Genomic DNA, 144179 nt, shown 5'->3' with positions numbered 1-144179 from the left:
GAGAATCAGTGCCAAGTGAACCATACCCCAGTGAGAATCAGTGCCAAGTGAACCATACTCCAGTGAGAGTCAGTGCCAAGTGAATTATATCCCTGTGAGAATCAGTGCCAAGTGAACCATACCCCAGTGAGAGTCAGTGCCAAGTGAACCATACCCCAGTGAGAATCAGTGCCAAGTGAACCATATCCCAGTGAGAATCAGTGCCAAGTGAACCATACCCCAGTGAGAATCAGTGCCAAGTGAACCATACTCCAGTGAGAGTCAGTGCCAAGTGAATTATATCCCTGTGAGAATCAGTGCCAAGTGAACCATACCCCAGTGAGAGTCAGTGCCAAGTGAACCATACCCCAGTGAGAATCAGTGCCAAGTGAACCATATCCCAGTGAGAATCAGTGCCAAGTGAACCATACCCCAGTGAGAGGCAGTGCCAAGTGAACCATATCCCAGAGAGAATCAGTGCCAAGTGAACCATATCCCAGTGAGAATCAGTGCCAAGTGAACCATACCCCAGTGAGAATCAGTGCCAAGTGAATTATATCCCAGTGAGAGGCAGTGCCAAGTGAACCATACCCCAGTGAGAATCAGTGCCAAGTGAACCATATCCCAGTGAGAATCAGTGCCAAGTGAACCATACCCCAGTGAGAATCAGTGTCAAGTGAACCATATCCCAGTGAGAATCAGTGTCAAGTGAACCATATCCCAGTGAGAATCAGTGCCAAGTGAACCATATCCCAGTGAGAATCAGTGTCAAGTGAACCATATCCCAGTGAGAGTCAGTGCCAAGTGAACCATATCCCAGTGAGAATCAGTGCCAAGTGAACCATACCCCAGTGAGAATCAGTGTCAAGTGAACCATATCCCAGTGAGAATCAGTGCCAAGTGAACCATATCCCAGTGAGAATCAGTGTCAAGTGAACCATATCCCAGTGAGAGTCAGTGCCAAGTGAACCATATCCCAGTGAGAATCAGTGCCAAGTGAACCATATCCCAGTGAGAATCAGTGCCAAGTGAACCATACCCCAGTGAGAATCAGTGCCAAGTGAACCATAACCCAGTGAGAATCAGTGCCAAGTGAACCATATCCCAGTGAGAATCAGTGCCAAGTGAACCATATCCCAGTGAGAGGCAGTGCCAAGTGAACCATATCCCAGTGAGAATCAGTGCCAAGTGAATTATATCCCAGTGAGAATCAGTGTCAAGTGAACCATACCCCAGTGAGAATCAGTGCCAAGTGAACCATACTCCAGTGAGAGGCAGTGCCAAGTGAACCACATCCCAGTGAGAATCAGTGCCAAGTGAATTATATCCCAGTGAGAATCAGTGTCAAGTGAACCATATCCCAGTGAGAATCAGTGTCAAGTGAACCATACCCCAGTGAGAATCAGTGCCAAGTGAACCATACTCCAGTGAGAATCAGTGCCAAGTGAACCACATCCCAGTGAGAATCAGTGCCAAGTGAACCATACCTCAGTGAGAATCAGTGCCAAGTGAACCATATCCCAGTGAGAATCAGTGCCAAGTGAACCATATCCCAGTGAGAATCAGTGTCAAGTGAACCATACTCCAGTGAGAATCAGTGCCAAGTGAATTAAATCCCTGTGAGAGTCAGTGCCAAGTGAATTATATCCCAGTGAGAATCAGTGTCAAGTGAACCATACCCCAGTGAGAATCAGTGCCAAGTGAACCATATCCCAGTGAGAGGCAGTGCCAAGTGTACCATATCCCAGTGAGAATCAGTGCCAAGTGTACCATACCCCAGTGAGAATCAGTGCCAAGTGAACCACATCCCAGTGAGAATCAGTGCCAAGTGAACCATACCCCAGTGAGAATCAGTGCCAAGTGAATTATACTCCAGTGAGAATCAGTGCCAAGTGAATTATATCCCTGTGAGAGTCAGTGCCAAGTGAATTATATCCCTGTGAGAATCAGTGCCAAGTGAACCATATCCCAGTGAGAATCAGTGTCAAGTGAACCATACTCCAGTGAGAATCAGTGCCAAGTGAATTATATCCCTGTGAGAGTCAGTGCCAAGTGAATTATATCCCAGTGAGAATCAGTGCCAAGTGAACCATACCCCAGTGAGAATCAGTGCCAAGTGAACCATATCCCAGTGAGAATCAGTGCCAAGTGAACCATACCCCAGTGAGAATCAGTGCCAAGTGAACCATACCCCAGTGAGAATCAGTGCCAAGTGAACCATACCCCAGTGAGAATCAGTGCCAAGTGAACCATACCCCAGTGAGAATCAGTGCCAAGTGAACCATATCCCAGTGAGAATCAGTGCCAAGTGAACCATACCCCAGTGAGAATCAGTGCCAAGTGAACCATATCCCAGTGAGAATCAGTGCCAAGTGAACCATACCCCAGTGAGAATCAGTGCCAAGTGAACCATATCCCAGTGAGAATCAGTGCCAAGTGAACCATATCCCAGTGAGAATCAGTGCCAAGTGAACCATACCCCAGTGAGAATCAGTGCCAAGTGAACCATATCCCAGTGAGAATCAGTGCCAAGTGAACCATACCCCAGTGAGAGGCAGTGCCAAGTGAACCATACCCCAGTGAGAGGCAGTGCCAAGTGAACCATATCCCAGTGAGAATCAGTGCCAAGTGAACCATATCCCAGTGAGAATCAGTGCCAAGTGAACCATATCCCAGTGAGAATCAGTGCCAAGTGAACCATACCCCAGTGAGAATCAGTGCCAAGTGAACCATATCCCAGTGAGAATCAGTGCCAAGTGAACCATACCCTAGTGAGAGGCAGTGCCAAGTGAACCATATCCCAGTGAGAATCAGTGCCAAGTGAACCATATCCCAGTGAGAATCAGTGCCAAGTGAACCATATCCCAGTGAGAATCAGTGCCAAGTGAACCATATCCCAGTGAGAATCAGTGCCAAGTGAACCATACCCCAGTGAGAATCAGTGTCAAGTGAACCATATCCCAGTGAGAATCAGTGCCAAGTGAATCATATCCCAGTGAGAATCAGTGCCAAGTGAACCATATCCCAGTGAGAATCAGTGCCAAGTGAACCATATCCCAGTGAGAATCAGTGCCAAGTGAACCATATCCCAGTGAGAATCAGTGCCAAGTGAACCATACCCCAGTGAGAATCAGTGCCAAGTGAACCATATCCCAGTGAGAATCAGTGCCAAGTGAACCATATCCCTGTGAGAATCAGTGCCAAGTGAACCATATCCCAGTGAGAATCAGTGCCAAGTGAACCATACCCCATTGAGAATCAGTGGCAAGTGAACCATATCCCAGTGAGAATCAGTGCCAAGTGAACCACACCCCATTGAGAATCAGTGCCAAGTGAACCATATCCCAGTGAGAATCAGTGCCAAGTGAACCATATCCCAGTGAGAATCAGTGCCAAGTGAACCATACCCCAGTGAGAGGCAGTGCCAAGTGAACGATATCCCAGTGAGAATCAGTGCCAAGTGAACCATATCCCAGTGAGAATCAGTGCCAAGTGAACCATATCCCAGTGAGAATCAGTGCCAAGTGAACCATACCCCAGTGAGAATCAGTGCCAAGTGAACCATATCCCAGTGAGAATCAGTGCCAAGTGAACCATACCCCAGTGAGAATCAGTGCCAAGTGAACCATACCCCAGTGAGAATCAGTGCCAAGTGAACCATACCCCAGTGAGAATCAGTGCCAAGTGAACCATACTCCAGTGAGAATCAGTGCCAAGTGAACCATACCCCAGTGAGAATCAGTGCCAAGTGAACCATATCCCAGTGAGAATCAGTGCCAAGTGAACCATATCCCAGTGAGAATCAGTGCCAAGTGAACCATACCCCAGTGAGAATCAGTGCCAAGTGAACCATACCCCAGTGAGAGGCAGTGCCAAGTGAACCATATCCCAGTGAGAATCAGTGCCAAGTGAACCATATCCCAGTGAGAATCAGTGCCAAGTGAACCATATCCCAGTGAGAATCAGTGCCAAGTGAACCATATCCCAGTGAGAATCAGTGCCAAGTGAACCATACCCCAGTGAGAATCAGTGTCAAGTGAACCATATCCCAGTGAGAATCAGTGCCAAGTGAATCATATCCCAGTGAGAATCAGTGCCAAGTGAACCATATCCCAGTGAGAATCAGTGCCAAGTGAACCATATCCCAGTGAGAATCAGTGCCAAGTGAACCATATCCCAGTGAGAATCAGTGCCAAGTGAACCATACCCCAGTGAGAATCAGTGCCAAGTGAACCATATCCCAGTGAGAATCAGTGCCAAGTGAACCATATCCCTGTGAGAATCAGTGCCAAGTGAACCATATCCCAGTGAGAATCAGTGCCAAGTGAACCATACCCCATTGAGAATCAGTGGCAAGTGAACCATATCCCAGTGAGAATCAGTGCCAAGTGAACCACACCCCATTGAGAATCAGTGCCAAGTGAACCATATCCCAGTGAGAATCAGTGCCAAGTGAACCATATCCCAGTGAGAATCAGTGCCAAGTGAACCATACCCCAGTGAGAGGCAGTGCCAAGTGAACGATATCCCAGTGAGAATCAGTGCCAAGTGAACCATATCCCAGTGAGAATCAGTGCCAAGTGAACAATATCCCAGTGAGAATCAGTGCCAAGTGAACCATACCCCAGTGAGAATCAGTGCCAAGTGAACCATATCCCAGTGAGAATCAGTGCCAAGTGAACCATACCCCAGTGAGAATCAGTGCCAAGTGAACCATACCCCAGTGAGAATCAGTGCCAAGTGAACCATACCCCAGTGAGAATCAGTGCCAAGTGAACCATATCCCAGTGAGAATCAGTGCCAAGTGAATCATATCCCAGTGAGAATCAGTGCCAAGTGAACCATATCCCAGTGAGAATCAGTGCCAAGTGAACCATACCCCAGTGAGAATCAGTGCCAAGTGAACCATATCCCAGTGAGAATCAGTGCCAAGTGAACCATATCCCAGTGAGAGGCAGTGCCAAGTGAACCATATCCCAGTGAGAATCAGTGCCAAGTGAACCATACTCCAGTGAGAATCAGTGCCAAGTGAACCATATCCCAGTGAGAATCAGTGCCAAGTGAACCATACCCCATTGAGAATCAGTGCCAAGTGAACCATATCCCAGTGAGAATCAGTGCCAAGTGAACCATATCCCAGTGAGAATCAGTGCCAAGTGAACCATATCCCAGTGAGAATCAGTGCCAAGTGAACCATACCCCATTGAGAATCAGTGCCAAGTGAACCATATCCCAGTGAGAATCAGTGCCAAGTGAACCATATCCCAGTGAGAATCAGTGCCAAGTGAACCATATCCCAGTGAGAATCAGTGCCAAGTGAACCATACCCCATTGAGAATCAGTGCCAAGTGAATTATATCCCAGTGAGAGGCAGTGCCAAGTGAACCATACCCCAGTGAGAATCAGTGCCAAGTGAACCATACCCCAGTTAAAGTCAGTGCCAAGTGAACCATACCCCAGTGAGAATCAGTGCCAAGTGAATTATATCCCAGTGAGAATCAGTGCCAAGTGAACCATATCCCAGTGAGAGGCAGTGCCAAGTGAACCATATCCCAGTGAGAATCAGTGCCAAGTGAACCATATCCTAGTGAGAATCAGTGCCAAGTGAACCATATCCCAGTGAGAATCAGTGCCAAGTGAACCATATCCCAGTGAGAATCAGTGCCAAGTGAACCATATCCCAGTGAGAATCAGTGCCAAGTGAACCATACCCCAGTTAAAGTCAGTGCCAAGTGAACCATACCCCAGTGAGAGTCAGTGCCAAGTGAATTATATCCCAGTGAGAGTCAGTGCCAAGTGAACCATATCCCAGTGAGAGGCAGTGCCAAGTGAACCATATCCCAGTGAGAGGCAGTGCCAAGTGAACCATATCCCAGTGAGAGGCAGTGCCAAGTGAACCATACCCCAGTGAGAGGCAGTGCCAAGTGAACCATATCCCAGTGAGAATCAGTGCCAAGTGAACCATACCCCAGTGAGAGGCAGTGCCAAGTGAACCATATCCCAGTGAGAATCAGTGCCAAGTGAACCATACCACAGTGAGAATCAGTGCCAAGTGAACCATACCCCAGTGAGAGGCAGTGCCAAGTGAACCATATCCCAGTGAGAATCAGTGCCAAGTGAACCATACCACAGTGAGAATCAGTGCCAAGTGAACCATATCCCAGTGAGAATCAGTGCCAAGTGAACCATATCCCAGTGAGAATCAGTGCCAAGTGAACCATACCCCATTGAGAATCAGTGCCAAGTGAACCATATCCCAGTGAGAATCAGTGCCAAGTGAACCATATCCCAGTGAGAATCAGTGCCAAGTGAACCATATCCCAGTGAGAATCAGTGCCAAGTGAACCATACCCAATTGAGAATCAGTGCCAAGTGAACCATATCCCAGTGAGAATCAGTGCCAAGTGAACCATATCCCAGTGAGAATCAGTGCCAAGTGAATTATATCCCAGTGAGAGGCAGTGCCAAGTGAACCATATCCCAGTGAGAATCAGTGCCAAGTGAACCATACCCCATTGAGACTCTGTGCCAAGTGAATTATATCCCAGTGAGAGGCAGTGCCAAGTGAACCATACCCCACTGAGAATCAGTGCCAAGTGAACCATACCCCAGTTAAAGTCAGTGCCAAGTGAACCATACCCCAGTGAGAATCAGTGCCAAGTGAATTATATCCCAGTGAGAATCAGTGCCAAGTGAACCATATCCCAGTGAGAGGCAGTGCCAAGTGAACCATATCCCAGTGAGAATCAGTGCCAAGTGAACCATATCCCAGTGAGAATCAGTGCCAAGTGAACCATATCCCAGTGAGAATCAGTGCCAAGTGAACCATATCCCAGTGAGAATCAGTGCCAAGTGAACCATATCCAAGTGAGAATCAGTGCCAAGTGAACCATACCCCAGTTAAAGTCAGTGCCAAGTGAACCATACCCCAGTGAGAGTCAGTGCCAAGTGAATTATATCCCAGTGAGAGTCAGTGCCAAGTGAACCATATCCCAGTGAGAGGCAGTGCCAAGTGAACCATATCCCAGTGAGAGGCAGTGCCAAGTGAACCATATCCCAGTGAGAGGCAGTGCCAAGTGAACCATACCCCAGTGAGAGGCAGTGCCAAGTGAACCATATCCCAGTGAGAATCAGTGCCAAGTGAACCATACCCCAGTGAGAGGCAGTGCCAAGTGAACCATATCCCAGTGAGAATCAGTGCCAAGTGAACCATACCACAGTGAGAATCAGTGCCAAGTGAACCATACCCCAGTGAGAGGCAGTGCCAAATGAACCATATCCCAGTGAGAATCAGTGCCAAGTGAACCATACCACAGTGAGAATCAGTGCCAAGTGAACCATATCCCAGTGAGAATCAGTGCCAAGTGAACCATATCCCAGTGAGAGGCAGTGCCAAGTGAACCATATCCCAGTGAGAGTCAGTGCCAAGTGAATTATATCCCAGTGAGAATCAGTGCCAAGTGAACCATACCCCAGTGAGAGGCAGTGCCAAGTGAACCATATCCCAGTGAGAATCAGTGCCAAGTGAACCATACCCCAGTGAGAGGCAGTGCCAAGTGAACCATACCCCAGTGAGAATCAGTGCCAAGTGAACCATACCCCAGTGAGAGGCAGTGCCAAGTGAACCATACCACAGTGAGAATCAGTGCCAAGTGAACCATACCTCAGTGAGTGGCAGTGCCAAGTGAACCATATCCCAGTGAGAATCAGTGCCAAGTGAACCATACCCCAGTTAAAGTCAGTGCCAAGTGAACCATACCCCAGTTAAAGTCAGTGCCAAGTGAACCATACCACAGTGAGAATCAGTGCCAAGTGAACCATACCCCAGTGAGAGGCAGTGCCAAGTGAACCATATCCCAGTGAGAATCAGTGCCAAGTGAACCATACCCCAGTGAGAGGCAGTGCCAAGTGAACCATATCCCAGTGAGAGGCAGTGCCAAGTGAACCATATCCCAGTGAGAATCAGTGCCAAGTGAATTATATCCCAGTGAGAATCAGTGCCAAGTGAATTATATCCCTGTGAGAATCAGTGCCAAGTGAACCACATCCCAGTGAGAATCAGTGCCAAGTGAACCATACCTCAGTGAGAATCAGTGCCAAGTGAATTATATCCCAGTGAGAATCAGTGCCAAGTGAATTATATCCCAGTGAGAGGCAGTGCCAAGTGAATCATACCCCAGTGAGAATCAGTGCCAAGTGAACCATACCACAGCGAGAGTCAGTGCCAGGGTAACTGTACCCCAGCAAGAGTTGTTTGGGGAAACGTACCTCAGAGAGACTCCGTGATTTCAGGAGAGGAGAGGAAAAGACAAACAAAAATGCTCTTGAGAAGGAGTATTATTATATTTGGGAAGGGGAATTCCCCTTTAAATACTGGACTACTTACATATATGCTGTCCCTTTAAGAGGTGTGTTGCTGACTTTTCTGACGTTTGGTCCAAAGCGTTCATATTGTTTGTCAGGAGCTGAATTTTGCTTATTCGGATTCTTTCTTCCTTCATATAGATTGAGTAGGTCCGTTTAAATTTCAGGTGGAAGGCCAGTCTCAGGAATTCCCTCTTGTCTCCAAGCTACAGGGAGGTCAGCACCGCCTGAGGTCGAGGAACGGTCTGTCGATGCGCAAACCATTGGGTAGGTGGACCCACACCAGCCTCACCTGCTCACCGATAAAGTAGCCACATGTTCGCGTTCCAACTTACTGCAGGCAGCTGGAAGCAGTCCAAGAAATGAAAGTGCGCAGGCGCGAAGTGCGAATGTGAAGTCGTTTTCTCCCGAGTTGCCAGCAGCAGTGCTCGGAAGATGAATCATCGATTTCGGGAGACTCCCGCTCAAAGCAAGAGAGTTGGCATTTTCATCCATGCTTCTTGTTATTCTGCTATTTTCTCATTTGGGATTGCTAGTTGAGGCATCTCACCCAAGGATGGGAAAAGTAAATAGAAGCTACCTTGCCTTGCAGTAAACATGACCCCTATTGGTTACAATTGGAGGGACAATACTATCAAAATCAAAAAAGAAATCATTGGTTCATGAGCACAGCATTCTGGTTGAATATTGGAAAATTCAGCACAGACTATGCCAGTGCTAGTTCCATATTGGAGAAGGAGAAGCAAGAGCAGCATGGGGTCAGAGAGAAGGAGAAACACCAGCCTGAGGTCAAAGAGGATAACAGCGCAAGCATAAGGCCAGGGAGAAGGAGTTATCCCAGCTTGAGGCTGACGAGAATGAGGAGGAGCTTTGCTCTGCTCTCGAATTGGCAGAAAAAAGTACATCAGCAGTACAGTCTGCTAAGTGCCTTCGCGAACTCTGGGCCCCAACTTTATTTTAATGACATCTTATTTTTAATTTTAAAGTGCAGGATGATATTAATAATTTTATCCAGGTATTGAATTGTTTGCCAGTCACCACAAGTGGGACAAAAATGGATGGGCAAGCTGATTCGCAACGTCACTAAGCAGAAAATGGCTCTCAGCGTTTTCTCACATAAATCCTGCCGATAATATGATCAATGGCATTGTAAAGTGTACCAATCTCACCGCTTATGATTTAACACGTGCAGCATACTTTCCCTCCACTCTTGCCCTCCCCCTCTCCCAACTTCTCACCCCTTTTTCTCTCTCCTCTCTACCCATTTTCCCTCTCTCCTTCCTCTCTCCCTTCCCCCTCTCTCAATCCCCCCTTTCCCTTCCTCTCTCTTCCCTTTCTCTTCTCTCTCACTCTCTCCTCCATCTCCTCTCTCCTACTCCAATACAATCTCCCTAATCACTCTCTCCCTCCTCCCTCACTCTCTCCTTCCCCTCACACTCTGTGCCTCTCACTCTCCCCCCATTACTGCCCTCCTTGCACTTCTCATTATTTTAAAATTGTCAGTAAGAGAGTGAGTAGAAGAAAGGTCTTTATGCAGAAAGTTGATAGATTCTCAAATGCTTTGCCAGAAGAAGGAGCTGAGGCAAAAAGCATTGTGGGGGTAATTTTCATCATCACTGCCTGGGTGGTGAAATCAATGGGATGAAAATCAGGCAGGTTCTACAACAGGCAGATGATCCAGACTACCAGATTACCACACAGGCAGTGATGGGGAAAATATACGTCTGCGTCTTTTAAGAGAAGAGTAGATAAATATTTTTGACCAGAGGAAGACACAGGGCCAAGGGCATTATTTTTGGGTTGCTCTGGCAGAGCTGACAAAGATACAATGCAGGTAATTTTAACTTTTTTTAAGTGTGTAAAACAGACAATATCAGATTGCCTGCCCCTTCTACACCTCTCCCAATTTTCATTTCTATTGACTAGGCAGTTGATCTGATAGCATCAGTTTTACACTATCGACAAAAGTTAAAATTATCCCCACTGAGTGGAATGGCCTTCTTCTGTGCTGTAAATGTCTATAATTTTATAGGGTCTTCTCCCATAGTCATCCACTCTGGTGACTCAGTATTAAAAAAAGCGCTGATAAAGGAAAGTGCACAGATGTAGTTGTGTTATCTGAACAGATGAGTCAAGCATAGCACTTTTGCAACTGAGGATTACATGCCAGTCATTCCTTGCCATGCAAAATTATGCATGGGGCAAACCAATTCAATCACATAATTTCAAAACAGGATGTGAATGACAGTGGATTTGCATATTCCTTCTACATCTAATGTCTCCCTTTCCAATTTCCAGACAGTTACCTGCCTTTATTGGATATTGTCCTTTCCTTACAAATATGAGTTAACAGTCCCAGGTTATACAGTCAGGCATGTGGGGAGGGATTCTCCCCTGCGATCTTACCCAATTTCGGTACTGTTGGGCACTGCTCCATCTCTGTAGAAATTACTCCCTACATAAAAAAGTTTATTTTAGTTATTTAGCTACAACACACAATCAAGACTGCCAGTATTTCAAGAACATTCATGGAACATATAAAGTAACATTTAACACAAATATATCCCATATGTAATTTAACTTGCAGCATGACTAAGGTGAGTCACTCTGGGATTATTTTCCGTGCCTCACAAAGGAGCAATGTTCTCCCCATCTGTTCTTTTTTTATTGAGAAGCCCAGATGGAGGGTCAAGACCCATAGAGCTGGACATAAACAAGAAACAATTTATTTTACTTAAGTTACATAGAACCAATAATCAAATATTTCATATGAAATTTGATGGTATCCTAAAGTTTAATGTCAGTGTACAGAAATAAAATCCGACACAGTTTACCACACTGCCCTCTGGCTGCGCTCTGAGCCCTGTACCATTAGTTGTCCAAAGAGAATCACTGTTAATTTAAAGAGAAAAACCAAGGCTACAAAGAGATGATGCAAGGTAAATATTGGTTACGCTTGTGGATGGGCTATCTGTTCCATCTTCAAGACCATAAATTGGTATCACTGCTCGCTATGAAGGTTGTTTAAATGTTGTAACTGTATAATTAATTAATTGGTTACTGTCTGACCAATGCTGCTCAATTGGTTTCTTGCATGTTCAGATGTTAATCAATCAATTTTAGGTAAGTAATTACAGTCAGTATTTAAGGGGCCTTTATATTGGTTAGTGGTACCAATGTATGATCCCGAAGATGGAAGCGATATGTCTTGTGAAAGGCACATCAGTGTTCAATTCAGAACATAATAGAAAAAGAAAAGTTATATTTAAGTCAGAAGTGCTGGGTCATGGGGGAGTAGGGCCTTCAGAGTCCACCTCCTGCTATTTATCACCCTCAGCAGTTCCCTCAATCACCCTTTCGACTGCAGAATTGTACATAGTTTGTAAATAGTTACAGTTTAAAATTAAAATTTGTTGTTGTTACGTTTAGAGAAGTTATGTTAAACTTGTATAAAACCTTAGTTAGACCACACTTGGAGTACTGTGCACAGTTCTGGGGCTCGACTTTAAATGGGCGGCGGGATGGCAGTGTGGGGGGTGGGGGGGTCAATGGGCGCACGGCAAACCCAAATAATAAAAACTTACCTTTCCCCATGGGATCGCGACTTAATTGGTGACCATTAACCTTGTTTCCGGGTTTGCCGTCCAAAAGCTGCAAGGTGGGCGGACTGCGCACCCACATGACAGGCTGACAGTTGGAGCGTCTAGATTTAAAGGGCCATTGCTCCAAAGGATTTTGCTGAAGCAAAGAGCAAGAAGACCCAATGGAACAGCACAGGGGCAAGGCTGCTCCAAGATTCAGTGGTGCCTCACTTCAGGTGCTACTGGCCGGGGTGAGGAGGAGGAGGGAACTGTTTTATCCAGCCGATAGGAGGAAGCGCCTGCCTTTGCCACCAAGAAGGCCTGGCTTGAGGTGGCAGAGGAGGTCAACGGCAGAAGCAACATATCCTGCACTTGGGTCCAGTGCAGGAAGTGTTTCAATGACCTAACCAGGTCAGCAAAAGTGAGTACACTTACTGATTCTCCTGTATTCCGTGTTCCACATCACCCCCCACCCCCCTGCCAACTCATTCTACACTGTCAAGACTACTCCATCACATCACTCCTCACACTCACTTAAGGCTCATCCTCAACTTACCTTCACTTCCTGAGCACTTCCTCACCTCCCCATTTGTGACCCCACCACTACCACTCACCCCAATCCTGATCCAATGTGATGTCTCTGTCTCATACTCACCCTCTGATGCACCTCTTTCACGGTCAGCCTCACCCAAAGCAATACATTCATCGGTTGGCCACTTCACCATCACTCACTCACACATCTGTACTTTCTCCCCTTCTAGAAGAGAGCACAAAATGCACGCAAGAGGGCGAGGACTGGAGGGGGGCCACAACAAATAGTGGTCCTCACTAGAGGCGGAGGAGGAGGCCCTGGGGATCAGCCGCACCCTCGAGTGCCTGTCCATTGGGGATGGCGAGACTGGCACCCCACAAACGTCTGGTGACACAACTTTAACATTCATCACACACAATATGAACTGATGTTAACAATGCTTGGCATGTTGAACACCTCTGTATGCTCATCACAACGTGACACATCTGTGATGATGCTTAATATTGCCTTCTGTTCTCTTACAGGCCACTCAATGACCGCAGTGACGGCAGAGGGAGATTCCTCAGAGGACATGCCGGCATCTGCGGGTGCACCGTCACATCTTAGTGAGCCATCCACCAGCACAGATTCTCACACCTCGAAGGGTCCTAGTAGTCAGTTAATCGGGTTGGCACCTGGTGAGTCACCACACACAAGTGAGCACGAGCAGACTCTGGTGGCAGGGGCAGCTGTGGAGAGTCCACGTTGGTGGGCGCACTCCCCTCTAGGCACTGTTCAGCTGGACGCAGATGCTGAACCCCAGGGGCCATCCTTTAAAAGGAGAATGATCGAGGGACAGCAGTATATTTGCGAAGTACTGGAACAGGTGCCACGGACTCTCTCCACAATAGCGCAGAGGATGGAGGAGTCCAACTCCTGCATCAGTGGAATGGTAGCACAGGTACGGGAGGGAATGTCTGAGATAGTGTCACAGGGACGTGAGGAACTGTCTGATAGTGTCGGACGTAACTGCTGAAATGTCTGAGATAGTGTTGCAGGTAAGTGTGGGAATGTCTGCGATGGAGAGAAGACCAGCCTCCATTGAGCTGCACAAATGAGTCCATTCAGGCCCTGACAACAGCCGTTCGGACTCACGGTGAACAACATTCTGCTGCCTTAAACAGGCATCAGAAATTTACAACTGGGCTTCCAAGGCATCATACATGTCCTCCAAACTGTTCTCCAGCAGGGTGGTAGGAGTGATGTGGGCCTGGTCCAGGAGAGGGATGATGACGGAAGGGGGCATGGAAGTGGAGATGCCACTCAAAGTGCTCCCACATCTCACCTGTTGCCCCCTTCTCAAAAATACCCACAATGCTGCCTCCTCTCCAGGTGGCCGAGTCTGCCCCTGCACAGGTGCAGGTGAAGCAGTCTTTGGAGGGACCCTCACGGGCTCCAAAACCCAGAGGGCGTAGGCCAAAAGCATCTAAGCAGTCCGGGCATGAACAAGAACAACCTGCCATTACCTCTGCTACAGCCACAGGGAATACACCACGTAGAAGTAATAGGAAGAGGAAGGCTAAGGATTTGTGATCACGAAGGGTATGCACAAGGGTGTTTGACAGACTGTCATGTTTTTCATTTATATTTGGTTTTTGTTAAAGTCACATTAAACGTTATCATTGTCACCACTACTATCGCGTCTTGCCCATTTTTGACTGCCTTTTGTGATTGCGCCTTTTCATGTGCTTCATTATGAATGGTGACACTTGATGCCATCCAGTGGGTCACTTTACAGTGGGTATATGTGTAGTTGCAGGACTGTTCTGTGCAGGGGGTGTGGGGGTTGCTATTGGTGTTGGCACTGTTGCTTCCAGATGCCGTGAGGACTGGACTCTTCTGACTTTCTGATCTTATGAGAACCGTTCACATATGAGTGACTCCCTGGCCTCACTAGCAGCCAGGTGAGCCGCTGCTTTGCTCATGTGTTCGTCCTCCTCCTCCTCCTGCTGCTCTTGCTGCTCCTGCTCCTCCTTAATGTGGATGGCAGATGTGAATGCTGGATGAGGGGATGGGGCCTCCTCAAACGGTATCCCTCTCTGTTGCGCCTTGTTGTGCAGAACACAACACACTACTATAATGCGACCCACTCTCGCCGGTGCTTATTGAAGTGCTCCCCCAGAATGATCGAGGCACCAAAATCACATCTTCAGCAGTCCTATCGCATGTTCAATTACAGTCCTGGTGGCGATGTGGCTGTCATTGTATCGACACTGTTGTTCAGTGATGTGGTTCCTCAGAGGTATCATCAGCCATGTGTGCAGGGGGTATCCCTTGTCCCCGAGGAGCCAGCCTTTAATGGTGTTCGGTGTGTGGAAGAGTCCCGTGATGTTGGATTCCCTCAGAATGAATGAATCGTGATAGCTGCCAGGGAATCTGGTGCACACGTGAAGAAATCCTTTGCGGTGGTCACAAATGAGCTGAGTGTTGATGGAGTGATAACCCTTTCTGTTGATGAACAGTCCTGGCTCGTGTGGAGGTGCTCGGATTGCACCCTGTACACGTGGGAAGCCAGTCACAGAGTGGAATCCCACTGCCCTCTCCGTCTGGCTGAGGTCGTCCATGTGGAAACTGACGTAGTGCGAGGCCCTGCGAAACAAACCGTCGGTGACCTGCCTTATGCACTTGTGTGCAGACGACTGAGACACCCCGGCGATGTCACCGGTAGCACCCTGGAATGATCCAGAGGCAAAGAAGTTGAGGGCAGTGGTCACTTTAATTGCGACAGGTAATGAGATGCCACCAGGCCCAGCTGGGAGCAGCTCGGCATGAAGGAGACTGCAGATGTCTGCGACCACCAGGCGACTCAATCTCAGCCTCTGTATGCACTGCTCCTCGGAGAGGTCCAGGAAGCTGAGCCTCGGCCTGTAGACTCTCTGATGAGGGTAGTGCCTCCTGCAACGTCGCTCCCTCTGTTGTTCCCCTCTGTGCTCTTGTGCAGGTGACTGTGGCGCAGCACTGTGTTGTGGAGTTGCAAGTGACGGAAGTGCACGCCGTGCCTGGCAAGGATGGTGATGTTTTTCATCCTCAAATGTAGTGGTGAATGCAGCCATCGCATCCCCCATCCTGATGGTGTCAATTTGATGGGGTCCAAAAAGTTGGTAAATATGTGCAAACAGAACAATTCTGAGTGGAAACCAAGAATTCTAAGTCTAAACACAAAGTTCTCCCAGCCAAAAGTTTGTCTGAGAGAACTGAGTGCCCTGCTGCAATAACTCACCTTTTACCCATCTGTCAAACAGGGATTTAAATGTCCAAATGGCTGCCGGCTGAAACATGACTCGTTCACCATGGCGTGTTTCACACAGTACGAGAAACAAGCTGAGGCAGTGTTGAAATCGCTTGCCTTTACTCTTAATTAGATTTATGTACATTTCAAGTACTTGAATTCCTTGTTTAAATATCGTCCAGTTGGCAATTAAAGCCGGTGCGACTTCCGGGTTCGGGAATGGCGTGCGCACCCAGATGACTCTGAGTCATGAGCGTTCTTAGGGGTGTTAGAGCCAGGATTTCTGCCCGCTCCAGGAAAACCACATTTTCTTTGCCCTCCCCCTGCCCCCAATGCACCTACAGTTCCGTTTTAAAATCGAGCTCCTGTTCTCTGTATTATAAAAAAGATATAGGGGCATTGTAGAAGGTGCAAAAAAGATTCACAAGGATGATACCAGAACTGAGACAATGTACTTATCAGGAAAGGCAGAACAGGCTGGGGCTCTTTTCTTCAGAAAAGAGAAGGCTGAGGAGCAACCTGAGGTCTTTAAGATAATGAAAGGGTGGACGCAGAGGAAATGTTTCCACTTGTGGGCGTGTCCAAAACTAGAGATCATAAATATAAGATAATTGCTCATAAGTCCAATAGGGAATTCAGGAGAAACTTCTTTACCGAAAGAGTTGGAAGAATATGGAGCTCGCCACCACAAGGAGTAGTTGAGGTGAAAAGCATTGATACAGTTAAGGGAAAGATAGATAAGCACAGGAGGGAGAAAGGAATAGAAGGTTATGCTGCTGGGGTCAGATGAAGAGGGGTGGGAGGGGGCTCATGTGGAGCATAAATACCGACACAGACCAGTTAGACCGAATTACCTGTTTCTGTGCTGTAGACTTGATGTAATTCTATGTAAGGAGCAGTTATGTTGACATGTTGGTTGCTGAAAAATTGTTTAATACCGTTGAACAAATTTCCATTTGAAGTGTTGTTACAGGAGATGTTTTGCACAATTGCCACTGCTATGCACCACTTTATAATTGACTACCTCAACTCAGCGTTACCACTGCTGCAGCTTAGTTTACAGGCAGTGATGTAGACACATTTGTTGTAGAAGAGTTATTTACTACTGTTAAACAAATTTCTATTTAAAGTGTTGTAACAGCAACATTTTTGCACAGTTGCTATTACTGTGCACTGCTTGAAAACTGACTACTTCACAACAGTGTTACTGCTGCTGGCTTATTAATCCTCAGACACTTTCCTTGTTGCATCTGCTGTGTTGCTGCCCAGCAATGCTGCCATTTGTGTCATCGGGTTTTTAAACAGTTCAATTTTTAGTAGTTATCTCTTGTTGAGTAAATGTTTTCCTAATGTTGTTAGTCGTGGATAAAACTTTACTGCTTCTGTGTTGTCATCTGCTTTTATACTGATGCTGTTTACATACAAAATAGCCTATCAGAATTGCAGACTTCACTTGCAATTCATACACAGTGAATTTAAATTAAGCTCCCCTGATGGTTAGTGGATAAAGGCATTACCTGGTTTATGTACTAAGCCATGCAAACCAGAAGATACCAGGTTCAATTTCCAATCAGTGCTGAGTTAACTCATCTCAGCTAGGGTAGTAGTTGGGCTGCTAGAATTGGCTTCAGCATCCCTGCACGCACGGTAACCTAGAAATTTAGCAAAGGCTGACATCTCAAAACCAACTCTAAATATAGGCTGAACACCTTTGCTGAACACCTCTGCTCAGCCTGCAAGCGTGACCCTGAGCTTTCGGTCACTTGCCATTTTCATTCCCCGTCCCACTCCCACTCTGACCTCTCTGTCCTCGGCCTCTTACACTGTTCCAATGAAGCTCAACGGAAGCTCGAGGAACAGCACCTCATCTTTCGTTTAGGCACTTTACAACCTACTGGACTCAACATTGATTTCAATAACTTCAGACCATAACCACTGCTCCCATTTTATTTTATTTTATTTTTTATTTTTGGGGCACTGCAGCTGCTGGTAATGGTTCTGCTGTTGCCATTTACACTCCTCTAGACCCATCTTTTGTTTCTTGACCTGTCCCATAACCACCCTCCTTGCCTTGCACCATCATCCCTTTTGTCATTTAATCACTCCTGCCCTCCACCCTATCAGAGACCTTCCCTTTTGTTCTTTCCTCCCTCCCCTCTCCCCCCCCCCCCCACAATTCCATAAGACCATAAGAGATAGAAGCAGGAGTAGGCCATTCAGCCCCTCGAGCCTGCTCCGCCATTTAATGAGATCATGGCTGATCTGATTTTTACCTCAACCCGACTTTCACGCCATTTCCCCATATCCTTTCACTCCCTTGCTGATCAAAAATTTGTCTAACTCAGCCTTGAATGTATTCCCTGGCTCTGTACTTGCTTAAAAACTGTTAACTCTTCCAGTTCTGAAGAAAGGTCTTTGACTTTGCAATGGTGGCGGGTTGGCAACGGGGGGGGGGGGGAGGGGGGAGGTGAAGGTGCATGTGGCAAACCTGCATGAACAAAACTTACTGTTTCCGACACGATCGCATGGTAATTGCTGATGATTAACGTCCTCTCCGGGTTTCGTGCCCGGCAGCCAGCCTGATTAACAGGCTGGTTGCCGTCAGCAGCTGCAATGCGAGGGGGTGGGGGAGAAAGAGAGAGAGCGAGACATCATCCGCGCTGGACTGGAAGACTGGGGTGGGTGGGGGAGAGGGGAAGATCAGGGAGGGGGAGAGGGGAAGATCGGGAGGAGAGGAGGAAGATCGGGAGGACATCGGGGGAAGACCGAGGGAAGATCGGGGGGGGGGAGAGGGGAAGATCGGGGAGGGGGAGAGGGGAAGATCGGGAGGAAGGGGGGACATCGGAGGGACAGCAGGGCGGTGAATAGGGGGACAATGGGGGGGGTGAAGAGGGGGACATCGGGGAGTCATTGGAGGGGTGAAGAGGGAGATATCGGAGTGGGAGACATCGGACATCAGAGCGTGTTTCAAAGGAAGGTTCATTTAATGTTTTCACTTCCTCATGGTTTTTTTATTTAATTTATTTAGTTTCTTGTTCCCTGATCCGGCCCTTGCCCGGTTTCACCAGGCGTGAATCAGAAGCAGAGGGCAAGCCGCCCAGGTAAGTTAAAAATTTTCTAAGTATTTAATCTGTCACAGGTAAAGTGCCTTAAGTCCCTCAATGAGGTACATTTGGCTCTTTAACTGTCATACGCCAGCTTTAATTCTGTTTCTTTCTCCACAGATGCTGCCTGACTTGCTGAGCTTCTCCAGCATTTTCTGTTTTTATTTTTAAATACAGGCCTATGACCAGGGCTACTGATATATTCAATTCCTTTTTAATTATTTGGGATTCCAGCATTTTAGAGATTGCATTCCGTAATTCAATCCATTTTTATCTGAAAACTGAAACCCATTGGCCTATGACATAGTAAAACAATTGGTTACACTGAATGAAGTGGGACAGCAGCTTGTTGTAACTTGAGCTTTAAATTCACTCAACATTCTGTGGTCAAATAGAGAATGTAGTGTGGGTTTTCCTCTATGGGTGGCCAGTGAATGTCGACAGGTACAGTGCACCTGAATGGCGCTGCACCCATGAGAAAACAACTGTCCACATTTTTCCTCCTCTAACCCATTTGCATGGCCCGGGGAGAGTCCAGGCACCACTGAGGTCATGGCCTTCTGGCAGGTTCTGCAGAGTAGTAGAAGGCTCCAAGTGCTTCCATTCTTCCTGGGGGGAGGGAGGGTAAAATTTAAAATTTCCCTTCCTATCTTCAGCCTGACTCCAGCACCTCCATCGATCAGATAATCAACTGGGGGGGGGGGGGCGGGGTAGGGGGGGCGGCGATTGGGGCAGGCCATGGAGCCAGGTTTTGATAGGTACCCCTGTGCTGGGGTGCCCATAGAATCATAGAATCTTACAGCACAAAAGGAGGCCATTTGGCTCATCGTGTTTGTGCCGGCTCTTCGAGATAGTGCCATGGGATCTTTTACGTCCAGCTGAGAAGGCAGACGGGGCCTCAGTTTAACGTCTCATCTGAACGACGGCACCTCTGACAGTGCAGCACATCCTCAGTACTGCACTGGAGGGTCAGCCTGGATTATGTGCTCTTCTGGCTCAGAGGCAAGTGGGCTACCACTGAGCCAAGGGTGACACCCAGTGAGTGGATCCAATGGAGAATGAGGCTTAAAGATGGGAAATCCCCTTTTGCCTTCTTAGAATAGGTACTCTGGACCTGCTCCTACGACAGGCGCAGGATCAGTTCCATCACGAGAGGGAGCTCCAGGAAGTTCTGGAGCAGCACGATAGAGTGAGAGACCTGACGCAATGAGTCTCCGCCTCTTTCTCCTCTGCCCTGTGCTTGAAGAACGCTGATTTTCCAGTGGCAGGGCAGAGGAAAATCCATCCTTATCTTGTCTGGCTACCACAGTTGCTAAACTCAACCATTAGATAGTATGTCACCTGATCTGGGCAGGTTTCTTCATTTCCTAAAACAAAAGCAAAATACCGCGGATGCTGGAAATCTGAAATAAAAACAGAAAATGCTGAAAACACTCAGCAGGAAAAAGAAACAGAGTTAATGGTGTAAACTTTAACCTGGAGCCGGGAAGAGGGCGGGGGAAGAATTCCTGATGGGAAACCCGGGTTTCCAGACGTCCTTATAATTTTGACATAAGGATGTCTAATTTATTTTGTCAGTTTCCCGACCGCCAGCCCAGCCAGATTGACAGGCTGGCCGTCAGTCGGACGGGAGAAGAGCCAGGAGGTGGATGCGAGCAGATAAGTCTTAGATGGGGGTAGGGGGTCGGCCATCGGTGGGGGGGGTCGGGGGTCATTGGGGTCAGGGGTCATCGGAGTCAGGGGTCAATGGGGGGACAAGGATCAGGGGTTGGAGATCGTGGGGGGGGGGGGGTTAGTGATCGTGAGTGGGGGGGTCGATGATCGTGGAGAGGGGGCGGAGATCGTGGAGGGTAGGGACCGGAGATCGTAGGCGGTTTGAAGATTGTGGGGAGGTCAGAGAACATGGGTGGGTCAGAGGTCGTGGGGGGATTGGTCGGAGATCATGGTGGGGTCGGAGATCGTGGCGGGGGGTGGGGGTCGGCCGATTGCACGTGTGGGATCGCTGCAGGTAGGCTTGTTGGGCCGGGGGAAGCACTCCTGCTCCTCTGGGCCCACAAGCAGTGCAATCAGGGCACTTACCTGCTGAGCCGGGCCTACTTGCCTCCTCTCACGTGACGTGAAGCAGAAGGCCTGGGAATCCCGGCCCCCTAGAGTTAAAATTTAAAAACCTGTCAAAATGGAGGCCCGCAGGCTCCTTAAAAGCTTTCACTGACCGACCCGCCTCCTAAGAGAGGGTTGGTCGCCCGGCCCTCAACCCGCCTCCGTTAAAACGGCGGGTTGGGTCGGGTTTTAATTTTTTACAATTTTTATTGGTCATCATCCCTTTTGTCATTTAATCACTCGTGCCCTCTACCCTATCAGAGACCTTTCCTTTTGTTCTTTCCTCCTTCCCCTCCCTCCGCCTCCCCCCGCCCCCCCTCCCCCCACTCCTCTGGCTCTTTACTGGCTTAAAAACTGTTAACTCTTTAAAGTCTTCTAGTTCTGACGAAAGGTCTTTGACCTGAGACGTTAATTCTGTTTCTTTCTCCACAGATGCTGCCTGAATTGCTGAGTATTTCCAGCATTTTCTGTTTTTATTTCAGATTTCCAGCATTCGCAGTATTTTGCCAAAGCCTGAATCTATTTGGTTAGAGTCAATGAACAGAAAGGGAGCTGTTACATTGCTGGTTGTTTACTATAGACCCCCAAATAGTCAGAAGGTGATAGATTGTAGGCAAATTTTTTAAAAATGTAAAAATAATAGAGCAGTAATAATAGGGGACTTCAATTACCTTAATATAGACTGGGGGGGGGAACAGCGTAAAGTGCAAAGAAGGTAAAGAATTCCTAAAATGTGTACAGGAGAATTTTCTTAATCGGTATGGTTCTAGCCCACGAGGATCAGTGGTCCAGCCCAGTGCTGGATCAATTCTAGGGAATGAAGTAGGGCAAGCGGAGTGTGATTCAGTGGGAGAACATCCGGGTAATAGTGATCATAATATAATTAGGTTTAAAGTAGTTATGGAAAGGGACAAAGAAAAATCAAAGGTGAAAATAGCAAACAGGAAGAGAACTAATGTTAGTGATTTGAGGGACCTGAAACAAAGATTGGCCAAGAAAACAGTAAATAAGCAATGGCAGGCTTTCAAGAAGAAGATAGTTTGGGTACAAACCAAGCACATTCCCATAAGGCGGAAAGATAGGGCATCTAAAGCTGGAGCTCCCTGGATGACAAAGGAAAGAGAGGTTATATTAAAACAAAAAAAGGAGGCTTATACAAATGTCAGGTACAGAATACAATAGAAAAGCAGGCGGAATACAGAGAGAGCAGGGGGAAATTGAGAAAGGATATAAGAAGGGCAAAGAGAGAATATGAGAAAATATTAGCGGGTAACATAAAAGGGAACCCAAAAATCTTTAATAAACATATAAAAAGTAAAAGGATAGTTAAAGGAATGGTGGGGCCGATCAGGGACAAAAAGGGAAATCTTCTTGTGGAGGCAAAGGGCATGACTGAGGTACTGAATGAATACTTTGCATCTGTCTTTACAAAAGAAGAGGATGACGTTATTGTTGCAGTAGAGGAGGACGGAGGAACGATATTGGATAGGATAAAAATAGAAAGAAAGGAAGTGCTAAATTGATTGGCATCACTCAAAGTTAACAAGTCACCCAGTCCAGATGGGATGCATCCTAGGTTGCTGAGGGAAGCTAGAGTGGAGATGGCAGAAGCCCTGACCACAATCTTTCAATCCTCCTTGGATATGGGAATGATGCCAGAGGACTTTTTTTTTATTCGTTCATGGGATGTGGGTGTCGCTAGCGAGGCCAGCATTTATTGCCCATCCCTAATTGCCCTTGAGAAGGTGGTGGTGAGCCGCCTTCTTGAAACGTTGCAGTCCGTGTGGTGAAGGTTCTCCCACAGTGCCGTTAGGGAGAGAGTTCCAGGATTTTGACCCAGCGACGATGAAGGAACGGCGATATATTTCCAAGTCGGGATGGTGTTTGACTTGGAGGGGAACGTGCGGGTGGTATTGTTCCCATGTGCCTGCTGCCCTTGTCCTTGTAGGTGGTAGAGGTCGCGGGTTTGGGAGGTGCTGTCGAAGAAGCCTTGGCAACTTGCTGCAGTGCATCCTGTGGATGGTACACACTGCAGCCACAGTGCGCCGGTGGTGAAGGGAGTGAATGTTTAGGGTGGTGGATGGGGTGCCAATCAAGCCAATGGGGTGCCAATGCTTTGTCCTGGATGGTGACGAGCTTCTTGAGTGTTGTTGGAGCTACACTCATCCAGGCAAGTGGAGAATATTCCATCACACTCCTGACTTGTGCCTTGTAGATGGTAGAAAGGCTTTGGAGAGTCAGGAGGTGGGTCACTCACCGCAGAATACCCAGCCTCTGACCTGCTCTTGTAGCCACAGTATTTATATGGCTGGTCCAGTTAAGTTTCTGGTCAATGGGGACCCCCAGGATGTTGATGGTGGCGGATTCGGCGATGGCAATGCCGTTGAATGTCAAGGGGAAGTGGTTAGACTCTCTCTTGTTGGAGATGGTCATTGCCTGGCACTTGTCTGGCTCGAATGTTACTTGCAAGTTATGAGCCCAAACATCCCCATTTCTGACCTTATGATGGAGGGAAGGTCATTGATGAAGCAGCTGAAGATGGTTGGGCCTAGGATACTGCCCTGAGGAACTCCTGCAGCAATGTCCTAGGGCTGAGATGATTGGCCTCCAACAACCACTACCAGGACTGGAGGATTGCAAATGTTACACCCCGTTCAAAAAAGGGGAGGGGGATAAACCTGGCCAGTCGGTCTAACGTCAGTGATGGGAAAACTACTAAAGACCATTGTGAAGGACAAAATTAATTCTCACATGGAGAAGCATGGGTTAATAAGGTACAGCCAGCACAGATTTGTTAAAGGCAAATCGCGTCTGACTAACCTGATTGAGTTCTTTGATGAAGTACCAGAGAGGATTGATGAAAGCAGTGCAGTAGATGTTCTGTATATATAGACTTTCAAAAGGCATTTGATGAAGTACCACACAACAGACTTATTTGGAAAATACATGCACATGGGATTAAAAGGATGGTGGTAACTTGGGAACATAATTGGCTCTGGGGTAGGAGGCAAAGTGTAGTGGTGAATGGATGTTTTTTCTGACTGGTGAGAAGTATGCAGTGGGGTCCCCCACGGGTCGGTATTAGGACCATTACTTTTCTTATTATATATAAATGATCTGGACTTGGGTATAAGGAGTACAATTTTGAAGTTTGCGGATGATACAAAACTTGGCAACGTAGTAAATAGTGAGGAGAGTAGCAGACTTCAGGAGGGCATAGATAGATTGGTGAAATGGGAAGACACATGGCAGATGAAATTTAATGTGGATAAGTGTGAAGTGATGCACTTTTGGAGGAACAACATAGAGAGGCAGTACAATCTAATTTATGCTATTTGAGGGGGGAGCAGAGGGACCTGGGGTTGCATATCCACAAATCTTTGAAGGTGGCAGAGCAAGTTGATAAGGCGGTTAAGAAAGCGTATGTGATACTTGGCTTTGTAAATAGAGGCATTGAACACAAAAACAAAGAAGTCATGCTGAACCTTTACAAATCACTGGTTAGACCTCAGCTGGAGTATTGTGTACAATTCTGGGCACCACACTTTAGGAAGGATGTCAAGGCCTTGGAGAGGGTACAGAGGATGTTTACCAGAATGATACCAGAGATGAGGGACTTCAGTTATGTAGAGAGATTGGAGAAGCTGGGATTGTTCTCCTTAGAGCAGAGAAGATTGAAGAGAGACCTAATAGAGGTATTCAAAATAATGAGGGGTTTTGATAGAGCAAGTAGGGAGAAACTGTTTCCTCAAGTGGGTCAGTAACCAGAAGTCATACGTTTAAAATAATTGGCAAAAGAACTAGAGGGGAAATGAGGAGAATTTTTTTCACACTGAGGGTTGTTAAGATTTGGAATGCACTGCCTGAAAGGGTGGTGGAAGCAGGTTCCATAGGAACTTTCATAAGGCAATTGGACATGTACTTGAAGAGGTCTAATTTGCAGGGTCATGGGGAAAAAGCTGTGGTGTGGAACTAAATTGGATGCGCTTTCCTTGCTGCATTAAATGTAGTTTGTAGTGTATCCAGTGAGTTACAGTTGAACCTTTGGCAGGTAAATAATTATACAAATGTGTTATACAAATTATTCTATTTATTGTTCAATACAATATTTACAAGTAATAATGTTCAAAAATGTAATATGTCAGATGGTGGATGATGGGTTTTGTACTATGTTGCAGGAGGCCACCATCACTCTGTTCCTAGTTCTTTTTAATTTCTATTGTATATTTTATTAAACCAGCATGCTTTTGAATCAAAACATCCAATTGAAATCTTATTTCAGTAATAGTTAGCACACAGAGACACAATTCCGTTGCTTGTATTGCAGTGAAAGACTAAATTACATAACAATGCAGTTTTTACAAGGGTGGATAAATGAAAAATGCCAACAGGAGAACAATCAAATACAAGAGGCCGAGGTAAGCAGTTCTACAATATGTGAAAGTAGCGTCTCTGTGACTTCTGAAAACAAAGTAATTTTTTTTAAAAAGCCAGATTTAAAGCCTTGTTTTCCATTAGCGAAATCATGTAACAGTAATAATATAATTACTACAAATCAAAGTAAAGGTTAAACCCATCACTCCTGTGCTACAATGGCTCCCGGTCCGGCAATGCCTTGATTTTAAAATTCTCATCCTTGCTTTCAAATCTCTCCATGGCCTCGCCCCTCCCTATCTCTTTAATCTCCTCCAGCCCTTACAACCCTCCGAGATCTCTGCGCACTTCCAATTCTGGCCTCTTACGCATTTCCAATTTTAATCGCTCCACTATTGGTGGCCGTATCTTCAGCTGCCTAGGCCGTAAGCTCTGGAATACTCTCCCTAAACCTCTCCGCCTCTCTAGCTCTCTTTCCTCCTGTAAGACGCTCCTTAAAACCTACACCTTTGACCAAGCTTTCGTCACCTGTCCGAATATTTTCTTATGTGGCCCGGTGTCAAATTTTGTTTGAAAGCACTCCTGTGAAGCGCCTTGGGACGTTTGCTATGTTAAAGATGCTATATAAGTGCAAGTTGTTGCTTTTAGAAGAACTCTGAATACATCATACAATGCCATTTTTGTCATCTTAACAACTGTCAACATCATAGAATTGTAGAATCTTAGAATCATAGAGTCTTACAGCAGAGAAGGAGGCCCTTCAGCCCATCATGCCTGTGCCGGCCCTTTGAAAGAGCTGTCCAATTCATCCCACGCCTCTGCTCTTTCCCCATGGACCTGCAAATTTTTCCTTTTCAAGTATGTATCCAATCAGAGTAATGTTAAGATTGAGATTCATGATCAAAACTAGACGTTCTGCAAACCCATTTACTCTGTGGAGATGTGTTTAATTTTTTAAGTGAGGTACATTTTAAAAGTTAAACTAAACCCCCCAAAAAAATGAGTGAATGTCACTGGAATTCAGGCTTGCTTTTATTCACCCTGGTGGTCAAACAGTGAACACTCCAAAGTTTTTCCTTGTTCCTCGGGGTATCCAGCTCTCAGCTGACTGAATCATGTGATTTCTTGTTCCTGTTTCCCTTTAAAAGCCGCAAAAAAAAGTGTTGAGAAGTGGAACGGGTCTATTTCGGGTTGCTTATGGCGTGGACCAAGTACCAACTGTGCCTGGCAGCGATGATGCTCATTACAGGGTCCATTAACACACTGTCGGCCAAGTAAGTAGGAATTGGATCACTTTAGAAGCGGCCGGTGCCGCTTTCGGGAGTTTGAGCGCTGCAGGTTGTTTCATTGATCGGAGCGCTCTCTCTCTCTCTCTCTCTCTGTTTAAACAGATCATCCCTCCACATCCTCCAGGATTTACCATTCGCACCCGGAGATTGCTTGTAAATCTTCTAATCCTGTTTCCGTTTGTAATCCGCCAGTGCAATAGTTCCTAATCTCATTTATTCAAGATCGCATTTAGAAGTGGAATTTCACTTTAGCCCTCGGTGGGGAAGCGAAACGGAACAGACTAAATTGAGTTGTTGGCATTTAAACAAAACTGAAAGTGTCGTGATGGATCCCATTGTGGGATTGCACTCATCATTTTCATCCCAAATGAAATCGCCACATGCAGCTAACGGGAAGAACTGCGAATCCCAGGCAGTCCTTGCAGCGCACTGCATCAACAGGAAGCACAGGGTCAGGAGTTAAAGGGGGTGAACTCATTGAATATACTCTTGTTGTTGTTCTGCTCTATATTAAATGGAGTCTGCAGCAGAGAAACAGACCTTTTGGTCAAACTCGTCTGTGCTCCACAGGAGCCTCCTGCCTCCCTACTTCAGCAAACCCTTCTATTCCTTTCCCCCTTGTGTGCTTAAATGCATCTATGCTATTTGCCTCAACTACTCCTTGTGGTAGTGTGTTTTACTCTTGAGTAAAGAACGTTCTTGTGAATTCTCTGATTTATTGGTGACCTTTGTTAATTGTAACTTTCAAAAGGGAATTGGATAAATAATTGGGGTGGATTTACAGGGCTATGGGGGATGAGCAGGGGAATTGGACTAATTGAATAGCTCTTTCAAAGAGCTGGCACAAGCATGATGGACTGAATGGCCTCCTCCTGTGCTGTACCTACTATGACTCCTCTTGTTTTGGACTCCAAGTGGAAACATTTTCTCTGTCTACCCTACTGTTATCTTAAAGACTTTTCTTTGGTTACCCCCAGCTTTCTCTTCTGAAGAGGAGCCCCAGCCTGTTTAGTCTTTCCTGATGGGTATATCATCCTTTGAATTGTTTTTGTACCTTTTGCCAATGCCTCTATCCTTTTTTAATAATATGGAGACCAGAACTGTGGTCTGAACTAGATTCTATATATGTTTAGCATAACCTTCTGAGCTTTTCAATTCTATCCCTCTAGAAATGAACCCCTCTGCTTGGTTTGCCTTTTTAATGGCCATATTAACCTGTTACTTTCAATAATTTGTGTATCTGTATCCTGAGATCCATTTGCTCCTCCACCCAATTTAGACTTATTGGCCAAGCAATGTGTGGCCTCCTTATCCTTCCTACCAAAATGCACCACCTCACATTTACTGATTCACTTGCTAATTATATGCCCATTCTGCAAGTTTATTAATGTTGTCTTGCCTTTTGATGCATTCTTCCTTTCTATTAACTACATTTTTTTTCTTCTCCTCCCCCTCACCAATTTGGTGTCTGCAAATTTTAAAATTATACATCTGATTTTGAAATTGCACTTAGTGACATTTACTCCATTTAAGTTGAGAAACTGGATCATCTTTATGATTTATGCCATGGTCAAAAGAAATGCAGGCTCATGCTTAAATAGATTGCCATCTGTATGGTACTTGCTGATCATAACTATCCCTTTCCCAATGTTTGTAGCATGCTGTGGTGAACCTTTTGGAAACATTGTACTGTTTCCTTCTGGACAGAAGGATTGGGACAAGAGATCACCTGCCCACTTCAAAAGCATAGCAGCAGATTCCATCAGCACTGATGGAAACCATATTGGTACAGGCCCTGCAAGTCTATACTTTTCTAGAGGTTTTTTTCTGCCTGGTAATTGGGGTGGCAATCATTTCAACTGGCTTTCTGCATTTAAAACAATGCACCTGAATTCAATATTGTGATTGGGCCTTTCCTATAATGTACTTGTTGAGACCCCATGTAGCTAATTTAAATTAAGGTAGTTGTGCAGGTGCCCTGAATTGAGTGTTATTATGCTACTAGGGAGTGCTGGACTTGCTTCTGACTGCCTGTTGGATTTAGATCCCCTGGGATTTTTTTCCTGCACCCACTGGGAGTTTCTTGAGTGCAAGTACAGGATTCTTGATGGGCAATCCTTTGCTTATTGTAATGGAGAGGGTGAAGGAAAGGAGAATGGACCCTTGAGAATCCCTTGTACAGTCAACATGGGTTCCCTGTGAAACTCCTCCCCACCCTCAAAGTGCACACTTTCAAGCTGGTACCTATTGTGCAACATCAGAACTTGTTCCTTTGTGGCTATGCAAATCTTTATCATCTGAAATAAGTGCACCCTTTCCTAATGACTAATCTTTATGAATAACTGCAATTATATGCATCCTTTCACTTTTTTTATGTAACAAACTACAAAGTGAACACAAGCCATCTTGTTCTTTCCCCTGGGTGTCTACATGTACCCTGCTTTATTCTAGTGCTTTGTCCATGTGGAGGGCAGTATCAAGGGGTTGGCCATTTGCTCATGAAATTTTGTTCCTGGGAATGAACTGCTGGCTGCACCTTTTGGAGCTTGTGCCTGGGGAGTCTGGTGTTGCCTTGTACACCATTGGTCAGTTGCTTGGCATATGCTGTTGTACTGAGAAACAGCAGCCTCAAGCAAGCCATTTCCATTCCACTGGCCCTTGCTTCAGTGTCCCCACTGACCAGTGGGGTAGCTGCTTTTTTATTCATACATGAGATGTGGGTGTTGCTGGTAAGGCCAGCATTTATTGCCCATCCCTAATTGCCCTTGAAGGTGGTGGTGAGCTGCCTTGAACTGCTACAGTGTGTGGTGAAGGTTCTCACAATGCTGTTAGGGAGTTCCAGGATTTTGACCCAGTGACTATGAAGGAATGGTGCTATAATTTCCAAGTTGGGATGGTGAGACTTGGAGGGGAATGTGCAAGTGGGTGTGGTGTTCCCATGTGCCTGCTGCCTTTGTCCTTCTAGGTGGTGGAGGTTGTGGGTTTGGAAGGTGGTGTCAAAGAAGCCTTGGTGAGTTGCTGCAATGCATCCTGTAGATGGTACACACTGCAGCCATGGAGCACTGGTGGTGAAGGGAGTGAATGTTTTGGGGAGGTGGATGGGGTGCCAATCAAGTGGGCTGCTTTGTCCTGGATGGTGTCGAGCTTCTTGAGTGTTGGGGCTGCACTCATCTGGGCAAGTGGAGAGTATTCCATCACACTCCTGACTTGTGCCTTGTAGATGGTGGAAAGGCTTTGGGGAGTCAGGAGGTGAGTCACTCGCCGCAGAATACCCAGCCTCTGACTTGGTCTTGTAGCCACAGTATTTATGTGGCTGGTCCAATTAAGTTTCTGGTCAATGGTGACCCCCAAGATGTTGGTTTGGGGTGGGGGGGGAATTTGGTGATGTCATTGAATGTCAAGGGGAGGTGGTTAGACTCTCTTGTTGGAGATGGTCATTGCCTGGTACTTGTCTGTGAATGTTACTTGCCACTCATCAGCCCAAGCCTGGATGTTGTCCAGGTCTTACTGCATGCGGGCATGGACTAGTTCATTATCTGAGGGGTTGCGAATGGAACTGAACACTGTACAATTATCAGTAAACATCCCCATTTCTGACCTTATGATGGAGGGAAGGTCATTGATGAAGCAGCTGAAGATGGTTGGGCCTAGGACACTGCCCTGAGGAACTCCTGCAGCAATGTGCTGGGGCTGAGATGATTGGTCTCCAACAACCACTACCATCTTCCTTTGTGCTAGGTATGATGCCAACCACTGGAGAGTTTTCCCCCTAATTCCCATTGACTTCAATTTTACTCGGGCTCCTTGGTGCCACACTGTCAAATGCTCCCCTTGATGTCACACTCTCTCCTCACCTTTGGAATTCAGCACTTTTTTTTGTCCATGTTTGATCCAAGGCTGTAATGAGGCCTAGAGCTGAGCGGTCCTGGTGGAACCCAAACTGAGCATCGGTGAGTAAGTGCTGCTTGATGGAAGGTGTCATCAACACCTTCATCACTTTGCTGATTGAGAGTAGATTGATGGGGTGGTAATTGGCCAGATTGGATTTGTCTTGCTTTTTGTGGACAGGACATACCTGGGCAATTTTCAGTCCTGTGATAGCCTGCACTTGGGGGGGGGGGGGGGGCAAGGTTCTGGAAGCTGGAATACAGGGTACAATCTAATCTGTCCCTACTGCCACTGGGCTGTAGTTTGTGCTTTGGGAGAAGGTACCAACTGTATCTTGGATGAGGCTCCCCCTCCCCATTCAAGATTCCAATGTAGCTATTGCATGCACAATTGAAGCTGCAAATGATTACCTTGCATCCTCTGAGCTAATGTAGGTGTGATGTTAATTTGAGCATCCTTTTTAGGTAGGTACCCATCTGATCAAGGTCCCATGACTCTGAAGCCATGGGCACCTTTTTTAAAACCTATCCTCTACTGAAAAGGTAGCACATCCTCCCCCATTCCCGATTCCCTTATGATCTGTGATCACCTGGTGCCACATAAGTATGAACACCATGCACCTATAACAAAGTTGATCATTCCACTATCCTGGCAAACTGATGAGGACCCCTTAAACTATGAGCCCTCCATAGTGGACAAGTTCCCTGTGACAATGTTGTTCACATCTGCTTGACCACAATGATTTTGGCCAACCTTGGAAATGTATGCAGGATCAGCAAGTCACATGTTGCTAATAATATAGCACCTGTCCTGCACCATTACATGAGATGAAAATTGGGCACTCATCGATTTACAAGTATGTTAATTAAAATCCAAGTGCTTTTTAAAATCTGACTTAGATTTTTGTTTTGGCAAGAAGGGTGTCACACTATAACAAGTAAGCATTGTGGGGCTTGTGTATAATTAGAATCATAGAAGTTTACAACATGGAAACAGGCCCTTCGGCCCAACATGTCCATGTCGCCCCGTTTATACCACTAAGCTAGTCCCAATTGCCTGCACTTGGCCTATACCCATCTTACCCATGTAACTGTCCAAATGCTTTATAGAATCATACAATTGTAGAGAAACCTGTGGACTGATCTCACTCTTGTTTCTTAAACATAACATGAATAAAGTTAACATTACTTATCAAAGTAAAACACCAACAGAATTCTGAATTATATCAATTTGTAAGAGCAGTGCATATGTTAAATTATTTTTCAGCATTCCAGCTGAAACACTACTAAGCTCATTACAAGCAGATTTAAGGACTGTGGTTAGTCTTGTGCTGGAAATCTGCCTTAAGTGCTTAGCCTCACTACTTTCCAAAAAGCAAATTTAAGGAAGGCAGCTTGATTAATGACTGTGTAGTTGAGATGACCTGGGAAAACTAATTACTGTAGACTGGTTAGAAATTTGCAATTTTGCCACTTTTGAAAGCAATTGTATAAATTTTTAATTATTGATTGCAGATGGTTTAACCACCTGCCAGTCCAAAGGTCCCAATTTGCTCAAGTCTTAGAGAAGCCAATCAGGTTGTCTGAGGCAGTTTTTTGAGTTCTACACAGTAGAAATTGCTTGCAACAGAAAATCATGAGACTTTATAATCATGTACAAGCTTTTTTTTCTTCACTAAAACCAGGTTAATGAAGATGCAGTGTTACCTATTAGAGACCCACTGATGTGGTCCAAGAGCATTCCTAATTGTTTGGCTGTGTTTTGGTTATTTGGATGCCAGGACTGTCCAAAGTGCATTAAAGTTCCTGGAAATAGTTCATATATTTGTGTGCATCAGGACAGTTTGGCACAGCAATCACAGGTGTTTGATCACAGTTCCAGGATGAGGAAAGGAACTTTTGGGGCTGACTTCATGCCCAAGCACCAACCATCCCTCCCCCACTACCACCTCTCGAGGCAAAAAAAAGCAAATAATTCAGGCATTCTCTCTCCACATGGGTGTCAGGTGTATTTTTAAATAATTAGGGACACCCCAAGAGGTCCCAGGTTCATGTATTATTTTCCAGAATCACTTACTTTTTTTATGCACCATGATGAACTTGTTTTTCAGAAATCCATCAAGCACCTTCTTGGACTGTAAGGATTCAGTCCCCACTACCTCTACCAACAACTTGCATTTTTATAGTTAGACATCTGTTTACAGATGGGTTATCAAACAAAATTTGTCACCAAGCCATATAGAGATATTAGGACAAGTGACAACTTGGTCAGAATAGGTTTCAAGGAGCATCTTGGAGAGGGGTGGGAGGGAATTCCAGAACTTGGAGCCTGGCAGCTGATGATACAGCTGCCAATGGTCACTTGATAGAAATCAGGTATGTGCAAGAGGCCAGAATTGGGAGCAGATCTGGAGGAGATTAGAGGTGGGGGGGGGGGGAGAAATCCATGGAGGGATTTGAAATCTAGGATGAGCATTTTAAATTGGGTGCTGCCAGACTGGGTGCCAATATAGGTTGTGTGCACAGGGGTGATGGGTGAATGAAACTTGGTGCAGGTTAGGATACAGGCAGCAGTGTTGGATGACCTGAAGTTTACATAAGGTGGGAAGCTGGCCAAGAGAGCATTTATATATTCTGCCCTAATATGCACTTGCCTGCCTGCATTGAAAGACATTTGCTTGTCTTAGGCCCACTTCCCCAGTCTATTCAAATTCATTTGCATTCTATTTCCCTCTTCTAGGTTACTGACTTTTGGTGTCGACTGCAAATTTAGTTACTGTGCTGCCTATGTCTTACTCTTGTGGATCCTTATATCACCTGAACCCTGGGCACCTCACTGCTTTTAGACTGCACTGGGAAGCAACTCTATTTAATGTGCTTAATCCATCTTCCCATTTCACCTGCAATACCACAAGACCTAACTTTCTTGTAGCACTTTTTTTATCAAAAACCTTTTGAAATTGAGCTAGATGTCGAGCAAATATCCTGGGTTCACCATCTGTGAATTCTAAATCTTCACTTATAGCATCTCATGATTTCCATTAACTTCTCCACCAGAGGTTACATTCAGTCATCTATAATTCCTAGGATTTGACTTTAATTCCTCCTTTTTGAAAAGGGACCACATGCTTCCTTCACCTAACTAATGGTTAAAGGCAACAACAAAGTACTGTTGAATAAGATAAACCCAGTTTAATAATTTGCATATAAGTAGTAATGACTCTGGCTACAGCAACTTCATTAAGTAGCTTTGTTTTTTCTGCATTTGTTAATGTACTAGCACACTTTTGTTCGAATCATAGGTTACTGCACAGAAGGCCGCCATTCGGCTCATCGAGTCCGTGCTGGCTCTATGCCAGAGCAATCCAGCTAGTCCCACTCCCCTATCTCCGTAACCCTGCAATTTTTTTCCTTTCAAGTACTTATCCAATTCCCTTTTTTTGGAAGGCCATGATTGAATCTGCCTCCACCACCCCCTTGGGCAGTGCATTCCAGATCCTAACCACTCACTGTAAATAAAAAAGTAGTTTTCCTCGTGATCTTTGGTTCTTTTGCCAATCAGCTTTAAATCTATGCCCTCTAGTTTTTGACCCTTCTGCCAATGGGAATAGTTTCACTCTATCTACTGTCTAAACCCTTCATGATTTTGAATACCTCTAGCAAATCTCTTTGCAACCTTCTGTTCCAAGGAGCACAATCCCAGCTTCTCCAGTCTATCCATGTAACTAAAGTCCCTCATCCCTGGAATCATTCTAGTAAATCTCTTCTGCACCATCTCTAAGGCTTTCACATCTTCCTAAAGTGCGATGCCCAGAACTGGACACATACTCTAGTTGTGGCTGAACCAATCTTTAATAAAGATTCATCGTAACTTCCATACTTTTGTGCTCTATTTATTTATAAAGCCCAGGATCCTGTGTGCTTTTTAACCACACTCAACCTGCCCTGCCAACAACAATTTGTGTACATATACCCCAGATCTGTTCCTTTTACCCCTTTTAGAATTGTGCCCTTTAGCTTATATTACCTCTCCTCATTCTTACTACTGAAATGCATCACCTCACATTTTTGTTAAATTTCATCTGCCATGTGTCTGCCCATGCCACCAGCCTGTCTATATCCTCTAAGTCTATTACTATCCTCACTGTACACTACCTTCCAAATTGTCATCTGCAAATTTTGAAATTGTACCCTGTACATCCAAGACATTAATTTATATCAAAAAGCAGTGGTCCCAGCACCAACCCCTGGGGAACACCACTGTACACTTCCCTCCAGCCCAAGTAACAACCATTCACCACTACTGTTTCCTGTCACTTAGCCAAATTTGTATCCATGTTGCTACTGCCCCCTTTATTCCATGGCTGCAATCTTGACAAGCCTACCGTACTGCACTTTATCAAATGCCTTTTGAAAGTCCATATACACCACATCAACTGCATTGCCCTCATCTACCCTGTTACCTCATCAAAAAACTCATTCAAGTTAGTTAAACATGATTTGCCTTTAACATTTGCACTGGCTTTCCCTAATCAAGTGACTATTAATTCTGTCCCAGATTATTGTTTCTAAGTTTCCCCATCACCAAGGTTAAACTGACTAGCCTGTAGTTGCTCAGTTTATCCTTATACCCTTTTTGAATAAGGGTAACATTTGCAATTCTCCAGGCCTCTGATACTGCCCCATATCTACAGATGTTTGGGAGATTATGGCCAGTACCTCCTAATTTTCACCCTTCCCTCAGCAACCTAGGATGCATCCCACCTGGACCAGGTGACTTATCTACTTTAAGTATAGCTAGCCTTTCTAGTAACTCCATCAATTTTTACTGTTGCTGGATAATATCTTCTAAAATGATATTGCATTTGTTCCTTTTTGTGACCTATTTTCAGTAATGCACTAGGGAGTCCACTGGAGCAGGTTGACCAGACAAAAATTTGACACATACTGCTATACAGGAAAGAGAAGCTCATAAACAATGATTGTCTTGAATACTATGTTTTGATATAAATTTTCAAGGAAGGGAAAAAGAGGTGCTAAGTGATGTTGGCCTGAATGACTTAATTACAATCCTGTTTCTTTGGATTTCTTGACTAATTACCAGTTTACTGACTATGAATATCTAGTCAGTATATATTGTGACCTGTTTAATGTGTTGCATTGAAATTGTGGAACTATTGAAGTATTTGGTCAGAGCACTTGCTGCAAACTGGATGAGCTGTAAGGTACATGGTGTAAGCCTTTCATATTGAAGATTGTATCCAATCTTCCTTCACCAGATAACTAATGCAGATCTGATCCATATCATTAAGTTGGGAAATTCAGAAAGCTTTTTGTGCAACAAACAAGTGCAGTGCACTCAAGATGACCCACTGGAGAACTTTAAGAATCATCTGCACATAGAATGGCAGGGCTTCAATGGGTTGTGAAGTCTAGGGAGACCAGATGCCAATTTAGGCAACTGCTTTGATGAAGATTTTTCTCATGTCAGCAAACATTGTCTTGCCCTCCCTGTGGCTCAGCATATCCATTGCCCCTCCCATTCCCTCTGACATTTGGCTTCCTACACTTTGAACCAACAACTGATGGGATGAATGGCAATTGTGGCCGATTTATAAAGTGGCTAAATTATCTTGGGAGCCAGGTAATCTTCAATGTGCCTTTTTTAAAAAAAAAGTAAACTCTAGTGAAATCATAAGTTTGTGTAGTCAAACTATTCTCAGGACACTGGGAGTAAGAGGAAGGAGGAAACTCTCATTTCTACTCATGGAGCAGCTAAATTGAATAAAATTCCTAGTCCAGTCCCTTCCATGGAATATCAACTTAGTGTCACACTTCACACTCCACTGCCAAATCTCAAACCCTGCTTTTCTGTGTGCACATAATCCTTGTGGATTATCACTACACTCAGTTTTGAAGAGCCACATGCACTATCCACCACCCTAATTAAGATTCACTTAATCCTCATCCACAAGTGAGGGAATGGAACACCTACTAATGTGGGCAATCTTGAAGCCCAGTAAAATCACCCACTGAAATTCTGCCCACATACTGTCTCATCTCAAGCCTTGCTTTTCTATGTCCTTGAATGTGTTGTCTCCCATGTTTGTTTGAATGTTTCCACCCTGCCACAGCACTGAAACCAAAATCATAAATTACCATTGTGCATTATCCCTCCTTGACTGAGCCTGTGACACAGTTGACCACACCATTGTCCTTCAATGCCTCTCCTCCATTTTCAAGCTGAGTGGGATTGCCCTTTCATGAGTTCACTCTTACCAATTTGAACATAGCCAGAACATCTCCAGCAATAGCTGCTTTGCCCACCCTTAAGGTTACCTCAGGAATCCCCTAGGGACCTATCTGGCCACTTCCTCATCTATATGCTGCCCTTTTGAGATGCATGCAGACAAGGGGTCAGCTTGCAAATGTATGCTGACTATATCCAGTTCTACCTTTCCACCACCTCTTTCAACCCCCTCCACTGCCACTTTGTTGTCAAGTGGTTGACATCCAGTCTTGGATGAGCCACTGTCTTCCAGTTAAATGGGAATCACTGGACCCCCTTCCTCAGCTATTGTTTCAGGCTGAACAAGCCTCTTTGCATCTATTTGACCCTGAACTGAGCAACCCATTGCCTTTCCATTGCAGATCTAATTCTAATTCCATAATGTCACCATTCACTGCCATTACCTTAGCCCATCTGCTGCTGAAAGCCTGTCACCTCCAGGCATGACCCTTCCAACATTCTTCTGGCAACTCATCCCAAACTCTGCTGCTGATATCTTCCATGTGTATTTTTAAAAAAAACTTTTGCAACAGCTTTATCAACTTGCTTGCCTACCTTTTTTAAAAATTGTGTATCTGAAACCCTAACTTAACAATTTTGTGTATTTCCTTTCCCTATTCTTGCAAAATGTTCACTTTGTATTTCTCTAACTTTCATCAAACCTTTGTCCTCCCAAAGTTGCTTAGTCATAAGTTAATACTCCTATATTTTGGGTAAAATGGAAAAAGATTAAATTTTCTGGGGATGGGGAATTGCCCCTGAAATCTCATGCCTTCAGCACTCCATCCTTAAATGGCAGTGTTCTCCCAACCCCATGGCTATAAAGTTGATGGTGTATTAGATTATGACAAGCCCCTGTCTTGTACTTTCATTTGAGCTCCTAGTTTTGTCATGTCTATATTCAAGGTTGTTAACTTGTCTGCTGCTGTTCAGCTTTTGCTAGTTTTATAGGTTGGCATATATGCTCTTTCAGCCTTTTTGTAGTCATTAAGTACTGAGATCTGTTCAATCACACAACAAATAGAATTAAATTCACAGAATTTAGTTTTAAGAAGCTTTGATATGTATGCAAACCATGGATAGTGAGATTCAACAGCTACTTCGTTAATGATTCATACATTTTCAGCACAATTTGTATTCAGATTAGCACTAAAAAAGGTTACTTATCTTTTAATGCACATCAGAGTTGGAATAATCAAGGGACATGATACACTACAAGGTCATGGAAGTGGCAGGAGAGGTGCAAAAGATACTGTAAAAAGTAACTGATACAGAAATCTTGTTGAAGCAGGTACTAAGAGCATAAGACTGCTGGACAAGCTGACTGTACCCTTTGCATTTCTCTTCTGGATACAAGGGGATCTGACCCCCTTCAGCTGGATGCTTGTTGGCTTCTGGTGACTGGTTAGCTGGCTATGCTCCAGCTACTGTTTTCTGACTTCCTTCAATCTCTCCTCCTCTTTTCCTTCTCCTCTTCTTCCCCCACCCCCCCCCCCCCCCCCCCCCAAACCCACAGTATTACTTATTCAAGTGCTTCCCTTTTTAAAACCTAAAAATTGCTGCTGTTTAACTTTTTTCCTAAGTGCTCAATGCATATTTGAATCTTATTAGCCACAAACTGAATAGACTTGCTGCAGAATTTGCTTGAGCTTGCCACAGCAATTGGCATTTGAGATGCCTTAGGATTCTAGGGATCTTGGTTGTAGTACATTTTTATTGCCAGCTACTTAATGAAGTTGTTTGTGTAATACTAGTCTCTGGACTGTAGAAATCACCTGTTCGTGAGCAGTTTCTACAGCCAGTTAACTTCAAAACTATTTGTGTATGAGGAAGCCTCGTGGTATTAAAGTGGCTGATGATTCTACTTTAGTGACTGCAGAAGTTCTTTGCAGTCAGTTAACTTCAAAACCACTTTGTATGTGGAAGCTGTCACTTTTTTTAAAGCTGCTGATGGCAGCTCTACCTTAGTGGACAGAAGTTCTGTGCAAGTCAAGAATTGCAGAACTGGTTTGTATTTTTGATGGGGATGGAATGAGGTGACATTTTAAACAAGGCCAAAAAAACTGACTATTATAACTATCATAAGGGATTGATTTTTTTGGTAAGTGATCAACACGTGACATTTTAATAGGCTTCCACAAAGGCTGGAATTGAAGATTGATAATGCAAGAGTATAGTTAATGAATTAGCATTGACTTCACATGCCTTTTTTTACAGTAATAACGAAACTGCACCTCAGCAGAAGACAGCTAAGGCAGAAGTGAAACTGTTAACATGTTAGAAGCACTAATCAAGCAGTTAGCTGCATCTTGTGGTGGGTTTTTGTTTCATGATTTCTACTTTTACTGTTCTCTAGGTCCATGTGTTTGCCACACTGACTACCAGTGACCTGCAGTATCTTTCAAATCACACAATGGGCAGTACTAAACAAGTGTTCATGACTTCAGTAGCTAATTCAGTAAAAGATTTCCCCCTGCTGATTTTTTTTTTTGCCCCTAAGTACAACCATAGCCCCAGGAACCAGCAGTTTCTCCAGTAAAAAGATCACCAAACTGAAGGAAGAGCTTGAATGCAGATGAGTTTGACTCATTTATTATGACTGCTGAGCAACAGTTTCTCTTCAGGGTTGATAGTTCCTTTGTGCTTGACAAAGGAACTAACAACTGCAGCATACAGACTACTCAAATCTGCTGTATCTAACTTTTGTGGCTGTAGAATTTTCCAGTAGTAAATTGCAAGCTGTTCCTTGGTAATTGTACCACAATGATTAAGTAGAACTCAAACAACCTGGCACTTGGAGATAATGCCAAATTGATCAAATCACCAAACAAAATTGCACCTACAATGTTAAACCTGGGAGTGATTCAAGGTCTAATGACCTGAAGAGAATTCTCTTTGCATAAGATGATTCCTCCTGAAATGAACAAAAGATGTTTGTTGATGGGCCTCTGACCTGTGAGCACACTTTTTAAAAAAAAACTTTTATAGTGTGCTGTTGAGACTGATGTAGAACCACACTTCAGGTACCTCAATGAGTTGAGCATTGGACCCACTAGAATCATAGAATGGTTACAGCACAAAAGGAGGCCATTCAGCCCATCAAGCCTGTGCCAGCTTTTTTATAAGATCAGTCCAGTTAGTTTTTTTCCCTGTAGCCCTGCAGGTTTTTTCCCCTTCAAGTATTTATCCAATTCCTTTTTTGAAAGCCACAATTGAATCCATTCCACCCTTTCATGCAGCACATTCCACTTATGAGCCCAAGCTTGGATGTTGTCCAGGTCTTGCAGCATGCAGGCTCAGACTGCTTCATTATTTGAGGGGTTGCAAATGGAACTGAACACTGCCATCAGCGAACATCCCCCATTTCTGATCTTTGATGGAGGGAAGGTCATTGATGAAGCAGCTGAAGATGTTTGGGCTGAGGAACTCCTGCAGCAATGTCCTGGGGTTAAGATGATTGGCCTCAAACAACCACTACCATCTTCCTTTGTGCTAGGTATGACTCCAGCCACTGGAGAGTTTTCCCCCTGATTCCCATTGACTTCAATTTTACTAGGGCTCCTTGGTGCCACACTCTGTCAAATGCTGCCTTGATGTCAAGGGCAGTCACTCATCGCACCTCTGGAATTCAGCTCTTTTGTCCATGTTTGGACCAAGGCTATAATGAGGTCTGGAGCCGAGTGGTCCTGGCAGAACCCAAACTGAGCATTGAGTATGTGCTGCTTGATAGCACGGTTGATGACACCGTCCATCACTTTGCTGATTGATAGTAGACTGATGGGGTGGTAATTGGCCAGATTGGATTTGTCCTTTTTATGTACAGGACAGCTCTGTGCAATTTTCCACATTGTCGGGTAGATGCCAGTGTTGTAGCTGTACTGGAGCCGCTTGGCTAGAGGCACAGCTAGTTCTAGAGCACAAGTCTCCAGCACTACAGCCAGGATGTTGTCGGGGCCCATAGCCTTTGCTGTATCCAATGCACTCGGCCGTTTCTCGATCACGTGGAGTGGATTGAATTGGCTGAAGACTGGCTGCTGTGATGGTGGGGCTATCAGGAGGAGGCCAAGATGGATCATCCACTCGGCACTTCTAGCTGAAGATAGTTGCAAACGCTTCAGCCTTGTCTTTTGCACTCATGTGCTGGACTCTATCATTGAGGATGGGGATGTTTACAGAACCTCCTCCTCCCGTTAGTTGTTTAATTGTCCACCATTCACGACTGGATGTGGCAGGCCTGCAGAGCTTTGATCTGATCTGTTTGTGGAATTGCTTAGCTCTGTCTATAGCATGTTGCTTCTGCTGTTTAGCATGTATGTAGTCCTGAGTTGCAGCTTCACCAGGTTGGCACCTCCATTTTTAGGTATGCCTGGTACTGTTCCTGGCATGCTCTTCTACACTCCTCTGAACCATGGCTTGATGGTAATGGTAGAGTGAAGAATATGCCAGACCATGAGGTTATGGATTGTGCTGGAATACAATGCTGCTGGCCCACAGCACCTCATGGATGCCCAGTTTTGAGCTGCTAGATCTGTTCTAAATCTATCCCATTTAACACACTGGATGGTATCCTTAGTGTGAAGATGGGATGTACTCTCCATGAGGACTGTGCAGTGATCACTCTTTAAGTGCCTTGGGACATTTGCCTATGTTAAAGCACTGTAATGCAGCTTGTTGATCCAGATTGAGACTACACTAAATAATAAACCTGTTTGAAGTGAGTTTTTTGTTTTATACTTTCATTTGTGTAAACAAAACCACTTGTTTGTTTGGAGCTTGAGTCTTGATCTCATACTTTGCTTCCTGGAGTCATGTGGTGACACATGATGCATTCCAGTAGCTCATACAATCTAGTTATCCATGGCTTCATTTTGCTAGAAAAAGTACACATCATGGGGAGATTAAGTTTACTTATGATGGTAGCTGGTGAAACTGAGAAAATACATAGTGTAACAACATATGTGATGCTATATAATCACCAGTCAGGTGAGTGAGTGACTAAGGGGATAATCTCTGAAAGCTTGTGATTTTAAAATAAAATTGTTGGACTATAACCTGGTGTTGTAAGATTCCTTACATTTGTCCACCCCAGTCCATCACTGGCATCTCTACATCACATCTAAATCAAACCAGAGCAAGCATGTCATTGTTTAACACTCCGTCTTGAAAGATGTAGCAGTGTGATTTCCTGATTTAACTGCTAATCAGCAATACATGACTGAGACAGAACTATGATGTAATTAAGTCAGCTGCCTGGCTTTGGTTTGACTGTGGGAGTGTAGGATGACTACACTTTGCTTGCTAGCCAGCATATGCTGACATTGTGCTACCCAACTAGAAGAACCAGTTTAAACTGCAATGATTTCACCTGACTCCTACATATAGAAGAATCTCTGGCTCCTATAAAAATACTCTGGGGAATCTTTTATCTTGCATGGATGTCTTTTTTTCTACAATATTAATGTAGAAAATTAAATTTAAGCTTGAGAAACCAATAATATATTGGAACTTACAATCTTTATAATTAAAATTCTTGTGCATAGCATGTCCAGTGGCAGCATGTCCATATGGCAAGCAACTGTGGTTGGTTCAAAGCCACTTTTCTAAAGTTGCCAATTCAATTTCTGACTAAATGTGAAAAATGCCAATCAAAATTGCTGAAACTTCCTCAGACTGTTTTCTACCACTTTTTTCCCCTTCACTTGGGTCCATGTACACTGATGAAAAATAACACTTATTGCATAGCAAAGCTATACCATACAGGGGGGGGTGGGGTGGAAATTTAGTTTCAAGTTAGAAATGCCTGCAATATAGGCTTGCCCTTTTTTGTCTGGAGTTTGTTTTTTGAAATTTCACCTTGTTCTTGGGTGCTGGGGATTGCCAGCTACCAGAGAAATTGAGTGTATAAAATTAATCATGGGAGTTGTAAGTTTTGCCCTGCTCCTATGCAATATCCTGAATTCAAGACCCATTTATGATGTAAAAAGCCAGCAAATGGCTGGGAGGTGGTTTGCACAATAACCCAAGATCAATTTCACCCACTTGTACCCTCTTTAGAGTATAAGAGCCTACTGGTTGTGCTACTGAACTAACAACTCAAGTCTCATGGAAAGTTGTGAAATTGAATTCAATAAAATCTGGTAATTGTAGCCTTGCACCAGAAAGTGACCATGAAAGCTGCCATAAGAATCCAACTGCTTTGCTGATCCCCTTCAAGAAAGGAACCTGCCACCCCTACCCAGTTTGGCTTTTATGTAAATCCAGTTTCTCACTGGCTTTTAATGCCCTTGCATAGAGATGGGTAAAAAAAATGCTGCCATGCTAGCATTTCCCACATCCCAAGAATTATTTTTTTAAAAATCATTAGAATGTTACCTTTTTGGTTTTCAGATGGGAATAGAAGGAAATCCTGCAGAGCCCATAACCTCTACCAAGTGGGCAAAGCTCTATGCAAGGAATGCACATTTGTCTTTCAATTCTATTCCCAGCCTCTTTTTTTGTTATATGGAATAGAATATGTAGCAAATGTTTGTAGAAACACAGAACTGGTGGAGAAAGTAACTTTGACCAAGAATGTTTTATTAACATTTCCCAGGTGGGCTGATGGGTTCAGTGCTAAAGGTTGCCATGGATCACCGATACACCAGTTCAATCATCCCTTCCTTCAGGTGAGTGTGCACTAGCTGGAGTGATGCAAAATATTTTCTGTGGGGGTATTCCAGATTGTCTGCTGCAACTTCAACAGAAGGTCTGCAAAAACAATGGCAAACAGGAGATTAGATAGTAAGAACAAGTTATTCTCTGCTGGAATAAATTGTGCTAATTTCAAGCCAAGTGTTTTTCTGTCATCTTTGACATTTTGTTTTTGCAGGTGGTGCCTTTTTATCCCAAGTGAGCTGAGCTGCCTAAGCCACTGAAACCCTTATCCCACCCGTGCCCTGTAGACTCTTTTCTCCATGCCATTCTTGCTGGTCCTCCCCCACCCCCCTGCCATTAACTCCAAATTATTCAAAACTCAATTACCTGCATTCTGTCCACTTGCCCAGCACACCTGTCTCCACTGACTTAGTGGATTCCTGTCTCCTAATGAACTGAATTTAAAATGCTTGCCTTCAAATCCCTCCATGGCCTTGCCCCACCCTATCTCTAAAATTTCCTCCCAGCTTCATCCCTTCCATCACCATTTGATCATCCAATTCTACCCTCCACCAGCCCCCCTTTTCACTCCACCAATTAGCAGCAGTGCATTCAGCCACTGGAACCTCACCACCTCCCTTTTTTGTTTTAAATTTAAAAACACCCATCTTTCAAAATCCATCCTTTTCAACCAAGTTTTGTCACCACCCTTTTTTATGCCTGGTCTTCTTAATTAACTGTTTTCTCTGCCATGTAAAGCATTTTGTTTGATGGGCCCTCAGTTAACATCTCATCTGCAAGACAATGCCTCTGGCAGTGCAGCACTCACTCCAGTGTAGTACTGAGGATCAGCCTAGAGTGCTCAAGTACCTGAAGTGAGGCTCGAATCAATGACCTTCTGATTCTATAAGGCAAAAGTGCTATCATTGAGCTAAGATTGATGCCTAGTGAGAAAGTATGGAGCAGCATTGTGCTTGATTGGAGCTTTTGACATTTCATGCCTCCATCCTCAACTGGAGGAGGATCTATGAAATAAGAGCATGAAGGTCAATTTTGCTGAGCTATGAAAAATACCATGTCACATCTAATGTTTCTCTAAGTTTTTTGTTTTGTCTCTTGCAGGCAGTGGGAATGTTCCTTGGGGAAGTCTCCTGTTTGGCTGTATTCTACATAATTTTATGTCATGATCGACAAAAACCAGAACCCCAAATGACTTCAAGGAAGTTCAACTCTTTCATTTTTCTACCACCTGCTCTGTGTGACATGACTGCCACCAGCATCATGTACATTGGTAAGAATAACTGACTGCTAGTATTTGAAGGAGACCAATGTAAACCCAAATTATATTCTTAAAAAGGAAATCCATAGATTTTAAAACTAGTCACTTTTTTAAAACAGTAAAGAAATTTCAAGGGTGCCATTTTATTTGGGGCTCTTAATGGAGGCATTTTGTGCAAGCCACCCAATTTCTAAACAATTAGAAATGTATCAATTTCTGGCCAGCAGTAGAATATTATCTGACTTTCTGTAACTTAAGCCACCCAATTTGCACCTCTGCTGTGTTGATATGGGGTTAATCCACTACAATAAGAATTTCATCTCTGCTACACATTCTTGTCCAGTAATTCAGGTGTATTGTTTTAGTTCAAAGTTCACCTTCCGAGCCATCACAGCTGAATCTAACCCTGGCCACTCCCAGCATCTATACATGAGTTGTTGGATAGCAATTCCAGTTATCTTTATCTACTAAACACTCTCCCACCCCAAACCTGTGGCTACTGAAACCACCATTAGCTATTTACTGCCCCAACTGAGATTGACTAAATGCTCAGATCAAGAATTGAACTGAGCCTTTTCTGGTTTTGTATGACTGGGCAAATGCACCATGTGCTATGGTATTTGTCAATGAGCTGCCATTGGCACAAAGCAATAACTTGAGAAAAATATGATTACTTAAAACCACAAAGCAAACCAATAGTTCAACTGTCTACAGATCACAAGACTAAGAACAAATAACTGGTGAATTGAAGGCATAAACTGATGTGCATTGGGTGCATCAGAGCTGGTATAGCAATGAAATGACTGCTGGAGTTTAAGATGGACAGCAGTATAATCTTTTTGTTCTTGCAAGATGCAGGAAGACTCCTTCTTTGTTTCATAATTGTTGCAACATCCTTATTAATCTGTCTCTTAAATTTCAAAATCCTGCAGATAACTAGCAAGGGTGGAAAAACTAAGATCCCAATTTGGTCATATAGGGTAACTTGAAGCCTAATATTAGTGTCTAGGGAGCAAGGTTTTGAATTTTTAGAATGCAACAATTTCTAGAATATATTGCACTTTAAATAAATCTAGTCTGTTTTAACCTTGTCACCATGCATGCCACTTTTATCTAGTGCTCACTCATCAGGTTTTTGTAATCAAAAACCAGCAGTGGAAATTGCTGCCCTCCCTGAACCCCACAAATGCAATGACACTAGATGGTTTCTGTGCTGCTAAGGTCAACAGCAAATGAAGGCTAACCAATGTATAAGTACAGTAAACATAAAATATCTTTCTCATTCTGACCAGTGGGCTTGGTTACTGTTGAAGACTGTAGTTATCTCAGTCATTGCAGTTCTTGAGTGGGATGGAGCTCATGAAGCAGCTGGATCATGGTCCTGGTATTTCAGTGGGAATCATGGAGTGGTCAGTCAGTTAATGGTTTGGGCTACCTGAGCACATTGCTTCTGAACATTTTTCCTTTTTTTAAATAAAAGTTCTCATGTTCTGAGCAGTGTACAAAATAGATAAGTGTAAATTATTTACAATTCAGCAGGTATCTAATGTGTGAATTCTGTTATGGTCAGTATAGAGGGGGAAAATATCAAGTAATATGTGGGTAGATGGCTTTTTGACCTAGTGTCCACATTGGCTGGGGAAAATCAGTGGGGATTCAAGCTGCTTGTGTTCCATGGAGGTTCCCCTTGAGTTGTCATGGCTATACCAGCAACTTAGCTATGACCAGTCCATGCCTTGTCATAGGTCTGTATTTTTCATCCAAGTTTCCATCACTGGATTGTGTAAGCTTATTTTGAAGTTGTTAGTCTGCTTTAGCTCACATTTCAGCTTGGTGCGTATGTTGCCAGTCTGGCCCATATATTGAGACTCTTGTATCTGTAAATTATGTATCCCTTTTTTATTTTCAGCTTTAAACTTGACCAGTGCATCTAGTTTTCAGATGCTACGTGGAGCTGTGGTCGTCTTCACTGGCCTGCTCTCTGTTGCCTTCTTAGGCCGCCGTTTAATACCTAGCCAGTGGTTTGGGATTTTCCTTACCATCTGTGGGCTTGTGGTAGTGGGACTTGCAGACTTTGTCAATGGAAATCATGACCAAGGGCACCACATATCTCAGATTGTAACAGGTAATGAAGCATCTTTACTATTCAGTCTAACCCTGTGGGTAGATCAGTGTTTAACACATCCCCTATTCATTTCTGTGTGATGGATACAGTTTAGGGCTACTTGAATTCCTGTAGGCTCAGTTATGAGTAGAAGGGGTAAACCTTTAGCTAAGCTATTTGTCTATCAAATCTGCCACTGGTTTAAGAAGCTTATTTATTGGTCACTCCACATTTGAGTTAATTGAATGTTTACATAAAGTAATTATTTTTCCCATATTGTGTACTGCTAATCAGCCTCTAACATTTTGGGTTGGACTATTGTAAGGAACATCTAAAATCTAAACCTTTGTTTTTTGGAAGCAGTGTTAGTAGTCCATCCACTCACCAGGATAATAATCAAAACAGTGATCAATAGAGTTCAGGAGAAATATATTCAGAGCAAGAACAAACTAGCCAATGAAACACCATGGACAAATAGAGATAAAGGTAAAATTAAAACAAAGAAAAAGGCATACTCTAGGAGTTGCATTTAAGGGGAAGCTAGATAAGCACATAAAGGAGACAGGAATAGAAGGGTAGCCTGATAAGCCTCCTCCCTCCCTACTTCATCTAACCTTATGTGGAGCATAGACCAGTTGGGCCAAATGGCCTGTTTCTGTGCTGTAGTTTTGATGTAACTCTGATCAATCCTGATCACCTTGTGTCACGGTTGATAAAAGTCCTATTATGAGCAGAAATCCAATTCCCATAAATTTTATTTTTCCAGTGTTCAGTATGTTGAATGTTTATCTCATCTAACTCTCTAATAGCCCTTCGGTAAAACTAAATGCTTTAATTTAGGGTACATTTACAGTAGACCAGAATCCTGCCTGAATTTTTTTAAAGCTGGAAATTGAAATGTTTGTTTACAAGGGGGACAGATTAATCTCAACCTACTGACCTTAAATTTAAAGGTTGAGAGCAGTGTCTGGGAGGTCCAACAGACCACCTGAACACTTTGCAAACCAATTGGGCACTGCACTGGATTTGCACTGCATGACATGTCTAACAGAAGTGGTGAGATTACTGCCTCCAGGGTTCTTGCTTCACTTTGACCTTGGAGTCAGGATGGCCCTTGATGCTGGATTTGCACTAGTTCTACTGTGCATTGATCTCTAACCTGCACCCTAGTTACAGGAAGAGATCTAGTTGCAAAATACAAACTATTTCAAATTGATCAATTGTTTCATAATTAGTATTACACATCTCTGCTGTTGGTGTTTTCTCCTTGACTTTTCTTGCACTGTTTGTGGTTTGGGACAGCCTGGAAGCAGGCCACCTTGTGTAAAACTCCTATTGTATATCATGCTGTTCAATTGCACTGATATTTCTGAATGGCTGAGATCAGTGTTCCCCTTTCATGATGTCACAACTTCAGAATGTTGATTATTGCAGATGTTTTATGCAAAGTGCTTTGCTCCCAGACTGCCTGTAGCCAGAATTTAGCAAAGTAATGAATGAAAGCCATTGGAATTTCCTTATTAAAGGATATTAATGAGCCTATTTACCTTTTTCAATAGGCATTCACCTATGAAACATTGTGCATGGTTTGATTTTGGTGGTGTAAGAGGCAAAAGTTTGTGCTGAGTCAGCCTCCAGGGATGAGCCCCAGACTTTTTTGGTATTTCTGCAGTCTCATGTTGCACTGAAATGTGCTGCTCCACAAAAGACACTCTCTGGAATCAGACCATAATTACTCTTGGATAGGGTAAACTCAATTGAGATTTATTTTTACTCTGCCTCCACTAACACTTTGACCAGCAGTATTTGAAACTCTGTCTGATCACTTTGACCTGGACAGTCACAGCTCTAATCCTGCCTGGACAAGAGGCTGAAAGATATACCTCTAACACCTTCAGCATGCGAAACAAGGACCAATCCTCACCCAGATTGGAATTTTGTGGCCATAGTTTTTAAATTGGGTTCTTGTCTCCATGGACCAGTGCTGGACTTATAACTAATAAGCTGGGGGAGAAGTAATATGCAGGAAAAGCCTAATCATGACATGTTATCATGGGTCTCAGACACTTTTGTAGTAACTGCATTTTCTTTTAGGGATACTGTCAAAGACAAACAAGTGACAGTCACTTGGGTTTTCCATTTTAATCTCTAACTTTTTCTACCTAGGAGACCTCCTCATTATCATAGCACAGATCATTGTTGCTATTCAGATGGTGCTGGAAGAAAAATTTGTTTCTAAACATGATGTACACCCACTTCGAGCTGTGGGAACAGAGGGTATGTTCCATTTGAGGCCAAGGTTTTTTACTTCAGTGGCAAAAATGAACTTTTTATAACTAGTGGTGGGGGAAAAACCCTAAACTAAACTTAAACTGACATCCTTGCATGATAATACATCACAAAGCATTATCTAACTTTCATTTGTCACATTGTGGTGAAATTTTTGAGGAGGAATGTCTGGCTAAATGACAAGTCAGTTTGGGACTTCTATAAATAACATGACTGGGAATATGTTGGAGTGCAATAACCATTGTGGATCAGATGACTAAGCTACACTATCATGGACTCTAGCCCAAATCATTTTAATCCCTTAATGGAAAGCTATAGATAAATACTCCATTTCCCCCAAGGAATCCAGGAAAAGTCACACATCCCTCTTGCCTTCGCACATCTCTACTCTATCTGTAGACTAGTTAAAACAAGAAAACTGCACAAGAAGCAGGAAGGTTTTGCACTTCAGTAAATGCTGTGTTCTAGAATTATTTGCATACTAAATTTCACATATCATGTTTCTGGCAATAGTCCTGCTTTCTTGTATCTGGCATTGGCCTCATGTGCACACAATCTCCAAACAGTATCTGTTGCTGTACCAGTGTACACTTCCCACTCCTTTATCTGACCTCAGACTGGAAATTTGGTTCCACTGTGTAAACTTGAGGGTTTTTCTTTACCACAGTAGTGTTATGCAACAATCCAATGTTTTTCCAAGTGCAGCTTTGACACCCATGTTGCATTCAAATAACTAACTTTAATTTACATGTCAAAGAACTTTGTCTTCCTTTTTGTCCCAAACCCCATTCCATACATCTTGCATGAACAACCAGTTCTTCTATCAGAACTGAAGTATGGCACATGACTTAAACACTGGTTCTGTAGTTTAGATAACAGTACTAGCACCCAACAGTGACAATACCAATCTTAAGTTCTTCTAGAAATGGAGTCTAGTTCATATACTAGGACAAAGGATAATCAACTTGTTTCCAGGCCTATAAGTTTGCAAGATACTTGGATGAGAGCCTATTCAGCACATCTTATTCATCCAGGAACATCTTGCACTTTCTCATTGCTGTGTTTAGTTGTTTCTAAAATGATTTTCATCTCCACCACTTTGCCTCGACATCTGTTCCAAATGTTGATCACTGATATCAAGCAATACTTTGGCACAACTGTACTTGACTAATTTGGAACTTGTTTCCCCTGGTCTGATCATAACTCATTTGGGGGTTTCTCTAGAGAAAAAAGGAAATGGTGAGAAGGCAGATGGTCCAGGGCCAAGATCTATACTTTAATGTGAACACCAATAATTCAGCACCCCTTCAGAACTGCACTGCAGGCATCCTTTGGATAAGATATTAAACAGGGGTATAGTCTGACTGTTTAAGTGGATGTTGGTCACTATTCAAGGAGGAGTGGAGACTTCTTTTGACTTAGTCAGCATTCTTCCCTCAACCAACACCAAAAAATACACATAACTAGTCATTATCTCCATTGCTGTTTTGTGGGGCACTTAATTGACCAATGCCATTTTTTTGCCTACTAAAAAAAAGGTTGGTTTGTTAAGTGTAATGGTCACTTTCCTGTTGCTAAAAGTTTACATGGAAGGGATGATTTTCTACTTTGGTACTTCAGTGTGCACACACTGAAGGCATATCAAAAACAGTAGATTTCATCTATGGAAACTGTCAAATACTTTTGACTTGATCAATGGGAGTGTTGGGTGCCAAAATAGACTAGATGAGCAAAAATTTTTAGTATACACCAGTCTTGAACTATTAGTGTAGCATTTTTTTAGTAAACATGATTGATATACTTGGAAATTAGAATCAGTGGGAATTCAAAAAAAATCCATATACAAACTTGTCACCTGCTCTTGCATTTGTTGATCTGTATTAACACTCATGTCTGCTAAGGTTACTTATTGCAAGATGCTAAACCTTCCTATCCATTTTGTAGTAATTATTTTTTCTCTTTAGGATTTTTTGGATTCACCATCCTAACTCTGCTGTTGATTCCAATGTACTATATCCCTGTGGGCCAATTCAGTGGCAACCCCAAAGGTGTCCTTGAAGATGCACTTGATGCTTTCTGTCAAATAGGGATAGAACCATTAATCTTTCTGGCCCTCTTGGGAAACATCTTGAGTATTGCATTCTTCAACTTTGCTGGTATTAGTGTCACAAAGGAAATCAGTGCAACCACACGGATGGTTCTGGACAGTCTGCGGACCTTAGTCATCTGGATAGTGAGCCTTGCAGTAGGTTGGGAGCAATTCCATGGTCTCCAGATCCTAGGCTTTGTCATCCTGCTGATGGGTGCAGTGCTCTACAACGGGTTCCATAAGCCACTCCTATTGAAGATTCCCTGGTGCCGGGAGCGTATTGAAGATTCCGAAAGGGAACAATTATTGTCTGACAACAAAGACTCCATAAATGTTAGCACATGAAACTGTACTGGATTAAAGTTCTCAATTTATAAGAGTTTGTGTGGATAATGTCTTGCTTCTAAACAATGATTAGGAAGATATTGCCTTATTGAAATCAGATAGCTTTCACTAACATTTTTTCCAACTGAGAAGGAAAAAGCAGGTGCTTATAGAAACATGAGTGCAATTTAGTGCTTGTAGATTACAATATATTGCATTATAATCATGCCTATGTAACAGTGAATTGGATTAGAGGGCTTTTTTCTTACTGGAACCATGAGCCAGACAGGCGCAGTGCACTGAAGATGTGCTGTGAAAGAGCTGTCAAACGTTTCTGGCTTGGGCCAATTGCATAGCCCAAGTGTGCTGGGATTGGGAGGTGGGGGTGGAAATGGGAATGTACCTTGAGGCTGCATGCCTAGCTACCATAATTAGGGCCTTCTGGCTTCAGTTACTATAGAGCAGCAGCCAGAAGGCTCAAAGATTGCAATGGGGATGGAAGGAGAATGAACAGTTCTTGTGTTCCATTGTTCCAGGTGCTCTTGGGAAACCCCTCCAGTCTGTTCAGGGCCCTAATGCACACCACAGTACCAGCTTTTTGTGCCATAACAGAGGAGAGCTCCAATCATACCATGAAGTGAGGCAGGCAAACAGGGAACTTTATCTGCACAGTTACTCTGGGCCTACTGCAGGTGCAGGCCTAGAAGCACCCATTTCTGGAATCTAGAAATTCCAGTACAGTGTAGTGGGGACTTGATGCAATGATTCTCCATTTCCTCTGGGCACAAGAGGTAAATCTATCCTGTGAAACTGCCCAAACTTAGATTGTTGCCTTTGTGAATGAATCACTCTAAAACTACTGTTGATGTAATTTTTTTAAATTAGTGACCAGTGTTAGGGGCTTACATGATGAAGCTCACTGAAGTTGATTCCCAATGTACATTCCTGCAGATCTAAAGCAATTATAGAATATAATTTTACATGCATTTCTGTAATAGCAAAGCTATTGATTCCAAATATATTGCTATTCTATAAATCATGCAGCAGGATCTCATCTGTTATGACATTTAAAACCTATGGAGCAAGTGACCTGCAGTATGTTGATGTCATTCAATGCTATACTAGAATATCAGCACTGAGCAGAGTTTGTACTGGGACACCCTCTCCCTCCTGATCTTAGTGATTTTGTTACTTCGAGGTTTTCTTCACTGACTAGGTCAACTCTAATCTCGTTATCCACCCCTCCTGAGCCTGGGAGCAGACACCATCTTCAGAACTTTCAACTTTGGTGGGGGTGTAATGTGAGTGGTATTGGATCAACCACCATTTTTTAAAAATCTCTCCTGATTTTTCCTTTCCATTTGAAGTCTGTATATCTCCCAATTTATACCTCCTGGGAAGAATTTTCAACTTTGGCAATGTATCTATCAGTTAGAAACTGCCTGTGTACCTGACCCACCATCCTGTCCCCAGGCCATCTCTCCCTCTGAACCTATTTAGCTTGTATGCACAAACCTTTATGGTGGCATAGTATTTGTGTGGACCTTTTTGTACTCTTACACAAGGTATTAATGTGCTGACAGTTTTTGTACAGGATGTGGTGGTGGGAAAGAGCAAGACTCCCTCCTTTTCCAGACAGTTAGTTGATTTGCATGCTACCTCCCTGAGGATGTAGCCACTTTACATTTTGATTGGTATTCAATGATAGAGATCATACGTACAGAAATAGGTATGTGTACCTTGGCTCTACTAATGCTGCAGTGTTTCTTCTGCATTTGCATCCAGGGCCTGTGGACCTGAGACTGCAATAGCTTGATCTGCAATATTCAACTTGGATGTGTTTTTTTTTATATAGGAAAGTGGCCAAATGATCTAAAGAAGGCTAACTGTCTCTGCTGCATTTCCTGCAGCCAGACCTCCAGGGAAAAGGAGGAAACTTTCTACTCACCACCCCTTTGGTTTCAAAATTTTTTTTTAAAAAACACTCAACTTCTCCATTTGCAGCCAGGTTAATTCAAGAAACAGACCATTCTCCTTCAATAGTGAGCTGCAGTCCTTTTTTAAAAGCTGCTACCTACTGCATTTTTGCACTAACAGCCAATCTCATTAAAGGCCTGCAGGGACATAAAATGTAAATTAAGTATTATGGCTATGCACAGGCTGGATTTTGTGTCTCTTAAAATTGGACCTATATTCAAGACAGAGTTTTTAGGCTGTTCATCAGCTTCTGAATTTAGCAAGTTGGCATATATGCCAAACATCACAATACTACATCTTTGCACGTGCCAGTATTGTTGGTAGAAATCAGCCTTCCATTTTGGTCATATTAACCATGACAATCAGTGTATGTGTAACAAACACATGTGCACAACAACATGTTCTGTATGTTGATTGTGCACAACTTTTTTTAAAAATTCAATTTTAGTATGGCTTAAATAAGAAGCCTAATATTAAGCAAGACTATTAAAACCTTTTAAGTGGGAAGAGTAGATGGTACTGGCTTAGGTCCTTCCTCCACATTTAATGAAACAAATCCACAAAATAAAACTGGAGGTTTCCTGAACTATCTGTGCATACAAAAATCACAGGAAAAGACCAGCTGGTCCATCAAGCCTGTCATGTACAATCACTGTGAAACTGAGCATAATGATCCTCACTGTCACCATGCAACCTCCCTAGGAAAGGCCCAAAAAAATATATAAGATCTGGGATATTCATCTTTGATTCCTTCCTGAAGGCAATCAAAATGAATTCTAGGAGACCATAGTGACCATGAGGTACATTGTGCAATAGCTCACTTACCTTTTGTATGCGGTGATGTCGATCACTAACAGAAACTTGTCCAGCTCCCTTTTGAGTGCAGTAAATCTGCACTCGCTACACGAGCTGGCAACTTATTTCAAAGGTTGTTAACCCTTGTACTGTTTATGTAACTTGTACGCAAGTCCTCTGGTTCTCCTAACCTATTTAATTCAAATAGTCTATCCACGTGGTCCCAGTCTAGTCATTATTTTAAAGATCTCCCTGCAGTCCATCTTTTTCTAGAGCAAAAAGCCTCACCAGCTCTTAGTCCTTGTGGTTACTAAGTACTTTTAAATGAGGTATCAAATTAGTGGCCCACCTTTGAATCTTTTCCAGGGCTACCTTGTAAGGGACCAAAACTGGACAGTCTGTGTAGGTCCGAGCATAAGTTGTGTAATGGGCACTACTGATGCATTTTATTTGGATTTTTCCCCCCCCAAAATTGACCCAACTAGGCCAATACTACTACATTTTGTTTTCTCCTATCAGCATTACTCTTTGAAATTTTAATGGGTTGTTAGCGCAATCTGAGACGTGTTCTGTAGCTGTTATAATTGGCTTAAAAGTAGAAGACAAAAGGTTGAATAGTTCTCTTCATGACAAGACTGCACTGTAGCTGAAAATAGCATGTTTACAAGTGAGGGTTGCTGAACACAAGTTGTGTACCATACAAATGAATGGGGGGAAAAGTCCATCTTCCCTGACATGCTCACATATTATTGATTAGTCACCATTGAAACACATCACAGCCCTTTTATGAGTGGCTGAAACAGAATCTCATAGTTTGTGTTTTTTGGGGGCTGACTCATGGTGAAGCCATTATCTTTCTCAAGTGGCATTGCAATGTGTACACAAAACCTTGTAAGAGTGCTTAAGGGAATGGTATCACTCGAATAGTATATTCCCATAAGCAGTCTTGCAGGATTTGGTGTACTTGCTGTTTTCCTGATTTTAACTACAGTCCTCAATGGCAAGTCAGCTATTAATGGCTTAAGTACTTGGGCTGGGCACTTGGTAAACCTCTTCATGTGGTGCACTTTACCCTGAAGTCTCAATTGTTATTAAACCAAAAAGGGAGTCTGTAACTTGAGGTTTATTTTTTCTTTCCTACGTTTTAATTTAAAAAAAAGTTAATTTGGCCTTTCCTCTTTTTTAAAAAAAATATTCTTTTTCATCTTGCGGTAGAATTTCCATGGGGGTTCCTCAATCTCCTGCTGTAAGTTTGGCGGAAACCCAAGAGAAACCCTTCCGCTTGCTGAAGTTATAGCAGGAGATCAGGAGAAACCCTGTGGAAATTACTGGTGCTTTTGTTTTATATTTCCCTCCATACCAGAGGGGGTGCTTTCCCCAAACAATAACTACTGTGCAGTATTCTCATTAAAACTGCAATTTTTTTTGTTGTGACTTAATTGAGGAAATTTAATGAAAACACCATAAAGCAAGGCTATTAAACACATTTATGACCTCTGCTCCCATTGCAATACCAAGTGCTACAGACCACATCAATAGCTCCAATAGACTGGATATAAAATCTTCCTGGGATCTGAAACTGCAGTGAGGATGACTCCAAATGGTTGCTTTTAGCAATTAATGAGCTAATAGATAAAACTTGTTTGCAGTTTTGAAAACAAAGACCCGACCTTAGCATCAGACTTGAGTTAGCTTATGGTTGCTGTTTTAAGCAAGTTGTAATTAGTCACCTTTGTAAACAATTTGTTTTAAAGCAGCTAATTATTTCATCATTTTGGACTGAGGAACAGTGGTCTAAATGGTTACCATAAGCAATTTGTTGGTGGGTAGAAATGTGAAATCTGTTAGCTCTGGTTCTGTGGCCTTTCCAGCTTAACTGAGTTCCCCCGCGTCTGCTGCAATTCACGTACACAATGGTAAGCGGTGGCTGAAAGCAGATTTGCGACCAAAAAATACACACTATTGTATTCTTTTGGTATTGAATACAGCAGTATTTTGCATAACTTAGGAAATCTGTGGTCAGACTGGTCAGTATGGTTTATAAGTGTGGAACACACCAATTATTTTATTTAAGAAACGTGCAATACTCAATGACGCCATCAAAGAGCCACGATAGAAAGTTACTCATTCGCTTTAAATACTAGTTTCAATGTTTAGCTGAACATGTAGTTAGGATTGCAATCTTTTACCAAGGTAAGACACCGATGTTTTTTAAAAAAATAATCAGATTTAGGTGGATAGATTTTGATTTTTTTTTACTACATGCACGTAAAGCAGTACCCGAGTAAAAAAAATTGAGTGGGCTCAAAGATGGGAATGCAATCCTCCCTATCTGATTTTCCTTGTTGTTCTATGCCCAGGTGATGTTTAACACCCAGACAGTAAAGATGAAAGTATACCCCATGATGGCCAGTTTACATTCTAGGAGTTTCTAGACTCCCTTTCCACTTCTCACCCCTCTCCCTCCTCCTGACAAGGGATATGGGGATCGACTGGGAAAGTGGAGTTGAGGTCAATGGCGGAGCAGGCTTGAGGGGCCCTATGGCCTACTCCTGTTCCTATTTCTTATGTTTTTATAACAATTACAATAAAATGCACCTGTCTGGTACAAAATCAGAAAGGTGCCAAATTGATAACTGGGCTGATTCTGAAGTCAGCTACTCCCACCACAGAATGGTGCTTGGCTGGGAAATCGAGGGCCTGCAGTACCTGAATTAATTTAAATGGTGGAAAATCGGCTACTACAGGCCTGTGATTTCCCAGCCAGCACACCCTGTGAGCACTGTTCTGTGCTGGGAGTTCCTGACTCTGGAATCAGCCTTACTGAGTCATTTCAATAACCTAGCTGCACTGCTCAAGACAACCACTACAAGCTGGCTAAATTAATGAACAACTTCTAATTCAATTACTAAAAAAGGCTGACTTGAAGGAACTGAAGTTAACCTTTTTATGGACTGAATTTTGATAGTTTGACATAGTTTTCAATTTTAAATTGGTTATTTCAGTAGTATTTTGTTGAGCTTTAAGTCTGTTGCATCTTTTAATGAGCTTGAATGGGACAGAATGAAAATTACAAATTCAAAAATGTCCTATCGTTGAAAAGAATATTCTCCTTCTTTCTTCAGTGATTCCAACATTGTTGATTCCCAAAACGAATTAGATATTGGACTCCACCATTACATCACACAAATTTATCTGGTGATCTGATAGGTATACATTAACTTTGTTATCATGTGTATCTGATTAGATAGTTAACCTTGTTTATTACTCAAAAATCCAGATCATTCAGTCTGTTCCTGGCATTGATTTTTATGTAACTTACAAACTCCCAGTGTATCCTGATAATTTTACAGCTTTTACTGTTTGATTTGTTTCATTATAAACCTGTTCCAAAAAAAATTGTTGCACTATTTGGTCATTGTGGGTGCAGTATTTAAGTTACAGTATCCAACACTTAGAACTTAAAATGGTAATAAATGATTTGGATTCTTTATTGTGATTCTCTGTCTTGCTTTGAACAAATAATATAGAAGGTACAGGGTGATGTACAAATTTAGATTCAGAATCTATATTTTTGCAGTGTAATCATACTAGAGGAAAGCAGCTGTAGTTCCAGTGAAGCACCTGATCTGTGCTGCTACACTTTTGATCAGGTTGAAGTCAAATACTGGGTTAATCTAACATTGAAACCCCTGTTCATACAACCACAAGTGCTGTAAGTGTCCATGAGATCCACGTCCTGCTCTCTTGGCTCCATTCCCACTAAACTGCTGACCACCCAACTTCCCTTCTGGCCCCCATGTTAGCTGATATTATAAACAGTTCCCTCTCCTCAGGTACTATCCCCTCCCTTGCAAATCTGCCATCATCATCCCCTTCCTCAAAAAGCCCACCCTTACAAACTACCACTCAATCTTCAATCTCCCTTTCCTCTCAAGTCCTTGAATGTGTTGTCGCCTCCCAAATCCGTTTCCACCCCGCCACGGTAGTGAAATGGCCCTTATCAAAGTCACAAATGGCATCCTATGTGACTGTGACCATGGTAAACTATCCCTCCTCATCCTTCTCGACCTGTCTGCAGACTTTGACATGGCTGACCACACCATCCTCCTCCAACGCCTCTCCTCCATTTTCTAGCTGGGTGGGATTGCCCTCGCCTGGTTCCACTCTTACCTATCCAGTCAGAGCCAGGGAATCTCCTGCAATGGCTTCTCTTCCCATTCCCTCACCATTATCTCTGGAGTCCCCCAATGATCGATCCTTGGCCCCCTCCTATTTCTCATCGACATATTGCCCCTTGGTGACATCATCCGAAAACATAACTCCATGTTTCACGTGTACGTTGATGACACCGAAACCATTGACTTCAGCCCCTGCCACAAACTTATTAGAGTGAGTGAGGGGAGTAGAGAAATTGAGACGGCTGATGTCACATTGGCAGTACTCAATGAAAAGATCGAGAGGGTAAGAGGTCAGAAGGAGGGGTCCAGGTGGAATGAGAATTCTGAAGACAGGAGAAGGGGTCTGCTGTGTAGGGGGATGCCTCCTGGCAAAAGACGTGGGCCCTTTCTCCTGTCTTCAGAGCCGCATTTCGCCTCTGGGTCCACTTTTCTGTTTTCCAGCATTTTCTGTTACTTCAGATTTACTGCATCCGCAGTATTTTGTTTTTTCCTTTCAACTGTATATGATTCACTACCACATTTACCTACTTAACTTTTGGAGCAGCTCGTTTCTAATAGAATTTAAAGAAATACAGCAGCACAACTTGTACAATATGCGTTTGAGCACCAAGATAATGGGCCATGAAGTAGTAGAACATGAATTTGTGCTCCAGTCTTGTGTGTTGTGACTTGCTGATCTCAGCCATGGTGGAAGAAGGCACTGAACAATGGCAGATGCTTCTCCAGCTTGAGGTGAGAACTCAAGAACTACCAAGTTGAACTCATTCCATCTCCTAAAGGCTGGCTCTAGGGTGCTATAGACACGGATCTGTGAGCAGGCAACTGACTGAGCTCCCTGCAGGAAATGGGAGACATAAGGAGAGGTGCGCAGGGGGTGAGTACAATAATTTGGGCCAAAAATAACAAGGTTTATTTGGATACTAATTTGTTACATCTAAAATAAGTTACTATAAAATATTTTAGGATATTATTTTTCACATTTGACAGATTTTTGGAAGGGATGGGTTTAAAAATAAAACACAGGGCATCAGTGGTGCCCATCTCTCCCTAAGTCTTGGAAGACAATCCTTTCTCTGACCTATTCCCATTGTCTTTCCCCCCCCCCCCACCCCCAACTTTCCTAATTCATTAGCTTCTTTCTCAATTAAATTATGTAAATTAAATTTTTAAAACATCTCCCCCCTACCCAAGAGCTCATGAACAGTTCGAGTTTCTCTTTCACCCGCCCCCAATCGACTTGTGGACACCCCTACAGGGCATTTCAAGAGAAACTGTGGCAAGGCTCAATGGTGCGTTTCTTTGTCTATAAATCACTACAGACCGATACCTGCTAAGAGTGCCTGAAACTTGCTTATGTGTTTCTCATCAAATGCTAAGTGAAGGAGCTACATTTAAAAGTCAGTAAAAGTCACAAGTGATTTTTTTTTGCATACATTAGCATTTATTTAGTAGTTCATGTTAAGGGTTTTCAGCATAGTGCAGTCTGCCAGCGCCACATTAGTGCAGAGAGTTTCAGTAGCTTTGTGCTATAAACCTATTTGTTATACAATAAGGCTTACGGAAGTAGTCTTCAAAGCAGGCAAAGCGAGAACTTTCTCACTTCACGCTTCTCTGTAAAAGAATAAAGAAAGGTTATTTGCAAATTTTCTAGCATTTAAACTTTTTTAAAGCAGTTGTGTACAATAGAATTAAATGTTCTGCCTAATTTCAGAAGAGACAATAACATAGTCACATTTTAAACACCAATCATGTCAAATACTGAACTTAATAGAGAAAAACAAAGGCCAAAGTTTGTCCTTCTTTCTTGTGAAACTGGTGCAGATTTGGGTAAAGGCATTTGTGTAGAAATATAACAGGCCTGGGCAAATGAATGCCACAGCAGCATTTGCAATATTTAAGAAATCCTTGGCGCTGAACAGCACTCAATTATGCTAGCCACTTATGGGGATAGGGTCTCTAGAAAGCACATCTCTACGTGCCTGCAACAATGCATCTTCTGGGAGGCACATGTGGTACTTGGAGAGAAGGCAGTGCATCAATTGTGCACTCAGGTTCAGTCACGCTAGGTTTGGTAAGTTAACGGTATGTGCTGAGAAACAACTTTAGTATCACGAAAGAGATGGTATGAGATAAAAACTGGGGCCATCACCGGAGAGAAAAAAGTGGGCATGATTTTTGAGTGACCAATTCCATCAGGCAGGAGGCGGGCAGTGTGAAGCTCATTGCCCACCTGATAGAATTGGTCTGAGACCCAACCAGTTTTCATGATTGGGCCTCATTCCCGCACCAAAGCTGAGCTACTCATGCATTTGAAAATCCAGCAACTCCTGTGTAGAGCCCAGCTGGCAAAGTTAGGTGAAAAGAGGGGGGAAGCAATCCTGGGGGAGGGCCATGAAGGGTCGGGTATCACAGGGTTGATTTTTGAGGGGCCAGGAGGAATACCTTCTGATCCCACAAAAATCACTTTTAAACCTGAAATCTATCCCCTTTTAAGCAGCCTGTAATGGTCCCTTTAAGCATGCAGCTTAAGCCACTCAACATCTAATATCAATGGGTGCAGCATACGCAGTACACACTATGCCTATTGGTAATAAAAATGGCATTGGGGTCCTACAACTGGCATAGGACTCCCAAAGTTAATATTGAAATAAGGCTCCTGCTTGTTTTGGGCAGGAGCGCTGGCTGCCCATTTCCTTCATGTGTGCAGATCTATGTTTCAGCTACACAGTTACACTCATGCATTCATTTGAAAATCGAGTTGGTCGGGCCTCGGGCAGCCAGTAGACAAGAGATTTTATTTTTAAATTTCATTTGCCGACCGCCCCGATTTTCCGTGTGAACGGGACGGTTGGCAGATGAAAATCGCCTACAAGGAAGTTGATGGAATGATAAGCCTTAGCAACGAATTCGAAGTTATCTATTATTGTAGGCTGAAATACGGATCTTTTACTATTCTATTTGTGACTCAGCAAATCTCTCACCAGGTATCCACGATGATTTAGCTTCATGAATACCCAGACGCAGAAAAGAATCAAATTGTCTCTGTGTTTCCTGACAATGAATGGGACATTGCTCCACAGTCTATCTAGTGATTATATTAAGCAATTTCATATCAGAAATAATGCAGATCAGTTACAGTACAGAACTGCCATTACAGTGCCAGGTCAGCTCCAATCCTCAGGAGGTGCAGTATGAGATGTAGCAGTCTGTTCTGATAGTTCCTCAGATTAACAAAAGAAGGACAGCAAGTGTTTTTTGCGAGCTATTTTATTTCTCTGGCCAACATGAGCTTCTATCAGGTTTCCACCAACATCAATCTATAACTGACAACAATGAGGTGTAGATGAGCAAACCAACAAGGCTGATTTTCCTGGTTTGCATTCTGTACCATCTTACAGTGGCATGGCTGAGATACAAAACTCACCACATATGGAACCGAGGGCTTGAGCCATATTCTATCACTGGACAACACAGAGTCATGCAATGTAACATGCAGCGACACTGAGCCACCCCTCTATCAAATATATTTTTCCTTCAAATGCAAGATGAATGTGCCAATTTTAATTAACAGTGGTACTCACATGGTGTCCAGCTTATGATCTGACAGGCCTAACATCTTGTTCTCATTGTAGTGGTCCAATGCCTGCTGTGCCAGCATGTCTGAGAACTCGGGATCCTCCCAGTTGCTCTGTCCTGGGACCATGAAAGTCAATGGAGATGAATCAAAGATCTGGACAGTAACAGTGGTATCGGGATTTTTGGATGGATCATTGTTGTTTTGGGATCTTGACATTACCTGGGGAGGGGAAACAATGCAAGTTACAGCAGCTGTGCACAAGCTAATAAATTAGAAATACAGCCTCCTGATTCAAACAAGAACAGCCAGGAAAGGCCAGCTGAGCCCAATTGGAGTCAACTTTAGTATCTTTTTCAGTCTTCCTTCATCCTTCCGTTGATTTCTGGCTGTTGCCTTGTCTCTACCTGATGGTACCTGGCATGACACTTCCTCCAGTTCAGAGTAAGGGGAACTAAAATGGCTGTGCCAAAAAGTTAGTGACTAAGAAAAAAATGACAGATATACAAAAACAGCAATATGATCCAATATTGTGAATGTACCCAAACTCATCAGTCACTTCTGCTTTTCCACAGGAGTAACCAACAATTTTTAATCCAAATGATGGTGTGAGCTAGGAATTCCAAAGAAAAAATTGATAGTTAAAGAAATGAATGAACAAGGAAATGCAGCAATAAATTGACATGGACAAAACAGGCACAGCTAAGTGGATTCTTTCATGTGTGCAGATCTAAGTTTCAGTTACATAGTTGCATTCATGCATTGAAAACCTAAGCACTCATTGCAACAAATCGGCACAGAAATTACATTTTCAATTGATATGCACTGTACATTGTTGATCAATCCTGCTCATGGTTTTTCTGTAGTTCTGTCTATTAACATGAATTATAAACAAAGTGGATGACACACCCAGGAGTTAAGAATAACTCCTTGCATTCGTACTCGTATTCAAATAATTCTAAATCCAAATGTGGTTATTCCACATTACTGCATAGATGTTTAAAATGTCATGTAAATCGATTCCTAGCATACAACCACATCAACATACAGGAATTCCCTTTGTGCATCAGGAAGAAACTGGGATCGTAAAGCACAGCACAGACATTGATATAAAACATGAAAGTGATTGTTTAAAAAAATCAATGAGCTCCTACTCCATTTAGTCAATGAGCTAAGGCACCACCTGGTGTGGTACTGAGACACTCAGACCAGGAAGGTGCTAGACAGCAGAGTGTTGAATTGATGATTTCTGCCAGTGCAGTTGGTCTTAGCACCCTGGGGTTAGGAGGGGCACTATCAGCCAGGGCTTGCATTACTGATTGCTATCCTATGATTTCTACTAGATAATGCACATGCGTACGTGATGGATGAGGCTCATTTGTGATGCCTCCCGTAAGAAAATAGCCTCCGAACCACCATGCCTACATTTTCCAACCAGTCTTATTTTAAAGCCAGGGTTAACCTGTTTAAAATGAATACTGTCTGGTCATTCATGGAGAATCGGCACCTGGATGAAGAGCCCTACAACCCTCCAAGATCTCTGTGCTCCTCCAAGTCTTGCCTCTAGCGCATCCCCGATTTTAATCGCTCCATCACTGGCGGCCGTGCCTTCAGCTGCCTAGGCCCTAAGCTCTGGAATTCCCTCCCTATACCTCTCCTCCTCTCTACCGCTCTCTCCTCCTTTAAGATGCTTCTTAAAACCTACCTCTTTGACCAAGTTTTTGGTTACCTGTCTTATTACCTCCTTACATGACTCGGTGTCAAATTTTGTTTGATAACACTCCTGTGAAGCGCCTTGGGTTGTTTTACTATGTTAAAGGCACCATATATTTGCAAGCTGTTGTTGTTGGTGGTGTTTTATAAAAGTTTAACATAACTTCAAATCATAAAATGGTTACAGCACAGGAGGAGTCCATTCGGCCCATCGAGCCTGTGCCAGTTCTTTGTAAGAGCAATCCAATTAGTCCTATTTCCCTGCTCGTTCCCCGTAGCCCTGCAAATATTTTCCCTTCAAGTATTTATCCAATTCCTTTTTGAAAGCCATGACTGAATTTGCTTCCACCACCCTTTCAGGCAGTGCATTCCAGATCATAACTACTCGCTGCGTAAAAAGTTTTTTCTCATGTCGCCTTTGGTTCTTTTGCCAATCACCTTAAATCTGTGTCCTCTGGTTCTCGGCCCTTCCACCAATGGGAACAGTTTCTCTTTATTTACTTTATCTAAACCCTTCATGAATTTGAACACTTCAATCAAATCTCTTCTCAAACTGCTCTAAGGGGAACAACCCCAGCTTTTCCAGTCTATCCACGTAACTGATGTCCCTCATCCCTGGAATCATTCCAGTAAATCTTTTCTGCACCCTCTCAAAGGCCTTCACATCCTTCCTAAAGTTCGGTGCCCAGAATTGGACACAATACTCCAGTTGTGGCTGAACCAGCGTTTTATAAAGGTTCATCATAACTTCCTTGCTTTTGTATTCTATGCCTCTAGTTATAAAGCCCAGGATCCCATATGCTTTTTTAACCGCTTTCTCAACCTGTCCTGCCACCTTCAAAGATTTGTGCACATATACTCCCAAGTCTCTCTGTTCCTGCACCCCCTTTAGAATTGTACCATTTATTTTATATTGCCTCTCCTTGTTCTTCCTGCCAAAATATATCACTTCACAATTCTCTGCCATGTGCCCACCCATTCTACCAGCCTGTCTGTCCTCTTGAAGTCTACAATTATCCTCCTCACTGTTTACTACACTTCCAAGTTTTGTGTGATCTACAAATTTTGAAATTGTGCCCTGTATACCCAAGTTCAAGTCATTAATATATATATTAAAAAAAAGTGGTCCTAATACTGACCCCTGGGGAACACCAACACCGTATACCTTCCACCAGTTCAAAAAACAACGTTCACCACTAATCTCCCTTTCCCCTCACTTTGCCAATTTTGTATCCATGCTGCCACTACTCCTTGTATTCTATGGCCTTCAATTTTGCTGACAAGGCTATTATGTGGCACTTTATCAAAAGCCTTTTGAAAATCCATAGAGACATCAACTGCATTGCCCTCATCAACCCTCTCTGTTACCTCATCAAAAAACTCAATCTAGTTAAACACGATTTGCCTTTAACAAATCCATGCTGGCTTTCCTTAATTAATCCACACTTGTCCAAGTGACTATTAATTTTGTTCCGGATTATCGTTTCTAAAAGCTTCCCCACCACTGAGGTTAAACTGACTGGCCTGTAGTAGCCGGGTTTATCCATTACACCCTTTTTTGAACAAGGGTGTAACATTTGCAATTCTCAAGTCCTCTGGCACCACCCCCATATCTAAGGATGATTGGAAGATTATGGCCAGCACCTCTGCAATTTTCACCCTTACTTCCCTCAGCACCCTAAGATGCATCACATCCGGACCGGGTGACTTATCTACTTTAAATACAGCCAGCCTTTCTAGTACCTTCTCTTTGTCAATTTTTAACCCATCCTGTATCTCAACTACCTCCCCTTTTATGGTGACTTTAGCAGCATCTTCTTCCATGGTAAAGACAGATGAAAAGTACTCATTTAGTTCCTCAGCCATGCCCTCTGCCTCGATGGGTAGATCACCTTTTGGGTCCCCAATCGGCCACACCCCTCCTCTTACTATCCATTTTCTATTTATATGCCTATAGAAGACTTTTGGATTCCCTTTTATGTTAAAAGTCAGTCTATTCTCATATTCTCTCTTTGCCCCTCTTATTTCCTTTATCACTTCTCCTCTGTGCTTTCTATATTTAGCTTGGTTCTCACTTGTATTATCAACCTGTCCTCTGTCATACGCCCCCTTTTTCTGCTTCATCTTACTCTCTATTTCTTTCATCATTCAGGGAGCTCTGGCTTTGATTGCCCTACCTTTCCCCCTCGTGGGAATGTACCTAGACTGTACCCGAATCATCTCTTCTTTAAAGGCCACCCATTGTTCAATTACAGTTTTGCCTGACAATCTTTGATTCCAAGTTACCCGGGCCAGATCCATTCTCAACCCACTGAAATTGGCCCTCCTCCGATTAAGTATTTTTACTCCAGATTGCTCCTTGTCCTTTTCCATAACTAATCTAAACCTTATGATACTATGATCACTGTTCCCTAAATGTTTCCCCATTGACACTTTATCCACTTGACCCATCTCATTCCCCAGAACCTTGCTTTTGTACTCTATGCCATTATTAATAAAGCCCAGGAGCCCATATAATTTTTTAACAGTCTTCTCAACTTGTCCTGCCACCTTCAAATATTTGTGTACATACATCCCCAGGACTCTCTGTTCCTGCACCCCCTTTTAAAATTGTAGCTTATATTGCTTCTCCTCATTCTTCCTACCAAACTTTACATTTCTCTGTGTTAATTTTCATCTGCCATGTGTCTGCCCATTTCACCAGTCTGTCTATGTCCTCCTGAAGTCTGTTAGTATCCTCCTCGTTGTTTACTACATTTCCGAATTTCGTTTCATCTGCAAACTTTGAAATTAAGACCTATATACCCAAGTCCAGGTCATTAATATATATGAAAAAGGGCTGTGGTCCTAATACTGACCCCTGGGGAAAACCACTGTATACTTCCCTCCAGCCTGAAAAACAACCGTTCACCTCTACTCTCTGCTTTCTGTTCCTTAGCCAATTAGGCTAACTGGCCTGTAATGGTCGGGTTTATCCCTCTCCCCTTTTTTGAACAGGGGTGTAACACTTGCCTCCTCCAGTCTTCTGGCACCATCCCCATATCTAAAGAGGATTCGAAGATTGTGGCCAGAGCCTCCGCAATTTCCACCCTTGCTTCCTTCAGTAACTTAGGATGCATCCCATCCGGACCAGGTGACTTTTCTACTTTGAGTACTGCCAATCTTTTAAGTACCTCCTCTTTATCTATTTTTATCCTATCCAATATTGCTACTACCTCCTCCTTTACAGCTACATTGGCAGCATCCTCTTCTGTAGTGAAGATCAATGCAAAGTACTCTTTTGAAAAACAATGTTTTTTTCCAGCTTTTTTGCTTTGAAAGGTTGGACACCCCTGTCATGTGTAAATATCCTTCAAACTTACAGCTTTAACGTGGAATAATCCATCTGGGCTCTCTGTAAGATTTGCCAATTTAGACACCCATCCAAACTGTTTGTTCAGTGTCTCTAACTCCTTCGTGCTATTTAGCATGTTTTGCTGAAATTCTTTCATTAGATTATCGTATTTTTTCGTAAAATGTTCTGCCATGCCGAGAGCCTCTTCAAACTCCTTTCGTAAAGGTTTATGATCCATACCAAAACACTCTGAAATGAAGAGGAGAAAAACAAATGAGTCACAGAAAAATCCCAATCATTAAAATAAGGTCATGCTGCTTATTATTAATAGATGGGTGACTGTTCACAATTCTACTTTGTTAATATCCAATTTGGCAACTAGCAGGGTGTTAGCGGGATGAATGAACTTTCTGGGCATATGTCTGAAACAAAAAGGGCCTCCTCTATAACTATAAGCAACTTTTAAAAATCTTGGCATTGCATGGTGTGAATTGCCTTTTAATTAACTCGCTAAATAATTCCCTGGTTTCCAATTATGGTTACTTCAAAATATGGTAGGTCATAACTGCTCCCTGCAAGTTTTTTTTAAATTTTTGTTTAGTAATAAGAAATAGAATCAGGATTAGGAGCAGAATTTTCTTATATTAACATTTCTTTCTATTCATTCATCTTGCTTTTTCTAGCTTGAATTTATTCATTTTCATCTCATTTTCTTAACTATTCTTTCTGTTGCTTTAAACATTCTAGTTTTCATGCATGTTCCAATATATTACTGCCTTCCAGTCCATCTATGTACATGAGAAGATTCTACCTTTGATAGGAAATGAATTGTTCATAATAGATTTACAAGTTTAAAACATTTTCGTAATGCGCCTTTCATGTCTTCAGGACATTGCATTTTTATGTAGGCAAATACAGCAGCCAATTTGCACACAGCAAAGTCCCACAAACGACAATGAGAAAATAGTGCCGTTAATCTGTGTTAGTTGAGGGATAAATGGACACTGACTGAACTCCCCATCTCTTCTTTGAATCGTTCAATGGGATCTTTTACATGCACCTGAGCGGGCAGATAAATGCTTTAGTGACTCAACCAAAAGATGGTCCCTCCAACAATACAGCACTCCCCAAGGTAACACTTGATGGGCATCCATTTAAGGGGCAGAAAATCCTAGGCAATGCTTTCATGATTTTCCAATAAATCGCCCGTAGCATGCGAGGCCCAACTGGAGGTGTAGGGCCTTGGACAGTTCTGCCCATTTACTCTAATCTCATTTGTTGCATCCTTTTATAATAGAGTAGACAGCTTGTATGATTTAACATCAGATTTAATCTGAGTATTTTTACTATTGTACTACTATCACAAAATGGGCCCATAAACAAGATTAAAATAATAACTAGCTGAGTGTACCATAATTAGCAATTAAGCAATAATTCTATCTGGCTTATAGATTTGTTCTAGAAATAATTCTTCCTTAGAACAGAATTCAGAGATTTGCTGTAAGTCATGGGCTCCTGGGCTGAGAAAGGAAAGGTCCGTGATGTGCTATATAATTATCACCCCACATAACATCACATGCAGGCTTCTGACTCAGATATATGAGAGGTCTGAAATACAGGTTTGAGTTATTTTTATGATTTTGACAAAAATGTTTACCAAGGCTCTTTAAATCTCCAGTTATTTTTTCCTCCCACAACTTAAGATGGATGGACATGCTTAATAGTTTGAGATGCAAAACACAGCAATTGCATGGATATAAATAGACATGAAGCACTATTAATAATTTAGCAGATAGACAATTTTGGTCAGAGCAATTGTTTTCTCCTGACTCAGAGGCGACAGTGCACCACTAAACCAAGGCTAATACCTAGTAACATATATGTTCAACATAGTACAGAACTCTATTTTCTTAACTGTCTGTACAAAAAGGAGCTTTTCAGCCTGGTCCTGGCAGGTTACTACTGACGAATAAGAGCTGGATGTATTTTTATTTTTGTTACAACTTCCCTGGAAAATCATTGACAGAAAAAAAAATCAAAATGTAATAAAAATTATACACGCTGCAAACTTTCTCATGGAGGCTAGATCCAACAGGTGATGGTCCTTAAATTCTATGGGGGTTCCCCAGTCTCTCGCTGAAATTATGGGGAAACCCTGAGAAATTTTACAGCCCAAATGCATTATTTGAATCCCAGAGTGAACAGAAAGATTTTTCTCGTACTTCAGTGTTAATTTAAATTGGATACTGGCTAATGGAAAGCAGTTTTTTTCCCACTTAAAAAAAAATTCCTGAAAACTTGCAAAAGATATCAAAACAAGTAAACTATCTCCTCCCCCCACACAAAAAAATTCAGGTCTTTATAAAAAAGGTTTTTTGTTAGTTTCTTTTCTCATCTTCTTTCACAACTTTATTGCTTGAATGTTTTAATTTACCTAAGGACATAAGTTCCTTGCATTTTTCACACTTGTCAGAAAGCTTCATGCAGCCAGAAGAGTTCCGACGTATTTCACGGCAGACGATCTGATTCTCTCCATCTGTTGAATTTGTCATGTTTCGTCTACCTATTAAATGAAGAATCAAAACATTAATAAAAACAAAAGAGGAGCACCACGGGACTGAGGATAAGTCAGCCAAGTTAGCAAGTCATGACTCTTTGCACAGTGGCCTATTCTCAGAGATACTATTAAAACATTTACTGTATTTAACTCCAGAAACAATGGTCAAAGCTTCTGTAATGTTAAACATTGTTTCTGTCAGCTGCACTAACTTTCTAGATCACTATCTGACTCAAAATGATTGAAATAGCATCCAGAATTAAAACTATTAAATTTACTACACTTATCACAAACTGTCAATGTTGCTGTATCCTTTAAACACGGCGTAAAGGTTGAAGTTTAACATTGTGAATGAATTTGCCATTGAACAGCTGATCCTATTTAGGGTACTTTCCCATAGACAAATCAGGATCTTGGGAAACTACTAAACAATGATCTATTATACTGCTGAAGACAGTACAGAAAAACATTCAAGCAACATAAAGATTTTACTTATTTTGAAATAAGGAAAAAAATCTATGGCAACTTATTTGTTAAAATTTGATGGGTCAAACCCACCTCTGTGCATTCATTTCCTGATGACTGAGATTTGATCACACCTTTCAATATAGTGTCCGGAGTGAGTGATATCAACAAGCAAACTTACTATAACTGAATGATTGTGAAATCCACCATTGATGCCTTCACTGGAAGAAATATTCAATTCCTTTTAAATGCTTACTACACAGATTTAGGCAATGACTGTCCTACATGAAACCATACAAAACAAGTTAGGGGACACCCGAAGGCTGGCATCTGAGGACCCAGTTTCTAAGAATCATTTAGTTACTTAAAACTGGAAACAGCTCAGGCAATCAACTCATAATTTTTCATCAATTCATTTCAAGATGTCTGCAGATAAGTGAAACTTACACCAACTGGTTGGTTTCAATGTTCAAAATTTTCCTAAGTTTAAAAGGATCAGAGCCATGCATCCAAATAACCCCACACATGACTTTTAAACCAGGACATAGCTGAGTGTATTTGTTACCCATTATCCTTCCATCCAAGTGAACAGCAACAAACATTATGCTTATCCACAAGAGGGGATTTGAGTCAGAACCTGATAACTAGAAACCTCTATCCATATTGGTAATCATGTCAAAGCTCATGAGAGGCTGTTGCTACATTATAGTCACCATAACTTGCTATCTTGCAGTAGCCCTTCAATAGCATATGGCATCCTAGACACATTGAAAAGTTGACTTGTAGCAAATCTAATGAGGTAGGTACACAACTCCTTCGATGGACACAAACACTTAGGGTGTGAATTTCCTTGGGCTTCCCCCGCTCCGCTGCTGTAACTTTGGCAGAAGTTCGGTGGAAACCCTCTTCATCATGATACATGGATATTTGCATTCTTGTTACAACATTTATGGAAGTATCTCTTAAGCATGTCTGGCTGCACTCTATTACTCTCTGGAACATTTCATTAAAAGTGATGTTCTCTTTACAGATGGCACCACCCTCTACATAGTAGTTAGTTTATTTTCTGAAATACAAGCAGTGGGTAAATTGCTGCAAACAGGTATGTACAGTGAGAGGACAAATGGTATGTTATCTGCAGCAATAAGGGGACCAAGTCAACAAGTGTCAAGAGAGCATGAGCGTGATGTTTCATACACACTTCCACTGTAGGAGGGTACCAGGCTCTCTTTAGTTGCAAACTCCGGTGGCAGACCAGCAAAAACCCTGGTTGCACTATGTCAACACGGAGATAGATATATTTCTTAATGCTGAAGGGATCAAGGGATATGGGGAAAAAGGGGGAACGGGGTACTGAGTTAGACGATCAGCCATGATCATTTTGAAGGGCCGAATGGCCTACTCTTGCTCCTATTTTCTATGTTTTCTATGTTTCTATGTTTGTGGGTATTTCCTGATTGCTTTGTAAGGGGTACAACTTCTGTCTGACCCTTACAAAGCAAAAGATGGAAGGAGGTGTAAACTCCTTACACCACGAGTTCACACTTCCGAGGCTCAGTCAAGATTCTGTGGAAAACAGTACAGCCATTTAAATGGAAGAAAATCGGGCAGGTACCTTTCCGACATACCCCATTTTCTGATACTCACTACACCCAGGCAGATCTAGGAAAATCTCCCCTATCCAACAGTTTATGGGCACTTTTATGACAACAAGTATTTGGTAGTCTCACTTTCCAACTTTGTTGAATGGCCCAGATTTCATTCATTTGTCAGTTTAGTTAAGGATTTGTTGCAGGTAGTTGTAAGGTATGGTACTCAAACTCATTGCTTAAATCAAGCAGGCCAGTCCCACACCAAGATATTTCTTACCTGTCTCAGGAAGCATTTCTTTCTCTAATTCAGGATCATGCAAAATTTTATGGAATCTGTCAAACATCTTCTGAGTCATCTCGAAGAAAGAGGAAAGCATCCCACGGCTGTCAAACATGGAAGGTTTAAAAGGAGAAAGGGATGATTCTGGAAACAAGGAAAAATGCTTTGGCAAAAATCCGAAGTTTGAGAAAGAACGATCAACCAAGCTATCCATTCCATCAAAGCCCCTCAAGCTGTCTCTGAACATTTCGTCAATGTCTTCATACTGTTTTTCAACATGTTCAAATTGTTCACTCAGTTCTTCATTCTTTTCAACCAGCGAGTCTATTTTATCCCCATTGATCCATATAGAAACCACTGGTGTTTCATTAAAGAATCTTTCAACCTGTTGAAAAAGAAGTAGTTTAGATTCCAAAGTTCAATGGTGAACGGATTCTGTGGGAGGTTTATAGTAGAACGTTGCTGTAAATCCCCAATTTGCATCTTATTTTAAATAAGTTTGTCTAATAAGTAAAAGCATGAGGGCATTTATATTCAGTTATTTTAGCACTGCTGTCCTGTTTTCAGCAAACCCATAGAGGACTTACAACCAAAACAATTGTGCACACGTGTGCTAGCAATTGCTACAACACATGGATGAAGTTCTAATAATTTATTTATGAATACAAGTAATTTGAATTATTCTGAGTTTCAGGAAATTCTCATTTACAGAAGATAATAAAACTTTTATATTATTTACTCACACTGTATCATACTTCTTTATCACAGACGTTATAATTACAACAATTTTAAATAGAGACAGATCTAATGAGCCCCTAATAGTTCAATGGGTGGTATGGTACTGAGCCATACAGACCAGGAAAGTCCCTGGTCGAATCTCTGGTCTGTGTTGAAAAAGTAGTGGGGTACGATATTTGGCATCAGGGATAGAAAATCAGCCATGGTTCTTGCTACTGATTACTATCCAATATCCTTGGCTAGAAAGCTTATGTGTGTGTCAGTGTGGATGTTAGATGAGGATAGGATCGGGCATGGCTGTCATGCCCTCTTCAATCAAATCGCCTGAAACTCAATATGAAGGATGGCCATTTTAGTGAAATGCAGGAGGGAAAAAAGACTGTGGAGAAAAAAAGAGCACCAGGAGTGAATCCCTGGCCTAAAAAGGTAAACTTTTAACCTTAAAACAGACTCTGGTCTGGTCACATTTTAATAACTGAAAACCAACCAACTATTGGCCTCTATTTTCAATCACTGAAAATCAGACTATAGCGGGATGCCAGTGAGCAGTGTTCCTTGCATGTGTAATGCATGAAGCCCTGCATTCTCCAATTTCACAACAATGCAAATAAGCAGTGAAAGTATAGCCCTTAACAGCACCATGAAAATAGAGCCAATGAATTATCCTATAGTGAATTAAAAATGGCATTAATAAATGTCTCCGGTCGCTATAATCTTTTTCTCTCTAGGAAAAGAAGTGCTGGTGAAGTAACCTTGGCTAGTTGCTGCAGTGCATCCTGCAGATCATAAATACTGCATCTACAGTGCACCGGTGATGGAGGGAGTGGATACTGAGTCCATGGTAGGGGTGTCAATCAAGTGAAATGCTCTGGCCTGGATGGTGTTGAGTTCCCTTAGTGTAGCTATGGCTGCACCCATCCAGATGAATGGTGACTGTTTCTTCACATTCCTGACTTGAGCCTTGTAGCTAGTGAAGAGGTTTTGAGTGGTCAGGAGGTGATTCACTCATTGCAGAGGACCCACCATCTGCCCTGTTCTTGATATTGGTATATACATGATAGGATGATCCAGTTAAGGATCTGGTCAATGGTTGATGGTGGGGGACTCCACATTGGCGATATCATTAAAGATTGGATGAGATAGTTGGGCTTTCTTTTGATTGAGATGGTCGCTGTCTGGCACTTATGTGGCACGGATATTATCTGCCACTTGCAACTTGGATGTTGTCCAGGTCCTACTGCAGGCTAGCCTGGGCTGCTTCATCATCAGAGGAGTTGTGATTGGTGCTGAATGTTTGAAATCATTGGTGAACAGCATCACTCCTGACCTTGTGATGGAGGGAAGCCCAGTGATCAAGCAGTTGAAAAAGGTTGGAATGAAGGCATCTCCCTGACTCTCCAGCAGCAATGCCCTTCGGCTACAATGATTGGCCTCCAACAACCATGACTATGCTCATTTGTCAGGTAAAACTGCAGCCACTAGAGGGTTTTCCCTTTAACCCCAATGGGCTCCTTGGTGCCATACTCAATTGACTGCTGTCTTGATGTTGAGGGCAGCACTGTTACCTCTTCTCAGGCATTCAGCTCTTGCATCCATGTCTCAATCAAGGCTGTGATGAGGTCTGGAGCCAAGTGATTTTTTCGGAACCTGAACTGAGTGTCAGTGAGCAAGTTATGGTGAGTTGGCGTCACTTAATAACACTATTGCTGACTCCTTCCATCACTTTATCAGTGATTGGGAGGAGGTTGATAGGATGGTAATTGCTTAGTTTAGATTTATCCTGTTTTTTGTGGATAGGACATATCTGGGCAATCTTCCACATGACCTTGTAGATACATATCACAGCTATACTGGAATAGTTTTGCTAGGGGAGCAGCTAGCTATGCTGTGGGCTTATGCACTAAAACTGGGACGTTGTCAGTACCCACTGCCTTTTCTGTGCCCACTACACTCAGCTGCATCTTAATGTCAAGTGGAGTGAACTAAATTGGCTGGACACTGGCATCTGTGATGGTGAGGACCTCAGAAGGAGAACAAGTAGGATCATCCACTCAGTATTTTTGGATGAAGATACTTGCAAACACTTCAGCCATATCCCTTGCACTCACATGATTGGGCTCCACCATGATTGAGGGTGGGGATGTTCTCAGAGCCTCCTTCTCCTATTAGTTGCCTGGTTGTCCACCTTTATTCTTGGCTGGATGTGGTAGGGCTAGAAAGCTTTGCTCTGATCTGTTGGTTGTAGGATCATTTAGCTCTGTCCATTAGCTTTTGGTATTTAGCATGCAGGTGGACAGATACATCTGTGACAGGTAGGTTGGTGAAGACTGAGTCACGTAGGTTATTTCCTCGTGTTGATTCCCTCACCAGAGGCAGGCCCAATCTAGTAGCTATTTCCTACAGATCTCAGCCAGTGGTGGTACTACTGAGTAACTCTTAGCGGTTGGCCTTGAAGTCCCACACCTAGAGTACATTTTGTGTCCTTGCTTCGCTCAGAACTTCAACATGGAGGAGTATTGATTTGTCAGTTGAGGGTGATGGTAGGTGGTCATCAGCAAGAGATTTCCTTAACCTTGTCTGACCTGAAGCCATGTATCAATATTGAGGACTTCCAAGGTCACGTTCACCTGAATATATATCACTTTGCCCCCACTCTGCTGGTGGACATAACCAGGAGGAGTCTGGGATGTTTTCTGATAGATATGATTCTGTGAGTACAATTTTGTCAGGCTGTTGCTTGACCAATCTTTGGTGCAGTTCTTCCAAATTGGGCACCCACCCCCAGGTGTTAGTGAGGAGAACTTTGCAGGGTCAAATGGGCTGGGATTGCCTCAGTCTTGTCCTGATACAATGGCTGGGTCGTAACCACCCAATTTCTTCCCCTGTTTTTGTACTTTGTAGTGATAGTTTATTACTGAGTAGCTTCTAAGCTATTTCAGAGAGCACTAGGAGCCAATCACGTGGTCTGGGGCTGGAGTCATGAATAGGTCAGACCGGATAGGGGTGGCAAGCTCCCTTCTCTGAAGCACATTTATGAACCAATTGGGTTTTTAATGATAATCTGGCAACTTTTCATGATCATAAATGACCAGATTTAACAACAACTACTATTCAATTTTACGGTTTTTAGTGAGAAAAACAGGTAGGGAACTGTGCATTCTGTTTTTGAAGACTGAGGTCAGCAAAATCCACCATAATGGTCTTATCCATTCCAGTAGATTTCTATATTCCTACGTTTTATGTTCTTCAAGATTGGTGCAGCATTTTTTTTGAAATAAGGAGGATGTTCCTGACACGAGTGCATGAACTGGCCTTATTTTGGCATTCTTATAATTGCATCTTCTGAATTGTCAGTATTTAGGAATGGAATAGGGAGTGGGATTGGAATGGTAATGAACTTTACTTCATTTTTTTCTGATTACGAAAATATAAAATCCCCATTATTAAAGATTTTACAACTGTGATGTGTGATGCAGACTGAATGAGTTATGCTGGATTATGTTGTATAACTTTGAAAGCTGTTTTCAGTTTATGTACTCATGATGAGGATTCCGATGTAACATGAGAGAGAACCCAGACTATCTGTATTAGAGTGAGCATTCACTTGAAGACTTTAAGGTAGGCCTTTTTTTCACTGTTTCAACAGGATGTTCAGGTATAATCAGGGCTTTCTGGCAGCTGATCTCCATCATCAGTAAGGAAGTCCTGTTCTCAGAGGACCGACACAAAGTTGCAGAACTGAGGGGCCTCCAGTTGTGCCTCATTTTCCTGCTCCTTCTCTCAGTGTTCAGTCCTGCCAGGTGCGGGCCCTTGCTGGGAGTGCCTCTGTTAATGGCCCAAGACAGGAAATTCTGGTGCTCCTGGACCTGGACAGGAGCAGCATTCTTCAGATGCACTGCTTCTGTCCAGTTCTGGGGGGAGGCCAGGAAAATCCACCCATCACAACCAAGCTCTATTGATGTGGAGATGCCGGTGATGGACTGGGGTTGACAATTGTAAACAATTTTACAACACCAAGTTATAGTCCAACAAATTTATTTTAAATTCCACAAGCTTTCGGAGGCTTCCTCCTTCCTCAGGTGAATGGTGTGGAAAATGTTTAATGATTTTCCACACCATTCACCTGAGGAAGGAGGAAGCCTCCGAAAGCTTGTGGAATTTGAAATAAATTTGTTGGACTATAACTTGGTGTTGTAAAATTGTTTACAAAAGCTCTATTGACTATGTGCTCAGCATGTTTAATTTTTAATACATTTTATTCAGTTTTCATGTTATTTTAATTTGTTATATTGTTACCATAGGTAAGTAGCTAGATTCTATGGAGACAGTAGCATGATATGAAAAAAAATCAATCAAATCAATCAAGGGATTCACACCTCCAGCTAAGTTTCAGTCTCTTTTCAGCAATGATCTTACAATATTACTTACTTCTCTTTCAACTCTTTCAAAGCCTCTTCTGCAAACCTTGGAGTAGAAGTGTGTGCACGTTTGTTTCAAGCATGGCTTGCACTCTTCCCAGAGGGCCTCCTTTGAATTACATTGCTCAGATTCACTCAGCTTTATCTGAGCATCTTTAGCAGCTGTCAGAGCATCCTGATTAACATTTGAAAAAACACTCATTTAGTAGTGTTGATATTGCACAGTTCACTAAAGATTAAACTCAAGTACAATTATCTAATTATTTTGGGGGTTTTTTTCCATGAAAGGTATGTTAGTACCAGGGAATTTTGTACATTTGACACCAGTGTAAGGATCAAGCACTTTCAGGTCACTTTACATAAATTAGGTGCAGAGTAAATCTCCCTTCACCTCGAATCCACAATGTGCATTAGCCCAGTCTAAGAAGAGTGCCCCTTTGCTATCTATGTACCACTTTTTCATTTGCCACTTGATCCATACTTCTGGCTTTTCAAAATAAGACTGTGCTCATTTATAAGCTGCATTATACTGTGCTTTCATTCGTCCAAGGAATTAGATTGAGGTGGTCTGAAGAAATTTTAATTACGACCTTTACAAACATGAGAGAGGGGAATCTTTTATTCCCATCAGTCTGGACAGCATTCAACCTAGAGAACCAGAGGTGAAAAAGCATAGAATCATACAGCACAGAAGGAGGCCATTCAGTCCATTGTGCCTGTGCCTCTTTGAAAGAGCTATCCAATTAGTCCCACTCCCCTACTTTTTCCCCACAGCACTGCACCGTTGCAATAGGAGGCAGAAGTCAAGCATTAGAGGCCCAACAGCGATGGAAATTTGGGCAGGATCCAAAAATGCCAGTCTTTGCTCAGAAGATTTGTGGCTACAAATCTGCGCAGGGGCTTAGAGTAGATGGTACTTCCATCTGCTCCAAACATGGCCCCAATGTCAGAGGAGGCAGAGCCAAGGGAGAGGGCTTTCCCACATTGAAAATTTCTTCAGCATGTCTCCTTTCCGCCCAGTGAACTGGATGAGAGGAAGAACCTGCCATCAGATTTAGCTTGGAACTAAAGTGCTGAGGTTTCCAGGCCAGGGACGTGGCCTGGAAGACCGCAGAAATGCAGGAAGCAAATCTTTAGATTGTCCCCTTCCTTTAAAGCAGGCCAATCAGCAGGGCCCCCAAGCGGCCATCTGGTATTGCATTTTCCATGTTTCCCCTCTAGTTGGCACTCAAGACGCACCCATGCTGATTCAGGTTCCCACCAAACTTATGTAAATACATTGACCTTACACTTACTCCAGATACTCCAACGGGGGCAGGGAAGGAGGTCAACTGCACCCACTCCGTCGCACATATGTCAGTGGAGCGGGGCAAGGATTTTTGGGGCCAAGATATATATCAGGAAGTAGTGAAGCTTTTAAAACCTAAAGATTGTCGGGAAAAATCTCCATAATTTTGAAGTCCTGAATGACTTAAGAGTTTGATACTGTGCAATGATGTTTGATTTCAAAACCGTAGGGTTATAGGGAGGAGGAAAGGCATGTAGGATGGTTTATTTGGAGCTTGGAATTCAGGAGCGCTGGTCATAGTAATGTTGATAAATAGAAAAAGGTTGTAATGCAGAAATGATGGAGGCAGAAGGTGACGGAAGGATTGCCAATCAAACGAAAAGTTTTTTCCTGTATCCACTCCAGGAGTGAAATAAAGGCGCTAGAGGAGCTACTGCAAATATGGGAAATCTGTGAATGAACTTAAGAGTTTATAGAACGTTTTCACTTTGGGCGTGGGTGGAAAACAGGGAGTCTCGGATCAGCCGTTTGTTATACACCCCGCTTGGCGTACCCAAAGTGCAAATTACCCCCTTAGAGTGGTTAAGAAGAAACGTTTCACACGAAAGAGGAACTTCAGCTTCTTAGAGGCAGCTTTAGTAATGGAGGACATGTAGGAACTCCATTTTTTTTTATTCGTTCATGGGATGTGGACGTCGCTGGCGAGGCCAGCATTTATTGCCCATCCCTAGTTGCCCTTGAGAAGGTGGTGGTGAGCCGCCTTCTTGAACCGCTGCAGTCCGTGCGGTGAAGGTTCTCCCACAGTGCTGTTAGGAAGGGAATTCCAGGATTTTGACCCAGCGACGATGAAGGGATGGCGATATATTTCCAAGTCGGGATGGTGTGTGACCTGGAGGGGAATGTGCAGGTGGTGTTGTTCCCATGTGCCTGCTGTCCTTGTCCTTCTAGGTGGTAGAGGTCGCAGGTTTGGGAGGTGTTGTTGAAGAAGCCTTGGCGAGTTGCTGCAGTGCATCCTGTGGATGGTGCACACTGCAGCCACAGTGCGCCGGTGGTGAAGGGAGTGAATGTTTAGGGTGGTGGATGGGGTGCCAATCACGCGGGCTGCTTTGTCCTGGATGGTGTCGAACTTCTTGAGTGTTGTTGGAGCAGCACTCATCCAGGCAAGTGGAGAGTATTCCATCACACTCCTGACTTGTGCCTGGTGGATGGTGGAAAAGCTTTGGGGAGTCAGGAGGTGAGTCACTCGCTGCAGAATACCCAGCCTCTGACCTGCTCTTGTAGCCACAGTATTTATATGGCTGGTCCAGTTAAGTTTCTGGTCAATGGTGACCCCCAGGATGTTGATGGTGGGGAATTCGGCGATGGTAATGCCGTTGAATGTCAAGGGGAGGTGGTTAGACCCTCTCTTGTTGGAGATGGTCATTGCCTGGCACTTGTCTGGCGCAAATTTTACTTGCCACTTATCAGCCCAAGCCTGGATGTTGTCCAGGTCTTGCTGTGTGCTGGCTCGGACTGCTTCATTATCTGAGGGGTTGCGAATGGAACTGAACACTGTACAATCATCAGCGAACATCCCCATTTCTGACGTAAAAGTCAAAGAGGAAAGTGAGGACAAGAATGTTGATAGATGAAGGACTAAGCTGGAGCCATTAAATCTAAGAGGTGGTAGCTGTTGGTTAGATTGCAGGAGACAAGAAGAAATTGTAGGGATGAAATTGGTCTTCAGCGTTAGCATAAAAGGGGCGATATCGAATCAGCAGCCTGTTTCAAACCCCGCCTGATTTTCTTTACCATTGACTTTGGGTGTAAAATGGGCTCCCGGTTTGCTATAAGCCAGTTCTGTGCCACCACTGAAGATCAATTTCAACCCCTTTATCTTTAAGGAATTGAAAGAAACAAGAGACTAGATTTCCCAATCAGTATTATGTTAACATTGTTTAAAATAAGTGAGTTACTGCCAGTGACAAAATAATTTCCAATGTAAAATTTAGACAAAGATTATCATTGCTTCACTGAAGGGCATAGATTGATTCAGCATGCCAGAGGCTTCCATGGTGTGAACACCGGAGGTGTGCAATCTAACAAAAAAATAACGTTGCGTGGAATCAACAGCAAAAGAGTGGATAGGATTGAAAATGTTTACTTATTTGCAGTCAGTCTATTTACATAGCCAATATCCCAATTTTCAAAACTCAAAGGGAATGACTTTTCACGGGGGTTCACTTACTTGTCCGCCCATAACTTTGACGGAAGAGCCACGGAAACAACAACAGCAACTTGTATTTATATAACACCTTTAAGATAGTAAAATGTCCCAATGCATTTCACAGGAACATTATCAAAAAAAATTTGACACCGAGCCACATAAGGAGATATTAGGACAGCTGACCAAAAACTTGGTCAAAGAGGTAGGTTTTAAGGAGCTTCTTAAATGAGGAGAGAGATAGAGAGGCGGAGAGGTTTAGGGAGGGATTCCAGAGCTTAGGGCCCAGACAGCTGAAGGCATGACTGCCAATGGCAGGGCAAAGTAATTTGGGGATGCATAAGAGGACAGAATTGGAGGAATGCAGATTTCTCGGAAGGTTGTAGGGCTGGAGGAGATTACAGGAAAAAAGAATAAATGACCATAATGCAATGTTTTCAGAGGCTCTTCTACTGAAGTTATAGTGGACGAGCAGGAGAACACCTGTGGAAATTCACTCCCATAATTCACAGAAATACTTTCACTGTTGTATCAAATGCTCCATGCTCCAAGCTCACATTGTGTGTGCAAGTAGAGCATTTTTCAATGAGATCAGCCTGAACTTTAGCCCCAGTTTTAACCTAACCTGCACGGCGAGAATGGGGTAGTTTCTAGCTGAACGCCCATTTTAAACCCTACCCGATTTTACTCTCAATTGAAAAGTCACAGTAAAGGAGGAGGTAGTAGAGAAATTGGATAGGATTAAAATAGATAAAGAGGAGGTACTAAAAAGGTTGGCAGCACTCAAAGTAGAAAACTCGCCCGGTCTGGATGGGATGCATCCTAGGTTGCTAAGGGAAGTCAGGGTGGAAATTGCAGAGGCTCTGGCCACAACCTTGCAATCTCCTCAATGGAATTCAATGTAGACAAATGTGAGGTCATCCACTTTGGATCAAAAAAGGATAGAACAGGGTGCTTTCTAAATGGTAAAAAGTTAAAAACAGTGGATGTCCAAAGGGACTTAGGGGTTCAGGTACATAGATCATTGAAGTGTCATGAACAGGTGCAGAAAATAATCAAGAAGGCTAATGGAATGCTGGCCTTTATATCTAGAGGACCAGAGTACAAGGGAGCAGAAGTTATGCTGCAGCTATACAAAACCCTGGTTAGACCGCACCTGGAGTACTGTGAGCAGTTCTGGGCACCGCACCTTTGGAAGGACATAATGGCCTTGGAGGGAGTGCAGCGTAGGTTTACTAGACTGATACCCGGACTTCAAGGGTTAAGTTACGAGGAGAGATTACACAAATTGGGGTTGTATTCTCTAGAGTTTCAAAGGTTAAGGGGTGATCTGATCGAAGTTTATAAGATATTAAGGGGAACAGATAGGGTGGATAGAGAGAAACTATTTCCGCTGGATGGGGATTCTAGGAGTAGGGGGCACGGTCTAAAAATTAGAGCCAGACCTTTCAGCAGTGAGATTAGAAAACATTTCTACACACAAAGGGTGGTAGAAGTTTAGAACTCTCTTCCGCAAACGGCAATTGATACTAGCTCAATTGCTAAATTTAAATCTGAGATAGATAGCTTTTTGGCAACCAAAGGTATTAAGGGATATGGGCCAAAGGCAGGTATATGGGGCTAGATCAAAGATCAGCCATGATCTTATCAAATGGCGGATCAGGCACGAGGGGCTGAATGGCCTACTCCTGTTCCTATGTTCCTATGACATCGGGAGGCGGGAAGAGGGGGACATCGGAGAGGGAGACATTGGACATCGGAGGAGGGTGGAAAGGTAGGTTGATTTAGTGTTTTAACTTCGTGCAATGGTTTGTTATTTAATTTATTTTGTTTCTTTTTGTGTGATCCGGCCCTTCAGGCCTGGTTTTACAAGGCGTGAATTGGAAGCCGTGGGAAAGCTGCCCAGGTAAGTTAAAAATCATTCTAACTACCTACTATGTCACAAGTAAAGTACCTTATGTACCTCAATGAGGCACATTTGGCTCTTTAACTATCATCCCGTTGGCTTTAAATGCCGGCGGCACTTATGGATTCGGGAAGCCCATGCACACACAGGTGCGTCTGTGGGAAACTCGGAAGTCAGCGGGTTGGAGCCGGCTTCCGAACTCGTTCTACATTTTTGCAATTTTTGCAGACCCCCCGCCCCCACAATTTAAGTTTAAAATTGAGCCCAATAGAGTACAAAAGCAAGGAAGTTATACTAAACCTTCATTACACACTGTTTAGGCCCCAGCTGGAGTATTGTGTCCAATTCTTGGCACCGCACTTTAGGAAGGATATCAAGGCCTTCGAGAGGATGCCGAGGAGGTTTACTAGAATGTTACCAGGGATGAGGGATTTGAGTTATGTGGAAAGACTGGAGAAACTGGGGTTGTTCTCTATTAAGCAGAGAAAGTTAAGGGGAGATTTGATAGAGGTGTTCAAAATCATGAAGGGTTGATCGAGTAAATAAGGAGAAAGTGTTCCCTGTGGCAGAAGGGTTAGTAACTAGAGGGCATAGATTTAAGGTAATTGTCAAAAGAACCAGAGGCAACTGGAGGAAAAAAATGTTTACGCAGCGAGTTGTAATGATCTGGAATGCACTGCCTGAAAGGGTGGTGGAAGCAGATTCAATGTTAACTTTCAAAAGGGAATTTGATAAATACATGGAGTGGAAAAATGTGCACGGCGGTGAGGAAACAGCAGGAGTGTGGGACTAATTGGATAGCTCTTTCAAAGAGCCAACATAGGCACGATGGGCCAAATGGCCTCCTTCTGGACCATACCATTGCATGATTGGAAGGGGTATAAAACAGGTGTTCGACCCGAGCCTACCCCATTCCCACCGGGCAGGTTAGGTTGAAATCGGAGCTTTTATATGAGTGATGCCTAACCACAGCAGTCAGTCGAACTTGCACAATACCTCTTTTTGTTTGCTGGTTAGTTCCAAATTTCGTAGATACTGCCGGTGCTCTTGGTCATTTTTATCTGCAATAGATTTCATAACCTTTGCTCCATTGATAGCATTTTCAATTTGTTTACTTAGATATTTTTCTCCCTCTGTTGACAGCTCTGTAAAAATACAGCACAACATTAGCCCCACATTACATAGGCATCCCCTTATTGCAGACAATTACTCAAGCAATCTTTATCAACTTGCTTCCCTCTCCCCCGTGTTCCAATTTTCTCCTCTTACCCCATCTCTCCTGAATGTGGTGAATCATCCTGATGTACATGCAGTTCCATGGGTACCTGTGCCCATCAATACCTTGCCTCTAAGTGACCATTGTTCATGCTTGAACCTGCACAGTCAGTGCCAGCGAACTATTCAACCAAGGAAGGTATTACAGCTAACCTAATCCTGACATCACTAATTACCACAGATGAACATTTCCAGTTAACATTGGATAACAATAAGGAATGGGGACAAATTATTTGCCTGCCTAATCTGAAGCTCCATCTAATCTAACACCGCCCAAGCCAAGATTTACTAACTCAGCACAGACCAGGATCAAACCTGGGACCTTCCTTTCTGGTCTATTTAGCTCAGTAATTTTTATTCAGAGTTACCAGATAAACTCTGATTTTCTTACGAACACAGGAATTGCTAGATAAAAAAAGACCAAGTCCATCTGGTTCGCCATCCACCATCCTGGTCGGCACATGATACAATGATAATTGAGTTGCTGACTAATCATAGCAATCAATCTCTATCAATTAGTCTACAGCAGACCCAGATGTGAGGCGAGGAAAACCCCAGTGGTGGAGAGCTTTGGGAACCACAAGTCCAAAGTCACCTGTTCCTACCCAGCATGCTACACTCACCATACATTTCTTCTCAATTTACTCATATACTGTGTCCTAAAATATTATTTTCTGAAAGAAATCTATCTAATTTGCATTTGAATGAATCAATACCATCTGCTTCCATCGTCTCCCTAGGGAGCTTGTTCCATAGATTCACCATTCGCTCACTGAAATGATGGCCCCAATGTTTACGGGGAGGCAGCGGGGCGACCTTTAGCGGCAGGGAAACCCAGAAATACAGGGAATGCGGACATTCTGTTGAATTTGACAGCAGGACCGCATTTGAATTCTTTTTCTCCGTTTTCTGCTGGCCAGATTGAGAGGCTGGCTAGCTGTCAAGTGGGAAGGCCAGTTGTAGACGGCAACAGCCAGTAACTGGAGAGGAGGGAGAGATCCCGGGGGTGGGAGAGATCTCATTAGGGGAGGGAGAAGATCGCGGGTTGGCATCGGATCCCGGGGGAGTGGGGGGGGGGGGGGAGGCCGACCTGGAGATCGCAGTGAGGAAAGTTGACGTGTCGCAGGGGAGAAGCCAATCGCGGCAGGCTAGCTAGAAGGGCCGGTGAGAAGCACTCCTGTTCCTCATAGCTCACAAGCAGTGCTGGAAAAACACTTACCAGCTAGATCCAGCAGTTCTTGCCTCCCTTCAGCTGCCGGGTTTCCTGAGCCCTGGGAAACCCCGTCTGCAGCCGATAAACCTAAATGGCTGCTAAATTCTGAGGCACGCAGCCTCATTAACATATTTAAATTTCTGACCCATCTCTCGAAAGCAGGTAACTCGCCCGCTCATAACCCGCCCAGGTTAAACTGGAAGTAGGCACGTTTGCAGCGGGTTGGGGGTTGGGTTTCATATTTTTAAGAATTTAACCCACCCCTGCCCCTCTCCCACTTGTCCTGGAGGGGTTAAAATTCCCCCCAATGTTTCTGCAGATTAGTTTTGAATTTACCACTCCTTCGAGCGCAGACCATATCCTCTGGACACCTGTCATAGGTTCCATTACCTAATTCCTTTAAAATCCTAAAAACAGCAATCATGTCACCTCCCAACCTTCTCTTTTCCAGTGAGAAAATGCCCAATTTACATAATCGCTCCTCATAATCCAATCCCTCCATCCTCTCAATCATTCTGGTTGCTCTCTTCTGTATCCTTTCAAAAGTCACAATATCCTTTTTGTACTGTGGCGACTAGAACTGTACACGGTATTCTATTTATGGTCGCACCAATGATTTATAAAGTGACAGGATTATCTCACTATTTTGGCTTAATATTGACCATTTAATACATCCCAGTATCTGATTCTTACCTTATTAAAAAAACAATTTCTTTCACAAAAACTTTAAGCAACAAAAATGTTAGGATTACTTTTTTCATTGGATTCTTAGGGGAAGGGTCAATAGTCTAAATTTATTGTGAAATCCTAGCCTGCAGCGGGAGATCCTGCCCCAGATATTTCGCTTTAGCGCAATTGGGGTGGATCTCTGGTCTGATGGGACTTCCGCCCACAACTAAGATGCACCCTTGACCCTGGCTGGTCTTCTGTCCATGGGGCCATTTAATTACTTTTGCAGGCTCTCTAGTGTTTCTGGGGCCTCTGAGCTCTCAATAAAAATTCGCTGTTTTTAAAAAAAGTTATAATTGTTCTGTTAGAGCCTGTGCAATTGATTACTCTGCAATCCACTGCATTAGCTTCCCAGAATTTAAAATTAAATCCCTTCTCTCCACCGTAATCGCACACTAGAATGCCCGATACAAACAGGCATCTCCTGAGTCTAGCACTGCTGTAGGTCAAGTGATGAACAATTTGTCATTTGATTGATTCCATATGTGGCCCATATGTGATTGGATGTATTGTACGTTATCCATCACGTCTGGCAGGAAATCCAACTGGTGTGAAAATAAGTGGGTGGAGCAGAGTAAATCTGTCCCATTTTGTGTCCCCGTCTACCCTAGTTCCATCCACAAGATGGAGAAATGAGGGCGGAAGATATTGCGTGCTAAGTACAAGCTAGCCACTCCCAACAAGGGAGAGAAAGAAAATCACCTTGGGCTGCTCTCACACATTCACAGCTTGCATTTTTCAAAAACAGAAATAAGAACATTGCTTACAATAATACTTCAAATTTGGAAATGTCACCGTAGACTTGTGATACATTTTTTGACATGCACTACAAGAGCACTATTGGAAAGAGCAACTAACCTGTTCCATACCTTAAAGGGATAAAGCTGTAAAAGTGCATTGTATTTTGCAATGTACTTTACCTTTTCTATAAATTAAATCCATGATAACATGATTGACAATATCATTCTGCTGCTGACTGAACTACCAATTTTTAAATTTTATCTTAATTTTAACTGAAAAGGATCAAGGGAACACTGAAGAAAATTGTGCGACACAGCATCTGCTACAGTGCAAATTTGCTGTGGCAGCTAACATGGTGACATATCAGCCACGTTGTGTCACCACCAACGACACCTCCTATTGGAGGCAATAATATTTTATTAAACTAGGAGCGTCTGGAGTAGTAAAAGTATTTACTTTAGAGACCTTCACAATCAGCAATTCAAATCCGAGCAGAAGAATGTCACTCACTTTTGAGTTTCTCTGGAGAAACCTGTTGTAAGCTTTCACTCACAGCAAGCAAGAGAACGAGCCACACGGTGAACAGAATGTCTTTCATTTTGCTCTCCTGGTTTCAATGGGGCTCAATCTGAAAGAGAGAAGAATGATGACTGCACTACAATAGAAAGTTTAGTAAATAGAGCGAAATCCAAATTGAACTGGATACAAAGAGCAGAATGGACATAATTTTGCATACTTCAATGGCTTGCCATTTTAAAAAAGTCTCTCTGAGCACATAAGCAACCATTTTTAATATTCTGTGTTATTAAATCTTAATACCATAATGATGGCAGAGCAGACAAGAGGCTGATTTGTGTTTGAGGACACAACCACAATTAGTTTATTAATTGCACATTTTGAGTAAAAACAAACCTACCAGTTGGTGCTCTAGAGATAGAGAGAAGGGGAATCTGATTCCTGGCAGGAATTGTGCTGGTGGTAGGGAGGAAATATGGGACCTTTTTGTTATCCTGCATTCTCTTCTAGTGAGGAGGATGTGGGCTGTTTCATAACAGTGGTCCATCCATTCAATCCCCAGTAATTTAGATGTGGTGGGCTGCCTTGTGATTCTGATGCTTATTCCTTGGTGTGATCCCATGCAAGAACCATGAGCATTTTGAGCTGTGCTAATACTTGGATATTCTGGGTTGTACCTCGTTTTATGAATATCCAATTTTTGAGCTTTGAACCTGATTTGGGAAACTAAACACTAATAAAAATCCAGTTCTCAGTTTTCAGCACTATCGGTCATTTCAAGAATTTGGCAGAACATTTTTTCCAAGCTTACAATTAGACAGTGGGAAAATTAACAAGAGGACTAAGGAGAAATTACCGACTGTGTTCATGGAGCATGTACCCAAAAGCAAAAAAATGTGTAGGACAATCTAATAACTGCAAACAGTTTTCTGTCACAATTTGGTGGAATTCCCACCAGCTCCACCTCTGGTGCCCCCAAAGTACTGTACACCTGCATATCCTACCTACAGGACCTGGGAATATAGGAACAGATGCAAGCAGAGATGGTACACTTTAAAAAAGCTGCCAAGGTAAGACCACCCAAAGGTACAATTTGCCAGGCATATGCACAAGTATACACACAGTATGGACTACAGCTTAGGTATGTGTCTATCACTTTGTACTTGTCAGGATGTCAAGCTCCTGTTGCTATCCAATGGGAAAGGAAATGAAAGTGCTGATCATGCTTACCAATGTGTCAGTAACAATTTGATACATCCAACAACAGCAACTTGCATTCATATAGTACCTTTAACACATGTCCCAAAGTGTTTCATAGGACCGTAATTCAGACAAAAATTAAAACCGAGCCAAAGAAGGAGATACCAGGATGGATAACTAAAACTTATGAGGAAGGTTTTAAGGAGAGTCTTAAAGGAGGAGAGGTTAAGGGAGGCAATTCCAGCGTTTAGGGCCTAGACGGCTGAAGGTACGGCTACCAATGGTGGAGCAAAGAGAGTAAGGGATTCCCATAAGGCCAGAGTTGGAGGAAAGAAGAGCTCTTGGAGGGTTGGAGGAGGTCACAGAGATAAAGAGGGGCGGGGCCATGGAGTTGGTGGACCGGGAGCCAGTGTTGGTCAGTGAGCACAGGGGTGATGGGACTTGGTGCGGGTTACGATACAGGCAGCAGATTTGTGGATGAGCTCAAGTTTATGGAGGGTAGAAGATGTCCGGCTGGCCAGGAGATCATTGGGATAGTCGAGTCTAGAGGTTAACAATAGCATGGATAAGGGTTTCAGCAGCAGATAAGCTGCAGAAGAAATTATGGTTCATCCAAGACTGGATGTCAGACAAGCAGTCTGACAGTAGAGGCAGTGAAGGAGTTGGGAGTGATGGTAGAGAGGTAAAGCTGGGTATGTGGATGCTGACTCTTTGTCTGCACATTATGTCACCAAGGGGCAGCACGTAGATGAGAACGAAATGGTTTTTCTAACTGCAGTGAATTGGGAACTAAGTAATTTGTACTGTTCCAGTTTAAAGGGCTTAACAGCGTGGTCAATGCATTGCATGGCTCTCCAACTTGTGGCTTAAGAATTATTTATTGTGACAGGCAGAAGTGAGGCAACATAGACAAAATGTATTCACCACTTTTTTTTTCTAGACGTTCACTTGTACTGCAGTGCCAAGTCTCTCAAGGCCAGTTGCAGCAATTTGTAAATATTTAATGCATTCCAGTGACAGAACTGCTACTGCAATCATTTTGAAAATTGCCTATCTTTCTTCCTGTTTACTGATAAAATGGACAGTTTCATTTTGCAAACCAGCAGACTGTATGTGCTGGGTAGATAACAACAAAATGTAGCCATTCTATTTATATATGAAACAGAACTAATACTCTATATATTGTAACAGACCCAATAAATTATTGTACAACTTTAATAGATCCTATAGAGCTCTACATACATTGAAACAGACCCAGCAAAGTACTGTATGCATGCCCATAAATATGAAGGTTTCCCTTTTAATAACCCACCAGAGTCAAATGCACTAATATGACAAAACACTCAAAGCGATAAAGAGAAATGGGAATAGAGGCCGGCACATGGGATTAGGACTACTGCTCGTGTGAAGGATAAACACCAGCAAGGACCTGCTGAGTCGAACGCCCTGTTTCCGTGTTATAATTTCTATGTAATACTTATTTACAACATCAACAACTTGCATTTAGAACAACAAGAAGAACTTACATTTATATAATATCTTTAACATAGGAAAAGATCCCAAAGCGCTACACAGGAACGTTATCAGATAAAAACTGACACCGATCCAAAGGAGATATTAGGATGGTTGGCTAAAAGCTTGGGCAAAGAAGTATGTGTTATGGAGAGTCTTAAAAGAGGAGTGAGAGGTGGAGAAACAAAGAGTTTAGGGATGGAATTCCAGAGCTTATGGCCTAGACAGCTGAAGGCACGGATGCCAATGAGGGATGGATAAGAGTCCAGAGTTTGAGGAACGCAGCATTCATGGAGGGTTGTAGGCCTGGAGGAGGTTACAGAGATAGAGAAGGGCAAGGCCATGGAGAGATTTGAACACGAGGATGAGAATTTTAAAATTGTGGACTGGGAAACAATTTAAGTCATCGACTACATGGGTGAACTAACATGGTGCGGGTTAGAATACGGGCAGCAGAGTTTTGGATGAGCTCAAGTTTATTGAGGGTGGAAGATGGGAGACCAGCCAGGAGAGCATTGGAATAGGAGCGACCATTTAGAACTAAGAAAAGAAGACATTTCTTCACTCAGAGGGTTGTGAATCTTTGGAATACTTTACCCCAGAAGGCTGTGGATGCTCAGTCATTGAGTATATTCAAGATGGAGATCGATAGATTTTTGGACTCTAGGGGAATCGAGGGATATGGGGATCGGGCTGGAAAGTGGAGTTGAGGTCGAAGATCCCATGATCTTATTGAATGGCGGAGCAGGCTTGAGGGGTCGTATGGCCTACTCCTGCTCCTATTTCTTATGTTCTTATGAGACCCACTTGGCCCACCTTACAGATTGGGAATGCAAATTTCTTGAAAAAACATGAAATGCTTTTAAATGGACCAGGAGGTCCTACAGGAGGGAGGAAAAAAACTAATTATAAACAAGTGAACTAAAACACATCAGATACTGATAAGATTACTAGCACAAAAATATGAAAAATAAGATCGATGACCTTGCTAAAACCAATGTAAAATGTAACAAAACAGTCACATGGCCACAGCCCAGGACAATGGACACTTAGCGGAGATATATTAATGAAGACATATAAGCTGTCACTTCTATTTCCACATTTTGTATAGTGCAAGCAACTGTGTTTCTGAGGCTCACTCTCTGCTGTCCGTGAATCTTCCATTCCAACGTTTGACTTTCACAACCTTTTAAAAGTCAATGGACAGTTAACTATCCTTGTGCTGTCTGGGTTTCTGATCTTATTGTGCTGGAGCCAAACTGGCTACATCTTTTGTCACCTCTTGATACCTGATAAATTACAAAGAGATCTAGCCATGACAGCCTGTCAGGTGAAAGGAAGCTCCTTGTATCGTTCTGTGGTTTTCTGAGCATTGCTGTAAATTTCTGGTGCATGATCCAATAAAACTGTCCCTATGCAGAAATTCAAGTTGAAATATTAATGTGGGTTCTGCTATATTATGAATTTTTTTTCTAGTAGCAGCCGGTTATAATTTATATTGGTGCAGAATATGAATGTGCAAAACTTGGGCTGTAGCAAAAAAAAACATAACCAACCAGAGGAAAATTATATCCCCTTTATGGAAATTTAGATTTCAGTTAATGTAATTATATATTTAGACATAAAAGCTTAGGAATTACTGTTGGCAATATTAATGGTCGAACTCTAAACTCCATTTTAATGCAGGCATTTTCAAAGGGTTAATGCTTACGTTAACAGAAAAAGAAATGTCACATAAGACATGATAAGCCTTTGTCCTCTAATATCATATTTGCTTGAAAAGTTAGATTTTAGCCATTCACTGTTCGAACAAAAGTGATTCCTTTAGTGATTTTTAAATTTAATTTAGGTTTTTTGATCCTCATTATGAAGAATGTCAATGCTGAGGAATGGAGAATTTATTTTTGAATTTGTAGCCAGTGTCAGTATCAAGCACGCCCATATCAAATGCAGCACAGAATAAAGATCTCTACGCTACCCTAGAAAGGTGCACCAAAGCTACCGAAGTCCAGAGTTAATACCTGCGCAGCTGAAAATATACAGCAGTAATTCATGTATATTTTTACTTCGCCATTTTAAAATTATTCAAGATCTGCACACATCTCACACTATTCACAACCCAGGATGAAATGGAGGGTAGGAATGATCCATTCCTTAGAACTGACATCCTTTATCATGAAACTCTTACCAGGCTTCTGTCAATGTAACTCTGCAACTTATTAGGTGGGATTGTTCTTGACACACACCTGGATATTCTGTCCCAACATCTGGGTAAAACGTGGCTCAGTAGTAGCATTCTTGCCTCTGAGTCAGAAGATTGGGGATCAAGCCTCACTCCAGAGAGTTGAGCACATAATCTAGGCTGACACTCCAGTACAGTTCTGAGCGATTGCTGCAATATCGGAGAGATGTTAAACGGAGGATCCGTCTGCCCTCTCAGGTGGATGCAAAAGATCCCAAGGCACTATTTTGAAGACGGGCAAGGGAATTCTCCTCGGTGTCCTGGCCATTGTTTATCCCTCAACCAACGTCACTAAAAAATACTGATTATGTGGTCATTATCACATCGCTGTTTGTGGGACCTTGCTGTGCGCAATATGGCTGCCGTGAATCTTACATTGTAACAGTGACTATACTTAAAAAAAAAGTACTTCATTGGCTGTAAAGCGCTTTGGGATGTCCTGAGGTCATGAAAGGCGATATAAAAATGCAAGTCTTTCTTTTCTTTCTTTCCACTCAGCAACTCTCCTGGATGACGTGACTGAAATGAAGAATTTGTCTCTGTGGAAAAGAATACGAACCCACATTCTACCCCTCTACTGTGCAATGCACTACAACATTAACCTTCAACACCACCTGAAGCCACCGTAGTTTTAACAAACACTGCTATAAATCCTAATACAAGCAGATCTTTTAACAAATCCCATTTGTTTCCAGTTATAGTTGATATTGATAATTCAGTGTAAGACGTCTGAGAGGCATCAGGGCTGCTTTCCAATCAGCTACACATCACAGGATCTACTGTATACTTTTAACCTCTGCATTAGAAATGGAGTCTGTTACACCTCAAAGCAGCTATATGTCAGAATTAAAATCACTAATATTTTAGTTGACTAATGCCTGAATAATGTGCTACTGCAAATCTATTTAACAATTAATTTTAGCCCTCTGATTGCTCTATGCCTTTGAGAGGCTATAATTTTGTGGACAGGTGTCCAAATAGCTAGGTGATCCCAGTTTGCACTTAGTACCATCACAGCTAATTGTTTTGGTTAAAAAGTCATAAATTATAAAACTGGAAAGTAAAACTAATCAAATTATAGCATTCCTTTAAAGAATAATCAAACCATAGATCTGCACCAATATGTAAACCAGCGATCAATCTTTCTCTTTAAAGAACTTTCAAAAAATATGTTTATACCGCGACTGTTAATTATTAAATGTTTGTTTTCCCATTTAGATTTGTAGTGATTAGTTTCAAGAAATAAAGTAGTTTAAAAATCTTCAGGTAAACCAAAATGAAAGAATATATTTCCTTTGAGGCTGTTTTGCCTTCCAGAGGGTACTGTAAAAGCCAAATAAAGTTTACTTTTCAAAATGTATTTGTATTATTATTATTATACGTGCATTAGCTCATTTCTAACCCAGCTGGTCCCGCCTCTCTGCTGGTCAGTTGTGGTGATAAATATAAAAATGAGCCTATCACTGTCTTAAAGCCCTCCCTCTGAGATGCAGTCAGACTGCAGCAAGCCGGGAATATGCAGCTGCAGTCTGGCTGTGTGCCAACACCGAAAACATTGACCCTGACAGATTCTACCATCCATAACAATAGCAACCAAAGAACACCAGCCGCTTAAAAAAATGGTGTGCTATTATCATGTTGTAGGCACATTGCTAAAAAAAAATTCTGTTAGTAAAGACAATATATAAAAGAGCAAACTTCGAGCTTAAAACCTAAACTCTGTGATCTTCTATTTTGCTCATCCCTCGTCAAGAGGGGAGCAGCAGCCTGCTTCCTGGTCAAAGGAATACTGCTTGGATGGACAAATAGTGACTGTCACTAAGCAAATAGTGACAGCAACCCCCGTACAACAATCTCTCTCATATTTTTTCTCCTTTCCTGATAAGAGGGGAAAGGAAAATGCTAGAAAGCTCGTCTCTGCTCAACATCAATAAGAGACTGGATTGCGAACCCATGTCCTGTCACTCTGTGCCGATGCTCCAACATATGCACCAGCTATTTAAAAACAAAAGCTGTAAACTGTGGGGACAGCCCCTGGGATTTTAGCTATCTTTGAACTGTACTTAGTGCAACCACTCTCCACCACCATCACCACCACCCACCCCCCGCCCCTCGCCCCTCCCATGGTAGCATGTTTACTGCACCTGCTTATTACATGTTAGTTTAGCTATTGGAGACAGTACTTGTTAGATTGAGGGTAAGCCTTAATCCTTCAAAACTACACCTAATAAGCAGCTTTGGGAGGGGTGAAGGTAGGTGAAATGTATGGCATACCTCTGAGTTGGATCATTTTGCAAACATATTTTGAACATATTTCCAGCAGAAAAACAAAGAGAATGCTTTTTACGGTCAAAATGATAAATCTACAAATTGATACTACTTTTTTGGGAGGGAAACAAAATGTTCCTATTGTGTTTTTTAAAAAATGTAATGTAGTTTTAGCAGTGTGCCGAAGGCCTCACCCACAGATGGTGCTTCCTCCACTGTAAAACAACACATCCAAATAGTTACAATGAGCATTAGCAACACTGCTTTGGAATTCCTTCGACAACATCGTGAGGCAAAACCACTCTTCAAACTAATTACAGTATCAGAATACGTGTCCTTTACAGTTTCACTATAAACATTAATGTCAAGAGTTCACAATAGTTTTTAAGTTACTTTTAAGCACAGACCCTAATGTCAGATTTTTCAACTCGCCCCCCACATTCTAAACTTTAGGATGAACTAGGATAGAAAACGTTTTAATTCACCTCTCACTCTGATTAACAACACATTTGAGATCTGATAGAGTATTGTTTACATAAAATTATGTAAATAAAATTTGAAAACAATTAAAATCAGTTGATTTATTATTTACAATATTTTTCAATCTGCACCAATTATTGTTTATTTTTAAATTCCAATTGCTAGAGTTTTCAATTTCGTTTTCAAATATTACAAATAATAATGTTGGGTTACATCTGCTAAATCTTTATGTTACGTATCGTTCAATTATACAATATATTTTAGAACAATATATTTCCAAATCATCATTTAAAGATAGAAACATTTACTGTTGTTTTATATAAGCTATTGTTTTTTTTTACACAGAACTAGTAGCAGCTACTCTCTCAAACCATTAGAAATGGTAAAAACCTTTCTTGTGCCCATACCTTGTACAGAAGTCTGTCCCTGCCCTGCTGATCTCCGCTTCGCACCGCGATCCTGAGTCCTTTTATCCTGGGACTCAAGGTTACATTTACATTTCTGTTGAGTCACCAATACGCAATGCTGAATAGGTTTCTGGGTCTTTCTCGAATAATCTAGGTGGACTGTCTTTCCCAAAAAATAAATGACTGGAATTCACGCGATCGTGCAAATCCTGCATGGATCCACCAGTGGGCAATACGACACAGGCTACAGACTGGTAGACCGATCAGCTCGACGTGTTTACTGGGAATTTTTAAATAAATAATGCAGGATTTATTCCCTCGCATACCTTGACGTGCTTATATGACTCGTAAGCACCACAAAATAACTTTTCTGAGATTAAATTATTTTTAGAAATGCATATCTTGACAATTACAATTTTTGATTCATTTGCACAAGTTGGAGATGTTCAAAAATATTATATTCAATATTGTTTAATGCATTGCGGAAACCAATCATTTTAAGGTCTTTTAAAAAGGTGGTTTAACAGGGATCGATTCTGTACACACACGTGTTCCTGTCGGCTGTGGTACTCACTTTTTGTTATACTTTGATTGTTACACATTTTTTTCCAATACGGCACTTAAGTTTAAATGAACGTTTAGCTAACCTTTTCATACTTTAATAATTCTGATCTGTACATTTGTCAATGTAATGTGATTTTTTTTTCCCTCCCAATTCAAAGACATTTGTTAACAATTAGCATCGCCCAATTGCGGTTACCCTACGAGCTCACAACATGGTCACTGGTGCAATCGTCTCTGAAAATGTTTGGGTAAAATGAGCCGAGGTCACGGCTCTCCAAACGTGAAACATGTCGCCTGTGCAAGCTTCAGCTTTGTTTTTTCAGTGAGGAAGTTTATTCAGGCTCCAGAACAAGAAGGATTAGTAGAAGTTTTTAGTTGCAGTCTGCGTTTCTCAGACATGTTTTCATGAAGGAAACTTAGCTGAAAACAAGTAGGTATGTAATCATGACGTGCTTTTTTAAAAAAATCACTCAAAAATGACCTTAATCTTTTTTTCAAAAATATATAAATAAAACGATACATGTTTAAATCTGCAGTTACAGACTGTTAGTTCAGTTTTTTGTTGCAACAAATTGTATGCATGTATCTATGTGTGCATGCGTTCATTGCAACGTTATCCTAAACCTTTAGTGTATTACAGGAAATTCTTGTCTGGTTAACTTTTCCAAGAAAGTTGTTACTTGACGGTGAGATGCAACAGGCGTTTACTGCAGAAAGAATATAATTGCAGAACATGAAAGGTTAGTGCTTTTCAATCGCCATTTCATTTTGCTAGCAAGTTTATTCACTCAGCTTTTTTGTTGCACATTTTTCCATTTCTAAAACTCTTCTAATCAGATTGTTTAATGTGGGCAGTTTATCATAAAATCTATATGTATATATATTTCTTGTATTATAAGTTGTGTATATATATATATATTATGTATGTGTGTGAGTGTCTGTGTCTATGTCTGTACGTTCCTAGAGGAAGTAAAGTGCGGCAGTTTTAAAATTCCACTTGGGGTCTTGAGGAAACCATTATTGGATTAATCTGGATTGTTACAAATTTTGTCATCATTGTAGCTATTGGATTTCATAACATTATTTTCAGGAACAATTCCTAATTTAGCACATGGATATTGTGAAACAAATTCTTTGTAAAGCAATAGTTTTTGTGAAAAATCAGTTTGAATTTGTTAAAACATTTTGTACAGATATTTGTGAATAGCATTGGAAGAGTTGAGGAGGGAACATTCTCCTCAAGGATTGTTGTATTGGTCAATTAAATATGTAATTTTAACAAAAAAAAATCCACTCCTTGCATTGTGGATTCTGAGTAAACTGACCAGGTCCAAGGTACTAATTCCAGGTGCGGTGTCAGATAGTTGATCATAGCTGAGGTGGGAGGAACTACAATTGGTTGTAGAATCTTTGGACTACAACAGGATGGGGGAGAGCAACCAGAGTTTCTGCTGTTGCTTGCATTGGCATGGTTAAAATCAGGAACTCCTACAATTACAAGATCCCTGCTAGAAACAGCATGTTTGTGAATTTGAGTGAGGACAGGAGCGAGCTTGATTGTGATGCTCCCTTGGTCAAATAACCTTTACCAACACTCACTGTCTAGGTTCATATATGCTGAGCTGATAAACAACATAAAGCTGGCAGTACCCATGGAACCATTGGAGTAATTCTGCTACCAGCGGGGAAGTCACTCCCAAAGGGAGCATCAGATGAAGATAAGGAAGCAACATTCTAGCTCTAAATCTCAAAGCTGCACTCCTGCAAGCCCAGCTTCCAGCTGAGAGCTTGAGAGTGGAAATTTATCCCTATTATTTTAACATGAGCTACTGCCTTCAGTAAAGGAAAGTAGGGAAATGGGGAAAGGAGGAAAAAATTTGGAGTGGAGAGTTTCATTTAACAATAAATTTAAACAACTGTTAACAGTGCCACCACCATCTGGTTCAGAGCAGATTTTTCTTGGAGTTGGAAATGTAATCCAGATTTTGGATTAAAGCTGTTTCTATCCTGGCATTGATTAATTTCATGTGCAATGGGAATCATTCTACTGATATCTTAATTAAACTTTTTGTGCTATGTTTAACCAACCAGTGCATTATTTTAAAGGAAGTGCGGCATCTGTAAATGCTGGAAATGTTATAGACTGATCATTTTATATAAATAATATGAAAATGAGAGAAATCTGAGACGTAAATTTTCTGAGTATGTACTGATGGCAGGGAACCCGTGCCTTTATAGAATCATAGAAGGTTACAGAATGGAAGGAGGCCATTCAGCCCATCGAATCCGCGTCGGCTCTATGCATGAGTAATCCAGCTAGTCCCATTGCCCCGCCCTATCTCCGTAGCCCTGCAAATGTTTTAGTTTCAAGCACTTATCCAGTTCCCTTTTGAAGGCCATGATTGAATCTGCCTCCACCACTCCCTCGGGCAGTGCATTCCAGATCCTAACCACTCGCTGTGTAAAAAAGTTTTTTCTCATACCATCTTTTGTTCTTTCGCCAATCACCTTAAATCTATGCCCTCTGGTTCTTGACCCTTCTGCCAATTGGAACAGTTTCTCTCTATCCACTCTGTCTAGACCCTTCATGATTTTGAACACCTCTATCAAATCTCCATAGAACCATAGAAAAGATACAGCACAGAAGGGGGCCATTCGGCCCATTGTGTCCGTGCTGGCTCGAAGAACAACCAGGTGCCCATTCGAATCCCACTTTCTAGCACCTGGTCCGTAGCCCTGCAGCTTACAGCACTTTAGGTGCAGGTCCAGGTACTTTTTAAAAGAGTTGAGGGTCCCTGCCTCTACCACCAATTCGGGCAGCAAATTCCATACACCCACCAGCCTCTGGGTAAAAAAGTTTTTCCTCATGTCCCCTCTAATCCTTCCGCCAATCAGCTTAAATCTATGTTCTCTAGTTCTTGAACTCTCCGCTAGGGGAATCAGGTACTTCCTGTCTACTCTTTCTAGGCCCCTCATAATTTTGTACACCTCAATCAAGTCTCCCCTCAGCCTCCTCTGCTCCAAGGAAAACAACCCCAGTCTATCCAATCTCTCCTCATAGCTGCAATTTTCAAGCCCTGGCAACATTCTCGTAAGATTGTAAGATACAAGCACTTCCTCACAGGAAGGGGGAAAAATCTAGGACTCCATTCTACAAAAACATGTGAGAGACGATTGTATGAAGTTGCACTCCTTGTGAAATAAAGAAATTACATTTATATAGCACCTTTCATGACCTCATGACATCCCAACACACTTCAAAGTCAATGAAGTACTTTTGAAGTGTAGTCACTGTAGGAAACGCAGCAGCCAAACTGCGCACAGCAAAGTCCCACAAATAGCAATAAAATAATGACCAGATAATCTGTTTTAGTGATGTTGGTTGAGGGATAAATATTGGCCAGGACACTGGGGAGAATTCTCCTGCTCTTCTAATAGTGCCATGGGATCTTTACCTGAGAGGGCAGGTTTAACATCTCACCCGGAATACAGCACCTCCAACAATGCTGCACTGGAGTGTTCGCCTGGATTATATGCTCACCTGAACCCACATCCTTCTGACTTGAAGGTAAGAGTGCTACCACTGAGCCAAGGTTGGCACCTAAATAAATAGACAGAAAATTGTGAGGACCATGTGTCCTAATTCCTGCTATGCACTCTTGTTGGGTGTGGCTCCCTGCAGACAGTGCAATTTTGTAAAATGACATTCTTAAATGTTTAGCATTAGAAATATGTACACTTCTTCTATAGTTGTGAAGATTTCAGGGAAAAAAGTGCAGCTTTGCTATTTTTGAACAGATAACACTGCTGCATCATAACTGAAATTAATTCTGTAGTGTGCAATAATAAGAACATAAGAACATAAGAACATAAGAAATTGGAGCAGGAGTAGGCCAATCGGCCCCTCGAGCCTGCTCCGCCATTCAATAAGATCATGGCTGATCTGATCCCAACCACAAATCTAAAGAACACAAGAAGTCGGAGCAGGACCCGGCCACATAGCCCCTGGGCCCTCTCCGCCACCCACAGGGCATTGACCGATCCGAACTCAGCTTCATGTCCAATTTCCTGCCCGCTCCCCATAACCCCTAATTCCCTTTACTTCTAGGAAACTGTCTATTTCTGTTTTAAATTTATCTAATGATGTAGCTTCCACAGCTTCCTGGGGCAGCAAATTCCACAGACCTACCACCCTCTGAGTGAAGAAGTTTCTCCTCATCTCAGTTTTGAAAGAGCAGCCCCTTATTCTAAGATTATGCCCCCTAGTTCTAGTTTCACCCATCTTTGGGAACATCCTTACTGCATCCACCCGATCAAAACCCTTCACAATCTTATATGTTTCAATAAGATCGCCTCTCATTCTTCTGAACTCCAATGAGTAGAGTCCCAATCTACTCAACCTCTCCTCATATGTCCGCCCCCTCATCCCCAGGATTAACCGAGTGAACCTTCTTTGTACTGCCTCGAGAGCAAGTATGTCTTTTCTTAAGTATGGAGACCAAAACTGTATGCAGTATTCCAGGTGCGGTCTCACCAATACCTTATATAACTGCAGCAATACCTCCCTGTTTTTATATTCTATCCCCCTAGCAATAAAAGCCAACATTCCGTTGGCTTTCTTGATCACCTGCTGCACCTGCATACCAACTTTTTGATTTTCTTGCACTAGGACCCCCAGATCCCTTTGTACTGCAGTACTTTCCAGTCTCTCGTCATTAAGAAAATAACTTGCTCTCTGATTTTTCCTGCCAAAGTGCATAACCTCACATTTTCCAATATTATATTGCATCTGCCAAATCTCCGCCCACTCACCCAGCCTGTCTATATCCCCTTGCAGGTTTTTTATGTCCTCCTCACTCTCTACTTTCCCTCCCATCTTTGTATCATCTGCAAATTTTGATATGTTGCACTCGGTCCCCTCCTCCAAATCGTTAATATAGATTGTAAAGAGTTGGGGACCCAGCACCGACCCCTGTGGAACACCACTGGTTACTGGTTGCCAGTCCGAAAATGAACCATTTATCCCAACTCTCTGCTTCCTGTTCGATAACCAATCCTCCACCCATGCCAGAATATTACCCCCAATCCCGTGATTTTTTATCTTAAGTAATAATCTTTTATGTGGCACCTTGTCGAATGCCTTCTGGAAGTCTAAATACACTATGTCCACTGGTTCCCCTTTATCCACCCTATACGTTATATCCTCGAAGAACTCAAGCATGACTTCCCCTTCATAAAGCCATGCTGACTTTAAGGAACTTTCCCTAGGGCTGGATATTAAAGGCTGAGGACTAATGGATGGCAGAATGTTGGCGCCAAAGATCACTGGCCTACAACAAAAGCCACTAGTCCATCAATATCACTGGAACTAAAAACTTGTTTACCTTTTACACATAAGTGCGTTTTGAAGGCGGTTTATAAAAAGCTTGAATAAGAACTTTCTGCTGAATTCAGCAGCTCATTCATTAAACCAATCTCCCTTTGAGGACCAATTTTGGAAGGTTCTGCCAGTGGTCCAGAGTTTTGCTGGTGGGTGCATTATTGTAGTCCCATTCTCCATGCACCACATTTTGCAACACCTAAGCCCCAATTTGAACCCAGAGCGGGAATCGAGCAGGCAGGGTGTGTGGCGAGCACCAAACCCCCACCCCCAACCCTAGCAGCATGAGCCCTTAGAGCATTTTAACTCCAGGGCCTCATCTGCATGACCCCCAGTCAGCTGCCTGCCCAAAACAGGCGGCCAGTGCACGGGAGCAAAGGAATGCTAACCAGCACTTGGGTAAATCATGGGGAGGGTCTCATTTGAGAAGGGGGGTGGAGTATCCCGGAGCAGGGGAGGCCTAAACCTTTCTTGTGCAGCCTGGAGGAGCACTTTCTCCCCTCCTGGTCCCACAATGACAATTTTTTTAAAAGGTTTTATAATAACTTAGCAGTTTGTGCTTCTTTTGGTTCTGGATTTTCTTCCTGTTATCTTGACCTGACGTGAAAGCCACAGTGACTTTCCTGCTCGGGGCAACAGTTAAAATTGCAGCCAGGGCCTGATGATGTCATCAGACCCAGAACTGCATATTTAAAGAAGGACCCCTATAACTTCAGGTGGGTGGTTTTGCCGCCTGCTGAAAAGTGCAGGTTAAAATTCTAGAGAACTGGATCGAAGTGGGATGTGGGTGGGTAAGTCACCTGGTTAGTTTTTGCCAAGCGGGTAGGGTTAAAATCACCCCTTTAATTTCTGGGGCCACAATGAGGCTGCAGTACATGCACAAGTACCTCACTTTGGCCATTATTAAAAGTATGTTTCACACCAATTCTTACAACTTTGTGCAAGAGTCCAACCTCGTCCATATAAAATGGACGTATCAGTGATCCTGTAATCTGGCCTGTTCAAGTAGGTTTCTTAAAGGTAGATTTTGTTTTTTTTCTGCAAATTCTATAAAAGTTTGCTGCATTTTGACCCACTCATACTTGGTCTTGATGAGTAGTCCACCATTTTTTCTTTTTTATTCCCTCCCAAAAGTTTCCTTCATTATTCTTGGTTGCTGCTGGCAGTTAAATTGCATTGTACAAAGTGGGGAGGATGGACATTCCTTTTAGAGTTCGGATCGTACTGCATGATTCACATCAAGAAGAGGAGTTGATGATGGGCCAGCAAATGAGGTTGCAACAACATTTGATGTGTTTGTTCTGCACACACTCTACCCACAGTCTGCGTTTATAGACCCTCCAAATGTGCCTGGACTTCTCGGAGGAAACCATTTCTTTCCTACAAGAGCTATACAATTTGCTGCAGGGTGTCGTTTATGCAGTAGTCCTGAAATTCCATGGGAGTACTCCCAGTTTCCTGCAATAACTTTGGTAGAAGACCGGCGGAACTCTTGGAGAAATGACTTAAGTTTCTGAAAACGGATTTTTTTTTATTCGTTCATGGGATGTGGGCGTCGTTGGCAAGGCCAGCATTTATTGCCCATCCCTAATTGCCCTTGAAAAGGTGGTGGTGAGCCGCCTTCTTGAACCGCTGCAGCCTTGTGGTGAAGGTTCTTCCACAGTGCTGTTTGGTAGGGAGTTCCAGGATTTTGACCCAGCGACGATGAAGAAGAGCGGATGGCTCTTAGACCAGGACCAACCTCCGCATCCATGATGCTGACGACACTGAGAAACCCCCTAACAGCCTGAGCATCTGGTTCCAATTTCTCAGCTGCCACATGCTAGAAAAGTGTGCCGTCTAGCTTTGGTACAAAGAAGGTGTACGTGCAGTGTTTGATATAACACCTCCCAGAAGTTGCAGGAGTTTGAAACTAAAGTGTGTGCCGTGCTTGATAGGCCACATGGGGGGGGTGGTGACTCCCGTTGGAAAATTTGCCAAGTCAACCCCTTTTTTGCCAGACTCTCAAAATCGAGCTTCAGTGTTCTGAGAATTCTCAATTATTAAGAAAAATATAAATTGTGGTCTAATGGATAATTTTTAGGTAATTTCAAGCTCTGTCCCTGAGGAGCTGCACATAATTTGGTTTAAATAGGTTCTTTGATGTAATTAATAAACAATATACAAGTGTAAAGGTCCTACCCATGGCCTCTTCAGTAACTGCAGGTAGGTTTTAATTTATTTAAAAATGGAAAGAAATGATTATAAATCTTCTAATTGCTGTGTCCCTGGCCTCTAAACATTTTCAAGGACAGATGCTGCATCCCCATACATTATGAAACTAAGGAAATGGGTTAGAAAACAGTCAGCTGAGTACACATTGCTGCCATTTTTTCATGCTGACATAGCTGGGGGACGCTGAGCGTAGTATTGCTTGCTACAGAATGCTTTAGTTATTTTTTATAATTATTTTACGCTCTCCTAAGTCATGTGCCAAAAATGTCATCAGCCCCGGCATAGGATCAGCCAGCCATCAGTACACAGAGAGAGGGAGAGGAAGCAAACCCACCTTCCAGCCAGCGGACCTGTGGCCCATTTGGGGGTCTAGGCTCTGCTGCTGGCCTGATGGTCCCCTTGCAATAGGCGCATTGGAATCCTTATGTTTGGCTGGAGCTGCTGATTTTGCTGCTATCACTCTTCCCCGTCCCTCTGCAGTGGCGGGAATCCAATATGTGCCTGTAGTGGCGCGGCACATGCCAGCTATTTTTAAATAAGTGAATTCCCCCCTGACTCTAGAAGGTGGGTGCATCCTGGCACTGATACCGGATGTTGGTCTTGCAGATTTTCATTCCCCCCCCCCCCCCAGTATGCCTGACAGAGTGTATTCCTTCGCCTTCTCAATGCATTATATTCTTACAATCTGTAAATACTTCTTCTACCAGCAGGGCAAGAGAGACTTCACTCACTGCGAATGGATGCACACCAGTACAAGCTCTTTAAGGATGTCATATTAGAAATCATAGGCAAGGAGAGAATGCAGCCAAGCTAATGATTATCATAATGTTCACATTCTATAATGTCCTACTGAATGACATACATGCAGGCACACACATGAGTAATACCACAGAAGGAAGCAGGCAATGATAGTGTTGCTGGATTCTGGTTAATTGAAGTTACATATGTGAAAATTTGCCCTCTTTTCACAGAAAGGGAGAAACAGAAAGAGTTAGCAACTGGTACCTACCAATAAAGCCATAAATCACAGTATCCTGCAGCACAGGCATCACATAATCCAAGCATCAGTACAGGTACGTGCACCCTAGAGGGTTTAGTTAGTGAGTTTGTAGAGGGAGTTCAGGTGTGTCACAGTGCAAGGCTGATGAAGAACAAGTGTTGCTGATGACACAAGGCCAGGCACCTCCTGAGTCACGTTCCCACATGGTTACTGGCCATGCTGCAGCACTTGGGGACTCAGGTCAAGCAGGGTTCTGTTGCTTACAAAGAGAGTTGTCATGGCAACACCAGTGACATCTGCAGTGACACAATCCATAATAATAGTGGTGCATCTCTCATGAATGCGATGATTGGTGCTAGAGGCCTTGGGATCCAAACTCCAGCAAGCAGTTTTTGTCAGTTTCAACTCGCTCAAAGAATGATTATGGACAACTTTCGCTAGAGATTTCAGAGCCAATTCCATGCCCCCAGTGTGGAGTGGCACTTGCAGGGATCTTATTGCACTACACTGCCTATGATTTTCCATCCATCAATTTTAACGGCTGGAAAATTATGGACTGGTCACCCAAAATGTGCTCCCTGTGGAGAGCACAAGAATGGAAAAGTGGCCCTTTACAGATCTCATAGATATTCACTATTGTATGCCCAGACAAATCAATAGTCATATAAGCAGGGGCATGCATGCAGTAGGCAATGAGCAGACAATTGGCTGTAATGGACATAGACAAATTTGGGCCATTAAGTAGCTCTGCACAAATAACAGTAGATGCGCCAGAAAGCTTGCAAAATGCAGCTGGAACAGGACTAGATGTAGCTGACTCAAATGCAAGATCTCTGACCCCACAGTACATGGTGGTTTCATGTAATAGAAATTCCAAGAAGCATGCTTGGATATCTTGCAGCTTGCCAGCACATCTATATGCTCCATTAGGGAATCACTGAGGAATGGTAGGCTAGATGTATCATGCCACATTCATTTACCAGGCATCAGGGGCACATCATCTAGATTACAATCATTGCACACACTATCGTACAAATAAAACCAGTGTACTTCAACTATATGTGGTACTGAGTAATTATTTTACTGTGCACAGCTGAAACATGTCAATAGCTACGAAAAGAAATCATGTAGCAAGAATAGTGAAGGAAAAGCAAGGTTATCCAAAGGATATAGGCACTCTTGTAATCATGCCTTGTTTTAATGACAATCTGTGGGATTTAATGGAAGACTTCAGCTGGGAGAGCCTGCTGCACAGTGTTTCTTCAGCTGGTTCTTCATCCTTACCCAGTTTGCAGGTCTATAGTGACTTGTGGTTGATCTTCATCATCTCCCATGTTGAGAGCACACTTATGCAGAATATCATGCTTATTCTGGTGACTTTGGGAGTTGTTCTGAAATTCTTCCCCCTGCCCCACCTGATCAATCCAAATGTTCCAATTATCTATTCAGTGAGAGCTTTGGTGTTTGTATGAGTTCTGTAGTCGTTGTGCTCTGCTGCTGGATGTTGGTGGCACAAAGCTGTCATTAGCAATGGTTGCAGTGGGTATCCAAGGTCTACAAGCAGGCAACCTTTTTGGACAGCAGGCAAAAGACCCTGACCACTGGCCGTTGCTACAGCAACAGTGCTAGACAGGCCTCTTTCACACTCAGGTCCTAGGCCCTGCCAGAGGACAGATCTGTGCAGGGGAGCATCTGGGCCACTTAAATGACCTGAACCCCCAAAATACAGGTGTATTAAGGTCATTGCACTCTGCCAAGCAGAGGGTCCAGAGGAAAGTCAGTCCTAATAAGTTAGAGTTCAAGATTGTTCAGTGCCTTGATTTCAACATGGTGATGATGCAAGGAAGAGAAAGCACGAGTAAGGTGATGTATTCAGAGCTTAGAAAGAACAAGTCAGGTAATTCAGAGTAGCACCGGCTGTAGCAGTATCAATAAAGTAGAGAAAGACTAGAAGGATTGTGATAGAAGGAAAGAGAAAGATTGAAGGCAAAAGTCAGCAGGAGATTGCTTGTAAGATGACAATTTTTACTTGTGTCCCGTTAAAGAGGGATTTCTACAGATAATTTGCTTTAAGGCTTTTTCCAAGTGTGACTTTTAAGAGGTAATTTTGCAAGGATCTGATACCTTGTGGGTCAGAGGTGGCTCTATGACACTATATTTTAGACTCTCTGACCCAAATCACTATTATGAGCCTCTGCACCAGCTGCAGAGCCTTACAAAATCACCTTTTTAGTGTTATTAAAATGTACTCTATAACTATATGGAATAATGCAATATGAATTGTTAATTGGGGGGTTTGTGTCCTCAATAATTGGGTCAATTCATAATTTTAGTCATCCTTAGGATGAGACATTAAACTAAGGCCCCTTTGCCTATACCAATGGTTCAAGTGAATGTAACAGATCCCATAGCACTATCCGAAGAAGAGTAGAAAGTTCTCCTGGTGTCCTGGCAAACATTCCTCCCTCAACCAGTACCAACAAAAACAGATTAATGGGTCCTTCATCTTACGGTAGTTTGAGGGATCTTGCTGTTCACAAAATGTTTATAGTGTTTACTTACATAACAACGGTGAATGTGGGGGCGGTTTTACTGGGAGGCGAGATCGGTGCATGGGGGAGGGGTGGGGGGTGCTTGCTTACCGGCACAGCCTGAGGCTTAGACCCTGCTAGGTATTTTGCTAGTAATGGGCCTATAATCCTCACTTCTCATTCTGAGACCCAGTCTTGTCACTCTGCTCAGGTCTGTGACCCATATGATGATTATTAAAAAAGACATCATGCACTGTGAGATTTATATGTACACTGGCCACAGTTTTAGTGGTGGCCTCAGATATAGTTATCAGGTATCAGTCAAAAGAAATTCAGTTAGAATTAAATATTGATATGTTTGTATTTCAGACGACGACTTCACTGGAGAAGAAGAGGAGATGCATTCCTTCAGATGTGAACAAAGTGGTTTGTAAAAATAGATGTTTTTTATATTTTTATTTATTTATATATATATATTCATATTACTATTTATTTCATAGAATTATATTGTAACACCATAATTTAAGTTTGCTTAGTAGTAGGACAGAATTAAAATACCGGGGTCAGAATTTCTGCACACCCTTTTAACAGTCTGGGAATACAGCTGGGCGGGACTTCTGCTTGCTGCTTTGTCCAGCCATTGACCCCTGTCCCAAACATGTTTGGGGCAGGGGTCACTTACATACGTGAGATGGGCAGCCAACACCTGTATAGGTGCAACAGAGACGACTGCCTGATGAGGTGTTGGAAGTCAGAGCAGCCACTCTGGCAGGAGAACCCGAGGTCCAGGAAGAGCGGAAGAAATATGGTGAAGAATTTTTTTTTTGTCCCTCAAGGAGCTAAGGGGCAGGATTTTAAATGTAATTGATCCCTCTGTGATCAATTATCTTTCTTTACAACATTTCTAGGGCCTACATCTGCTCTCAACAGTATAAGTTCCACTGGATCTAGCAGGTAGCAAAGTGGTGGACTACCCAGGGAAGCCCAGTCATTCCCCCATACATGCCCCCAGAGCTCGCTGTGGATTTAACAGGGGATGCCCTAAAAGCTCCTGCCCTACATTGACTGCAATTTGTGGCAGTTCTTATGTGGAGTGGAAACCTGGCAGATCCGGGTCCTGCCCCAAATTGCGGCCTCCCTGTCCCGATCTACCCTCCTCAGAATTTTGGGTCCACCGCGCAAAATAATTTCTGGTCAGTTATTATTCTAGGGCTTGCATCAACTTGGCTTGCATGACACAGCCTGCAAGTTCAGTTTTGCAGCAGTTACATTTCAGACCCTCTAAAATCAAAACCAGATGAGAAACGTTAAAGAACACTGAAGCATATCTCTGGTGCTGAACTATCCACTGGATCTTGTCATACTACCTCGTCCATACATCAGTAAATGCCACTTTTCAGAAATCTGTTTTGTCTTCCTTCAGAGTCTGCAATAATAATTATATACACTTCAGATCTCATGTAAGCAATTTGATTTGCCTCAAATGCCTAAAAACAGAACTTTCTTGTCCTACATCCTCTTCATCATTTCTTATCTACAATAACCCAGAAGCTGGCTGTCCGTTCACATTGAAAATAACGGACATGCCTGCCATTTCTGGCTGGGAAATGGTTAATCCAGACATGGGCCTTATTTAATGAAATTATGATGAAAGCTGGTGGTGTTTTTTTGAACAGTTCTCAAAGAGCTCTTACTGACTCATGAGACCATAGAAGACATAACTTACAGTACAGTTCGTTCCTAGTTCCAACAACAACAGTAAACTGGCTGAGATAACCAGTGTCTACAAAACCCCAGTACCTGAAATGGGTGAAAGCCATAGTCGTTCCTGCCAAACTTCAAAATTTATTTTCCAGACAACCCTGCCTCACAGAAAGCATTTAAAATATGGTGGTTGCATTAAAAACAAAATCGACATTCATTGCAAGGTTGTGTTGTTATTAGGCAGTTAACACCAGTGCTTCAAAGTTAACCTGCTCTATGCAGAAACCTAATTACTATACTCAGGAATACTTTGATGCCTGGGTTCATTTTAACAAGATTGAAACCAGCTGTTTTTTCTAATCTTTTGGATGTATGTTTTTTAGATAAAAAATAATTTTTAACATGATACTTGTAGCAGAAGGAAACTTTATGAGGAGTATTTCCTTTTTAAAGTGCTCTCCCAATATCTACAGAAAAATATAAGAAATAAACAACATATGCACTGCCTTTAAAAAGAAAAGTTCACATTTCCTGCCCCAGTGTAATGCACTATTTCAACTTTCCTTCTGGGGCTGTTCCAGTGCAGTCACTGACAGGAAGTGGCTAACCATGGGCCATAATTTGCTGTCAAAATAACGATGAGGCTAATGGTGCTCGCTGTTATTTATGCCAAATGCTACAGCAACTTAAGACGAGGGGCAGATGCGCGGTTAAACTCAAAAATCTAAAAGTTGCTGTCAAAGCTGCACTGCTCCGCCGTTAGCTTCACGAAAATGGCGCCTCGCTGTCTGGCTCACCAATGAAATGCATTGAACGGTGTGAAGTTGCTGTATTTACGCGGTAGATACAAACTAAACTCGCCACAGATAGTTAAGTCTTGTCCATTTCTGTCTAAGTACCCTTTTAATAACGTAATAAGTGTTAATTACTGCCAGTCAACCTCTCTGGCACTGAACATTAACTATTACAAGTATGGAGTCTCATTCAAGTTTTACTTGTTGTTGGAGGTCTTAACAATATAAAATTTGATTTTTTTAAATTTTCCTTTGTCTCTCTTCTCTCTCTCAATCCAGTCTTTCTTTCCCTTTTTCTTACCTGATTTAACATTGAATTCACCTGCTGTAATTTACATTTCCTTCTCAGTCCCTGTGCTATTAATTTCACATTCCTTCAATCTGATTGGTTAAGGAGATACACAGTTAATTGCCCTGTTCACTCAGATCCCAGATGCCCTGTTTCCCTCGCTGTGACGTTATCAGCTCACACTTTCAGCAACTTGCCACACACAAAATTTAAAAACCTAAACATGCAAGGGCAAGTCTAACCAATGGCAGACACCGTTAGATTCCCTGCAACAGCAAATTATGGCCCCATATCTCATCCTAACAGCCTAGGCTGGATTTAAACCCAAGTCCCAGAGCCTAAGCCAATGTCTAAGCCACTGGGCAACTCAGTTCCCAAGCTTATGCCTTTATGCAGAGACTGTTCCCAGCAGCAGAAAGTTGCTCCACTATGGAGTAAATTAATTTTTCATGTGTCTCGAATCCTACCAGTGGGGAGCATGCACATGAAGAGAAATATTTTGTAAATTGGCACTTGGGCTTTTAGGCTGGGTGTGTATTTGCTGTAGACGTTGTTTGCGGGGATACTTCACATGTTGGGGCATCATCCAGGACATAAAAGGTGTGGTATAAATGCAACTTTTTTTTCTTTTAGAAAAAGAGGTACAGCAATGCAAATGTTACAAGCTTCATAAAGGAATAATAACCAGAGAGAACTGGAGATGAGTCAGCACCAACATGTTATACAAAAATTAAGGTTCAACCACCTGATGCTATGGTTATTGACACATCTAACACGGACCAAATATAAAGAAAAAATAAAATGGAAGCAATAATGAAAAAGTAAAACCAGATGCAAAGTTTTAAAAAAGCTAGGGAGGTAAAAGAGGCTAAGATTGTAATACTTCCAAGAACAATAATTGGTACATTATGTAAACACACATCTATATTCTTTCCCTGGTCTTCCTAGTGCAGTTAGATAGTGGACAAAGTTAGATAAGCATTTCTGATACTAGCAAATGTAAATGCTTGTGAAGATATTTATAGGTATGAAGCTACAATTTGTAATCAACATTGCCTTTCTTGCTGAACATCCAACTTCACCAGTATATTCTAAATGGACTTATTAAATTCAAAATAGTTCATGTTACATAGAGTATGCAGCACAGAAACAGGCCATTCAGCCCAACTTGTCCACAGGAGCCTCCAACTCTTCTTCATCTAACCCTATCAGCATATCCTTCTATTCCTTTCTCTCTCACGTGCTTATCTAACTTCCCCTTAAATGCATCTATGCTATCTGCTTCATCTACTCCACATTCTTGCCACTCATTGGGTAAAGAAGTTTCTCCAGAATTCCCTACTGGATTTATTAGTTACTATCTTATATCTATGACCTTTGTTTTTGGAGACTTCCACAAGTGGAAACATTTTCTCTACGTCTACCCTATCAAACCCTTTCATTATCTTGAAAGACCTCTATCAGGTCACCCCTCAGCCTTCTCTTTTCTAGAGGAAAGAGACCCAGCCTGTTCAGCCTTTCCTGATAAATATTTCCTCTCAGTTCTGGTAGGATCCTTATGAATCTTTTTTGCACCTTCTCCAATGCCTCTATATCCTTTATATAATATGGAGACCAGAACTGTGCACAGTACTCCAAATGTGGTCTAAACCAAGGGTCTGTACAAGTTTAACGGAACTTCTCTGCTTTTCAATTCTATCCCTCTAAAAATGAACCCCAGTGCTTGGTTTGATTTTTTTATGGCCTTATTAACCTGCGTCGCTACTTTTAGTGATTTGTGTATCTGTACCCCGAGACCCCTTTGTTTCTCTACCCCATTTAGACTTATTATCCAAGTATGTGGCCTCCTTATTCTTCCTACCAAAATGCACCACCTCACTTATCTATATTGAAATTCATTTGCCGTTTACACGCCCATTCTGCAAATTTATTAATGTCTTCCTGTATTTTGTCACTTTCTTCCTTTGTATTATCTACACCTTCCAATTTGGTATTGTCCGCAAATTTTGAAATTGTACTTCCAATTCCCGAGTCCAAATCATTAATGTAAATTGTGAACAACAGTGGCCCCAACACTGATCCCTGTGGAACACCACTTCCCACCTTTTGCCAGTCTGAGTAGCTACCCTTAACCCCTACTCTCTGTTTTCTGCTTTGTAGGCTGCTTGCTATGCATTCTGCTACCTGTCCTCGACCCCACATGCTCTGAGCTCAGTCATAAGTCTACTATGCGGTACCTTATCAAAGGCGTTTTGAAAATCCAAATCTATTACATCTACTACATTACTCTTATCTACTCTTTCTGTTACTTCTTCAAAGAATTCAAGAGGTTGGCCAAGCATGACTTTCCCTTTTGAAATTTGTGTTGACTACTTTTTATTATAGTTTCGGTTTCGAGATGTTTTTCCATTACACCTTTGAGTAAAGATTCCATTATCTTTCCTACCAGTGACGTTAAGCTAACTGGCCTATAGTTTCCTGGACTTGTTCTATCTCCCTTTTTAAATATAGTAATAACATTAGCTGTCCACCAGTCCTCTGGGTATTCCCTTTTCTGATGAATTTTTATATATATGTAATAGTGCCCCTGCTACTTCTTCCCTAACTTCTTTTAATATGCGCAGATGCAATCCATCCAGACCATGGGTTTTATTCTCTCTCTAAGTTTGAATAGTTTTTCAGTTATCTCCCCCCTTCTATCTTAAATGTCTCTATATCTTTTTTGATCTCTTCTAATGTTATATCTACTCTTAGTCTCCCTGGTAAATACTGAGGCAAAGTAACTATTCAATATTTCTGCCATTTCGCTGTCATTAATTGTGTGTTTATCACGTGCATCCCTTAGTGGCCCTATCCCTATCCTGATTTTGCTTTTGTTATTTATGTGTCTGTAGAATACTTTACTATTTCTTTTTATATTCCTTGATAATTTAATTTTGTAGTTTCTCTTTGCTTTCCTAAATATTTTTTTGACTTCTTTCCTAACCTCTTCGTATTCCTCTTTGTCATCCTCCTTTATTGTCTATGTACTTTGTGTATGCCTTTTTTAGTTTCAATTTTACCCTTATCTCTTTATTCATCCATGGCGTTTCATTATTGGGTACATAAGAAATTCGAGCAGGAGTAGGCCAATCGGCCCCTCGAGCCTGCTCCGCCATTCAATAAGATCATGGCTGATCTGATCCCAACCACAAATCTAAAGAACACAAGAAGTAAGAGCAGGACCCGGCCACACAGCCCCTGGGCCCTCTCCGCCACCCATAGGGCATTGACCGATCCGAACTCAGCTTCATGTCCAATTTCCTGCCCGCTCCCCATAACCCCTAATTCCCTTTACTTCTAGAAAACTGTCTATTTCTGTTTTAAATTTATCTAATGATGTAGCTTCCACAGCTTCCTGGGGCAGCAAATTCCACAGACCTACCACCCTCTGAGTGAAGAAGTTTCTCCTCATCTCAGTTTTGAAAGAGCAGCCCCTTATTCTAAGATTTTGCCCCCTAGTTCTAGTTTCACCCATCTTTGGGAACATCCTTACTGCATCCTTGTTTTTTTGTTTTTAGCATAATATATTTCTCCTGAACTCTCTTGATCACTGTTTTAAATATTTCCCACTGCTGTTCTATCTCTTTGTCTGTCAATTTTTTTTCCCAGTTTAACTTCCTTTGTTCCATTCTCATCCCCTCAAAATTAGCTTTTTTCCAATCTATTACTTTGGCCTTTGTTTTACTAATGTCTTTCTGAATCATTATTTTAAATCTTATTACATTATGATCACTATTGCTTAGATATTCCCCTATGCTTCTCTTATCTGCTCTGGCTCATTTCCCATTACTAGATCCCGTCTCTTGTTGGGCTTCTTATGTACTGAGTAAGAAAGGAGTCCTGAACACACTGTGAAAACTTCATTTTCTTTTCCCCTTTCTCTACCTCTTGCCAGTATATTTGGGGGTAGTTGAAGTCTCCCATGATTATTATTCTATGTCTTTTATTCATTTCATAGATTTGCCTACATATTTCTTCCTCCACATAGTCCACTATGAGATGGTCTGTATAATATATTATTAACGTGATTGATCTCTTCTTATCCTTTGTCTCAATCCATATGGATTCTGGCTCGATCTTAATGTTAGTTATATCCCTTTTTTTTATTGCCTTATGTTGCCTCTAATTAGTACTGCTACCCCACCTGCCCCTTCTTCCTTTCCTATCCTTTCTAAATACATTGTGTCCTGCAATATTTAACTGCCAGTCCCATTCTTTAATAAGCCATGTTTCAGTTATCCCTACTACATCTGGCTCCTCGCTACGAATTATTGCCTCCAGTTTGTTTTGAATGCTTTGCACATTGCTGTACGCACACTTTAATTTGTTTTTATTAATTGTTCCACTCACTTTATTTTTAACAGTTATTTTATGCTTATGTTCTATAACTATATTTGTTCCCTGACCATTTATGTTATCCTTATTCTTGGTCTGACCTTTACTCTCATCTCCTATTTCTTTTATCTTCAGGCTTCACCAGATCCCCCCTGCCCCCATCTTACTAGTTTAAAATCCTATCTACAGCCCTATTTATCCTTTCTGCACAATAGAGAACATTAACTCAATGCCATTTTGAATTTGAGTTTATTAAATACTTATGAATATTTTTTTAAAAGTTGCACATTCCTGCCATCTTTGCATAATTCTAACTATTATTTTATCCATGGATCTGTCGACACCTTCAAGATGTTCATTTTTAATAATAATAAAACAGATCTTGCACTTACATAGTGCCTTTCATGATTTCAGGATGTCCCAAAGCACTGCACAGCCAATTAAGTGTATTTTTTGAAGTGTAGTTACTGTTGCAATGTAGGGAAACGTGTCAGCCAATTTGCGGCATATATACAGCATAGGACTCTGATTTGCATTTTAAATGGGCTTACTGCCTGACTAAGGTGGAATATTGTGGCAGCAATATTGTGACGAGGTCGTAGGTCATTCTCACCCTTCTTGGGGTGCTACCATCCCACTTTCACGAGATGGGAGGCCTCAAAATCTACCCCCATATTTGGCCAGATTAGCTATAGCTGGACTGTGCATCTAATTTATATCACACGTGACCTGGAGTAGTTTTGTTCTGTGATCCTGCAGTAGTAGCTGAGACTGCCCAAATGTATTTCACTTAAGACTTTCCCTCTTACCTGAGAGTCCTTGATGCCAACATTGGATGGAACATAATCCATCCTCCAGCTGTGTCATCTTGAAGCTTTGCCTCATCCCCAACAAAACAAGAGTTTGGAAAGTCACTTTCTCAGATAAGATTCTCAAACTTGCACTAAGGAAAAAGTATAAATGAAAGGACATTCAAGTTTTAGCCAGTAGGCAACCAAAATTGCTATTTTATGCAAAAATTTACAACATGCACATAATAAATGCAGTGATGTAATTTCAATAATACGTGGAATTCTTTTTCACCTTAACTTACAGACGTAATTTTGTTTTCTAATGAAGCAGAGAGGACTTCAAAACCTGGCTGCTGCAGATGCCATACTGCGTGGTCATTGAGTCTAGCTGTGAAAGTGCTGTACCTATTCTTTAGTTGCCTCATCATAGCTGTTGCTGTGCTGGCATCTGTAGGTAAGCTGATTCTTTTATTTTGACATATATTCCATATTCTTTCCCTCTTTGTCTTTTGCTTCCTTACATCCTTCATAATTGGATGGATTAACTGATCATGAGATTCCCTCAATAGCAGTCCGAGTCCATGCAGGAGGAGATGGACAAAAGTCAAAGTGAAAAAAATTTAATTCGAACACCACAGCACCCATTAAAAGTGTGGAACAGTTTTACCAGAAGAAGGGTGAAAGCCTGAGCTTGATCACCCCCATGCTACCCTGAACAGCAGGATGCGGGTTGCATCGCACTTGCCTTTGGGTACTTCTCACTTGATAGAAGAAACTTTTTGGGGGAGAAACTTAAAAAACATTTTTAAATTGTGCATGCATGAAGTTAAGATTCTGAAGTGAGATTTTGTAAAATCACACCATTTAGAGCGGCAAATGGAAGCCAAATTTCTGTTAATTTAACTCCCATTTGGCAACATTAATGAGGTAAAAGACCCATAACAACTTAACCCTTCCAATGCGCCATGAAGTAATGAGGAACTGAATTTTGAAATATGCCTATAATATTTGGACACAGTTACTTGTTCCTGTTTTAAATATTGTTGACTCTTCTGGAGATGTAAGTCCACTTAATAACTTTTATTAAGCCACATAATAACGAGAAAGAGGAACTTCAACCTGTTTATTACTCTGTACAAATCTCTAAAATCAGCCAACAAGCTGATGTTTTCCCTTCCCCAGCCTGGGGAAATTGAGAGTAATTGTAGCTTCCACTGCCTGCATGGCTGAGATCACTTAATTCAGCCTAGGACCTTCTTGATTGGTGTGCCTCAGCACCACACCTCATGGTTCCTTCACCTACTGAGAAGGGAACTGAAATATCTTCTTGTTTGATCAATTAAGATGCATCCATAAAAATAACTGATCACGAAGCATTATTAACCAATTAAATATTCAGAATTATTCACTATTTTGTGTGTGACTGTTAGACTAGTAACTGAATGTTGCATTGTTACAGTGTACAGAAAGGTTGACTCCATAACTGAAGATATCAACGTGGCCCAGTCATTTTATGAGACAAAGATTAGCTCTGTTCAGACGAACATTAAAGAGCTAGGTGAGTAATGGTGTTTATATTCTGCAGCAGGCTTGCTCCTGATTTCCATCATGCCACAATAGGAGTGGACACTGGACATGTCCCATAGGAAAATAAAGAAAAAAGCTCTTAAGCCAGTAGTTGATTAAGTAATTCTAATGATGCTTTCACTTACTGTATAGATGTTAGGATAGCCCCGCTTCCTAATAGCATTCCCTTTCCTTCTCTTACTGGAGAACAAGAAAAAGATAGTGAAAATTGCTGAATCCCAGCTTGGTCAATGTTTCACAGCCTGGCAGATCATGAATGAAAACCCAGAGGCATATGGGGCAGCAAGTCTGCCAAGAATCACAGATAAAGATGAAGTGGGCTAAAGAGGACCTGTGGCCATATTAGAATTACCATTGTGTCAGACTGAGATAACAGATAGCAGGGTCAACATCAGGAGACTAGGAGCATTCTGCTGGCTGTTGAGATGTCGCTTGTCAGCACACCAGCCGAACTAGCATTGAAGATTCTGAGGAAATTAGTGTCTCTAATTGGGATGCCAACGAAACGGTGGGAGAGCATTGTAATACCAAAGAAAAGCACCTTAAAGAAAGACAGATTTTAACATGCCTGATTAAAAAGCAATATGCTAAAGTGTTCCTTTATCACGTACTAGAATTCTCCAAGGACATGTCTCAGAACTGTAAATGTGTAAAAAAAGCAAGCCATGTACAATTACCATATGAAAAAGATATAGGCCGCATCAATAATAAACTTTTTTTTTGCTTTAAAAAAGTGTAGGCTATATGTGAATTAATGCAGTCCATAGACCCATATATATGCCAACAACACCAAAATACACACTGACTCTAGGGCTGGTGTCGCATTATACAACTGCTGATATCAATTCATGGACAAATCAAAATTCTCTACAGCTCAATGTTAACAAGATTGAAGCCACTTTGTTTGTCTCTCACCAACACAATCATGCTTACAGCTCTGACTCCCATCAACCTTCCTGACTGCTTATTTAGGTTGAACCAGGAGATGTGCAACCGTGATCTCTGGTTTGACCCTGAGCTGAACTTTAAAGCTCACGTTCACTCTATACCAGGACTGCCTTCTTCCACTTCCACAACATTGCCAGCATAATTTAATTTAAATGGACAGAGAGGACTCAATTTTACGTGTGCAATCCTTGCTCTCAATTTTCCTGTACAGACTCCATCTAGACGATTACACAATGTCCAATAACAATAAAAGGAAATTCTCTCCTTTAATATTGACATGGTCAAATAGAAAGTGAGTCTCGCATTTTTTATGATGTGCACATTGCAATTGCATATATAGATACCTCAACATGGCAACTCAAGAATACAAATATTTGAGAACCTGAGGATCTAGACCAATAGTGTATTCCACCATGTTGAAAAAGATAGGAGGGAAGGTGAAATAAATGAAGACATATTGGTTAATGGTCCCCTGATGGCTCAACGGGTTTGTTTTGTTATCCATTCTTGGGATGTGGGTATTGCCAATAAGGCCGGCATTTATTGTCTATCTCTAGTTGCATTCAGAAGGTGGAGGTGGGTCACCTTCTTGAACAGCTGGTAGCTTGCTAGGCCACTTCAGAGGGCAGTTAAGAGTCAGCCACATTGTCGTGGGAGTGGAGCCACATATAGGCCAGACCGGGTAAGAACGGCAGTTGTTCTTCCCTATTGAACCAATTGGACTTTCATAACAATCCAACAGCTTCATGGTCACTTTTACTGATGCCAGTTTTTTTAAGCTAAATTCAAATGTTCAAACTACCATGGTGGGATTTGAACTCACATTCTCGGAATCATTCATCCAAGTATCTGGATTACTAGTCCAATAAGATAAGCGCTATAGCTGATTGTACCTTTATCTATGGCAACTTACAAAACTATTAATAGCTTCAAAAAAGTTGACAAAAGCCTCAAAACAGCTGTACAAAAAATCATTGTACACACAGTAAATTCATCCCTAAGTACGATAATTTGGAGAAACAGCCTCTCACTGAGCCTACTGAAACGGACAAGCATTCAAAGTTACTCTCATTCCCTTTTGCCTCCAGTAGAACAGACCTATGGATTTATCTATCCTTGGAATAAGCAACCTCTCAACACATCAATAATTAAATTATTACGTTATTAGGGGTTGTTACTGGGTATTTGCAAGTGATTAGTTGCTGTTCAAAGGACTGTTGATAACTTGAACACTGGCCCCTGATATTAAGTTGTAAAGCTTATTAGCAGAATATTGATAATGATTTAAATAATGAGCAATGGAACCGAAAACTCGCCAGTATTGTTCAAGTTGCCTGAAGTTGTAGCCCATTACAACCGACCTGTATTCCCATATAAGAGGCAGTTTCCCCCGAGATTTGTGTACATTTATGTTCATGCATGGGTGGTGTGGAGTAAGCGCACTAGTTGGAATCAGGACAAGGACTGATGCTGTGAACCAGAATGTGATGTTTCCATTATACAGTTTTATACAAAGGAGACCTAGTTCTATGTACAGATAAGAACTGATATAAGCAATGGTGACTGTGCGCAGTATATTTTTCATTGGGTTTCTATGCCGTTTGGAATGGACAATGCAGCAATCACCTCGGAACCCCCTCTACCCTCTCCAAATTATTGTAGTTAGGGATGAATTTACTCTCTGCACATGTATACTTTATTAATTTGAAAAGTGGAACAAAGGATTGCTTTTGAGGTGCAGTAATATATACTTTCCACTGTTAGCATCATCTTGTGTGTAAACAACCAAATTAATATAACATTGGGGGTAAATTGTTTCCCTGTAATTTAATAGCCGTTAGTGGTATATCCTTAATATATTTCTGTTTCTGTGCTGAGTCAGTTGATCTTAGTTGGGAGACAGTGGGGGTATGGAATGTTGGACAAGTGAGGAAAAATATCAAGCAGGTTTCCCATTTTTTACTACAACCCAGTGACATCTGTTGGAAGGGCATTTGTGTGGACATTGGTGAGTATAGGATCTGGCTCGAGTGTGTTCCTTCTATTATCAAATGGGCTATAAAACCTGTCTAGTAATGAAGAATGGTCAAGGTATCCAAGGACAGCTTGCATTTTTGGAGCCAAGTCTCACTACAATTTCCTACCTAAGAAGGGGACTTTTTTTTTAAAGTTGCAGTTCAAGACCTTTAAGTACATTGAATCAAAATTAAATAGATCTGCATGTTCAGTTTGTTCCAGTGTTGCTCATGTAGAAATAACTTGTGAAAGAGACCTAATAGCATGTATAGGAGAATTGAGTTGTGGATACTCAATTTAAAAAAAAGCATGGCCAGGAATCTCTTCGTAGCTGCTCCTGCTCCGCTGCTGGAACTTCGCTGGAAGTGCAGCGGGAACTCCGTTTTATGTGCGTAAATGAGATTGATGTCACACTTACAACAAATTTACATAAGTGGAGCAGGAGCAGCTCCGAGGATGTTCCCGTCCCATATATAACTATGGCCCTTGTAGACTAATTATATCAATGATATCTCTGCAAATACAAAGAACAGTATTTGCCAAAGAAGTGATAATTTAGCAAATGGCTTGGCTTTTATTCCCTCTATGGATGTACTACCACTTTAGCTTTGGCATTATTGGCTATTTCTTGTTCTTTATTTTTGTACGTACTGCCAGTTTTCAGGGGCATGATTTTAACCCTGAAGAACAGGTGGGTTGAGGTTTGTGGGGGGTTGAGGGGGGCAGTAAAAATTTTGAAAGTTGGGAGGAGGAACGAGTCCCGGCTCCAATGTGCTGAAAAATTAGTTTCACCCAGACGCATCTGGGCGTGTGCACTTCGGAAACCCGGATGTCCCACCGACAATTAAAACCGGTGGGATGACATTTAAAGGGGGAATTAAGATAGTTGGTACTTAAATCAATGAAATTTATGGGAATTAAGGCAGATTTGAACCCTGCCTGAAGGTGTCTCCCGTGGCCTCTAAAACATGCCATGGAAACGGAGGCGAGTTGCAGCTGGCAGCCGTTTGGACATTTAAACTAGTGATTGACAAATGGGGATAAAAGGTGAGTTTTTGCAACAGGACAAGCAGTTCTCTCAGACAAACCTTTGGCTGGGAGTTCTTAGTGTTTAGACTGTGATTTCTTTGTTCACACTCAGAATTCTTCTGTTCAGACATGTTTGCCTGCATTTTGGACCTCCTCAAACCAACACCATCAGAATGGGGGGCGCAATGGATGTATTGAGCACTACATTTGAGGAGGAGGCACATCACCATCCACGCCAGGCAGAGCGTGCAGTTCTGGGAGTTGCAGCTCCACAAGACAGAGGTATGCCACAAGGACCTGCAGAAGAACGCAGAGGGGAACAACAAAGGGGCCGACATCGCAGGAGGCACCACCCTCGTGAGAGGGCCTACAGGCAGAGGCTGAGCTTCCTGGACCTCTCCGAGGAACAGTGCCTACGAAGGCTCAGATTGAGTCGCCATGTGGTCACAGACATCTGCAGTCTCCTTCATGCAGAGCTGCTCCTGACTGGGTCTGGTGGCAATGCATTGTCCGTCACAGTTAAAGTCACCACTGCCTTCGACTTCTTTGCCTCCGGATCCTTAAAGGGCGCCACTGGTGACATCACCAGGATCTCTCAGTCGTCTATCCATAAGTGTATAGGACAGGTCATAGATGGCTTATTTGCCAGGGCATCCCACTACGTCAACTTCTCCATCGACAACATCAGCCATACTTAGAGGGCCGTTGGTTTCCACTCTCTGGCTGGCTTCCCATGGGTGCAGGGCGCAATTGATTGCACACACGTAGCAATCCGAGGACCTCCACATCAGCCAGGAATGTTCATCAACAGGAAAGGATATCACTCCATCAATGCACAGCTGGTTTGTGACCACCAGAAGAGATTTCTCCAGGTGTGTGCCAAATTCCCAGGCAGCTGCCGTGATTCTTTCATTCTGTGCAAATCCAACATCCCGGCCCTCTTCCACGCATAAGACATTCTTAAAGGATGGCTCCTTGGAGACAAGGGATATCCCCTGCAGACATGGATCACGACACCTGTGAGGAACCCCACCAGCGAGGCACATAAGTGGTACAATGACAGTCACAGCACCACCAGGTCTGTCATAGAGCAAGCCATAGGACTGCTGAAGATGCGCTTCCGGTGCCTGGATTGATCTGCAGGAGCCCTTCAGTACTCACCAGCAAGGGTGTGTAGAATAATACTCGTGTGCTGCGTCCTGCACAACATCGCTCAACTGACAGGGTTACTGGTGCATGAGGTCCCATGCGCTCCACAAGCACCTACCGTCAACGGAAGATGAGGAGGACAATGATGGGCGAACCATCGGTGAAGCAGCATCTCACCTGGCTGCTCGACATGCCAGGGAGTCACTCATACTTGATAGATTCTCATAGAGAGATCTGCAAAGTGACTACAGCCAAGTACTCAGACTACCTGTAAGGACCACCACAACCACAACCCCCCACCCAGGTTGCACAAAACAGTCATAGAACGACACATACACCGCTGCAAATGCACCCAATGGGTGGCATCAAGTCTTGCCTTTCATGAACAACCACATGTAAGGGCGCTTTCACAAAAGGTACTCAAGAATGGGCAAGACGTGGCAGTGGTGGTGAGAATCGTAACATTTAATGTGATGTTAACATAAACCAAATATAAATGAAAAACATGACAGTCTGTCAGACACCCTTGTGCATACCCTTGGTGATTACAAAACCTTTCACTTCCTCTTCCTACAGCTTCTACGTGCTGCATCCCCTGTGGCTGCAGCAGAGGTAGGGGTAGGTTGCTCAGATTCATGCTCTGGCTGCTTAGATGCTTTCGGACTATGACCTCTGGGTTTTGGAGCCTCTGAGGGCCCCTCCAAAGACTGCTCCACCTGCACATGTGCAGGGGCAGACTGTGCCATCTGGAGAGGAGGCAGCAATGCGAGTAACAGTTGAGGGGGGGGGGGGGGGGGCAACGGGTGAGACGTGGGGGTGCTTTGAGTGGCGTCCCCACTTCCATGTCCCTTTTCACCATCATCCCTCTCCTGGGCCAGGGCCACATCACTCCCACCACCCTGCTGGACAACAGTTTGGAGGACTTGTAAGGCCAGTGCTAATGTATCAGTCTGCCTGTCTAAGGCAGCAGAATGTAGTTTGCCCTGAGTCCACATGGCCGTTGCCAGGGCCTGAATGGACTCATTTGTGAGTCGTGCTTAAAGCTCAATGGAGGCTGTCATTCTCTCCATCGCAGACATTGCCGCACGTACCTGTGCCGTCAATCCACTAGTGATGGAGTTGGACTCCTCCGTACTCTCTGCTATTGTGGAGCGTGTGCATGGCACATTTTCCATTCCCTCGCAAAGTTGCTCCTGTACCTCTATCATTCTCCTTCTCAAGGATAGCCCCCGGGTTTCAGCATCTGTGCCAAGTTGAGCAGAGCTTGGAGAGGAGTGTGCCCACCGATGCGGACTCTCCACCACTGCCCCTCCTACCAGTGTCTGCTCATGCTCACTTGTGTGTGGTGACTCACCAGGTGACAACCCACCTACATCTAATAGGACCCACCGAGGTGTGAGTATCTGCACTGGTGGATGGCTCGCTAAGATGTGACAGTGCACCCTCAGAGGCAGGGAGCTGCTCTGAGGAATCACCCGCAACCACGTCTTTAGTCCGTGACATCCCTGGAAGAGAACATACAGCAATATTAATGATCATCGCAGAAGTAATGTTGCGATGAGCGTACTGACGTGTGCAACAGATCAATCATTGATAACATCAGTCCATGTTGTGTGTGAGGGATGTTAAAGTTCTGTCACCAGACGTTTGTGGGGTGCCAGTCTTAGCATCCCCGATGGTGAGGCATTCCACCAACCGGCTTATGTCCAATGCCTCCTCCTTCGCCTCTGAGGCCCACGATTTATGGAGGCTCACCCTCCAGTCCTCACCCTCTCCCTAGCATTTTACGCTCTCTTCTACAAGGGGAGAAAGTATAAATGTGTGTGAGTGAGGGTGACAGGGTCACCTGATTGATGCATTGCTTTTGGTGAGGCTGACTATGAAGCAGATGCATCAGAGGGTGACTATCAGACAGATTGATCACGTTGCATCGGGATTGGGGTGAGTGGGAGAGGTGGGTGCACAAAAAGCTCGGGGGGGGTGGGGGGGAGTGGAGAAGTGGTGCACAGAAAGTCACGGTGAGATGAAACTAAGCCTTAAGTGGGTGTGAGGGTTGATGTGATGGTGTAGGCTTTGCAGGGCAGTGTGAGGGGCGGTACTGTTCACCACGGAATGCAGGTCAATCAGTAGCTGTACTCACTTTTCCTGACCTGCTTAGGTCATTAAATCTCTTTCTGCATTGAAGCCATGACTGGGACACCATTCTTCTGCTGACCGCCTCCTCTGCCACCTCCAGCCATGCCGCCTTCGTGACAGACCCAGGTTTCTTGCTCCTGTCGGCTGGATAAAGCACCTCCCTCCTACTTCTCACTGCGCCCAGCAATGTCTCCAGGGCGGCGTCAGAGAACCTGGGAGCTGGCTTGGCTCTAGAATGTTGCCTGGTGATTTCAGCCTCCTTTCTCCTTCAAACTGCATTGTTGGAGTGGCCCTTTTAAATAGTGGGCTTTAAACGCGTCATGCAGGTGCACAGTCTGCTCGCTGCGCAGCTTGAGGGGGCGAAACCCGGAAGTTCAATTAAGTGGCTCCAATGAGTCGCAATCACTTGGGAAACTGCATGATTTTTTTTCTCCGGGTTTCCTGCCCGTTTATTGACCCAACCCCACCTGCTAAGATCCCGCCGCCATGTTAAAATCATGCCCCAGGTCTCTGGAAGAGATGGACACTTTTTTTTATCATAAAGTGACTATCATAAAAGTTCTTTTATGTATTTGTAAGATTTTAAGATTTTATCTTTACTTTTCTATGGGGACACATAATCTTATGAATTACAAGCATTACGGGCAGAAAGCAACCTGGGGACAAATTCAATAAAGGAAAAAAAAAATCAGAGAAAATAGTAAAGCAAAATAACTTTTTTTATTCCCCACCACAGATCAAAAATCCATAAGCAAGAATTGCTCTTCCTGCCATGAAGTTTCCCAGTTTTCACAAGATATCATTGACTTGCAGAAAGAGTTTGAACAGATTCAGCAGCTACTTTTGGCACAAGAACCCGTGCTGGATGAGACTGTCCAAAACCATCTAACACTTTCATCTGACAACAGAAAAATCAATAAGGAGGTTAACCATTATTCAATGTCAATTGAACAGATCAACCAAACAGTGGAAAGTTTTTCAATGCAAGTAAACAGCCTGCAAGCACGTGTAAAGGAACTCGATGAGTTTATGAGGAGACTGTCCCAGGACCAGTACAAAATAAGGATTGGTATACAACACATTAACTTCACCACCAACCAGAATTCTTTATGGCTTGAAGAAATTCAAAGAAAAACTGATGAGGAAACCTTAATATTACAGAAGATAGTGACAGACTGGCAGAACTCTACAAAAGTGTTTGGAGTTTTAAGGGCTTCAGTGAGCAAGATGAATGACGTGGTGAAAAATATTCAGAGTACTCTGGCTACTACACTCCAGAGGGTCTCACAGAATTCTGAGGTCATGCATGACTTAAGCTTGCAATTACTGGCTGTGCATGAGCAGTTCGAAAATATATCTACCTTCCTTGATGACCATGAAGAAACTATTCAGGACATTCTTTATCACACAAAATATTATGAAAATAGGACGGCTGAAAGGTTCGAAACCATCATGGGACGAATGGTTTCCCATGAAACTGAAATTAACACCATACTGGCCAACATCAATGCCACAAACAACCATGTGCACAGTATGATAAAATATATCAGCGATGTGAGGGCATCTTGCTCGAGTGGGCTTGGAGAACATTCAGAAGAACTTTACCATCTGAACAATTCTCTGACCATTATTCAGAGCACCACTGATATGTTACGGCAACACTATAATCTCTTAAGTGCAACACTGAATGGAGAAATAAGCAAACTTGCTCTTGTAATGGAAGAAATGAAAATTGTCGATGCACAACATGGAGAAGCAATTAAAAACTTCACAATTTTAAGAGGTGAGCAACTTTTATTTCCTTTTTTAAAATAAAATCAGAATCCTGCATTGTGATTGTAGGGTTATGTTTCCATTCGTTATGGCTGGTGGTGCCAGATTAGATTGGGGGCCAGGAAATTGTGTAGCAGTTGCACTCATTGGATGTCAGCCCACTGTGCAATGAATATCATCTTCTGCATGGCCTTGCAGCCTGGCCGTAAGTGCTCTCACACAAGTCGTGTGAAGGCTTCATCCTAATATTATAGTTAGTGGTAAAAGGATGGAAATCATCGCAGGAACGATTCCCTGATTTTCTCACAGGGACTGCACTGTTCACTCAAATCGCTCATATGAAATGGGTGACCAGGGTCAGGGTTGACAGAGAGTCAATATTTAAATGTAGACCTGCTTATTTGGAACATATGCGAAAGTGGACTTGAACTTTGAGCTTGTGAGACTTGAATCTTTTTGTGTTTTTATTTTTGGAGGATTTTGCCCATTTTTTGTCCCAAAGATTTATTGATGATCAAAATTCTGGTATTGCTCTTTTTGTGTTTGGAGGAGAATGAAAAGAAGGATATGTGTGAGATAGGTTCACTTACGTAAGAGATGGCCCACCCATACCTACCCTTGCCATCATTTTGGTTTATAAATAATCAAACCTACCACAGGGGTGTTTCTAAAATACTGTTCAAACCACCTAAATGCACCCTCACACAGACCTTAAACTTTAAATGCCAAGTTTAAAGTTCATATTTCAGAGGTATTGCGGTACTGTTTTAGGAACATAGCAACATAAGAACAGGAGTAGGCCATCCAGCCCTTCGAGCCTGTTCCAGCATTCAATGAGATCATGGCTGATCTGTATCCTAACTTCATTTCCCCGCCTTGGCTCCATATCCCTTAATGCCCTTGGCTGGCAAAAATCTATTGATCTCAGGTTTAAAATTATTAATTGAGCTAGCATCTACTGTTTCTGGTTTGAGAGAGTTCCACATTTCTACCACCCCTTGCGTAAAGAAATGTTTCCTAACTTCTCTCCTGAATGGCCTGGCGCTGATTTTAAGGTTATGGATCAAAAAAGGATAGAACAGGGTACTTTCTAAATGGTAAAAAGTTAAAAACAGTGGATGTCCAAAGGGACTTAGGGGTTCAGGTACATAGATCATTGAAGTGTCATGAACAGGTGCAGAAAATAATCAAGAAGGCAAATGGAATGTTGGCCTTTATATCTAGAGGACTGGAGTACAAGGGGTCAGAAGTTATGCTGCAGCTATACAAAACCCTGGTTAGACCGCACCTGGAGTACTGTGAGCAGTTCTGGGCACCACACCTTTTGGAAGGACATATTGGCCTTGGAGGGAGTGCAGCGTAGGTTTACTAGAATGATACCCGGACTTCAAGGGTTAAGTTACGAGGAGAGACTACACAAATTGGGGTTGTATTCTCTGGAGCTTAGAAGGTTAAGGGGTGATCTGATCGAAGTTTATAAGATATTAAGGGGAACAGATAGGATGGATAGAGAGAAACTATTTCCGCTGGTTGGGGATTTTAGGAGTAGGGGGCACAGTCTAAAAATTAGAGCCAGACCTTTCAGGAGCGAGATTAGAAAACATTTCTACACACAAAGGGTGGTAGAAGTTTGGAACTCTCTTCCGCAAACGGCAATTGATACTAGCTCAATTGCTAAATTTAAATCTGAGATAGATAGCTTTTTGGCAACCAAAGGTATTAAGGGATGTGGGCCAAAGGCAGGTATATGGAGTTAGATCACAGATCAGCCATGATCTTATCAAATGGCGGAGCAGGTACGAGGGGCTGAATGGCCTACTCCTGTTCCTATGTTCCTATGTCCCCTTATCCTAGACTCCCCACCAGCAGAAAAAGTTTCTCTTCATCTACCTTATCAATTCCTTTCAAAATCCTAAAAACCTCAATCAAATCATCCCTCACCCTTCTTTATTCCAGGGAATACAAGCCTAGTTTATATAATTTCTCCTCATAATTTAACCTTTTTATGACATTAATTTTATTTGCACTGCAGTGCTAAAATAAATCTTTAGCACATATTTACAAACTTCATTTCTCCAGTCTATGCCATGGATTTACAACACATCTGTTTGCATTCACTGCTCTCCAGTTTATCTGTCTTTAACACTTTGTATCCTTAAAGTAGTCAGTTGCTGTGGGGATGTACATTAAAAAAAATATTGAGAAGAGCATGCTTATAATTTTTCTTTTTCTGTTGATATTTTAGCAACATACAAATTCATACAAATTTGTATATATTCAAGTTTGCAAAAAACAGATCACCACAAGTCCTGATCTCTTCCTGATTCAGTAATGGATTAGCATTTCTGACAGGCTCAAATGTGGTTACAACCAACTTGTTTTTCTCTGTCCCTACAGAGTGCATCTAACATGATTCTAAAGTAATTCAGTTTTTTGATTATTATAACTATGAAAATAGTAGTTTACAATAAGCAAAACATATCTTTGAATACTGACTTCCCAAATGTAGGCTCTTATGGCTGTCCCATAAACATGTACGTAAATTCGCATTGGTTTAAACAAAATGCCTGTAGGATAGTGTCAGTGCATATTTAGATACCACTGTTATCTTTCTCTTTGCAATCAATCTGTGAGAAGTCTGTAAATGAAGAGCATACAAAGCAAGTGGAGGAAATAAGGAGTACTGTCAGCAGGAATTTCTAGATTGCAAGCCACAGATTCCTACATCTAAACAAACTGGCTAATGGGGGAGAGTGCAAGATACCAACTAAGTACAAGGCTACTGCAAACTTTATAATAGTGCTACTTTTGAAGTTTCAGAAGAGAACCATAATCTTATATGAAGGTCACGCCTTTGAAACATTAAGTCAAAATAATAGAACTTTATTTGGAAGTAAGTAGCAGATTTAGTAACTGCCAACTCCAGTGGTGCTGAGCTAAATCCATTACTGTTGTAACAGTTCAGACTATTAGTTATTATTATAACCACATTGGGGACAAAAATCCTTGGCCCTGCTCCACTAGTGGAAATGCAGAGGAACAGGCACTGGTAACCATGATCAGGATGTGGTCATATATGGGAGCATCTTGGGTGCCCGGTGAGGGGGGGGAATGCAGCACAGAAAAGTTTTTAACGATCCACTCAATCGCCCCTCCCCCCTTATAAGGCAGCTAAAAAGAATCATGGTGCTGAAATTTTATGGGGGTCCAGGTCAGTACCCAGATGGACTCGACCTGCATTGGAGATCACGCGGGTCGTGTAAATGGCCTGGAGCAGGAATTTTCAGCAATCCTGGAGCTGGTCTGGAGCAACACACTTCGGATAAAGAAAAACTTGCATTTATATAGCACCTTTCACAACCTCAGGACATCCCAAACTGCTGTACAGCCAATTAAGTACTTTTGAAGTGTACGCACTGTTGTAATTTAGGAAACACGGCAACCAATCTGCACACAGAAAGCTCCCACAAACAGCAATGAAATCATTTCTTTTGGTACTGTTGGTTGAGGGATAAATGTTGGCCGGGACACCAGGAGAACTTCCCTGCTCTTCGAATAGTGCCGTGGGATTTTTACGTCCACCTGAGGGCAGACGAGGTTTAACGTCTCATCCAAAAGACAGCACTCACTCGGTACTGCATAGAAGTGCCAGCCTAGATTATGTGCTCAAGTCCATGCAGTGAGGCTTGAACCCACAACCTCCTGACTCTGAGGCGAGTGTGCTATCACTGACACCCAATACACTGCTCCTGTCTAGTGCTGGGGTCGGTGAATCATAGAATTATAGGCCCCGATAATAACGGGGAGGCGAGGGGGAGACTTAGCGGTCAGGAAACCCAGAAATACAGGTTTCCCGGAGGTCCTGGGGGAGGGATTGGAGAGTCAAACATTGGCGGGGGGGTGTTGGACATCGGAGGTCGGGGGGGAGGAGTTGGACTTTGGGAGGGAGTTGAGGTTGGGGGGAATTGGACGTTGGAGATCAGGAGGTGAGTGAGACATCAGGGATCGGGAGGCGAGTCAGATATCGGGGGGTCCGATCGTGGGGAGGTGTTGGCCGATTGAGGGGGGGTGTCGGCTGATTGAGGGGGTCGGATCGTGGGGAGATTTACAAGGTAGCTTGGTGGGCCGGGGGGAAGCATTCCTGCTCCTCCTGGCCCACAAGCAGTGCTGGAAAGGCATTTACCTGTTCCATCCAGCTGTTATCACCTCCCTACAGCTGCTGGGTTTCCCAAAACCCGGAAAACCCGGCCCCCAGGAGTTATATTTGAAACAGAGGTTAAAACATTTTTTTCAGTTTTAACCCACCTCCTCAATAGTCCTCGGGGGGTTAAAATTACCCCCATAGAATTTTACAGTACAGAAAGATGCCATTCAGCCCATCATGCCTGTGCCGGCCGACTCTTTGAAAGAGCTATCCAATTAGTCCCACTCCCCAGCTTTTCCCCTGTAACCCTGTAAATTAGTCCTCCTCAAGTATATGTACAATTGCCTTTTGAAAGTTCCTAAGGAATCTGATTCCACCACCCTTTCAGGTAGTACGTTCCGGATCTTAACAACCTTCTGTGTGAAAAAATATCTCCTAATTTCCCCTCTAGTTCTTTTGCCAATGATTTTAAATCTATAATCTTCGGCTACCGACTCACTTACCAGAGGAAACAGTTTCTCCCTATTTGCTCTGTCAAAACCTCACATTATTTTGACCTATTAGGTCTCCTCTTAACCTTCTCTGCTCTAAGGAGAACAATCCTAGCTTCTCCAATCATTCCACATAACTGAAGTCCCTCATCTCTGGTGGTATCCTGGTAAACCCTCTCTCTACCCTGTCCAAGGCCATGACATCCTTCCTAAAGTGTGGTGCCCAGAATTGTTTACAATACTCCAGCTGAGGCCCAACCAGTGATTCGTAAAAGTTTAGACTGACTTCCTTGTTTTTGTATTCAATACCCCTATTTACAAAGCCAAGTATCCCATACACTTTTTTAACCACCTTATCAACCACCTTCAAAGATTTGTGAACATGCACCCACAGGTCCCTCTACTCTTGAATCCCCTCAAAATAGTACCATTTAGATTATACTGCCTCTCCATGTTGTTTCTCCCAAAGTGCATCACTTCACACTTATCCGCATTAAATTGCATCTGCCATATGTCTGCCCATTTCACCAATCTGTCTATGTCCTCCTGAAGTCTGCTACTCTCCTCCTCACTATTTACTACGTTGCCAAGTTTTGTATCATCCGCAAACTTTGAAATTGTACCCCCTATACTCAAGTCCAGATCATTTATATATAACAAGAAAAGCAGTGGTCCTAATACCGACCCCTGAGGGACCCGACTGCATATTTCTGTCCAGTCAGAAAAATCTCTGTTCACCAATTCTCTCTGCCTCCTTTAGCCAATTACATACCCATGTTACCACCATCCTTTTAATACCATGTGCTTTTTTTTCCGAATAAGTCTGTTGTGTGGTACTTTATCAAATGCCTTTTGAAAGTCTATATATATAGAACATCTACTGCACTACCTTCATCAACCCTCTCTGATACTTCATCAAAGAACTCAATCAGGTTAGACAGACACAATTTGCCTTTAACAAATCTGTGCTGCTGTCCCTTATTAACCCGGGCTTCTCCAAGTGAGAATTAATTTTGCCCTTGACAGTGGTCTCTAGTAGTTTTCCCACCACTGACATTAGACTCACTGGCCTGTAGTTACCAAGTTTATCCCTCTCCCCTTTTTTGAACAGGGGTGTAACACTTGCAATCCGCCAGTCCGCTGGCATCATTCCCATATCCAAGGAGGATTGAAAGATTGTGGTCAGGGCTTCTGCTATCTCCACCCTAGCTTCCCTCAGCAACCTAGGATGCATCCCATCTGGACCGGGTGACTTGTTAACTTTGAGCGATGCCAACCTGTTTAGCACTTCCTTTCTAGCTATTTTTATTCTATCCAATATTTATACACCCTCCTCTACTGTGACATTAACTTCATCCTCTTTTGTGAAGACAGATGGAAAGTACTCATTCAATACCTCAGTCATGCTCTCTGCCTCCACAAGAAGGTTCCCTTTTTTGTCCCTAATTAACCCACCATTTCTTTAACTATCCTTTTACTTTTTATATGTTTATAAAAGATTTTTGGGTTCCCTTTTATGTTACCCGCTGATCTTTTCTCATTCTCTCTTTACCCTTCTTAGATACTTTTTCAATTTTCCTCTGCGCTCTCTGTATTCTGCCTGGATTGCTACTGTATTCTGTACCTGACATTTATCATAAACCTCCTTTTTCTGTTTTATTTTAACCTCTATTTCCTTTGTCATCCAGGGAGCTCCAGCTTTCGATGCCCTATCTTTCCTCTTTATGGGAATGTGCTTGGTTTGTACCTGAACTATCTCCACCTTAAAGGCCTGTCATTGCTGATTTACTGTTTTCTTGGCCAGTCTTTATATCCAGTTCACCTGTGCTGAATCCCTTCTCAATTCACTGAAATTGGCTCTATCAAGTTGGTTATTTTCACCTTTGGTTGTTCTTAGTCCCTTTCTGTAACTACTTTAAACCTAATTATGTTATGACCACTATTACCCAGATGTTCTCCCACTGAGCAAGATAATCTGCTCTTTATAGAAGGTGCACGATTAGGCAAACAACACAGACAGTACGATTCAAGCTGACCAGCAGAGACATCACAACACACATAAGCACTAGCACTTCCTTTGAATCATAAGTTGGAATAGGAATTATTACACTTAGGACCACACAGAAATCAGTGATACAACAAAAAGCTTATTTTCAAATGTCCAGTGTGCAAATTCACTGCAACACCTGTGACAGATATAGGAATCATGTCCTTTTTAAGTTTGTGTATAATTATAAAAGATGTTTGCAAACTAGATTTAAAATAGATTCTGTTATCTTGCTCTTCCCCATAATTTTAAAATGCCAGACTGATGCCAATTTGTCTGTGGGAGCTAAAAGGCTTTCTATGATCTGGGATGTGATTGCAGACAGTGTCCTTAAAACAAAAATGAAGATTGCAAGGTGTCATCACCTGAGCAAATACTTTGATAACTCTGTGGTAAGGGACACCTCAGCAATGCTTAGAGGATGCTTAGCACTATTGTAATTTAGAAAGTTCTACTTCAGTTAGCTCTTAAATAGCATAATATTACATAGGATCATATCATCTTAAAATGTCTGAATCGCACCGTTCTTTTGAATTGTGAACATAACATAAAGAGAATATGGGTTTAAAGCTGGACTGTGAATGCATTTCCTCAGTTCATTCTCAACCTGGGCCGTCCAGAATCAAGAACTCCAAATTGCAGGGTTCCATGAGGTGCACATGAAACTGAAAGACATTGCTGAAATAGTGATAATACGATAGGAGCCACCCAATATGTTTCAGCCCGTGTGGTGGCCTCAGTACAGCCAAAACCAGCTGGCCCTAGATCAAATGGCACTGGGAGCCTACACACAAGGTTGTTTAGAGCTGTGAAAATTATTCAAATAGGGCTGAAATTCCCTTCCCATAGGCATGTGACGTTGGCACATTCCAGGTGCAGAGACAGTGACAAACAAGGGTTTAGGCTAACTCCAGGATTTCTAATAGGGCTTCGCTATTGTAAATTAGTGACCCAAATGTTATCACCTACATGGCGTAAGCATCCTGATTGTTATAAAACAGCAAATCCTCTGACTCACTGCTGGCAATGCCAAAGGTGATCTGCTATTATTAAAGTTTTCTCCCTGACTCTACATTTAGGGAGGGGGAGGGAGTTCACCAAATATACTACTGAAAAGGGGGCAAGAACCTCAAACAAACCTTTTTTTAAAAAAAACTGTAAACTGAGAAATTGTTTTGAACTGTGGTAATTTTCTAGGATAAAAAGTACTTGAACAAAATGTTGCAATCTTTACAGTGCAAATTAATTATCCTTATCTTAGTGAGCAGATCTTCCAGAAGATTGTGAACTGTTATTAAATTTATTTATAAGGTATTGCAAAAGGCCATTGTTTACTTAATGTTATTCTCTAAGGAAGTCATTTATCCAGTTCAGCAGCTCGCCAGAACAGCCAAAGACTAGCTTCTCAATGAGAGGATGATGCCATGTCCTATTAAAGGCTCTAAAACTATGAACGATTATTGCTGTAAGTTTATAGTGGCATCAAAGGAATCATTCAATTTTTAAACCATTAGGTTGAGACTGAGTTGCTCTAAAGTCAAATTGATGACCAGATATCGAATTATTATATCTGAGATGTTGCAGCAACTTTTTTTTTCTTTAAGGTTTCCATACACTTTGACATGATTAATGGTAGGGATTTTGGCCTGTAGTTATAGGGTCTGATTTAATCTCTCCTCCAGATAGGGATAATGTTTACTGCCTTACATTAAGACTAAACACTACCTGTGACAGAAACCATGGAAAAAAATGGGCCAGGAAAGCAACTAGTACCTCTGATAGAACTCAACCACCTGTGCCTTTTGTGTCAGCAGTTTTTCCAGGCAAATCTTTTGCAAGGAGATGTTTAACATCATAAAGTTGATTTGCCTGATTTTTAATGGATTATTCTGGTCCATGACCTTACATTTCAGATGGCATTTCAGTACACATGGGGTAAAAATTTCCCCTGTGCCCTAAATACGACACATAGTGAATAAGGCAATATCCATTCTTGGTTGAGTTCTTTTGGTTAGGCTGTGTAAAATTGTAAACTTTTTTTAGAAATCTTCCCCCGTGACATTTAACAGCTGTGCTTTATTACACAAGATATGATTTGTTTGGCAGATGAAACTTGGAGGATGCAAATACAAGGTAGCAACTTCTTGTTTTAGATGATTCCAGTTGGTCTCATCAAACAAAGCAAAACAATTGCTTGGAATTCCTTTCACAGTACCAATGAAAAGCTGCTTGGCTGCAGAACAGGTTTCTGAACAGAGGTGCCAGCTGGCCATATAATTGCAGATGATCAGTTGTGTCAGGCAATGCCAGATCTAAGTAAGGTGTATCTGTAACTGGGAGTCGAGCTGGGTGATGCCAAGCATTTTTGTGACAATCTGCTGTTTATTTGCTTCTTTGCTAATCCACCTGATGGCAGTTAAAAAAGAATGGTGACCTAAGGGTAGAAGATCATAGAATCAAAGAAAGTTACGGCACAGAAGGAGGCCATGCGGCCTATTATGTCTGTGCCGGCCGAAAAAGAGTTACCCAGCTTATTCCCACTTTCCAGCACTTGGTCCGTAGCCCTGTAGGTTACGGCACTTCAAGTGCACATCCAAGTACTTTTTAAATGAGTTGAGGGTTTCTGCCTCTACCACCCTTTCAAGCAATGAGTTCCAGACCTCCACCACCCTCTGGGTGAAAAAGTTTCTCCTCAGCTCGCCTCTAATCCTTCTACCAATTACTTTAAATCTTATGTCCCCTGGTCACTGACCTCTCTGCTAAGGGAAATAGTTCCTCCCTACCCACTCTATCTAGTCCCATCATAATTTTATATACCTTAATTAAACCTCCCCTCAGCCTCCTTTGTTCCAAAGAAAACAACCCCAGCCTATCCAATCTTTTCTCATAGCTAAAATTCTCCAGCCCTGGCTATCCTTGTAAATCTCCTCTGTACCCTCTCTAGTGCAATCACATCTTTCCTGTAATGTGGTGACCAGAACTGTACGCAGCACTCAAGCTGTGGCCTAACCAATGCTTTATACAGTTCTAGCATAACCTCCCTGCTCTTATATTCTATGCCTCGGCTAATAAAGGAAAATATCCCGTATGCCTTTTTAACCACCTTATCTACCTGTCCTGCTACCTTCAGTGATCTGTGGACATGCACTCCAAGGTCCCTCACTTCCTCTACACCTCTCAGTATCCTCCCGTTTATTGTGTACTCCTTTGCCTGGTTTGCCCTCCCCTAATGTGTTACCACACACTTCTCTGGATTGAATTCCATTTGCCACTTTTCTGCCCACCTGACCAGTCCATTGATATCTTCCTGCAGTCTACAGCTTTCTCACTATCAACCACACGGCCAATTTTTGTATCATCTGCAGACTTCTTGATCAAGCCCCCCACTTTCAATTCCAAATTCTGTCAATGAAATTTGATAGGCCGAAATTGAATCATTAGTAGATGGTGGACAATAACCGATAGGCAAGAGTCTTCCTCATTTGCTTATCGTTCCGTCCAGTTTCCCCCAGTGGGAGTTAAAATTCCCCCTTTTATCTTGACTCCCATATGCAACACCACTGATTGACTGGTATAATATTAAAATCCTCAATGCCCTCAGTATATTGAAATAATAGGATCACTGCAACATCAGTTATTCTTACTTGCTCCTGAAGTGGCACTGTAATCTCGCTCAGCTAGTTACAGCAAACACAGCTAAAAGACAAGGTCTTAGACTGGGAATGAGGAGAAGAAACAGGTGAGCAGTTGCAGGTCTGAAAGGCCTGCAGTTGTGTTCTTAGTTGCCAGATTCAGACCCTTCTAGTGCTGCTCTCCAGCAGCAATTTGAAGGACCCAAGGCCCTATAATTGTCTTGTAAAGGAAATAGGATGCTCTTACTTGCTGCTAGAAGACATCTTCAGTATGTTTCTGGACACCCATCAGACCCTCCAGTTGGAGGAAGGTCCTGGCAGAAGCGCTGCCAGCAGCATTTTTGGCTCCCGATGGGGTGCCCAATGGATGTACGCAGCAGAATTCGAGGTGGTGAGCTGGGAAAGTCCCATCCCACTTCATTAACATGCAAAGACTTACGTGCAAGCCCAGTAACACCCATTCAGGGAAGTCCAGGCAATCCGGCCAATTACCGCCCCATCAGTCTACTCTCGATCATCAGCAAAGTGATGGAAGGTGTCATCTACAGTGCTATCAAGCGGCACTTACTCACCAATAACCTGCTCACCGATGCTCAGTTTGGGTTCCGCCAGGACCACTCGGCTCCAGACCTCATTATAGCCTTGGTCCAAACATGGACAAAAGAGCTGAATTCCAGAGGTGAGATGAGAGTGACTGCTCTTGACATCAAGGCAGCATTTGACCGAGTGTGGCACCAAGGAGCCCTAGTAAAATTGAAGTCAATGGGAATCAGGGGGAAAACTCTCCAGTGGCTGGAGTCATACCTAGCACAAAGGAAGATGGTTGTGGTTGTTGGAGGCCAATCATCTCAGCCCCAGGACATTGCTGCAGGAGTTCTTCAGGTCAGTGTCCTAGGCTCAACCATCTTCAGCTGCTTCATCAATGACCTTCCCTCCATCATAAGGTCAGACATGGGGATGTTCACTGATGATTGTACAGTGTTCAGTCCCATTCGCAACCCCTCAAATAATGAAGCAGTCCGAGCCCGCATGCAGCAAGACCTGGACAACATCCAGGCTTGGGCTGATAAGTGGCAAGTAACATTCGTGCCAGACAAGTGCCAGGCAATGACCATCTCCAACAAAAGGGAGTCTAACCACCTCCCCTTCACATTCAATAGCATTACCATCGCCGAATCCCCCACCATCAACATCCTGGGGGTCACCATTGACCAGAAACTTAACTGGACTAGCCATATAACTACTGTGGCTTCAAGAGCAGGTCAGAGGCTGGGTATTCTGCGGTGAGTGACTCACCTCCTGACTCCCCAAAGCCTTTCCACCATCTACAAGGCACAAGTCAGGAGTGTGATGGAATACTCTCCACTTGCCTGGATGAGTGCAGCTCCAACAACACTCAAGAAGCTCGACACCATCCAGGACAAAGCAGCCCGCTTGATTGGCACCCCATCCACCACCCTAAACATTCACTCCCTTCACCACTGGCACACAGTGGCAGCAGTGTGCACCATCCACAGGATGCACTGCAGCAATTCGCCAAGGCTTCTTCGACAGCACCTCCCAAACCCGCGACCTCTTCCACCTAGAAGGACAAGGGCAGCAGGCACATGGGAACAACACCACCTGCACGTTCCCCTCCAAATCACACACCATCCCGACTTGGAAATATATCGCCGTTCCTTCATCGTCGCTGGGTCAAAATCCTGGAACTCCCTTCCTAACAGCGCTGTGGGAGAACCGTCACCACACAGACTGCAGCGATTCAAGAAGGCGGCTCACCACCACCTTCTCAAGGATAATTAGGGGTGGGCAATAAATGCTGGCCTCGCCAGCGACGCCCACATCCCACGAACGAATATATAAAAAAAGGGCGGCCCAATGGGGCCAGAGACTTAATGGTGTTGCCTAGAAATTGGATCATGCCCAAATTCGGGTGCGTTCCTAGTACAGTTCCTGGCACGCGCCTAATGAGAACGGTGCAAGGGTCACGGTAAATTTGTTTGCCAGCCTCATTAGGGTAGAACCAGTGAGCTGCGGGTGCCTTGCGGGCTCCAGAGGCACCTCGCTGGTCACGGGGGCTGCAAGATCAGCCAGCCTGGACACCGGCCGAGGTCCTCAGGAGAGTCCATGGGTGGTTGGGAGTGGGAGGCAATTGGAAGGGGGACGAGACAGTGGATGGCAGTGGCCAGCAGATTTAATGTGGACCAGGAAGAGCACTGCTGTTCTTGGCTCTACAATAAAATCATTAAAAATCTTAAAACTTACCTTTTGGGTGACAGCCTCCAGTGGTCCCTTTAGGACTACTGGTTTACTGCTAAGTGCCTGCAAAAAATGACCACAGCATGTTGGCATATGGGTTCAAGCTCCACTTCAGGACTTAAGCACATGGTCTAAGCTGACAACTCAGTATGGAAGGAATGCTGCATTGTCAGAGGTGCTGTCTTTCAAATGATTTGTTAAACCAAGGTCCCATCTTCTTGTTCATGTGGACATAAAACATCCCATGGCACTGTTCAAAGAAAAGTATGGAGTTCTAGTGTCCTGGCCAACATTCCTCAATCAATGAATGCCACCATAACAGATTATCTGGTCATTTATCTCATTTGCTGTTTGTGGAACCATGCTGAGTGCAAATTGGCTGCTATGTTTGCCTAAGCAACAACAGTTTTAAAAATAATTCACTGACTGCAAAGCTCTTTGGGATGTCCTGGGGATGTGCGAGGTGCCTATTTTAAATACAGCTTCTTTCTTTACAGCAACCATAAAATGCAAAAGCACTGAAGTCACCTGCATATGATAACGTGACTCATCTGAGTATCGTGAAATTTCAGATCCCGAATCTATACACCTGAAATAATAAGTTTATAGACAAATTCCAACTTTGCATATATAGATTTGCAAGAGTAAAGTTCATAGCCTTGTAGAATGATCAGTCAGTATGACCAAAACCACTTGATAACGATATTACACAAAATTGGGATTCTTTTTCAGAATAATTATGATCATTAGTTAAGTTTATTTTGTGGAAATAGTAGCACAAATATGTGCGTTATACAAATGTCTTAATTTATCACATTTGGTATTATTTAACTAAGTTTCCCATACAAACATATATACGCAAGTCTAGCTGAGCAATCAGTTTTTGGAACAGATGGCCATTTTACAATACCAAGTACCTGTAGGTACCTGACCTACTAAATCATAAGCAAGGAAGCAGCATAATGGCATCCTTGTCACAATAACAGAAAGAATGTTATAATTGAATGAAGTACTGTACACTTTTATTTTTGGCGTAACCGATCTGTATAAAGCTGCAGCAACCATAGAGATATGCATGGAGTCACCTTAGTCCAAATGATTAGACATTCTGATCTATGCTACTAAAATTTATTCATAGTTGTCATACTTTTATCATAGGCATTCCAGGTCTTCCAGGACCAAAGGGAAGCAAAGGAGAGGCAGGGATAAAAGGAAATGTTGGACCCGCTGGACTAAAAGGTGACACGGGTGATCCAGGACCCACAGGAAAACCAGGCGCACGAGGTTTGATTGGACCTCCTGGTGTTCGTGGAGAAAAAGGTTCAAAAGGCCCAGTAGGGGGTCCTGGTCCTAAAGGAGATAAAGGTACCTTGGGAAGGCCTGGTCTTCGAGGAGAAGCTGGCCCTAAGGGAGACAAAGGACCACAGGGACGACAAGGAAAGTCAGGACCGCCTGGGCCCAAAGGACAATCAGGAATTACAGGAGATCCTGGGATTCCAGGCCCACGGGGACTTAGGGGAGAAATGGGGAAATTGGGCCCCCCAGGATCCCAAGGACCACCAGGTCCATCAATGGAAGCACTTTGATTTTTTTCAACTGTTTAAACTTACTGTATGTTTATTATATAATATTTCTCATGTTGTATCACAAAGGAAATCAGCCTTATTTCCATTTTAATCATTCAAACTGATATAGTTGACATCATTGTCGTGTGATCCCCTGATCACATGCAATTAGTTACCACCAAGTTTAAATAATCATTGATGAAAGTTGACATGCATTTTGACCGCTATGACAGTGCTCAAATATCTGTTGACTAGTAAAAGGCTAATTGTTTCCGCAGTTTGACTAATGAGGTTCACAACCAAATGTCTCAGCATCCCAGTGTTCAGTTTTAACCTTCTTGCTTTAATTGTTCGAAAGGCCACTTAGGTGAAGTACCCAAGAGTTGTGACATCCAAGGAGCTCCACCCCACTGTGAGTCACTGCCTTCAGGAGAGGAGGGATTCGAAAAGATGTTGGGATAGAAATTGGACCTCGTTGCATCCGTTTTGTGGGCGTAAAATGGGTGCACAGTGGGCTAATTTTGAGGATCGATGTCCCGCACACACAGGGCCTGGAAGATGTCCAATCTGATATTGGGTTGGGCGACTTTTCGGGCATCCCTGACGACCATCTAAAACAGGTATTATGTAAATGAGCGGCTTAATGCCCGTTTTAGGTCCTCTCTGCTAAATTCGGTATCGTAGAGTGAAGCAGGAGCCCGGCCTGCTCTGCTCGGGATTCTTGAGGGGTTAATGGCAAGTTTAAAACAAAAAAGAAATAGAAGGAAATCATTGCTGCGGCACCAGAGAGAGCAGGAATGCTCGCTGGCTCCACAGTATCCTGAATGCGCACCACCCCACCCCACCCCACCCCCCCCCAATTCGTTGCTGCTCCACTACCCACCCCCCATCCCGTCCTTGCTTTTGGACCACTGCAGCGAGGCAAGTGACCCAGTATTCATTTCTTCAAATGGGTGAGCTGCCTGTGGAGGCACGACAGGTGCCGACAGCTCCCCCAAATTAATATTAATACGGCCCTAGGCCTAATTTTGGGTCAGCCTTGGGCCTCCCAGTTCAGGCACGTGTTGCGCTCACATCGTTGCCTTCGTGCCCGAAACTGGGTGTCAGCATATTTATACTCCATTATTTTTGACATGAATGCATCATTTATAGGTGATTATTCACTGGATTATTCTACTCTGAACACTGACTATAGTGCAAGATTTTAAACTTAAAGGAAAAACCATAAATAACTTTTTTTGTCAAAAGGCCGTTAACAATTTAAGCATTTGTTTCTTTCTCATTTTCATATTAACAAAGTTTTTGCTAATTTCTTAATTTTTGATTTTCTACAATTTTGGGCAAATAGCCTGCTCTAAAATTTCAGCTGGAAAATAAATCCCACAATTAATTGTAAAAGTTATAGGAAAATGAATCCGTCAAAGCTTTGTGAATATGCACCAAAGTCTATGAAACTTGTTGGTGTTCTTCACAGTTCTGACACCTATGCTGCTTAGTGATCTGGAAGAAGCATGAAGCATGTCCATCCTAATATGGCTCTGGGAGGGCAGGACTCACCAGATATATAAAGTGTTATTTTCTCCATGGGTGTACTCTCATTAGTAACCCAACTGAATAAGCTTATTGTGCGCAGATTGGAGTACAGGCCTCCACTGAACGTCAACCCTGTGACAACAGGGCTGTGTGAAGTAAAACTGTTTACTGCCTGACATCAAGCTACTCTTATTTAAATTTATTACATGTTTCCATTGAGAAATCAAACATTTTCTGCTACTGTAGCCCTCAGTGTTTCTGAAATTAACGCTGATGGTAGCCATGTTGCTAAGTATTAGATCTATATAAACAAAATAAGGTTCAAATTACAGAGAATTTTGACTTTGCTAACAGCCAGGATAAATATTTTTCCATATGTTTACCCAGGAGTGTAACAATTCCCCCCCCCCCACAAAGAAAATAAAATATAAATCAAATGTACATATTATGATATCTTCATGTACATAGCAACTATAAAGGCCTTTTCTAAAATTGACACTATACCAGCTTACTAAATGAACCCATAGGAAAAAATTGTTTTGCGTTAATTTAAAAGATATGATGGATCCAGAATAGATATCAACATTCATTTCAGTATTTGGAGAAATTATTAGATGTTCAAGCAGAAACATGGAAAATGACACCTAAGAAATCTGTTAGTCTGAATCTTCACATTCGTAACATTTCAGGGACTGTTATTGCTCTATTTGGGGATCAGTAAGGACTAAGGAATGTGTTGATCTTTTGCATGCATTCCATAAATTGTTATTTTTTTCATAAAGTACAAAGACAATAGCTATGGTGGAACATTTTTGCAAGTATGCAATATGATGAGAATTATATTTTAATGACCTTCTGTCCAGTTTACTGTTGTAACTATAAGGTACATGTGAAATTGCAGGCTGAGAAATAGTCAAGTTTCACTACAAAAGTACATTTTATTTGCCAAATGTAATAGTAATATCCTTTATTGTTTGCTAGTGCTAATGAATTACTTGTTTGCATTATAATACTATTAGCATATCGTATCCTGTATTGAAATGAATTCTACCAAAAACACATGGTCACATTCATGGATTTATCTCGAGCATGTACTCGATACATTTTACTCCTTACAGTAAAATCTGTGATGCAGTAAAAACAATTTTAAGGTTTAAACTACTTTTAATATCTATATATCACATTCTGAAATATTTTCCACAAAATGGAATATTATTTGATTGTAAATGGGGAAAATGAACAGGTTTCCTGATTTTTTTTTTACTTATGTTAAAACTGCAGCTGGTTTGCATGGTATTATAAATGTCATCCAACCCATGTAAGCATTGTAACTTTTAATCATAACCAGGTATCTGAGGTCCTGGCTTAATAAATTTAGTACACAATTCTATATTATTGTCCATTATGTCATCAAAGCAGAGGATAATGGTTCATGGGGAAGATTTTCCTTTTGTACTAGGTATAGCAAATTCATAGACCCATTACAATTTCATTACACCTACATAGAATGGTCCATGTCAGTGTTTATGCTCCACATGAGCCTCCTCCCACCCTACTTCATCTAACCCTATCAACATATTCACCTAGCACATAGAGGAACTCGTCTTACATATTATCTGTTTTGCTTTAAAGGAAACAAAAAGCAGGGCTCAGACTGATCTTTTTCTTAACTTTGGTAAAATTATTTTGATGAAAAAGTGGTGTAATGTCGGGAGAAAGCGCCAATTGAGGATTCCCTGAATTTATTGCTAATTAAAACATTTTTATCCCATCAAAAAGGAGTAGAAAGGGCAAGTGTAAAGGTCTCTTCCCCTACTTTAAAATATTCATTCTCTTTTGACACCCAAGCCCCACCCAAGTTTCTTACTGAGATACCCTCCCTCCTTTCCTCACTCAGTTCCTACTCTAATCCTTCACTATTACTCCGCCTTCCTACTCTCCTGCCACTCTTCCAGGTGTATCCCCCTTGGCTAAGAACACAGCCGCAAGAGGCACAGAGGGAAGCCTACAACCTCTGTGCCTCCTGTGGCATTCTCCGAAGACCCATCACTGCATCCTTAAGAACATCAATCCCAAATGCTGAAATGCAGAAAGAAATATATGACAGTTTCTTCTAACAGAGATCTTCAGTTCATTGACTGCCACATCCATCCAATGCATTAAAACTTCTCTCCACATGTGCACAATCCAGTGCCCATATATTTTCAGCAACATTGACCTCTGCACTCATTCAACTCATGGATACCAATCATTTGATAGTATCTTATTCCACAATAACAAAAGAAAACTCTCTGTTGAAAGTGCAACCAAAGTGATTAGTGTATATGGCTAGTTTTTTTTTAACCACAATCCTATCCCCTTGATGATAGTGGATCACTTATTGTGCTTCTAAGTGCGTTTCCAGTGGCAGAAGTAAGTGAGGTTGCTGGATGTTAGTGGGAGCTCATTGGAATTGAAGTGTACAAAAAAAATGGTTGTGGTTGTCAACAGACCAATCATCAGAGCCTCAGGATACCACTGCATGGAAGTGTTCTTGAGGCAATCATCTTCAACTGCTTCATCAGTGACCTTCACTCCATCAGTCCAGAATGGGGCTGTTCCTAGACATTGCATAGTGTACATCTTCATTTAAAACTCCTCTGAGAATGAAGCAGCCCAGGCCAGAATACAGCAGCACCTTGATAATATCTGGGCTTGGGCAGACCAGTGGTAGGTAACATTCACACTACGTAAGTGCCAGGCAAGAGAAATCCCAGCCATCTCTCCCTGACCTTCAACAGCATCACTATTGTAGAGTCCTCCACCATCAACCTCTTGGGGGTCACCATTGACCAGAAGTTTATGTGGGCCAGCCATATCAACACCATGGCTACCAGAGCTGGACAGAGGCTGGATACTCTGCGACGAGTATCTCACCTCCTGTCTCCTCATTGCCTCTTCGTCATCTACAAGGCTAAAGTCAGGAGTGTGATGGAATACTCACCACTAGTTTGGATGAATGCAACCACAACACACAAGAAGCTTGACATCATGTAGGATACAGCAGTTGATTTGATTAGTATCCCCGCCACTGGACTCCATATTGCCCTCCTCCATCGCTGGTGAACTGTGGTTGTAGTATGTACAATCTTAAGGAT

General features: G+C 42.6%; 3 protein-coding genes across 9 annotated transcripts; 2 read left to right on the top strand and 1 right to left on the bottom strand.

Moving 5' to 3' along the window:
• The first annotated feature begins 26424 nt into the window (after nucleotides 1–26424).
• slc35f6 (solute carrier family 35 member F6) lies at nucleotides 26425–51540 on the top strand. The gene is made up of 6 exons (XM_067984748.1): nucleotides 26425–26576; nucleotides 43360–43432; nucleotides 44523–44691; nucleotides 46589–46804; nucleotides 48950–49060; nucleotides 51037–51540. Exons 1-6 carry the CDS (start codon nucleotides 26500–26502, stop codon nucleotides 51504–51506), a joined length of 1116 nt encoding a protein of 371 aa, XP_067840849.1. The 5' UTR covers nucleotides 26425–26499; the 3' UTR covers nucleotides 51507–51540.
• A 6187-nt stretch (nucleotides 51541–57727) lies between these two features.
• Nucleotides 57728–95206, bottom strand: clu (clusterin). The gene is made up of 9 exons (XM_067984747.1): nucleotides 95090–95206; nucleotides 86975–87092; nucleotides 83503–83651; nucleotides 77120–77284; nucleotides 71951–72338; nucleotides 69494–69622; nucleotides 67088–67308; nucleotides 62020–62234; nucleotides 57728–60049 (listed from the first exon to the last, which is right to left on the bottom strand). The coding sequence occupies exons 2-9, from the start codon at nucleotides 87060–87062 to the stop codon at nucleotides 60040–60042; spliced, it is 1365 nt and encodes a 454-aa protein (XP_067840848.1). The 5' UTR covers nucleotides 87063–87092; nucleotides 95090–95206; the 3' UTR covers nucleotides 57728–60039.
• Nucleotides 95207–95883: 677 nt separating this feature from the next.
• scara3 (scavenger receptor class A, member 3) lies at nucleotides 95884–142427 on the top strand. 7 transcript variants are annotated; one of them, XM_067984741.1, is made up of 8 exons: nucleotides 95885–96087; nucleotides 96284–96393; nucleotides 104219–104320; nucleotides 107148–107204; nucleotides 115065–115187; nucleotides 116193–116291; nucleotides 124335–125381; nucleotides 139103–142427. In XM_067984741.1, exons 4-8 carry the CDS (start codon nucleotides 107177–107179, stop codon nucleotides 139528–139530), a joined length of 1725 nt encoding a protein of 574 aa, XP_067840842.1. In that variant the 5' UTR covers nucleotides 95885–96087; nucleotides 96284–96393; nucleotides 104219–104320; nucleotides 107148–107176; the 3' UTR covers nucleotides 139531–142427. The 7 variants fall into 7 exon arrangements, with proteins under 7 accessions (XP_067840838.1, XP_067840842.1, XP_067840841.1 ...); XM_067984740.1 differs by having other exon boundaries at nucleotides 115062–115187; XM_067984739.1 differs by having other exon boundaries at nucleotides 115038–115187.
• Nucleotides 142428–144179: the final 1752 nt, after the last annotated feature.

Source organism: Heptranchias perlo, chromosome 5, assembly GCF_035084215.1.
Source record: "Heptranchias perlo isolate sHepPer1 chromosome 5, sHepPer1.hap1, whole genome shotgun sequence".
NCBI classification, from domain to species: Eukaryota; Metazoa; Chordata; class Chondrichthyes; order Hexanchiformes; family Hexanchidae; genus Heptranchias; species Heptranchias perlo.
The sequence above is the reverse complement of the archived record's forward strand: the minus strand, read 5'-3'. Positions and strand labels throughout refer to the sequence as shown.

Bases quoted from the DNA above. Each gene is read 5' to 3' on its own strand.
- slc35f6 (XM_067984748.1), top strand. From the start codon at position 26,500: ATGGCGTGGACCAAGTACCAACTGTGCCTGGCAGCGATGATGCTCATT. The intron at 43,433-44,522 runs GTGAGTGTGCAC...TGTCTCTTGCAG, and splicing joins TCAATCATCCCTTCCTTCAG to GCAGTGGGAATGTTCCTTGG. The intron at 44,692-46,588 runs GTAAGAATAACT...TTTTATTTTCAG, and splicing joins CACCAGCATCATGTACATTG to CTTTAAACTTGACCAGTGCA.
- clu (XM_067984747.1), bottom strand. From the start codon at position 87,062: ATGAAAGACATTCTGTTCACCGTGTGGCTCGTTCTCTTGCTTGCTGTG. The intron at 77,285-83,502 runs GTATTGTGCAAG...AATGTTAATCAG, and splicing joins TAACCAGCAAACAAAAAGAG to GATGCTCTGACAGCTGCTAA. The intron at 69,623-71,950 runs GTAAGAAATATC...TTCATTTAATAG, and splicing joins AGAAATGCTTCCTGAGACAG to GTAGACGAAACATGACAAAT.
- scara3 (XM_067984736.1), top strand. The intron at 107,205-115,037 runs GTTTGTAAAAAT...CTTAACTTACAG, and splicing joins CTTCAGATGTGAACAAAGTG to ACGTAATTTTGTTTTCTAAT. The intron at 116,292-124,334 runs GTGAGTAATGGT...TCCCCACCACAG, and splicing joins GACGAACATTAAAGAGCTAG to ATCAAAAATCCATAAGCAAG.